At 48.2% G+C, this 128,680-nt stretch overlaps 8 protein-coding genes and 2 long non-coding RNA genes across 17 annotated transcripts; 5 read left to right on the top strand and 5 right to left on the bottom strand.

Annotated features, from left to right (window-relative positions):
- Positions 1–17,875: 17,875 nt before the first annotated feature.
- On the top strand, positions 17,876–21,202 carry SNRPD2 (small nuclear ribonucleoprotein D2 polypeptide). Of its 2 annotated transcripts, none has more exons than XM_083368954.1 (3): positions 17,876–17,959; positions 19,710–19,889; positions 20,772–21,202. In XM_083368954.1, coding segments are annotated over exons 1-3 (357 nt in total). In that variant the 5' UTR covers positions 17,876–17,957; the 3' UTR covers positions 20,947–21,202. The 2 variants fall into 2 exon arrangements, with proteins under 2 accessions (XP_083225080.1, XP_083225081.1); XM_083368955.1 differs by lacking the exon at positions 17,876–17,959 and adding an exon at positions 18,266–18,381.
- A 2,063-nt stretch (positions 21,203–23,265) lies between these two features.
- Positions 23,266–24,315, bottom strand: LOC310644839 (adenosine receptor A1-like; the record flags this gene model as incomplete). The annotated part of the gene is made up of 1 exon (XM_083370151.1): positions 23,266–24,315. The coding sequence occupies one exon, from the start codon at positions 24,313–24,315 to the stop codon at positions 23,266–23,268; it is 1,050 nt and encodes a 349-aa protein (XP_083226277.1).
- A 5,811-nt stretch (positions 24,316–30,126) lies between these two features.
- MEIOSIN (meiosis initiator) lies at positions 30,127–42,122 on the top strand (the record flags this gene model as incomplete). The annotated part of the gene is made up of 13 exons (XM_083370018.1): positions 30,127–30,206; positions 30,611–30,701; positions 30,894–30,993; positions 31,103–31,231; positions 31,749–32,000; positions 32,916–33,036; positions 33,580–33,683; positions 33,929–34,075; positions 34,562–34,638; positions 37,097–37,213; positions 39,548–39,825; positions 41,008–41,097; positions 41,951–42,122. The coding sequence occupies 13 exons, from the start codon at positions 30,127–30,129 to the stop codon at positions 42,120–42,122; spliced, it is 1,758 nt and encodes a 585-aa protein (XP_083226144.1).
- A 2,623-nt stretch (positions 42,123–44,745) lies between these two features.
- LOC310644717 (homeobox protein six1b-like) lies at positions 44,746–49,321 on the bottom strand (the record flags this gene model as incomplete). The annotated part of the gene is made up of 3 exons (XM_083370006.1): positions 44,746–45,753; positions 46,592–46,755; positions 48,938–49,321. 3 exons carry the CDS (start codon positions 49,319–49,321, stop codon positions 45,504–45,506), a joined length of 798 nt encoding a protein of 265 aa, XP_083226132.1. The 3' UTR covers positions 44,746–45,503.
- A 2,998-nt stretch (positions 49,322–52,319) lies between these two features.
- On the bottom strand, positions 52,320–62,821 carry SIX5 (SIX homeobox 5; the record flags this gene model as incomplete). The annotated part of the gene is made up of 3 exons (XM_083368997.1): positions 52,320–56,823; positions 57,298–58,577; positions 61,998–62,821. 3 exons carry the CDS (start codon positions 62,819–62,821, stop codon positions 56,216–56,218), a joined length of 2,712 nt encoding a protein of 903 aa, XP_083225123.1. The 3' UTR covers positions 52,320–56,215.
- A 4,700-nt stretch (positions 62,822–67,521) lies between these two features.
- Positions 67,522–85,843, top strand: DMPK (DM1 protein kinase). Of its 5 annotated transcripts, none has more exons than XM_083369239.1 (15): positions 67,522–68,406; positions 74,931–75,022; positions 75,977–76,060; positions 76,796–76,891; positions 77,813–77,961; positions 78,497–78,590; positions 78,915–79,115; positions 79,513–79,761; positions 80,816–80,901; positions 81,958–82,063; positions 82,548–82,690; positions 83,070–83,167; positions 83,729–83,805; positions 84,190–84,270; positions 85,518–85,843. In XM_083369239.1, exons 1-15 carry the CDS (start codon positions 68,247–68,249, stop codon positions 85,614–85,616), a joined length of 1,815 nt encoding a protein of 604 aa, XP_083225365.1. In that variant the 5' UTR covers positions 67,522–68,246; the 3' UTR covers positions 85,617–85,843. The 5 variants fall into 5 exon arrangements, with proteins under 5 accessions (XP_083225365.1, XP_083225366.1, XP_083225364.1 ...); XM_083369238.1 differs by having other exon boundaries at positions 67,526–68,406; positions 79,513–79,776; XM_083369240.1 differs by lacking the exon at positions 80,816–80,901 and having other exon boundaries at positions 79,513–79,776; positions 81,962–82,063.
- Positions 85,844–87,511: 1,668 nt separating this feature from the next.
- On the bottom strand, positions 87,512–94,782 carry DMWD (DM1 locus, WD repeat containing; the record flags this gene model as incomplete). Its single annotated transcript, XM_083369237.1, has 4 exons — positions 87,512–90,807; positions 91,144–92,403; positions 93,297–93,479; positions 94,333–94,782. 4 exons carry the CDS (start codon positions 94,780–94,782, stop codon positions 90,760–90,762), a joined length of 1,941 nt encoding a protein of 646 aa, XP_083225363.1. The 3' UTR covers positions 87,512–90,759.
- A 1,368-nt stretch (positions 94,783–96,150) lies between these two features.
- SYMPK (symplekin scaffold protein) lies at positions 96,151–116,714 on the bottom strand. Of its 3 annotated transcripts, XM_083369083.1 has the most exons (27): positions 116,589–116,714; positions 115,608–115,765; positions 115,067–115,132; positions 113,869–113,922; positions 113,402–113,475; positions 112,728–112,854; positions 112,022–112,271; positions 110,716–110,886; positions 110,180–110,419; positions 109,915–110,069; positions 108,666–108,816; positions 107,541–107,745; positions 106,819–106,969; positions 106,484–106,719; positions 105,381–105,462; positions 104,235–104,348; positions 103,944–104,091; positions 103,171–103,331; positions 102,974–103,082; positions 102,748–102,848; positions 101,774–101,864; positions 101,447–101,548; positions 100,007–100,194; positions 98,884–99,060; positions 97,826–97,966; positions 97,145–97,462; positions 96,151–96,438 (listed from the first exon to the last, which is right to left on the bottom strand). In XM_083369083.1, the coding sequence occupies exons 2-27, from the start codon at positions 115,719–115,721 to the stop codon at positions 96,217–96,219; spliced, it is 3,948 nt and encodes a 1,315-aa protein (XP_083225209.1). In that variant the 5' UTR covers positions 115,722–115,765; positions 116,589–116,714; the 3' UTR covers positions 96,151–96,216. The 3 variants fall into 3 exon arrangements, with proteins under 3 accessions (XP_083225209.1, XP_083225208.1, XP_083225210.1); XM_083369082.1 differs by having other exon boundaries at positions 106,484–106,969; XM_083369084.1 differs by lacking the exons at positions 106,484–106,719; positions 106,819–106,969 and having other exon boundaries at positions 116,589–116,713.
- Positions 105,498–110,780, top strand: LOC310644249. The gene is made up of 3 exons (XR_014493252.1): positions 105,498–105,574; positions 108,621–108,795; positions 110,663–110,780. It is a non-coding gene; the product is annotated as an uncharacterized lncRNA (long non-coding RNA).
- A 1,487-nt stretch (positions 116,715–118,201) lies between the features above and the next one.
- Positions 118,202–121,832, top strand: LOC310644225. Its single transcript, XR_014493239.1, has 3 exons — positions 118,202–118,309; positions 121,513–121,546; positions 121,623–121,832. It is a non-coding gene; the product is annotated as an uncharacterized lncRNA (long non-coding RNA).
- The last annotated feature ends 6,848 nt before the right edge of the window (positions 121,833–128,680 follow it).

The following is a 128,680-nucleotide window of genomic DNA, read 5'->3' as shown; positions in this document are numbered from 1 at the left end:
GCCCCCAGCCAAGCTCCCTCTGTGCCGGGTTTTGCTGAGCCTGAGCGCACGGCAAAGGCTCACCGACTCTGCGGCACCCGGGCCCTGAAGCCGTCCCCACCCACTCCCCTCCGAGTGTGCGTCTGTGTGTGTGTGTGTGTGTGCATGTGTCATCTCTCCTCTCCCGCCCACTGCGAAGCAGGAACCCTGCTGCACGTGCTCTTGGCAAAGCCTTTGGCTGTTCTGTCCACGTCAATGCAGGACACAGTGTACTGGAAACAGGGACGGGTGCCAACTGCTCGGTCGTGGGAGGAGAGACGGGGGGGGGATGGAAGGAAGGAGGCTGATGGATGGGGGGGAGGAGGAGGAGACTTTCATTCATTACAGAGAGAAAGAAAGTCTCTCTCTTTCTCTCGTACAATCCTTGGGCACCACTCCGAAAACGAACAGGGACCAGGGACGGGCTCTCCCGCTTGACCAGCGGGTTGGACTAGATCAGCGTTTCCCAACCTTAGGAACTTGAAGATGCGTGGACTTCAACTCCCAGAATTCCCCAGCCAGCATAGCTGGCTGGGGAATTCTGGGAGTTGAAGTCCACGCATCTTCAAGTTCCTAAGGTTGGAAAACGCTGGACTAGATGACCTACCTACAAGGCCCCTTCCAACTTGGGTTATTCTGTAAAATCTTTGGAACACCTTGGCGGGCGCTCTGGGAAGCCGCCAGGGCCCCCCTCCAGATGCACAGAGCGTTCCCCCCCCCGGCAAATGAATCCTATTCAACCACACAGAGATCAAACAGACGATCCCAAAGGCTTTTAAACATTATTTGCAACAAATTTTCCACCCTGCATAGTGGCACCGGCAAACTCCCTGCCCAGTCCCTCTTGCGGGGGGGGGGGGCTCTTAAGTGTCCTTCAAAGCCAAACCTCTCCCCCCCCCACACACACACACCTCGTTCCTGACTCCCACACAAAAGCCTCTTCCCTGTGGTTTGGGTGGGAACGCGATGTTCTTGGCAAGCCATCCAGCTCCACGCCCTCCGGCTTTACATCTGGAGAGCCCTGTTTATGTACAGAAGGGAGGGCCACGCCACCTTTTACCTGAACGCACACACTGGTGTATGTGTGTGTGTGTGTTTGTGTGTGTTTATGTGTGGGGCAGGCAACAGGGTAGGACTGCCAAGGAACAAGCAACCAAACAGCAGTGCCTGCTTAGAGTCTGTTTGCTGGGATGTTAAATCAGGACATCGAGGCACAGAGGGATCGGGACAACTGGCTGTACAGAGTTGGCGGCATCTTTGGGGGGCTCAGAGTCCCCCCCCACAATTCTGGAGACCGAAAAATGTTGGCAAAAAAGGAGAAGCAGCTTTAGGCCAAATTTCTGTAGCCAGTTCTGGCTCGGGTCTGCTTTTACGGAGCAGGCTCACAATTCTTTAGAAACTGGAGGAGATTTCAGATAGCTTTCCTCGAAGGAATGTCTGGCTGGGGAATTCTGGGAGTCCCCCCCCCAATCTTAAAGTTGCCAGGTTTGAGAAAGACTGCCGCAGATTAGGGGAATCGCTGCAGCCCCGTTTACAAATTCAACTCATTAATCCTGGCACAGAGCCCGAGGAGAGCCTCGTATTCTGCATGATTTGGGCGGAAATTCTAAATTTATCATCAGCCCAAACTCGTGGCAGGAGCCGTTCTGTCATGACCAAGCGTGGACCCTCTCCTGGGGGTGACCAACTCTTCCCCCTGATTTCCCCTCGTGATGAGAGGAAAGCAAACTGCCCCGTGGAAAGCACCTTACGAGGTAGTCCTCGACGCCTTCGTTTAGTGACCGAAGTTACAAGGCCGCAGGGGAAAAAAGCCACCCGTGACCGTTTTTCACACTTACGCCCGTTGCAGCAGCAACCCTGTGATCAAAATTCAGACGCTTGGCCCGAGGATCTGGACTCGTCCCATTAAAAAGATATTTTGGGAAGCCAGGCCACCATTTGGGACACTTGTTGCTGCACATCAGCGCTACGGGAAGTTGTAGTGCACACAACTTTGGAGTTTCAACAGGTGCTGCGCACAGATGTGGGGGCAACTGTCGCAAGCTATCAGAAACTCCTAACCAGCTTCTCTGCAGAGCAACAGACGCAACCAGCCTCGGGCGTGGGTGTGCAGTTCCCGGCTGCAGAATCAGCCTGAAATGCCCTCTCTTTCTCGGAGGCAGGCGCTGATCCAACTGGGTCAGAGGGCTGGCGGGTGGAAGACACCCCGGTTGAGTCACCCGGACTGGCTTCCCAGGGCAAAAGCGGTCTGTTTCGGCAACTCTGCAGAAAGGGGGAAAGCCTGGTGCCTCTCGGGTGGTCTTGAGGTGGGGGGCTGCAGCCCCCCCATGGATGCAGATGGCCGGCAAGGCAGAGCTTCCCTGGCGCTCTTCCACGGCCTGTTCCCAGGCTGAGCCAGGGAAGTAAGCCAAGAACATACGCAGCGTGTGAATCGGCAGAAGGATCCGGAACAGAATTCCCCTACAGCCACCGAGAAACAGTTGTCCTTGCGGACGGCGCCAGGATCAGGAGATGCCAGGCCTGGCTTGGCCACTTCACCCACTGCCCTGTCAAAATGAACCGAGCTGAGCTCTGATTCCCGCACTGGGGACCCAGCAATGATCAAGCTAGCCGTGGGGTGATGGGGGCTATAGGGCAGTGTTTCCCAAACGTGGCCACTTTTAGAGGAGTGGACTTCAACTCCCATAATTCCCCAGCCAGCATGCTAATAAAGTCGAAGACGGGTGGGCTTCAATCCCAGAATTCCCTAGTCGGCACTCTAGTGAATCTGAAGACGTGCGACCGACTCTCAGAATTCTGGGAACTGAAGTCCACACATTAAAGTGTCCAAGTTTGAGAAACAGTACTACAGATTGGGGAGGAAGTCTCAAGAAGAGCTCTGGCTGGGCAAAAACCCCCATCATCCCTGAGCCGTGCTGGAAGGGGCTGATGGAAACTTTAGTCTAGCTCCCTGGCCCCATAGGACAGAGAAACCATGCTACTCCTCTGGTCTACAAAGCCGAGGATTTTCTCCGCACACCCTGAAATCCAGTTGTAAAGATCTCTGGTTCCACCCCGTCCCTCTTTGCAAAAACTCCGGTTCGGAAGCGGCCCCAGCTGAAATCTCCCCAAAGGAGGCATTTCCGAATATTGATGCTAAACCTTGGTTGACCTTCCAACAGGCCGGAGAGGCAAAGGAAAAGCAGCCGGCAAGCCAGCTTATGCTTTCCCCACCCCTTCCCGAGCCCCCGCTGCTGCATTTCCTGACCAAGAGATGCATGCTCAGCAGGCTGAAGTCAGGGGAAGGCAGAAAGATTTGAGGAGGGGGTCTCCTGGGTAGAAAGGGAGTGCCTCCCCCAAAGGCCGGCTGGTAGTCCTGGCTAATGATGCCTCTGCAGAATGCCGGGCGGGGAAGTTCCTAGCCCACCGCCTGGAAGACCCTCGCGCGCTGTCTTTGCACCAGCCCGGCTGACTGGGGGAGGCTGCGGGCTCGAGCTGGCCACGCGGGCAGCCACGCTCCGGGGCCCTGCGGCGGCGCGGTCTGCCTGCTTGCCACACACCCTGGCAAGCCCGCTTGCCGTGCACCAGCCTAGGCCTGCTGCTTGCACTGCCATGCCTTCTGGATTCTGCAGAGACCTGAGCCGTTCCCCTGCCCTCCAGCTACCACCCCACCCCCGCCTGCTTGAACGGCAGCCCAGAGGCCCCTCGCTCGGGCCGGGCCTACGTGAGCCGAGCGACGGGCGGGGGGACAGGGCAGGCCACGGGCAGCCAACCAGCGGCCGGCCTCTTTCCTGTTTGCTTGCTAATTTCGGCTGGGAACACGGCTCTGCCATTGGACGCCCGGCTGCAACGCAGAGCCCTGGGCCCTCTGCCAACTGGGCAGGCATTGGGCTGCTGCCGAGGCTGGGCTGGGAGGCTGGAGGAGAGAGAGGCGGGGAGGGTGCAAACGCCCCCCCCAAGCCTGGGAAACTGAGGCAAGGCAGGCAAAAGCAGATGCAGATGCAGCCCACCCCTCTTGCTCTCACCCCAGTTTTGCTTCTCCCCCCCCCCCGCGCCCCACTGCTCAATGCACCGTGCAACTTTGGATTCCTCCCCCCACCGAAGAGGCTGCAAGCATCTCCGCTGCTGCTCCTTCATTTTAGCCTCCATGTCTCCCTCCTTGCAGCCGAAAAGACCCCCGCCCGCAAACAGAGGGATTAGTCACCGGTGGGTGACTGAGACGGAGGCAATGAGATCGCGCACACCAGGTGGGAGACGGTGCCAGGATAAAAACGGGTTTCATGCCAAAGAGAGCAGAGAGACGAGAGGAAGCTGGCGCTGCCCCAGCTCCTCCGTGGACATGTCGAGCCTCCCCCCCTTTCCGAAGCCATCGGGATCGTAACAATACAGGCAGTCCTCGACTTACGTCCACAACTGAGCCCCAGGTTTTTGTGGCTAAGTGAGACATTTTGCTAAGTGAGCTTTGCCCCGTTTGATGGCCTTTCTCGCCACGGTCGTTAAGTGAATCATTGCAGTTGTTCACTTAGTAACCCGGAAGTGGCTTCTCCCCGCCCCATCGACTTCACTTGTCAGCTGGTCGCAAAACATGATGTGGGACGCTGCGACCGTCATAAATGTGAGTCAGTTGCCAAGCGTCTGTATTTCGATCACGTGACTGCGGGGATGCTGCAACAGCCGTCGGGGTGAAAAACGGTCATAAGTCCCTTTTTCCAGTGATGGTATAGCTTCGAACTATTGTAAGGATTACTGGTATTAATGGGTTTTTTTCCCCCAGGGAGTGATCTGGCCTTGCCAGCGCCAGTGGGTTGTGTACACACAACCACGCTGGATTTCCAAGCGTGCAATTAAAGGGGGGAAGGCAGGGGTGGCCTTTCTCCTCTCCTTAATCAGCCAGCAATTAGCAGAGGAAGTGCGGTGGGTGAACCGCTAAACAAGCTTGAGTCGTGCACACCCGGTGCGGCAGTTGCGAGCTGTTTCACCTGGTCTGAAGTGAGATTTTGTGAAGGAGCTTTGGAGGCAGGTGAGGGTCTCTTGGGAAGTGGGGGGGAAATACGGGGGGTTAAGAAAACCTATGGGGTGTCCAGGACCCGATGACTGAGGGTGCCATTTTGACTTTTTGGACCTCACCCCACGGATACCCCAAGGACTAAGTTCAACTCCAAACGTGATCCCCAGATCTGCCTCCTTCGGTTAGTGCTCTCTTACACTGTGTCTCAACCTTGTCAACTTATGATGGCTTTGCATCCTGATGGGTATATGTGAACTTTAAGACGGGTGGACTTCAGCTCCCAGAATTCCCTGACTAGCATGCTAGAATTCTGGGAGTTGAAGTCCACCCGTCTTAAAGTTCACATACAACCATCAGGATGCTGCAATGGTCATAACTGGGAAAAGCCATCATAACTCATCTTTTTCACTGCTGTTCTACCTTTGAATAGTAACTAAAGAAACTGCATCTCCCAGTAAGTAGAACTCTGGACAAACATCGGGGTCGCTGGCATCAAAACTCAAGAGGTGCCCAATCCTGAGAGTTATACCAAAGATGGTTAATCCCAAACATAGTTTGCCCTGATGGCAAGCAAACAAGGTTGGCTGTTTTTATGACACCTTAAACCAGAACTCTCAAGAATTCTAGCAACAACTCTAACGGGAGACAAAGTGCCAAGTGTGTTTTATAGATTACTTAGCGGGATGCCTGAACCAGAAAAGAATTTTCTCAATTCAATAATAACACAATTGTTGTTATTTAGACCGAGAGGCTGTCCTTGGAACAACTCTGAGCGACTTACATTCAAAAAGGGGAAAAACTATTAAAAAGATGATGTTACGTTCCTGGGGTACATAACATTGGAATAAATTTGGAGGTAAATGCACCCCAAAATGAGTGACGAATGTTGAAAGAATTGCCAGAAGTTAAACAACAATAAGCATTAAACTTCAAAAGAGGCAGACAAAAAATGTGCAGTGTGCCCCACATCTGTTACCCAGGAAAAAAACCAACAACCTGGAGCACAATAGTCTCCAGATCGATGATCAGGACCCAGCCAACAGAAGGAGAAATGTGATAGAGTAATTGAAAACGCCCTTGGCCTCCTACTCAAAGCTTACTTATGCTCTGCAGGTTATTATTCTCACTTTAAAAACCAGGAAGAGAGTCTCTGACTGTATAATGGCAGAAGGGCGGGGAGAGGAACACAATCTATCTTACAACACAAAATATTGTGTATCGCATACAGTTAGGGGTCTTAGAAGCCAGCATTCTTACATGCCATTTGCCAATTCTGGGAGAAAAGCAGAGGCTAAACCCGAGGGGCGTGTGATGTCATAAGAAGGGGCGGGGCTTCAGGTGCCCGATTGCAGCTGCCATCTTGACTTTTTTGACCTCCCACCCCACAAACATCCCTACTAGTTCTAGTTCTAGAGGTCCTGGTGAGAGACACAGAAAACAAACAATTGCAAATACAAAGCAGTTCTCGACTTACAACAATTTCTTGGGTGACCGAAGTTACAAAGGGTCCGGAAAAAAAAAGTGCCTTTTGTTTTTTTAAATGACCGCTATTCACACGACCGTTGCAGCATTCCCCAGGGTCAGGTGACCAAAGGCCAGAAAAGGTGACCGCATGACTCAGGGACACGACGACCGGTTTTTGCCAAGTTTGAACATGTGACCGTGGGCTGCAACCATCGTGTCCCGGGGTCCCACAATCCCCTTTTGCCACCTTCTGACAAGCAAAGTCAATGTGTCCCTAACTTAACTGCAGTGATTCACTTCATAACCGTGGCAGGAAAGGTTGCAAAATGGGGCAAGATGCACTTTTTTTAAAATGTCATATTTTTTTTATTTTCTACTATTACAATTCATTAGTGCTTAATGAACAACGTGTTGTCTGGGTTGCTTAGTAATACAAGTTGAGTTATTACTCTCCGTCCCGTTTTTCCAGCCCCTGATGAAATAAGTCCCGTGTTTGAAAATATTCTGTATCTTCTTTTTCTCCGATTCTCAACGTAAGTCTGTCCATTCCAGCACAGTCCAGTATTGTCTTGATTCCCTCTTCATCCAATGGTGTCCCTTCATTTTTTTCCAAAATTTCACTTAACAACCGTGTCGCTTAGCAACCTAAACGTGGGCTCAACTGAGGTCATAACTGGAGGACCCACCGGTGCTTCCCAGCTGCTGCACCAGCTTATCCAGGACCTCTTCAACCCCCCCCCTTCCCCCCAACCTTCCGGCTGAAAAGATGGATGCCTCACCATCCCCGCCGGTCAACACGGAGGGGCCAGGCTGACCGGAAAGAGGGCAAGTCCCTCAACCGTCCAGGTTATTTGGGGCAGTCCTTGGCAAGCCTCCCTTCCAAGGGTGTGGTTTGGCACATCTTGTACGCGGCCTTTGGGGGCCCACCTTAATTATTTGCGCTCGGCTTCTCGTCTGGCGAAAGAAATCGGCCCGCGCATTAAAGCAGAGAAGCTCCCCGAATTCAGCAGGGAGGAGCCGTGCCAGAATTCTTTCCGTTTCCTACATTGTGCTCTGGGGCTCTCTAGGTCTTCCTTCACACCGGGCCCCTCCAGTTTCCCGGGTGGCTGGGGTTGGCTTAAACAGAACAGACAGAGCTGGAAAAAGGGACCCTGGAGGTCCTCTAGTCCAGCCCCCAGCTCAAGCAGGAGACCCTAGGGCATTTCTGACAAAATCTGTTTACTTGTTTTCTTTCTGCATTCTGTTATTTATATGCTCTGTATTTGCAGGCAGTCCTCTCTTATGGCCACCACGGAGCCCAAAATTTATGTCGCTAAACGAGACACTTGTCAAGTGAACTCTGTCCCGTTTTGCAACTTTTTTTTTTTTGGCCACAGCAGTTAAGCGATTCACTGTAGTTGTACTTGGGAAAATGTCCGAAGGTTGCAAAAGGGGATCGCCTGACCCCTGTCATAAACATGGACCGTTAGGCAGGCATCCGAATGTGGATCAGGTGACCGGGGGGGGTAACGGTCATAAGTGTGAAAAATAGTCTCAAGTCCCTTTTTTCACTGCTGTTGTAACTTTGAACAGTCACTAGAAGAACTGTTGTGTAAGTCAAGGACAATCTATACTTTCTTTCTTTCTTTCTTTCTTTCTTTCTTTCTTTCTTTCTTTCTTTCTTTCTTTCTTTCTTTCTTTCTTTTTCTTTCCTCTCTCTCACATCTATTTAACTCTATTATGTATTTCTCTCTTTCTCTCTCTCTCCCACCATAATCTGAAACTTTTAGCAACCTGCAGCTGGCAAAACAGTGCCTCTGGACATGTACAGAGAAGATTTCCGTCGCAAGAGCATAATCCGATCCTGTCATTGCATCTGTGGCACAAGAGCTTGCAACGTAGACCCTGCTGATTTTTACAGTGCATATAAACCCAGATTCTTATTTTAGAAAATTAATCACTGCTTGTCCGACAGTCACACGCTCCGAAAGGCCTTGGCGGCTGGCCCGCGTGCCTTTACAGCAGTCTGCCAGGTGTAGGGGGGACTCCTGTATTAGATACGACACATGCGAGACTCCTCTGCCGCTACGCTCTTCTTTTGATCCCGTTGGCCTAGTTAGAATCGCTGCCCAAGCGAAAAGGAAATAAATAACGGCACCCACAAAGCCACAATTCTCACGTTGTGAAGGCTGAAATATCTCTCTCCTTCGCAACACCTCCTGGTCCCCTTTTCTTGCTAAGCGTGAGATGGGAAGGCCGACGTCTGCTGCCCCCCTGGGTTCATACAAGGCCACAAACAAGCCAGTGTTAAAAGCGCCGTACTGGGTAGATCTATAACCCAATTCACAGAAGGGGAAGACTGAGACCTTCAAGGTGCAGATAGATCGGCAAAGAGTCCTCACAACGCTCCCACCTTTGGGACTGCCACGAGACCCATCTTCTCCGGAGACCCACGTCCTGCTCTGGCTCTGATTCTCCAAGGGGTCGTCATCCTCATCCCTCAAGTTTCAGCCCCCCCTACAAAGCGCCTCTGGCCTAGATCCACCCAGTCCCATTAGGAGCTCGACAGGAAATTAAAAAAGGAAGAGAATAACAGAAATCAAACCAACCTCCTTCAGGTTCTAGGTTCACGTGCCTGACATTATACTCTTTCACACATGGAGAGGCAAACCGTCGTTTTGCAAGCAACAATTGTGCATCACTGCTTGGAATAGGTGTACAAGCCGAGAGAGGCACCCCAACCAGGGCCTAAATGCCAGAAGCCTGAATATGGCTGGAAAGAGACAGCCGATTCGGTTTGGACAGAGTAGAATAGAGAGAGAAGGAAGGAAGGAAGGAAAAGAAAAAGAAGAAAGGAAAAAAGAGGAAAGAAAGAAAGAAAGAAAGAAAGAAAGAAAGAAAGAAAGAAAGAAAGAAAGAAAGAAAGAGAAAGAAAGAAAGAAAGAAAGAAAGAAAGAAAGAAAGAAAGAGAAAGAAAGAAAGAAAAAGAAAGAAAGAAGAAAGAAAGAAAGAAAGAAAGAAAGATTAAAATAACGGGAAAAAGAGACAGGAAGAAACTAACAAAAGATGAAGGAATGGATCGTGAAAAACAGAGAGAGGAGAAGAAAGAGAAGATCTACGAAATGGCGAGCAAGCAAAGAAACAGCCCAGAACGAAACACATCGCAGAAGAACAAAATGTGCCAGAGCAGCTCAGGGGACAGAGAAGAAACGGGAGAAGTAGAACTGATGGAAAAGCCAGAAGAGAAAGAGGGAAGGGGAAAGAGAAGGAAGAAAACAGAGAGGAAGAGGAGGAGATCTGCCAAAAAAGCTGAACATCAAAACGTAGGAGGAAAACGGAGCAAAGCCTGGAGGGTCCTGAAGCAAGCAGACGCGAGCCAGGGAGAGGGGACGGTGGAGGGCAAAGCCACAGCGGCCGAAGAGTGCCCGGACTTACCTGCCCCAGAGCCCCCCAGGGGGAAGGCGCCCTCGGGCCCAGCGTCCTGCCTAACTGCCCCATCCGTCGCTGCCATCCACTGACCGCCGACTCCTTGCCAACCCCCGAGCTGAGCGGGCTCCTCTCCGTATGTGGAACTGGATCCTACCTCCACCCACCGCGTCACGGCCTGGCACGGGGCCGGGAACACGTGATGTACACAAGACCTGTCATGTGTTCAGCCTCCGGCACACGAGAGCCACCGGCTTCCTTGCCCGGAGGAAAACAGCCCACAGCGAAGGCTGGGGAGAGGAAGGACACGTGGGAGGAGGAGGAGGAGGAGGCTGGCTTGGGACAGCAGCCAGTCGAGATGCCTGCAAAGGGGAAAAGGCCGAAGCAGAAGGCAAGAGTCAGCGAGCAGCGGCCGCCAGAGGGTGCCCACGGAGCTGTGGGGGAGAACCCGGAGCAGTGCCAGGATGTGAGGCAGAAGAGAAAAAGGCCAATCCGGGAGCAACGGATTACGCCGGTGCAAAGCGTTTACCAGGCAGCGGGTTAATCTTTTAAAAAGGTCCCTCCTCCTAGCCCAAACAACTTTCCAGAAGTTTCAACCACTGGCTGGGCAGAGCCGTGGGCACCCCAAACAACGGTCCCAGAGGCTGCGAGAGTTTGCAAGACTGATGCGGTGCTGGAAACACACCAAGGGCTCCTTGCAAAGTTGCCGACGGCTTCTCCTTAAGGTGAACGTCCGGGGACTCCCAGAACTGCCCTCCGGGAACGAGCAGGAGCCGTGCCCTTTCTGGGCAGGGATGGCTCAGGAGCTCTGAAAAGTAGCCAGGGTGGGCAGGAGATCAGCTCCGGATTCTGAACTGAGTAGGGCTGGATTTAATCCACCCCAGCCACCATCCTTTGGAGGGAAGGAGACCGATCCCGGGTCCTTAGCCGAATGGACAGGTGCCGATTTCCCCAGAGCCACTGCCTTCTTCCCAAGGACAGAGAGGGTGAGTGGCTGAAATGGCCTTATTCATTTCAGCTCACCAAAGCTTCTCCTTACCTTTGATGCTTTGACCAGGACATCCCTGTGTTATACAGTCATGGTCAGGGCCGACGCACGCCTCCGCCCCGCAGGAAGCTCTCCCCGCTCATCTCAGCCAGGCTCCGCCGGAGACTGGAACTCTTATGGGCTAGTAGCAAACACTTCAAAAGAAGGAGAGGAGGGGCCAAGCGAGGTCTGCCTTGGCCCCGTGCCTGCTACGGGTGGAAAGGTGCCAGGTTTGTCCTCCCCAGGCAGAGCAGCCAGTGCGGCAAATTCTGCAGCCCGGGAGCCATGCCGAGGAGCGGGGCAGCACACGACGCTCCCGCGGGCACACACACACTACCCCCTGCCAACCGGCCAGGCGAGGACCCAATTGCATGGTCCCCAAGCAACCTATTTATCGAGGTCCAAATTCCTCCCAGCAAGCTGAACAGCACACACCGGGTGGAAGGTGGCTCCAAGCCGGTCGTTTTCATTCCTTTCTGGCCCCCAAAGCCTCCTGCCACCCCATCGGTTCTCTCCATGACCCACTTTTGGGAAGATCCGGCTGGATTTGACCTACATCCTGATCACCTTATCTCCCACACACTACGGGAGCCGGTCTGCCGGTATGGCTTCAAGACCGTTTTTTTCCCCCCCAAAAAATTTAAACCCTCTCTCAAACTCAGGGTGCCTAGAGCACTCCTGGCAATGCCGGTCGATCCCAGAAGCCCCCCTCTCTTCCCCCTCCCCAACTCTCTTGGCGACTTAAACTTGAAGCCTCCAACCTTTATGAAAGCTTGTTGCCAGACCAACATTCCTAAACACGACCACAAAATGGGCTTCTTTCACAAAATTTCTGCTTGTTAATAATATGACTGCCACAAGAAGTGACATGTAGGGATTGGCTGGCTCCGTTTCTCCACAATCCTACTGTACCAAAATCCCTGCCAGTTGCAAGCTGTGCACTCTTGTTCCCTTGCTGCTCGTTTTTCCCTTTGAGAGTGCCTTTCGGTATGAACATACAAATATCTATCTCTATCTATCTATCTATCTATGTATCTCATAGACACTGATGCAGACAAACACAATTGTGTGTGTGTGTGTGTGTGTGTGTACACACACAGAGACACGCACACACATTCATATATAGACTATATCTCACTCACATATTCACACAAGTGGAGAATGCTGCAAAACTATCCAAGCAGAGATATTTTTGAAAAAGAGTTTTTCATGAGACCTCTGCTCCCCCTCCCTTTCTCTTGGGCGGATTCCCTGCACCCCCCCCTTCTAATCCACACGATTAAATAACCCATCTGGGGTCTGAAGGCAGCAGGCAGAGGCCATGATAGGAAGCCTGCCGCACTGTAAACAAGATGCATGGGGGGGGGGGCTGAATTGCATGCACACAACCAGGGTAGAGGGAAAAGTCCGCCTTGGGGATCTGGCTGGCTCCTCACACTTACAGCGGGCAGCCCAACAGGGGCTCACCTCCCCCCTTTTCTCTAATTGCTGTAATCTAGTAGGTCTCCTTGCAGCCAAGAAGACTTCCCCCCCTTCCTCTTCTTCCACAGAACTACAGGCAGAGGAAGGAGGGATATATATGTCTTCAATGACAAACCTGGCCAGTTTATTTATCACCCCCACTCCGATCCACATTCCAAAGGAGCTCAGCCACCGAGGATGCCACGACCCTTCCCCCAGGACACTTTTACCTGGAAGGGGCGGCTGTAGAACGGGGTGAGGGTCTTCTGTGCAAAAGGGAGAAAAAAGGGGGGGCTTCCCGACGCAAATTTCGACCAAACGAGGGGACGGGGACGCGGCGGGAGGGGGGCTAAGGGGTCGGATGTTATTCAAGAATTTGCCGAGTCTGCGAGTCGCCACTCTGCCCCCCCCCGCGAACTCCTCCATCACCTGGCCGCTCCGCGCGCGTGCCTGCGTCTCGGGGGTCCGGAGACCCCTGCAGAAACCCCCCCCCACCCCTACCCCTCGGCCTCCTCTGCCCCCTGAGCAGCCGGACTCCCCTGCCCGCCGCCGTTGGCGCATCCTGCCCGTCCTCGCAAAGGATGCAGCAGCCCCACGCGCGGAGCTGGCCGCGGGAGCTTTTCCGCCGGCTTTACCTGGGACCCTGCAGCCCATTCTCCATGGCTGGCCGGCTGGTTGGCTCCGCTTCCTTCCCGTCCTTCCCTTCCCGCCCGGGTCCGGCTGCTGGGCTCGGCGCGCTCTCCCTCCGCTCTCTGCGCCCGCGCTCCTCCGGCCCCCCGCCCCGAAGCCCACTCCCCTCCGGGCTACTCCCACCGCCCCTCCCCCGTCCGCGCCATTGGCTCCCCCCCACCCCCTCCGGCCGGGCAGGATCGCGACTCTCCGGCACGCCTCCCTCGGCGGAGCTGCGCGGCCATTGGGCGCAAGGCTGTCGCTCCGCCGCCCGGGGGGCTCGGCCCCCTCATTTGCGGGCCCTTGGCTGGGTCGAGGCTGCCCCCCCGCGGCTGCGGATGGGAGCTCGGAGGGGGGGCGCGACCGGGGGGAGGCCGGATTCAGCGCAGGCAGCTTTGCCGCGCAGAGCCTGCCCTGAGCCAGCGCCGGCTTCTTTGGACAGGTGGGAGCCTCTGTGGAGACACCTGGGGACGAAGGCCGCTGAGTGCGGGGGGGGGGGGGGAGGAGGCAGCCTACTTCGGAGTCTGCAGCATCTTGCAGGACTGCAAGTCCGGATTAAGCTACCCTGGGCGCGGCTTGGCATCGAGACTTGCACGAAGCGCAAGTACAGGAGAGGATCGGGTGGACAAGGGAAGGCGATGACAGAAGAGATCTCACACACACACCCCGTGCCTTGGTAGGGTTGGTTGGGCCCCTTTGCTTTCCCTACGCCCCCCAAACCCGGACGCCCGCCTCCAGGTTTATATGGTTACTGTACTTCAAATGGGATAATTCGAATTAAGCCCTAGGAGGTTAGCAGAGGCTTTTCCCCACACACACCCCTCGGGAGAGCAACCGGCTCAGACTATTCCAGTGTCCCGAGCCGGGTCCAAAACCCGCAGCCCTCATCGGCCGTAGGAGGAGGAGGAGGAGGAGGAGGGTGTTTGTAGTCCAGCGCCCCTGGGACGGAGTTCCCCCTTTCCCCGCCAAGGGCTTGGCGAGGCGAAGCGAGGGACCTGCTCCTGCCGCCGTCCCGCAGACACCTGTCCGGGCGCTCTCCCGGGCCGAGCCCGCCAGCATCTCGGACGGCGGAGCGGTTGTGTGAACGCGCCCCCTGGCGGGCCGAGGAGGAAACCTCTCCGTTCTCCGGCTGCGAAACCCCTTTCCGCGAGGGGAGACGGACGGGTGGTCCTTCTCGGTGGAGGCGCTTAAGGCAGGATGTATTTGGGGAGGGGGGGAGACACCCACTCGTTAACCATTCCTTCTCTTACGACGAAGCCCCCCAGTCGCTCAAAGGAAGCAAACGGGGAGAAGGCGCAGAGCCTCTGGGTGCCCCCAGGAACCGGCTTTCCGTCTCCCCTGGCCTGGCCAGCCCTTCCGATGGCTGCCTTTCCCAAGTGGGCGCCCTCTGCATTTCAGACTACAACTCCCATCCCTTCCAAACAACCAAAACATTCCAGGATCAACTGGGGCCGGGGATGAGGGGGCTTCGTTTTGGGGTTGCAGAATTCCAGGGAGGGGGGCAAAGGGGGAAATCCTGGGAGGGGCTCTCCATGGCCACTGTCCACAAGAGGGCGTCATGGGATCTGGGGCTGGGCCCCTTGAAAAAGTCAGCTTGTTCTCATCTTACAGAAGGGAATACAGGAAAGAGCGGAAGGTGTAGGAGAATTGTAAAATAACAAGAAGGCACCCAGGAGATCTTCTAGTCCAGCCCCCTGCTCAAGCAGGAGACCCGGCCTATAACAATTCAGACAAATGTTGATCACGTGACCATGGGGATGCCGCAACAATCATTAAGTAGGAAAAACAGTCATAAGTCATTTTTTTTTCAGAGCTGTTGTAACTTCGGTCGGTAAATGAACTGTTGTAACTCAAGGATTACCTGCAGCCAGTGCTTTTTTTGTAAAAGAAAAAGGTGCCGGAACTCCGTTCTGAGCGTTCTGACAAAAAAGCCCTGCCTGCAGCAGATACAGATTCTTTTCCATGCCCCATGAGCCCCAGCTGGCCAAAATCCTGGCTTAAGGTCAGATTCCTGACCCTCGTTCAGTCTTTTGGCTCTTTTCCAGAGTTCATTTGTTTGTGCTTGACTGTTTTGTTTCACCACATTCTAGTCCAATGAATAATCCCTGCTACCCATTTGTAGTTTCTGGGACTGGCAAGTGTTTTGGCAACTCTGTTTATTTTAAAATGAAAACATCTTGTGAGCTGACAGCTTAAGCAGTCTTTTGTCTATGAGTTCAACGTGAGTCTTGGTAACAACTTGGACATGTCCGTTCTGTGCAACACGGGGAAGTAAGATTTGCTATGGCCTTATTCTGGACTTTTTTCTCAATTTTTCAGCCCAGTTTTTGGCCCTTCTGGAACTTGGAACTTTTGTTCAGGTTCTAATCAGGCCCGGCCAGCTCAGGTTTTCAGCCCAGACAAGGTCATCTATCTTCTTCTGTGTCTTCCCCATTCTTAAAAGCGAATGAAAAAGTTGTATTATAAGGTGGGCTACAAAAGAAACAGGTGATTGAGTTCTTCTGAATCAAAAGTCTTAAGAAAAAGGCTGCAAAACTCAGCAGCAGAGGCCTTTTGCGTAAACAAGCTGGTGAGGATGCACTGCCTTACCGCAGCCTGCCTGAAAAAGTCTGGCAATGTTTGAATGTCAAATGTTGCTTTGGGAGTCAAGTTGAGGAGAACTGGTTTTTCATCTCTATTTTGGACAAGGTGCTTAGATTTTGAAAAGGCGCTAAACCAACTCAAATCAACGTGTCTAGACCTAGCACACTTCAGCTCCCCCAATTACATAAATGGAAATAAAGTCTTTTTCTGCCGTCAGTCTTCTATGTTTCCATAAATGGGACATGAAGTATTCAGGTACCAGAGCAAAAAAACTGATTTCCAAAAGAGAGAATTACAGATATGCGAGCAGTAGCAGAGGTTCAATAAGCACAGCTAATTTGGTCTAATGAGCAAAGTATCAGGCTAGATCAGGGGTAGGCAACCTCGGCTCTTTGATGACTCATGGACTTCAACTCCAAGAATTCCTGAGTCAGCTATGCTGACTCAGGAATTCTGGGAGTTGGAGTCCATGAGTCATCAAAGAGCCGAGGTTGCCTACCCCTGGGCTAGATAGAAAGCAGACGACCATAAATTCCAGTCCTGCCTTAGCTAGGAAAGCTGACTGGGTGACCTTGGGCTAATGATCAGGAAATGGTGAGTTCTAGTCCAACTTTGAGCAGGAAAGCCAACTAGTTGATTTTGGGCCAATGACCAGGAGATAGTGAGTTCTAGTTCCGCTTTGAGCAAGAAAGCCGGCTTGGTGACTTTGGGCCAATGACCAGGTGACGGGGAGTTCTAGTCCCACTTTAGGCACAAAAGCCAGCTAGGTGACTTTGGCTAGTCACTCTCCCTGAGCCCAACCCACTCAATAGGGTTGTTGTGGGGAAATAGGAAAAGGAGCACAGGTAGTCCTCAACCTACAACAGTTCATTTAGTCACCAAAGTTACAACCACATTGAAAAAGTGACTGGTGACCATTTTTCACACTTAACAACCGTTGCAGCATCCCTGTGGTCACATCAAGATTCGGGCACTTGGCCACTGGCTCGTGTTTATGACGGTTGCAGTGTCCTGGGGTCACGTGATCCCCTCCTGACCAGCAAAGTCAATGAGAGAGCCGGATTCACTTAACCACCGAGTTACTAACTTGTCAACTGCAGTGATTCCCTTAACAACTGTGGCAAGAAAGTTCGTACAATGGGGCAAAGTTCACTTAACAACCGTCTTGCTTGGCCACAGAAATTTTGGGGCTCAACTGTGGTCATAAGACAAGGCACACCTGGTACATTTGCCCCCTTGAGTTATTTGTAAAAATATTAAAGGCAGGATACAAATCAATCAATCATTAGGCTTAAAGGGATTCCCAGCAGAAACCTCAACTTGCTGTTCCATTGCGGTGTTGCAAACATCCCTCCGTGGTAGATCAGGTAACCAGGAAAGACGGCCCCGGCATCCTCTCCTCTCCTCAAAGTGTGGGGGGGGGCAGGTCCCTCTTTCCCAAGCCAGCGTCTGCCCCAACGTCCAAGAGTGGAAATGCAGAGGTGGACCTGAAGCGGAGAAGAAGCGAAGGGGAGAAGCGAAAAGGCTGGGCTCTCCAACGAGGACGGTTGGGGTGCTTCGAAGGCTGACCCAAAGGGCCATTTTTGACCACAAGCCAGGGATGCCAGCTGCCCCTTTAGCTAGTTTGGTGTCCTGGGGAAGTTGCTGGACCTGGAATTTCGAGGCCAAGTTCTAATCCTCCTTCAGGCATGAAAAGTGGCTGGCTGACTTTTGAGCTGCTGTTTTTCCCCTCAGCCCAGCCCACGTCGCAGGGTTGTGGTTATTGGGGAAAACTGCTACAGGGAGCATCCTATACCCCCCCACACACGCACACACATTTACGCAATAAATGTGCAATAAATAATTCACCGAGCCCGCCAGTAGCCACTGGGGTCTATTTGACCAAAGGGCTGGGTTGCAGACTCCGCTCGGCCACGGGTCTCTCATGAGAGCCTGGCCCACCGCGCAGGGTTGTTGTAGCAAGTCAGTTCAGTCAAGTCCAGTCAGTTTAGCCAGGATGGCACAAAATGGAGCGAAAGGCAAGCTCTTTTCTGTTCGGCCACTTTCAGGCACGACCGTCTTGCTTTCCCGCGTGGACGCTTCGCGTTCCCCACGCTTCGCCTCCCCTCAGCGGACAGAACCCCTGCGCATGCGCGGTGGAAAACGTGGTGTGTTGGGGTTTTTTGACCTGCTGGGCTCGCCGTCGCCGTTCCCACGCCTGCCGCTAGAGTGAGCCCAACCCCTCCTGGCCCTGTTGCCTTGACGCATGCGCGCCCTGGCTTTAGCCCGGAAGCGGAAAGTGTTCCTTTCTCAGAGCGCCGGAGTCGATTCTCGAACGAGCGGTGGATCCCTCGCAGCGGCATCATGTGAGGAAGGCGGGAGGGAGATTAAGGGGCTGGGGGGGGGGGCGACGGACTTCTCTCTCTCTTTCTTGTATGTGTGCGCGTGTTTTTGTGTGTTTGTGTCTGTGTAAAAAATGTATAGAGGCTTCTTATGTGCCTTACCGTAAATCTTGGAATAGACGCGCCTCTTGAAAGACTGCTCTCTCTCTTCTGGAATAGCTCCCTCCTCTCACTTTATGGTCTGCGTTCTCCCCCCCCCTCCAGTCTTCCTGCTTTTGGGGGGGGATATTTCCTTGTATGGCTGGGATGAACTCACCCAATTTGGGGGGGGGCTTTGTGGTGGGGGTGTAGATCTTTCCCTGGCACCCACTTATTGAGTGATCGTATTTCTATGCCCCCCCTTAAAACGTGACTCTGGAGGAGCATACAATAAACAGCATAAAAAGGTAAATTTCAGAGAAATTATACAATTAAGAGCTTATGATGAAAAGGGAGAGAGCGCTAGATGCTGGAAACAATGCACTTCATCAAGTCACCATTTCCTCGAGAGCCTTAGAGCTCCTTTATTTGGAAGGATGGAATTTTATTTGGATGGAAACTCATCAAGGAGAGAAGCAACCTAGAACTAAGGAGAAATTTCCTGACAGTTGGAACAATTAGTGGAACAACCTGCCTGCGGAAGTTGTGGGTGCTCCAACGCTGGGAGTTTTTAAAGAAGAGATTGGACAACCATTTGTCTGAAATGGCATAGGGCCTCCTGCCTGAGCAGGGGGTTGGACTAGATGACCTCCCAGGTCTCTTCTGACTGTTATTCTCTTCTCTTCTATTTATATTTTTCGGTTCTGTAGTATGCTGATTACCAGTTAGTGTAATGACTGATGGTTACATTTCAGGAATGTTCTTCTCTGCAGTTAACCTTGGTTCAACCTGTTTTTCTCAGATTCCAAGGCATACAAAGCCATAAATGAACCCATGGGCATGTACTGAGTTAAAACCAGACTGGCTGATTCGTAGGTCTCTAGAGTCAACGCAGTCTCTAGAGTCAATAGGATTGGGTGGCCATAATGACTTCAATGAAATAAGGAAATAAATTATGTCTTTTCAATTGCCCTCAGACACAGGGAGTGGGTTTCCCACTTCAGGGGACAGCTGTAGCTTTTAAACCTTGCTGTGCTTGACCAGGAGAGATTCAGCACTGACTCCTGGTTTCAATATCTGGTAGCTATACCGTCTTCCATCAAACAGCCCTTTCTTAATGTAACAGATCATTGCTCCCATTATTCTGGACCTATTTGGCTATTGCTTGGAGGAAAACATAGGTGGAGATTCCAGGCCTTGCAATCCATACATTTTTTTTCTCTTTAAGATATACAGTAAGTTTGTGTCTTTGTAGTTGGAAACTAGAGAGCAGGGACCCTAAGTAGGCAAATAGTAGTAATAACTTTCTACTGTATTCTGAAGAACAGCTGTAGTCTGGAGATTTATATGTGTAGCATCTTGTTGGTAATTGTTCTAAATTAGTGCAGGACAGAAGTTGGTGCTTTTCTGTTGCAGAATTACTGGGAGAGATTAATACGAGACTTTGCCTCTCGTTCCCCTTTGGTTATGCATGGTGGTTATCTGAACAGGGGGCATAATTTATCTACTGCATTTCCCCCCAATAATTTGTTAAAAGGAGTATAGCGCTATTAAGGGAACTTATTTCAATCCAGTTAAAGTCTTATGGCATAACCCCAAAATCTAACATTACGTATTTATTTCCTTTTTTTTTTAGGAGCCTCTTAAACAAGCCCAAAAGTGAGATGACCCCCGAGGAACTGCAAAAACGGGAAGAGGAAGAGTTCAACACAGGGCCTCTGTCAGTGCTGACACAATCCGTTAAAAATAATACCCAGGTGCTCATCAATTGTCGCAATAACAAGAAGCTTCTGGGGCGAGTCAAGGCCTTTGATAGGTAGGTTCTCATCTGGAAACATCTGCATTCCCTCAGATTATCTCCGGGCTTAGTTTATATTTTCAGTGAAACGATTCTGTCGTGTTCTCATTCATTTGAGGTTTCTTGTTCAGGACAAATACAGGTGGTCCTCATCTTAACAACCATTCGTTTAGTGACTGTTCAAAGTTACATTGGCAGTGGACAAAATGACTTATGACTGTTTTCCAGAGTTACGACAGTCGCAGCATCCTCATGGTCACCTAATCTGGACTGCTCTATTCTAATCCAAATTGGGCATGCGCTTATGAGGGTTGCACTGTCCTGGGATCGTGTGATCACCCTTTGTAACCTTCCCAGCTGACTTCCAACAAGCAAAGCCAATGGAGGAAGCCAGATTCGCTTAACAACAGCATGATTCACTTAACAACTGCAGTGATTTATTTATCTGTGGCAAAAAAGGTCATGAAATGGGGGCGCAACTAGGTTTGCAACTGTCTTTCTTAGCAATGGAAATTTTGGGCTCGGTTGTGGTCCTAAACCGAGGACTGCCTGTATGCAACTGTGGGGTTCCCGAGAAGCAAAGGTGCTTTGGATCCAGCATAGGTACACACACAGCTGTCAGAACTGGTGCTTTTCCTGGCCTCAGGTGGGGTTCGTATGGACTGCAATGATGTGGCTATCGTGAATTCCCAGGAAAGCTCATAACTCCTTAAAGTAGCTACCAGCGGGTAGCATAAACACATGACACAGTGGACTCAAAGTTCTCTTCCCGCTTCAGATCCGTCTATTTTTCCAGCCTTGAATTCTGGGGGGGATTCGAGGAACAGCAGGGTTGTTGGGAATTTACCAGAAGCCTTTCGTGGAATCTTGCCTCTGTATAACAGTCCTTTCTTCCACTAGGCACTGCAACATGGTGTTGGAGAACGTCAAGGAGATGTGGACCGAGGTGCCCAAGAGTGGGAAAGGCAAGAAGAAGTCCAAGCCGGTCAACAAAGACCGCTACATCTCAAAGATGTTTCTGCGGGGAGATTCCGTCATTGTAGTGCTAAGGAATCCCCTTATTGCTGGCAAGTAAACAGGCCGAGGTGGGTCACGAGCCTGGCAGCGCTAAGATGCCATATACAGGATCCTTGTCAAGAGACTGGAATCTGTTGCCTTTAGTTTGAAGGCAGGGATATCTTATACTCGGCTCTCCTTCAGATGTTTCTTTTGTCACAAACGCATTGTTCTGAGGTGTGCTGGCTCATGAAATTCCCGTCATTTGAGTTTGTTGGTGGAGTTTTGGTGTTTCCTTTCCCCCCTTTTTGTAATAAACATTTTGTTGAATTTGTTGAATTTGCTTTTTATTTACTGGCGCAGGCGCTTCTAGCCACTGTTTCATGCTGTTGGAGAGACTTACAAATAACTGGGTTTCCCTCATCTAGTGATGTTAGATGGTTAGAGGTTGGATAAAACTTGTTTGCACTTGGAGACAGTACAAATTTTATCCCATTTCTGACAGGGCAAGTCATTTTGGCCTTCTTTCCTCATGTCTTCACCACCTGGTTAGGCAGCATATCTTAAAGATTCTTGGATCAGACCGAATGAAGAGTATTTTGGCAGCCAGATGTCTTGCCGAGTGGAACAGAGTTTTTTATCCAGAGGTTTGAGACTGGTCATGCCTACATGTGTTTTAGTTCAAAGAAAATAAGTATTTTCAGTCCTGTAAATGCCCTTTTCTTGCCTCCTTAAGGTGCTTGATTTTTTTTTAATCTCTGGTAAGGAAGGGATATTTGGGGATATATTTACTAATTGCAGCATTTTCCATTAAATACTATCATACCCCTGATCGAACCCTAACACCAACAGAAAAAAAATTATCCTAATCCTGACCCCAAATCTCTAGCTTTAAGAGCTGAAAGTGGCGAGGCAAGAAATAGTCTAATACCAAGCGGATTTGTCTAATTCTCAAGGGGGGAAAATGGTAAAAATCAATTCACTCAAAAGGCCATGGATTTAAACGCTGAACTCGCACACAAATGCACATAGTTTGATTGCTACCCTCCTGCAATACAGAGTTTTAATATAGGACTTCTTGTTTGCAATAAAGCAACTGATCTCAGTTTTTGATTCTGTAAGCAAGTACCAGATTTTTGGGGTTGAATGTCTGGAGAACAGAGATTTATTATGTCTGCTATGAAGTCTCATATCACAGTATCATAAATTTAACACAAATAACTTGTTAATTTAACCCTCACACCTACAGTCTCAAAAATCAATTGGAGTTGGGTGTCGTAAAAAAATAAAATTAATGTAAATTTAACCATAAAAGATTAAGATTTGATGTGTTGTAATATTTGTAGCCAAATTGAAGGATGAAGTTTTTCTTCAGTATTAAGTTTGTGTGGAAGAGAAAAAAGTAATTCATAGTAAAATTCCTCAAATTACTGCAATTCTGGTGTTCTTTCTACTTTCTTTTCCATAGTGTGTTGTCCATATGTGCCTTTTCTACCCAGCTCGTTCCTTAGGCCCAGGGGTCACCCTCACTGCAATTTTCATTCTCCCCAGCCTCTGAAAGTGTCTTTACTGCTTTGATATTGGACCTTTTTACCACTTCATGCATCGTCTGATTATGTCTTTTGGAGCATCACCATTACATAAAAACACATTTATTTAAAATATCAATTATCTCCCAGGGAACACTCAGCTGAATACATCAAGCAAAATCTCAGGGTCACATGGAACAAACTCTGTACCGGGACAGATGTCTTTTTCAGAAGGGTCTTGGCAGGACTACTGCAGACTTTTCATCACACATGGGGGAACGAAGATAGAAATATGGAAAAGTACTTCCACCCTGCATTTCTGGGAAGTGACACAAACCGTTGCCTTTGAACATTGGTGAGATCAGTAGCAAGGCTTGTCATGTACTCAGACCGGAACAGGGGTGTCCAACCTTGGCAACTTTCTAAGACTTGTGGACTTCAGCTCCCAGAATTCCTCAGGCAGCCTTGAGGAATTCTGGGAGTTGAAGTCCACCAGTCTTAAAAGTGGCCAAGGTTGGACAACCCTGTCTTAGAACATGTCCTTACTCAGCACCTGCTCAGTAAATGCAACTCATCAACAGCTACGTGATCCAGAAAGCAAATCCTTAGTTTTCCAAGGTTTTACTTAGTTCTGGGGAAGTGGGTCCAGTGCAGTGTTCCTGGTACCATTGTGAAGAATAATTGTGCAGTGAGCTGGTCACTGGCTGATGCTCAGGGTTTTCCATCACAGCAAAGAAAGCAAACAGCAAAGAAAAAAATCCTTTCAAGTCTTCCTGCCCTCTTGTGGAGAGACCATTAATGGCTCTGATGTTTCCTTCCCAATCTAAAGAATGGTTTGCTAGTTCCACCCAAACGCCAGACTTTTAAATTCACTTGCCTGGCAGGAAAGTGTTACGAAGTGGCGGCACCTCTAACATGTTGGTGGGCATCCTCCCAGATGTGGAAAGCGGGCTGGAGCCGCAGATGCAGAGCAGGGTGCTTTCAAGGGCGTCTCGGAAGGATCGCACGCGGAAGACATAGACCACCGGGTTTATGGCAGAGTTGGCGTGGGAGAGGATTATGGTGGCCAGGGTCAGCTGACTGGGGATGCAACAGGTCGGGCACAGGAGCATGACGGTGTTGAGGATGTGAAGCGGCAGCCAACACAGAATGAAGAAGAAAAGGATGAGGAAGAGCGAAGTGGCCATCCGCACCTCCTTGCGCACGATGATCTGGCGTCTCTTTTGAGCACTGATATTAACCTCCCCTTCGGCCACTTTCCGGATCTGACACCTGACCTCCAAAAAGATGCGTCCGTACAGCATCAGCATGACCACCAGGGGGGCCAGCATGCACACCATGAAGTTGAAGTAGACCATGTAGGTGTTGGTGATGATGCTGTTGAAAAGGCATTCCCTGGTGGAGGGCAGGGGGCTGTGCCAGCCCATCAGAGGCACCAGGCTGGTCAAGATCGACAGAAGCCAACAAGCTGAAATCACCAGCAGGGAATTGCGAGGGCTCAGGAGAGACTGGTACTGGAACGGTTTCAGGATGGATATGTATCTCTCCACCGCAATAGCCAGTAGCCCAAAGATGGAGGCTTGGGTAAACATCAAGAGCAAACATAGCATCAAGAGACACAGCTGTGGCTTAGACTGGGGCAACCCCACATCAGTGAACTGGGCACAGGGGATGACCACCGCCCCGACCAGGAAGTCTGCCACAGCCAGCGAGAGCAGAAAATAATTGGTGACGGTGGAACGCAACTTCCTGTTCCGCAAGATGACCGTACAGATGAACAGATTGCCCACGATGGACAGCAGAGCGGTCAGGCTGTCACTTAGCAAATAGGGGATGTCCACCACAACCGGGGAGGTTGCGTTAGTGGCTAGCGAGCACTGATGCACCTTCACGAAGGATGAATTCTCCAAGCTACCCATTACAAGAGTGGAGCCATTTGGACTTTGTCAAGGAGAGTCTTCCCTTCCGTTTTTTGAAACTCTGCAGATCGTCGTCCCATCACCTTCCATGCTTGAGGAAAGGAAGCCTCGGTAAAATGCGGCTGGGTGAGGAGGAGAAAACTCCGCTGAAAATTCCGCCAGGTTTTGCCGTCATACTCACTGCTTTACCCACATCTGTGAATCAGAAACATTTAAACTGTCCACATGTATAGCAAGGAAGCATCAGATTTAGAAGGTGTCACGGTTCCAACACACAGAGACAAACAAAGAATTTGTGAGTTGACACAAGGTGCTGTATTTTGGGTCCTTGCTGCTCTCTGAGCTTGGTGGTTTCCTTGCAGACATTTCATAACGCAACTAGTTAACATCATCAATGCTTTAAGGGAGTGGGGTTTGTGGAGTGGAGGAGAAGGAGGAGGAATGTAGGAACCTTGGCGCTCTCTAAGCTTGGTTATTTTCTTGTAGACATTTCTTTACCAACTAAGTAACATCATCAATGCTTTAAGGGATTGAGGTTTGTGTAGAGGAGGAGGAGGAGGAGAACTATGGGGTCCTTGGTGCTCCCTAAGCTTGGTTATTTTCTTAGTTTTATTTAGTTTCATTTCCAAACTAACTTCATCAGTGCTAGCCCACAGTTCTACCCCGAGCTACAAATATTCTCTTCTATCGGAAGGTGATGTATGTTGCAAGATTTAGTCTTATAAAAGCAAGAGCTTAGAATCACACCCTCAAGTTTGGAAAATAAATACTCCTTACAAAGAAGCGACAAGGGAGAGGATTTCTTTGGAAGACTCCAATTAAAGCTGGTATCTGACTTACCTAACGATCTTAGCTGTCATCCCCCAATGCAAAGGGGTGCCATCAAAAGCGAGAATCGACACCTGCAACCCTCCAAAAATCACCTCCTGTGCAATCAGAAACGTCTGGTCCAACTCCGTCTCATTTCTTCCTCTGCTGCCTCTGCCTTCTGATGTTTATAAAAATTAGATCTGATAGGTCGCAGTCGGCATACAAAAGCTGCTGCAAAAATAATAAAGCAAACAAACTCTGCTTTACTGCAGAAAAGGGAGGAAGAAAAAAGATGTACAGGAACAACAAACACATTTTAGATTCTCTGGGATGAGATGTGTAGCAAAGTTGTGATCATATTGCAGAGTTGCAGCCCTGAAATAAAGTAGGGATTGATCTTCTGCTATCTCAAAGCCCCTTAATTTTTCAGCCTCTCAGCTGCTGTGAAAAAGCCACATCATTCAAACAAAAATTCCCTGCAAAGAAACTCAATTCAAGGTAAACATTACATCCTCTTGCTTTGTTTTGCTTGTGGTGTTAGTATTAAAGCTAAAGGAACAGAGGGGGGGGGGGGAATCACCACAAATTGGATACCAGAATTCTAAAGAATGTGTTTATTCTCTACTTAGGAAAATTCAGCAAGTAGGTATCTCCTAAAAGTTTTTTAAAAAATTTTTTTACATCAGGGAAGCCTATATAAAATATATATTTTATCTGCGTAGAAAGAAATCAAAGGCACTGTAAAAGCTTTTATCGAATGCATAGTTCATTAAACCTGTTAAGCTGCTCAGATGGTGAAAGGAACCAAGCACAGCTGTGAATACAGCCTGGATAAATATACAATCCCAAACAGCAAAATACAAGCATAATCTAGGAATATAAACTTGGTGAAAAGGTCACTCATTGCAGGCTAGTTTTCCTATCTGCAAAACAGATAGCTTTATGTGCGTGAAATTTCAGAGATTGATTTTTGTTTGTTACACAAAAGGGTATGAAGGATAGTTGTATGAAAACCACAATTGCCTTGGAGAACTAAATCAATATTGTTTGAATAAACATTCATTATTTGGGGGCAGAGAAGATTTCAAAGCAAATGAAAGGAGAAGCAACCTCTCTTTGGGTGGGCCCTTTTTCTCAAGTGTGTATTTATATTATTTAGTTCAAAGATTATCAAATTTATTTGCTGGCCATCTCATGGTTCAAGCTAAAATTAAAAATATCTATTTTTGGAAAACTCCCCCCCCGCATATGATTATGCTTTCTTTCATATTATTTCTTGGCTAAATCCTTTTATTGGCATTATGCCAATTACTTATGGCTTGTGTGGGTTTTATTTTCCCTCAAAGGTAAATAAAAACATAAATGGAATAGTGGAGCCTAATAGGCTAGAAACATCAGGACCTGCAAATATCTTTTACCAGACCAGTTTTGGCAAATGCATTAAATGTGACTTTTATTGAGCATATACATGATTTGCGTGTCAGGCTGGGATGCATTTGTGTAAATATATTCCACCATTTTGGTTCAAAATTGGGAAAGGAGTCCGGAAAGGCTGTATACTGTCGCCTTGCCTATTTAACTTATATGCAGAGCACATCATGAGAAAAGCAGGGCTAGATGAATCAAAAGTTGGAATTAAGATTGCCGGAAGAAATATCAACAACCTAAGATATGCAGATGATACCACTCTAATGGCAGAAAGTGAAGAGGAACCAAAGAGCCTCTTGTTGCGAGTGAAGGAGAGTGCAAAACCTGGGTTGAAACTTAACATTAAGAAAACCAAGATCATGGCATCCGGCCCTCTCAATTCCTGGCAAATAGATGGGGACGAAATGGAGGTAGTGACAGATTTTATTTTCCTGGGCTCCAAGATCACTGCAGATGGGGACTGCAGCCAAGAAATTTAAAAAAAGACGCTCATGGGGAGGAAAGCCATGGCAAATCTAGACAGCACACTAAAAAGCAGAGACATCAGCCTGTCAACAAAAGTGCGCATAGTCAAGGCTATGGTTTTCCCAGTTGCAATGTATGGCAGTGAAAGTTGCACCATAAAAAAGGCTGAGCGCCAAAGAATTGAGGCCTTTGAACTCTGGTGCTGGAGAAGACTCCTGCGAGTCCCTTGGACTGCAAGGCGATCAAACCGGTCGGTCCTAGAGGAGATCCACCCTTACTGCTCTTTAGAAGGCCAGATCTTGAAGCTGAAACTCAAATACTTTGGCCACCTAATGAGAAGGAAGGACTCACTGGAGAAGAGCCTCATGCTGGGAAAGGTTGAGGGCAAGAGAAGAAGGGGACGACAGAGAAGGAGGTGGCTGGATGGAGTCACTGAAGCAGTAGGCGTGAGCTTAAATGGACTCCAGAAGATTGTAGAGGACAGGAAGGCCTGGAGGAATGTTGTCCATAGGGTCGCGATGGGTCGGACACGACTTCACAGCTAACAACAACATTCCACCATTTATTCGTGGATAAGTCTAATAGTACCACAGTTATCCCTCTGAAATATAGTATATAAATTAGTGCTTCAAATGGCATGGCTGGAGTATTCTGGGAGTTTTAAGTCCACCCATCTTCAACTCGAGAAGCTTGAGAAGCGCTGCTCTATCGATCAACAGCAACGGATGATCGAGGCTGCTCTGCAGCCATCCCTCAAAAGGGACCGACCCTTACATCCCATCCCACAAAAAAAAGCAGCGCTGCCCCCAACCCCCGCCTTTATACTGGCGTCTGCTCCCGCCTTTTGGCGGGAACGAGAGCCACGCCCGCGGATTGGCCAGCCTCTCTTTCCCTTAAATTCCTCCCCCCCCCTCCGCCTAGGAACCAATCGGTTCCCTCCGCCTGCCCTGCGAGGGGAGGGGGGATTGCCTCTCCCGCCGCTCTGGCCTTTCATGGGCAAACTCCGCCCCTCCCGCGAGCGCTTCTCCCTCTCCGCCCACTCCGGCACGCGCCCCCCCCCCGCGCGCGCCACTGAATTGCGCGGGCCCCGGGCTGGCACGGGCACGCGCCTCTGTGATTGCTGCTTCCAATTCCCCCTTCCCCCCTCCCTTCGTGCTCGTGTCCGCCACAAAGGCAGCGAAGGTATCCTGAGGAGATCGTATCAGCTGCTCTCCTCCCTTCCATGAATGTCTCCCCCCCATTGCTAGTTTACTGAGATCTGAGGAAGGGGGGGGGTCCTCGTCCTTTATTCCTCTCCTTTCCTCCTGCCCCCCCTCCCCTCAAAAAATATACATCGACTGTTATCCTCTTCTTTGGCTAAAGCTCTTCTGGATTCTCTTTTCTAACTCAGGCCAAGCCTGGGTGGATGGTTTGTAGCCTTTGAGCAGCCAAACTAGGTTTTTGGGAATAAGCCATGATGGTCAGGATGCATGGTACTGCCCATCGTGGTTTATAAGTCTTGGGTGGGGGGTTCAGTTTTGAGCAAGCTGGTCAAAGACGAGGGTGAGCTTGAAATGGGGCGCAAAGGAGATCCCTTGGCTGAATCCCTTAGATGGATCTGTTCCTCAGACAGGCCGGGGAAGGGCTTTCGATGCCCTCATAGAGAGGAATTAGCTATATTCTGCCTCATGAGCATCATCATTATCATCATCCTCTTCTCCTTCTCCTCCCCCTCTCCCTTCCCCTTCCTCCTTTTCTCCTTCCCTTTTTTTCTTTCCTTCAATCCCCCTTTCTTTTTCCCCCCTTCCCTTCTTTTTCCTTCTTTTTCTTTCCCCTTTTCTGCGTCTGATCCTGACATCTATTTGCCATCCTTACCAACTTTGGACCGACCTCTCCTGAGGGGAAGCCTTCCAGCAAAATCTGATGAAAGTGGCTAATTTTCAAAATCTAGACTGTTGACATCTTCCTTTATTTTCTCCTCTTGGAAAGAAAGTTTTACTTCTATACTGCCCCCTTCCCAAATAATCTTTATCCACCAGGACTTCCAGGCGGGACCTGGGTTCACTCTCAAAAAAAGGATTTTTAAGGGTAGTCACAAGTGGCTGTTATTTCCATTCTGGCCTTCAGTTTGTAGTGCGCAGGAAAGTTAACCAAAGTTTAGCTTTTGGATGGGCTATTAACTGCTGTTTGATTATTATAGGGTCCCCCCCAAAACAAATCTGTTCCCCTAGGCTGTCTCATGCTGTCTCTCTCTTATATAGTTCGTATAACACAATGTTCTCCACTTTTCTGTTCTTCCTGGAGAATCTTTCTAGAAGCTTCACTGCCATTTTGAATCCCTAAATTCACTGTTGTTGTTTTTTTACTGTACTGGTGTTTCCCCCCATTGGATCAACTGAATTTCGTTATTTATTTAAAACATAGCCAATTTTCCTCTCTATAGTTCTCCCCCAGTCATCTCAGGGTTCCCTGTCTATCACAGTGGCACTTTATTCCTCCCATTAGCAATTACAACGTCTGTTTCCTCGGGATCCTCCAACAGAACAATTGCATAATAGCCATTACTTTCTTGAGTGTTGATCAATTTGGTGCTTTGACCAAATCCTGTTTCTGGAACAAAACTGTACCACTTGTGATCTTCTCTTTGGAGGGCAGCTCTTCTTGGTGTCTGGAATGAGTTTCATAGCTGATATATTGTAGTCTTGAGGCCCCTGCATATATATAGTAGATATTTGGTATATGAGCTCTGTAGGTCTGGTTTCCATTTAGCCCATGCAAAGAAAATATAGCATTCTTTTCCATTTAATTCCAAAATGGAGCATTCCATTCAGGGAACAGTTTCTTTGTTTTAGGGGTCTTCCTCTGAGGAACTCCTAATTCCTTTACTCTATTATATATGCAATTTGCCCTTTCTATTATAGCAATGTTTTTTTTTAATCTTAGCAAGTATGCTGGCTGGAGAATTCTGGGAATTGAAGTCCACACATCTTAACGTTGCCAAGGTTGAAAAACAGTTTCTTAATAGGTTTCCTCTCAAACTCTTTTCACTTTCCCCATCACAGGTTTTTTTCCTCTTGTGTTTTATGATCCAGGAATCAAGAAACTTTCTCTTCACTTCTCTCGTTACAGATGTGGAACCAAATAGGGTGGGTTTGCTCTGAGGAAATGCAAGCAAACAGTAACAATTTCAAACAAAATTGTGATGACAGGTAAGGAAAGAAAGCAACCTAAAATCCAACATTTTCAATGATGATGATAATATGGTGATGTTAATAACCACTACTATCAAGTTAAGCAAATTGTTTTAATACAGCCCTAAGTTATATATGATATAGTACATATATGCATCTATCTGAGACTGTCGCATTGAATAGCATGAAATGGAAGGCATTAAAAGTTCTTCCAGTGATATTAATGTATTAAATATTAATATTTGACAATTTAATAACATCCAAAGGATGGTACTAGGTTGTTTAGGATGCTAAATTCTGTATTTGGACAATGAGAGTATTGCATCTGGAAAATAAAAATAGCAAGTGCTAATGTATATAGAAAGGGAGTCTATGTATGTATTTATAAGAAATATCTAACATTCCTTCTCTCTTTTTAATAGAAGGAAACGCAATAACTACACCAACACGCTTAAAGAATTGGCTCAGATGTTACCCATACCACTTCAGACCAGTTGTAAGAGGTTGACAAAGGTATTATAATAATATAATTTATCATAAATGTTAAAGGAATGTTCTATAATTTTGGATCTGCACAGAAATTCAAATTGGGCCCAATTGCACAACAGTGTTAATGTCCTGATTCCAAACTGTACTGAATACAAATGGCAGATGTTTCTTTTCCTGTTTCTGTTCTTTAATTTTGCATTTTTAATATTTAAATAGAAAGAAATCCTGCTCCGAGTCCTTCGCTACATTGAACATCTGCAGACAAGCATTGATAGAGCCAGGTCACTGCTCCAAGGTCGTGGCAGGGAGCAAAAAGGTAGGAAATGCCAGAATAGAGGCAGAGAACACCCATGGTTAGAAAGTGCAGAGGATATACAGTACCTGAGCAAAACTTGTGGTCCGTATTTTTTCTTTCTTAAAAGCAGTTGGATCTCAGCAGGTGGTGACACCTGCCCTGAAGAGAGAGCACAGAGAAGTCACACCACGGGCAAAAAATCCCAAACCTCTGGGCGTCTACAAGAAACCCAGAAAGAAGAGACGGACCCGGAAATCAGGTCTGGGAAGTATTCCACAAGTTTGGGGTTTCCACACTTGCTGCTTCGATGTGTTGTGCTTTGTAGGTTTTGCTTCCTTCCTCTGCATGATCAGCCAATGCAGCACTGTCTGTTACAGCCCATGGCTCACATCCATTGATGACCTCAGTAGTTTTAGACATTTCTTGTCCTCTATTTGGATCTTGAGTTGATACCAGACAGAGGCAGGTAATGGGTGTGACATAATATGCTTGTTGCTTTTTGATGGACAGCAGGTATTGTGCAATAGTTGCATAGCTCATCCAAGAAAGAAATTACCGGTAGATATGTGGGGTTTTGCCCTTCTGGGGAGGTTAAAAAGGGAAATAAAAAATGTGGGAACTGATTGAGCTAAGGAAATTGGTACTGCAGCTGGATAAACTCAGTGCAGAATTTTCTTACGGGAGAAGTGTCTTATGGCTCCTGCTTTGATGAGGCAGATACCGTCAAACCTGAGATTCAGCTCCTTGAGCATGGTTGCATCATCATTGTTTTATAGACCGGCGTGGTGGTGTCAACAGAAAAGTGTGCAAGTACCTTGCTTTGGAGGCTGGAAAGGACTCTGCCCATGCTGTCCCACACCTGGAGGAAGAGAGTCTGCCTGATGTGGGAGATGTGTCTTCTATTCTTTCATCCTTCCAGAAGCAATCAACTTCCTTTCCCAATTTTAAGGGTCCATTACCAGAGCCTAACCAGCCTGCAAACACTAATCTGGATATTAGCAAAATTGGACTCCCATTTGATCCTGCAGGTGCAATTTCTTTGTTGCTTTGTAAAAAAAAATCAGTAGAGAATAAATTGCTCTTTTGTGTCAGACATCTTATCTTGTAATATGGGAGAGGTTAATGAGGGTTTGTTTCCATCAAAGGAAAAGAAATGATTTATTAGATTGTGTCGGTGTCTGGACATAAGAAATTCTGTTTTGTAAGACCAACCATTTTCTTAGTCTGGCGTTCTGTTTCCCACAATAACCAATCAGCAGCCGTTTGATGTTTGCAATCCTGATGTTCAGCCCAAGGTCTGGCAGTCAGTACTTTACCCTGCCATGTGTCTCTAAACAAGTTGCTTCACTCTAATTACTAACAGGCAAGGAATATATCCTTTCCATATGTTTATATAAGCCATTACTGTCTGTGTGGCATGGCAATGAATTCCAAATAATTATGAACTGGACAGGAAAAAAAATATTCTGCTAGTTTCCAATAAGTCACTTTAATAGGGAGGCTCCCTCACCCGCTGAAGTATTTTTAGACAGAACTTGACGTTAAGATGCAAATATTTTTGGTTGCTTGAAATAGATTTTCTCATTAAACCCATGGCATGCAGTAGTTTAGCAACATCCTTGTTAATCTCTGCTAAATCCACTAGTCTGTTAAAAACAATCCACCCTGGATACTTTACATTTTTTATTTTCCAGAGTTGTTTCATCTATATTAAATATTAACCCATGCATGCATACATGAGCATGTAATCCTTCCTTCCTTCCTTCGTGATTTAGCTCTGTCTTTTATCAATTTTCAGAAACATGTTCTTAACATAGAAAAAACATTATTCTATTTCAATTTTGTTTACAATAAAACTTATTTTTTATAATCCACAGAATATAAATAAAATTCTGACGAGTTTAACTTTTTCCCCTCTCTATCCTTGAAACTGTTATTGACAGGTTGGAATTTTGATGGTGACCAGGAATGTAAGGATGAGAATACATTTTCTGTGTATTCAACACAAATGGCTTACAATAAACCGCATCAATATAGTGGGGGCCCTGGACACACATTGGTGAGGTAGGAATTGAGTGCTGTATTTTCATATTTTGTAAAACTGAATTCCTAAATCGCTGTGGGTTTGTATTAGACCATTTGTAAAATGTTTGTGGCTTTTTAAAACAGGCAAGGACTTTTTGAAGTCAAGAAGCACGCCATCTCCATTCTAAAGCAGATGAAACACAGGTTTTTTTAGACCTCCTATTACTGACCTCAGTTGCTTACTTACATTTGACTGTGTCTTACTGTGTTAATTTTATCTAATAACAAGTGTTATCAGACATGATTAATACAAGTTAGACCTCTTTACCTGCCTTCATTCAAAACAGGAAGTTTACTTTGTAATAGGTGGTTTGAGGGGAATTTAAGATGGGGAGAATAAAATTGTAACTGAAAAAGCTTTGAGGATGGTGTTCAAATGGAACCTCTGTAAGCCAAAAGCAGCCATTAAAAGATTAATTACATCTTGTTCCCCCGAAATAGGAAAAATCCCCTGTAGTTCCTTCCTTTTCTTGTCTCATATTGTTTCTTCATTGTCTTGATAAGCATCTCAATTGTTTTCAGGCAGGAGCTGGTGCACTATTATTCCTCTTGTGAAGAAGAGGAGGAAGAAGGACCCAAAGCCAGTCCTTGGCTCTCCATTCAGTCCCCTATGAAGTTCTCCAGTAGTAAGTGTTTGACTGAAAATAGGCAGAAAAGTTCAAAAAAGCGCTGCCGAAGGGTTGGTGGGGATCAAGGCAAACAGGTTACTAACTTAAACAACTGCAGAGGTCCACTTAACAACTATGGCAAAGAGGTCATAAGATGGGGCAAAAGTCACTCAACAAATGTCTCACTTAGCAACAGAAATTTTGGGAGGTCATAAGTTGAGGACTACCTGTAAATAGTAGCCTGTAAATTTGATTCATTGCAGTGGGAAATATGCAGCTGTGTTCCCCTGGGATTGGAACCCGAAGCCACAGCTGCTCTGATTTGGGGTTGAGCCCTTCGCTTTTCTCTTCTCCTGCTCGGCTCCTCCCCCCACATATTCTCCAAGGTGTTCAAGAGGAACTTTCTCCAGGTAAATTGGCGGCAAGGAGGGAGGGAATCCTTAACCTGGGTGAGATCAGTTTGATAGGCAGCCTTTTTTCAAAAGCTTATCATGTTTCTTACCCAAAAGGATGTGTTTGTAACCATAGGCCCATTCCCTCCTGAGCTGATTTGTTCTCCTCTTTAAATATGAGCAGAACAAGTGGATTTAGAAAGATTTCCCGGGAAGTGGAATATTTTAAAACTGTCAACTTTATTGGCCTGTTATGGACAACAGTTTCTGTGGGAACTAAACATGGAGCGCCCCAAGACTTTATGAATCACCGGAGGCAGGTATCTGCAATGTTGCAGTGTGATTCTTAAGAAGAAATGTTACTCTCCAGTAAATGTGACATATGAACGAGATGAAAAGAGGGAAATGGGAGAGCAAATGACAAAACTTGCTTCTCTTGAAATGGGATGAGGGAAGCAGATGACTTTTAAAACATTTTTCAAAGAACATTTCGCTTCTTTGCAGTATTATTCGAAGATGTGCATTTGTCTCCTCAGTCCAGCAGTTTTTCTCATAATCCTGCTGGAACACACTTGAGAAAGGTAAGGACTTTGTTACTCAGCTTCCTATATTACATTCGTTCTTCATCTTCTATTCGTCTATTGCAGCTTTCAGAGTCTGAATTCCAGCTTTTCTCCATCTGTTGTTTTCCAGAAACGTGGAACTACAAATTCCATCATGCAACATGATGTGTAGTTTCTGGTATATTTGCTAGATTTATATCTTTATTTGCTAGATTCGTATCTTCCCTTTCACAGAAGAGGTCAAGGCAGTGTACAGGTAATCCTCAACTTACAAGCATTCATTCAGTGACTGTTCAAAGTTACAAAACGATTGAAAAAAGTGAGTTAGGATCTTTTTTCACACTTACTACCATTTCAGTATCCATATGGTCATGCGATCAAATTTTGGAGGCTTGCATTTGCTTGACAACCATGCAATTCACTTAACAACCCCAGTGATTCGCTTAACAACTGTGGCAGTTTGAAGAAGCAACTGTTGCTTTATCCCATGAATAATCCCAAGACTTCTGACTTATGAACAGTCAATTGTATAATACAGGTAGTCCTCAACTTACAACAATTCATTTGGTGATGATTCAAAGTTACAATGGCATTGGAAAAAATAACTGATGACAATTTTTCACACTTATGACCATTGCAGGATCCCTGTGGTCAGGTGATCAAAATTTGGACTCATGGCAGCTGACTCATATTTATGACAGTTGCAGTGTCCCACGTTCACGTGATCCCTTTTTGTGACCTGACCAGCAAAGTCAATGGGGAAGCCAGATTCACTTAACCGTGTTACAAAGTTAACATCTTCAGTGATTCACTCAACAACTGTGGCAAGAAGGTCGTAAACTGGAGCAAGACTCACTTAACAAATGACTCACTTAGCAACAGAAATTTTGGGCTCAGTTGTGGTCATATGTCGAGGAGTACCTGTACATAGTCTTCTCCTGATTTTCCCTGCCACAATAACCTGTGAAGCAGATTGAGTTGAGAGTGTGTGACTGGTCCAAAGTCACATAGTGAACTTCTGTAGGAATATGTCCATGAAGATTCTCAGTCATCCAGGCGGTTGTTAAGACCACCTCCCTGGTGGTCTTAATCTTCCTAAGGACTGATACAAGAGCAGCATAACATCTTCCTTCAGGACTGATGCAAGAGCAGTATCCACCTAGGAGAAAGGATTTAGAACTCTTAACAACTCTGCCTACTCACCTAACAAGCCTGTTCAGATTAGGTGAGAAATGAAACCACCCTGGAGGACATATTTGGGGTCCCCCTAACCAACTTGCTCAGACTCTGGTAACTACTTGGATAAGCAGCGAAACATTTCAAACCAGCAAGAAAAGTCCAGTCGCCATGATTCAATTTCCAGTGGATTTCTGCAGCTGAGACTGGACTTCTACTTCGGCTTCCCGGCTGCTAGTCTGACACCTTAAATCTCCCCGTCCTGTGTCGCTGTATTGTTGTTCCAGATATAAATAGCCAAGAATGAAAAAGGCAGCCTGGTCTGTTGTGTGTCCTTTTTACTTCTCTCCATCTGAGGGGGTTCTCACACACTTGTCCTTTGCAATTGATTGCAATATCAAAGGTTGACTTGGGAAAGTTAATGAATAACTTAATGCAACAATGTTTCCTATTGTTAACTCACACAGGATATTTTTCAGTAGAGATTGGTTAACATACTTGGCTTGAGGCTAATTGCATATATGGTATAATTGTCTATTGAAAAATTTTTATGTACTAGTATGTGCACTTGCCTGAAAAGCAGTCTGAGAAGCTAAGAATGGCTTAATGGTGGAGCAGAGGTTTTGCATTCAGAAGACCATCAATGTCCTTGTAACCTTCCGTTACAATGTAGGGTAGCTAATAATTCTCTGAAGACCTTGGCGAGTTTGGTCAGTTGCAGTTGATGGCATTGGATTATATCTGGAATATGCAGGTTTCTTTTAAGATAAAGGCCACCCTTGGCATCTGAGTTGTGTGCCAGAGACACGCTCTCAACAGGGTAAAGAAATGAGAAGACATAGGAGTAAATTATTCTAGAACAGGAAAGAAAAACTAAACACAGTTACTATGGCATTTCAGAAACATTTTTTAGAATGTCTTTGGGAGCCATGTGCTGTCTTAAGATCTACCATGTATAATATCTTGGTCCATATGCAGTTTCTTCAGCGGTCAAACTTTTTGGCTCTTACTGTGCCCAGCTGCATGCTTATTTATTTTTATTTTAATAGTGTTTCTAAGTTTAAGTAAGCAACTCTGCAAATCATGCATCGTTAAACTGATCCAAGACTAACTTCAGTTTAAATGATAAGGAAACAAGATTGAATGGTATTTTAGATAGGGTTTTGTGTTGGTGACTGTTATATACGTTCATGTAAAATCTTACATTTTAAGCCTAATATTCTTTTCTGTTCTTTCCTTCCCCTGCCTTCATTAATTCCATTTACAATGCCATCCCTCCGATTTCTTCCTTCTCTTGCAGTCAGCATTCACGCTGGATCACTGTTACCTTTCCTACAGTGAAGCAGGTAAAACCGAGTCCAGCCCCATGTCAAGAGTGAATGAAATAATATCCTCATGGAGAGAACAAATCCAAGAGGTGGGAAATGGTTTGTGAAGAATGGAACTGGTTATTTGTGAGCCAGAGAAATCAGGTCATGGAATCTTCTAATGTTCTTATTAAGGCCTACTCCTATATACTATATATATTTTCTGTCCAAAAGGTAGTCATTGTCACCCATATTGCTGTGGCTTTAAAACAGAACTGAAGAAATTAATTGAGACCCTATTGGTACTGCAGCTGTAAATCAGTTGTATATTGGTTAAAGGATCAGAGGCAGCCTCTTTATTTATTTATTTATTTATTTATTAGTTTTTATAAACCGCCCTTCTCCCGAGGGACTCGGGGCGGTGTACAGAGGAAGGAAGGTATACAGATTGAACAAAAAAGATAATAAGAAACACTAATGAACACAGTGGTTAGAAACAATAGATGTTGTGATTGTTCAATCTTTTGGTCACTTCTGACTCTTCATGACACAATGGACATAATGTTTATGTCATTTTGTAAATTTATGGCACCAGCCCTTTGGAACCAACTCCCCCTTGAGCTTCGGATGGCCCCGGACCTCCGGTCCTTTCGCCGCGACCTCAAAACTTTTTTCTTCCATCAGGCTGACCTGGATTGATGATGGGTTTTTAAATATGTTTTAATTTTTAACTGTGTAGTTAATTTATTTTGGGGCTGTTATTTAATTCTTTTTTAATTTTTGTATTGTTGTTTTTTTATTGTTGTTAGCTGCCCTGAGTCCTTCGGGAGATAGGGCGGCATATAAGTCCCAAAAATAAATAAATAAATAAATTTTTCTGTCTCACTAAAGACATGTAGAATTCAGACAAGGTCACCTTCCTCCCATTTATTTTAGTAAGAGTTTCACAAATCCTACCAACTTTTAATGAAACCTTAACCTAAATACCAACAGAAGAGACAGTTAAAATACCATAGAATAATGAAATCCTTAATTTGAATCAAATATGTGGTACCAAAAGTGTTGCAAATTTGAAATGTTTTATATACTTTTTAATGTTTATGGGCAATTAAGACCCACATACCCATCTGTACAGGAATTTTAAAAATGAGCCCTGCGGGATGATCAAACCACAGCCATATCAATTCTACGGGGGTTTGGATAATGTTTGTAATAATCTTATACTGCTTTCTTAATTTGCTGACTATTATGAGTATCATCCACTCATATTAGTGTAGTAATTAAGATATGTTGATCATTTTAGTACATGTGTGTATTTATTCATATTTCAAAGAGGTTTTATGAGAGGAAGATGTTGACGGGAAGGTTTGTGATACTCTATAGAAATTGACATCCAAGGACATTACAATCCCTGGTACTAGATCTAGTGTATGTTTTACTCCTGTACGGTATTTCTTCATTAATTAAATGTCATCAAGTACATCTTACAGGTAGCCCTCACAATCACAATTGAACCCAAAATTTATGTTGTTAAATGAGTTATGCCCCGTTTTATGACTTTTCTTGCCACAGTTAAGTGAATCACTGCAGTTGTTCAATTAGTAACAGTTGTTAAGTGAACCCGGCTTCCCCATTGCTTGTCAGAAGGTCACCAAAGGTGACCATATGACCCCAGGACATTGCGACCGTCATAAAATGAGTCAGTTGTCAAGCATCTGAATATAAATCTCGTGACCATGGGAAAGCTGCAATGGTCATAAGTGTGAAAAATGGTCCTAAGTCACTTTTTAAAGTGCCGTTATAACTGCGAATGGTCACTAAATAAACTGTTGTAAATCGAAGACTACCTGTATTACATCTTAATTTAATTAGGGATTAAGTGACTTGTCAGGGAATTCCACAGCAAGTGTCCAAAATAAAGTCAGGGAGACTGACACAAACTTGTAGTTATGTAGTTATATATTTCTCTATATATGTTTGTGTGTGTGTGAGAGAGAGAAAATATTATATATATTCTAGAATATTAAATTATAAAATTCAAATATTTCAATATTTTCACACACACACACACACACACAATATAACTACATATAGTTGTACATATATGTTAACATTTATAGCAGCCAAGATAGTCAGGCACATCCTGAGGTAAATCTAAACAGCAATACAGAACCCAGACAAAAGAAAAAAAGGCGGGAAAAAAGGGAAACTCCCCCTTTGCACCCCACAACCAATCACAGCATAGATGGCCACATGCAGGAGCCCACCCTCTCCAATCAATCAACTGGCCAATGGTTATGCTTTACTGTTCTGGCTAGTAAATTCCACATCCTAACATGGCTGAAGTTATGTTCATCCTAGATCAAGTTCTGTTTTATTATCCGGGCAATTATTGGATATCAGCTCCCATGTCCCTGGCTTCTTTTTGCCCCTCGCAGTTTCAGGAGGCCCCCCCAGTGAGACCCGAAGGCCCGGCATCCCCCAGTGAGGAGGACAGCGACAGCACCTGGACCCCCTGCCAGAGGGGGAAGGCGCCGCAGGGAACCCAGCCGAAGAGGCAGAAGAAGCAGAAGCAGAAGAAGAAGAAGGCGGGCAGGAGAGCCCGGCGCCCACCAGCCGGCAGTGAGAAACGCATCCACGACTCGTCTCCCCTGCCGCTGAAGAAGAAGTGCGTGAACGGTTTCATCATGTTTTGTCGCCTGAACCGCAAGCACTTCATCCGGTGAGGAGAAGTGGAAAAGCAAATTTCTTTCAGGGAGACTAAACTGCAGCCAACTAAGGCATTTCCTATAATTAGCAGCTGTGCAGTATTTTAGTTTCTCTCAGCATAGAGGTAGTCCTCGACTTACGATCCACAATGGAGCTCCACAGTTCTGTTGCTGAGCGAGACATGGGTTAAGAGAGTTTTGCCCCATGTTACGACTTTTCTTGCCAGAATTGTTAAGTGAATCACTGCAGTTGTTAAGCTAGGGACACGGCTGTTAAATGAATCTGGCTTCCCCATTGATGTGGCTTGTCAGAAGGTCACAAAAGGGGATTGCCTGACCTTGGGGACACTGCAACCGTCATAAATGTGAGTCAGTTGCCAAGCGTCTGAATTTTGATCACATGACCCTGGGGATGCTGCAACGGTTATAAGTGTGAAAAATGGTCATAAAGTCACTTTTTTCAGTGCTGTTGTGAGTTTGGTCACTAAACGAATGGTCGTAAGTCAACGGCTACCCATATATCTTCACCGCTAGAATAGACCTGCGATATCAATTATTGTCCCTTCTTCCTATTCTTATAGAGTGGAAGTTGGGGCTAACTTACTTACAGCCACAGTGAGCTCTTTGCTATGCCCAGATTTAACTAGGGACTTTTACCGTAAATTCAAGGCCAATATAGATTTGAAGTCTTGTTACTACTATATTGCCAACAGGAATCATTTAGGGAAAGTTTACAAAAAATGGACAAATAAATAAGGGAGCAGGTCCTCAAAGACCAGGCTTTTTAGCAATAAAGCAACAACATGTAATAAATATGTCAAAAAAAATCACACAATACACTTACCAAGGTTATTTAGGCACGAAGAAACTATTTGCAGAATATTTGGCCTGGATTAGCAATAACATTTAGACTTATATGCCACTTTACAGTGCTTTACAGCCCTATCTAAGCTGTTTACAGTCACCATATTGCCCCCAGCAGTTTGGGTCCTCATTTTACTGACCTCAGAAGGATGGAAGGCTGAGTCAACCTTGAGCCCTGTCAAGATTGAACTCCTGGCGGTCAAATTCCTGACTTGGATAATGCTCACTATGGAAACATTGTTTTCTTGAAACCTTTAAGGGATTTAGGGACATTGATACCTTGGCTGCCTGATTCTTGTGAGTTTGATCAAACAAATGTTTTCTCTTCATAGCACTTGCCCAGGCATGGCTTCCACTGCAGCTACAAGGGAACTGGCCCAGCTGTGGCGTATGATGACAAAGCAGGAGCGGAAGCCATATTGGTATGTTTGTTTTGAACAACAGTGAATAATGGGATCAGGTAATTCTTTGGAGAATCAGTTGGCCATGTGGTGGAACTGGGGTGTCCAATCTTGGCAGGACTTGTAGACTTCCTCTGTGTATCACAACATTTGTTAAGTGAATCACGTACAGGTAATCCTCAACTTACAACAGTTCATTTAGCAACTGTTCAAAGTTACAACGGCACTGAAAAAAGTAACTTATGACCGTTTTTCACATTTGTAGCATCCATTTAGTCACATGATCAAAATTTGGATGCTTGGCAACTGATTCATATTTATGACTGTTGCAGTGTCCAGAGGTCATGTGATCAGCTTTTGTGACCTTCAGACAAGCAAAGTCAATGGGGAAACCAGATTCACTTAACAACAATGTTATTTAACGACTGCAATGATTCACTTAACAACTGGCAAGAAAAGGTGTAAAATGAGGCAAAACTCACTTAACAAACATAAATTTTGGGCTCCATTGTGGTCGTAAGTCAAGGACTATCTGTAGTTGTTAATCAAGTCTGGCTTCCCCCATTGACTTTGCTGGTCAGAAGGTCGCAAAAGGTGATCACATGACTCCAGGACTACAACTGTCTTAAATACCTTCCAGTTGCCAAGCGCCCAAATTTTGTTTATATGACCATGGAAATGCTGCAGCAGTCACGTGAGGACTGGTGATGATTCAATTTTTTTCCCCAATGCTGTTGTAACTTTGAATGGTCATTAAATGTATGGTTCTAAGTTGAGGACTACTTGTATAGTGTGACTAGACAGATAATTCCAGCAGGAGACCTCTTGTTAGGTTCTAAACTTTCTTTTTATGCTCTTTCCCTCTTTCTCACAGCATGAAAGCTCGCCGATTCAGCCGCCTCAACAACCGAATTGTGAGAGACGACTTCTCCAGTGGTGATGAAGAACTAGAGCCGCCCAAACCCTTCCATCTGCTGCTTGCTGAGAAATCCATTCCCAGCATCCAGACAGTGGGCAACATCTCTTTGTTAGGCTGTATTCCATGATTCTTCCCCACTGGGATGGTAATGTATATCTGTTCAGTGGGGTCCAGAGTCCTCTCTCTGCTGATGAAGTTGGAACTTCCCTACCCATGGTTCTGCAATAGAGTGTGTGCCTACTCCATTTTTAGCAAAGTATCAAGCAATAGGAGCTTTACTGGTCTTGTTGACGGGGAATGTAGAGCAATAGAGAAGCAACAAGGAAGGAGATCATTTTACCCTGATGTCTCCCCAAGACATCAGCTTTCCCCATCTATTTTCCTTGTTTAGCTTTAAATTGTATTCTACCACCAATGTTTCATCTGTCGTTATGTGTTTGGGTTTCCTGAGCAGAATGAAAACAGGTAGATGGCCTTTCCCCCCCCCCCCCCAGATTTCCAGATGTTGCAGTTACTACTATGTAGGCTGTTCTACCTGTGTCCAAAGTTGATCTCTAGTGGTCTTGCAGGATCAACTGCAGGAAGAAAACAGCAAGAGTAAAAGGAATCTGTAGCTCTAGATGACGGGAAAACATGCCAAGTTTAAGATTTTATATTAAGTTTTATCCTTGATCTAAAAGCACAAAACCATTTGAAAGGATCTACTTTTAAAAATAATTCTAATGAACTGGAGACAAAAAAACCAAGATTTATATATATTGTCTAAGCTTTGATCTTCCTCTCTTCTATAGCTTTGTGCCATAGATGTTCTTAAAGGCACCCCTTAGTTACCAGCAATTTAGTTCTATATTTGGCAAGTACAAATGGAATTTTTGAGGTCCATATACACTTGCTTGTTTCACACCAACTTTGAAGCTTTATTATATAGTATTATTATATAGGTCTCTAGGTGTTTTAAACTTTTAACTGAGGCAAGTCCATTTGAGAGCTTGCTCTGGATGGCATTGAGTTTCCACTGACCCTTTTAGATGGGCCAGTACTTCAAAATCCCAAGGAAGGAATAATTCTTTAGGTTTGTTCAAGGAGAGTTAGGAAGTTTTAAAGAGACTAAACTGGTTCTGAGCTATGGAGTTCTGAGTTAATGCTTCATATTAAGAAGGGAGAATTTTGTCTTTAGGAAGAGCTTAAATCAGGCTCTTATATTTTTGGTTGGTCTGGAATTTGTTTCAGCGGAAAACTGAGTCATCCCTTTATTCTTTTGGATTGTGTCCTCTATGCACAGATCAGTTTCTGTTTGAAATACTGTTTTAAACGTCAATGGGTTTTCCCATTGTTTTTACCTATTTATATATTTATTGGTAGTTTCCCCCTCCCCAAAACTCTATTTATAATTAAAATAAAATACGGCAGTAAAATTAACTGATTGGGTGCCTCTGTGTCTCTTCTCTGATCTGAGCTGGGTGATTGTGAAAGTGAAAGGCAACAGGGAGCAATCAATACATATTTTGATAACTCCATGTCATGTAGACCGCAGAACTCCTAACCAGACCTTAACATGTAGTCCTTGACTTACAACCATTCGTTTACCAACTGCTCAAAGTTATAACGACACTGAAAAAAGTAACTTTCAGCTATCCCTCACATTTGTGACCATGGTGGTATCTCCATGGTCACATGATCACAATTCTGGTTCCTGGCAACTGGCATATATTTAAGATGAGTGCCTTGGGATCACATGATCGTCATTTGCAGTCTTACCAGCCGGCTCCCAATAAACAAAGACAGTGGGGGAAACCATATTCACTTAATAATTGTATGATTCCCTTAACAACTGCAGTAATTCACTTAACAACTATGGAGAAAAAGTCATAAATTTGGGCAGAACTAGCTTATCAACTGCCTTGCTTAGAAATAGAAATTCTGATTCCAATTGTCATTGCAGGTCAAGGACCACCTCTACTTTGGAATATATTATTGTATGTTCTTCATTAATATGATCTTTAAATCAGCTTTATAAAGTAAGGATAAAGATTTCCCTGTCAGCTGTGTCCAGCTCTAGGGCATGGTGCTTATCTCTGTTTCTTGTATGAAGAGCCAGCATTTCTGAAGACATTTTCCGTGGTCATGTGGCCAGCATGGCTATACACCAAAGGTGCACGGAATGCTGTTACCTTCCCAACAAAGTGGTGCCTATTAATCTACTTGCATTTGTATGCTTTCAAACTGCTAGGTGGGCAGGAGTTGGGGCAAGGCATGGTATCTCACCCTATCGTGTGGAGCTGAGGTCTCGAACACAGGCTGCCAGCTCTCCAACTCACAAGCTCAACGTCTTTAACCACTGAGCCATCCCGGTTTATAAAGTACAGCAACGTTATTAATACATTATCCCCATTCTGCAAATGTAGATCTGGGCCTGAGAGACTGATGATGTACTTCACGAGTTTGACATAGAAATAATATTTGCCCTAGAGATTTCTAGCCCACAGTTAGGACATATCCTCAAATAGAAAATTGCAGACTCTGTCACTAATTCCAGAAATTACCACAGAATATCCTTGTACCTAACATTTTCTTTGGAGCCATGTCACGTGGGTCAAGAGGCAAGACAGACTGACAACCACACAAAGATTTGTGCAAGAAGGAAACAAGTGGACAGTAGGTTTTTTACCTGGACACAAACCAAGAATTAGTGAATCTGGCTGAAGATAAACTTGTTTTTCAATTTTACATTTATTTAAAAAAATGGCAGAAAAAGGTGATTTGGCTTTGATGAACTACTTTCATACCAGTGGATTCCATTCAAGCAATCTGTCCCAAAAGGCCTAAATGCCCATCCACACCTTTCAAGAGGGATATTCCAGGGTTATCCCAATCCTACGAACTCTTGCTGAATCTCTGCAAAAAGAACCACCAGCAGAGGATCAGTCACAGGCTGTTTCTGTCTCCTTCCTTTCCAGGTTCCATTTGAAAACCCCTCAAATACGGTTCTCTGTCCAAATCATTAAGGTTCTTGGCACTGTGGCAAGGTACACAAATTGCATCTGTTCTCTCTAGGGGATAAGTGTTTGTATGTGCTCAGCTGTCCAGGCCTAAGTCCTAATTAACCTTAATTGGATGCTTTCTACTTTAAACAGATGTTCCTGCGGCAGACACCCATCCTCACCTTAAACTCCTGATTCTGTCATTATCTTAGGGTGCAGAGAGTGGAAAAATCAAGAATCTGGCCATTCAGAGAATGTGCAGATAGAGGAAATTTCAGATCAGATGGCTTCAAGCTTTTCTCACAATTAGAAAAAACACATGACATTTTCCATCCCGTGGAATTTGGTTCATTTTTCCTCAGCATCCAATGTGATGATTCAATATGGTTGTAGCAGTTTCCCCTCTTACAAAGAGACACAATGTGATGATCCTTTCAATTGGAAATGGGAATACTTACATGGGGGGGGGGATTGCTGGAACAAAGAAGCAATCCACTGAGAATGTGGCAGTGTCTTATTCTATTGTTTCAGGACCCCAGATTTACGAGAGTGGAAGTGAGGGACCCCAGGAGGCTATTGTGGAGAGGCTGGTTCTGCAGGTAATCCACCCGTTGGGCATTGTGAAGAGAGGATCCCTTGGGAACTGAAAGCTGCAAGGCAGGGTAGAGCAGTGAGGGGCTGTCAATGGGGGAGCTTTCATCCTCAGAGCTGGGGATCATGTGTCTGTCTCGGGGCAGGCCCTGTCCTTCCTTCAGAACGCCACCCTCGCCATTCTCCCTGCAGCCAAAAAGAAAAAAACAATGCCTAAGTCCACATGATTCCGAAATTCTATTGCCAAGATGACAACTAAATCAGTTGGTCTTAAAGTAATCTAATCAGTTGCACGTGCTAAATAAATATTTCAGCCTTCTTTGATCTGGGATATTTCAGGGGTGACTGCAGCATATTGTCAGAAAAATCAAGAGGGTGGCTATAATGGGGTGATTAAAGCCCCTCCTGTTTTTTATCCTGTGGTTTGATCAATTAGATTTTTATTCCATCTTTACTACTTTGGAATTAACTCAAGGCAGCAAATATAATACTCTTTCTTTCTCCTATTTTATCTCTGTGTTACATAAAAACTAGGCAAAGCTTCTGCTGATCAGTCATTGCCACCTTCTTGACTTTTGGGATTGTACTGTACTTTGCGGACATTTTTTTTTAGAAATTCATTGATTATCCATAACATATAGTTAAATCCACACATCTTAAAATGGGTTGAGAAACGCTGTCTTAGTGGCAGAAGCAGTGGCATGGAAGATGGAATAGCAAGGGAAATCTTTCCGTCTGCTTCCTGCTCATCTGAGATTCCCCCAATCCTTCTGTTCTACACCTGCTCATTTCCTGGCTCACCGTAGCCACCATCTGTATGTCTAGCCCCTCGGCCATTTTCTTGCCCTTGGCCCCAGGCTATTTTCTGTATGCTACTGCTGTATTTAAATTTTTTTAAAACTTAATATTGTAAGCTGCCCAGAGTTATTCTGTGGCAAGATGGGCAGCTACCAAATTTTACAAATAAATAAATTCAAAATAGCTGCCTTGAATTCCCTGCTGGCAGAGAAGCCCCCTCCCTCACCTCTCTTTGGTCTCTGCTGCACGGTCTCTCTGGCGCCGATTCTTGAACCAATTGCTGACCTGAGTTGTGGTCAGCCCAGTAGCTTCGGCCAGCTCTCTTTTCTCACAAGGGGATGGGTAGGGATTGTGGATATACCATTCCCGTAACACACTTCGGGATTTTTCCTGTAGGAGAGCAGAAAGTCATTGAACTTAACATTACAGGTAGTCCTCAACATACAGACCTTTGTTTAACAGTTCAAAGTTACAACGGCCTCAGAAAAAGTGACTTGCAATCCATCCTCAAAGATACCACCCCCTTTCACGTGATTGCAATTCAAGAGGTTGGCAACTGGGTTGCATTTATGATGGCTGCAATAACTTGCAGTGATGTAATTATGATTTGTGACTTTACATGTTGGCTTCCCGAAAGCAAAGTCAATGGGGGAAGCTAGATTTGCTTAACAACAGCAGTAAAATTGGTCATAAAATTGGGTCTGGTCACATAGTGATTTGCTTAATAATGACATCATATAGCCACTGAAATTCTTGTCCCAGTTGTGATCATAAATTAAGGACTCTCAATAATTAGACCAAAATTGTAAAAGCAAAAATTTCTTCTCTGCACTAATTGTAATACCCCAAGGCCCCATCAAATCCTCACTTAAATCTCCCCCCACCCTGTTAAAACAGAGATTCTAAACTCTTTAACCTTCCCAGACAGAAACAGTACTTCAGGGTTTTTTAGCATTTTTATTGTTAATTTCTAAACATTTTCCAGCTGGGGCAACCAAATCTTTATTTGCTATAAATGTATTTAGTGGCCTTTAGCTTCTTTTTGCAGGAATCCAGAATCAGTAACTTAACTGCAGTTTTCTTCTTATTCCAAAATACTTGAACTGCTGCAAGTAACTTTGTCCTCTTTTGTGGTTAGACCAACTTCAAAAGCACACAGTATTGTTTTAAGTGTATATATTTCAAGGTCAGGTTAAATGTTAGAATGTAACCCATAGGGGGCAATGTCATCATTCTTTGATATTGGTTGTCTCCCAAAAATAAGCAATCACCAACCCCTTTCATTTTTAATCAAGGGCGAAATTTTGCAAAGCCTGAAGGCTTGGGCCATTTCTGTAATTTAATGGCGAAGGAAAATCTTGCTTGACTGTAATAACGGAGCTAGGGCATATATTATCTCTCTTGCCTGCCAAAGGCTGCATAAAATATATGCGTTTTGAAACTTTTCCAGAATGTTCTTGGAGATGCACGGATTATGGCCTCCCTCAGAAGATTATTCCAGAATGTTTCTGGAAGAATTTAGAGGAAGTAAGAAATGGCATGAAACACCAAAGCAGGCAAGAGACCCCCCTCTCCAATAACCCCCCCCCCCCAAGCTAAATTTTGCGGTAAATAAGATGAATAGAGGCAAAGGTAACAGGGAATGAATGGCAGGAAATCTTGCATTGTGTATTTTCAGTAGACTTTTAAAGATGCAGGCAAGACATTAAAAAGTTTTGAGCGCTGATGTAGGGTGAGATTTCTGAACCTTACACAAGCCCTGAAAGTCTGGGGTCTACCATCCAGGGCACCTTTAAAACAGGCTACAACTTTTTCCTTTTTTTTCCATGACAAAAAGAAAAGGGAAAGTGTAAACCCAAGGGAGAGATCCTTATTCCTGTACAGATCTTTAATTATTTAACAAATTAAATTAATGAGAATTAAACCAGGCAAAATTTTAATCTTCACCCAAGAAACATTTCTGTCTTGTCCCCTTTCTAGTTTCTGAAATAGAAGCCCAGTTTCCAAAGACCGACGGCAGCGCTCAGCCTGAAAAAGTTTTATCTCTCAGTGGTTAAAAGGACATTTCAAAGGGCAGGTTTCTTGTATCAAACCAGCATTATGGCAAGACTAGTAGGAAAAAGAGTGGAATGGAAGGGTTGAAAAGAAACAAAGAGATGGTTGTCAGCGTAAGAGATTTTTTGGCAGGAGAAGAAAGCAGGAGTGTAGGTCCATAAAGAGGAAATAGAGGCAATGCAGAGGCTTAAAGATTAAAATAAAATATCCTAATGGCAATTAGGTAAAAGCTATTCCACTGGAAATAAATTGCCCCCTGGAGTTGAGTGTGATAGAAATACAGAAGGATAATTAGAAGAACATAGTAGATTTAGGCAAGAAATGACTAATTATAACCTTACTGGAATATCAGGTGGTTTATCCCAAATATAAACTTTTCAGAGAACAATTGAAGGTTTTTGTGCTTGAAAAATGGAAATGTCTGGGTGTTGGAAACAGAGTTTTCTTTGTTAGGAGCGGGATGTCCACAAGAGTTGAGAAATGCCACTGGACAAAACGCAATTCCAAGAAGACCTACCTTGAAACAGTAACTGGTTTCCTCCCCGTCCCAGATGGTCCGAGGCAAAGGGAATTTGCGACGCACCCGATATTTTCCAACAGCTCCCAGCGGCCTCCCACGCAACTTCTCCGCTTCGGTGTAGTGAGCCTTGAGCCAAAGTTGCTGAAGTTTGGGGTGGTTGTGCGGAGAGAACTGATAGCCCTCTAAGATCTTGTAGAGCTCCCGAAAATTGCCCCGGTGGAAGGCCACCACCGCTTTGGCCTTTAGGACGCTCTCGTTCTTGTGCAGGTGGTCACAAGCTGGCAGGGACCAGAGGAAGCGTCCTAAGCGCTCAATGTTGCCCCCTTGTTGCAAGACTTCACACACGCAAGCCACTTGCTCTTGCGTGAAGCCAAAATTCATGGTTAAGTGGGAAATGACGTGCTCTTTCCCCCAGGACCTCAAGTGGAGGCTCCAAAACTTTGTGGCTTTTCAGTTTATGGCGGTCCACCAAGGCCACTCAACATCTACTCTGTAGAAGAGGCTGCTGTCCTTGACACAAAGAAGGGAAGGTGGACCTCTGTGGTTGGATGACCAAGTCAGCTCTGCCTCCCTAAGACAAGAGAGTCCAAGGGAAGTGGAAGGCCACGCTGGTGCCTTCCACGTTCCTCCCTTTGGTGGCCATGTCTCTTCTCCTTTCTCCCGGTCTTGGTACTCTCAGGACTCCCGTCTCCGTCTTCTGGCTCTAGAGACAGTTGCCCAGGGTAGATGTCTTGGGGGGTATCGGTTACAGGCCCAGCCCACACAGCCTGCAGCTGTGGCCAGCCATTGGCCAACTCCGCAAGAAGAGCGAGAGAGACTTTTACCACGTCACCCTGGGATGGTAAACCTTTCAGTGGAGGAGGTTGTGGGGGTATGGAAATGTGAGATGCCCCCTACCGAGGGGGGAGCAGGAGACCCACAGAAGAAGGGAAGACCTGGCAGATCTGCTCAGAGATCAGCCCGTTTTTCCAAAATCAGCTTTTTTTGGTTTGCCCCTTATTGCCCCTTATCCGGCGTGGTTAGCGTTGATTATTGTTAAGTGACAAAGAGCTAAATAGGACACAGATGCTTCTATAGCCACTGCTCATCTACTGTCCCTAAACTCTGAAGATGTTATCAAATGTAACCCGTCTTCAAGGTCATCTTATCCCTTTCAAGGGCTTTGCACTTCTTCTGAAAAAAAGGGAGAAAGACAATAAGAGCGAGCGAAGTTCCTCTTTTCAGAACAAACAGGTGTGAGCAAGCTGGTTGCTGGTTCATCTTCCTCTTTCTGAGCAAAACAAGTGGGATTTTTCATGGGGTGGCGAGGATCCCTTCCACGACGGGCTTTTGTCTCCCTTTGTTCCTGGCCTCGCCAGGTGGTGACAGTTCAGGCAAAGAGCAAGGTTGCTGCCTCTGCCGTTTCCTGCTTTTCCCATGCAGAGATCATGTTTCGGACTCAGCGCAAGGCAAATAACCTGTTGCAACTTGCAAAAAAACAAGAGGCTTTTTGCAGCTGCAGGCGAAAGCGACATCCATTTCCAGCAAGGGATGGCTGGGAGGCAAGGCTGTATTTGATTTGTTGGTTCATGGTGTGAACTGTGCAAGATCTCAAATCTCTGCATGGAGGATTCTCCTCTCCCTTGCTGTGGCTTATGGGCTATCATTGCCCCATGCTCGGTTGGCATCCCCGAGCCTCCGTTGGTGGACTGCTTTCCCCTTCCTCATTCAACAAAGGGAAGCGACATTGCTTGAACAGTAATTGCAACCTTGTTTCTCCCTCATTTCCAGCACACAGAAGCTAGTCATTCTGAAAGATGGTTAAGATGGCTGGAGAGTCCGCAGCAGGTGGACCAAAATTTCAGAAGAGAGTAGCCATGGCAGTATGATGAAGCTTGATTTTTTTTTGGACCATGTCTTGCAGATACATTTTCTGTTTCTGGAATATCCCTCAAGCAGGAAGAATGAGTTTACTTAGAGTGAGGTACCCCTTGAAAAATGAGGATTCATGAAATTTTGCAACCTGTGCATTTTTTTGGGGTGGTGGTGGGTCTGGTTGGCACACATTCTGGTTTGTCATCTGTTTTTCTACGACTGCTGAGACTAATTGGCAGGAAACCCACCTTAAATGTGGCATTTGCAGTTTTAAGGACTAGAAAATTGGTGCCTTCTAAATTCTGTTTTTTTTAAAAGCAAAAGATTGCATTTTTATTAGGCTGCCTTAAGCAGCTGAAGGCAAGGTAGAGTATTCATCTAATCTAATGGAATGTTTCTCAACCTTGTCAACTTTCAAATGTGTGGACTTCAACTCCCAGAATTCCCCAGCCAGCATACTATTGAAATTCAGTATATATTACATTCAATATTCATCTAATATAGCTTTTCTCAACTTTCAGATGCATGGACTCCAACTCCCAGAATTCCTTGCTGGCTGGGGAATTCTGGGAGTTGAAGTCCACAAATCTAAAAGTTGAGAAAGACTACATTAGATGAATATCGAATACGATATATACTGAATATACTATTTATTCCATATATGCATTGGATATAGATGCGTGTGAAGTTGACAGGACTGAAAAACAGATTTAATGAATGAATCAATAACCTTACATACATAAACCTGACTCTGGTTTTCTTCTGCTGCTTCATGTTGCTATTCTTTTGATCTAATTTTCATCCCTATAAGCCATTCTCTTTCCTGCGTTTTTCATACAAGATTTAATCTCTGCAAAGGGTTAACCTCACCTGAGATTCCGTCTGGATCTCTCCAGCCCCCTCCCATGCTTTATCTTCCAATTCAAGGATCAGAAAGGCTGCCTCTGGCTGCCACCCAAATTGGTATTACTTACACAGCCATCTGCGTAACATGATCCAACCTGGATCGCCTTACTTCTTCCCAGCAACTCAACTCTCAGGGGGAAGGACCGGCTTTGTTCCCAGGTTGAAGTCGCCCCAGATTCACGAGCCCATTTTCCACAGGAAGCTCCCCATGCACTGGAATGGGCATCTGTCCAAATCTTTTATGATTTACAGGAGGCACAGGGGTCCATGGTGGTCGAAAAAGGCAAGATGGTGACCCTGAGCGTATGTACACACTAGTAACTGTAGAAGCTGGGTCAAAAGTGGCACTATCACAGATTTCAACATCCATTAGTCCCAGCCCGCCAGAATAATGTCAAGGGAATGTGGGCTTTGTAGTCTCAGCAGTCTAGAGGGCCAAGTGACAACCCGATGCAAACTTGAAAATGGGCAAATTTGAAAATGTGGTTTAAACATTGAGAACTTAACAGTCCTCAGCTATGGAAACAAACAGTCTCATAAACCATGGTACAATCTCAATTCCCCATAGAATGAACACAGGCACAGACATAGTTTTAGGATAAAATATATATTTATATATATTTATATATATAAAATATATATAAAAGACACAAAAAGACGTAAAAAACAAAGGATATAAAAATATCTTATAGAAATGATTGCTTCTCACAAACGGTGGGAACAGATGTGTTTCTTTAGTACCTGACAGGAAAGAAGGCATATTTAGAGAAATTCAGAGAAATTACAATGCTATATTTGCATACACCAAGGTGGTGTCCTTGTTGGAAAACAATTGCTTTGCCGTACTGATGGAATTTCTCTCAATAGAGTGAATTGTGAAGTTTCCCACCTTGCAACACAATAGGTCTCAAGTGGAAATTCCACCCAAAGATGGTTTCTGAACTGAGTGTACCTCCACTTGGTGAAAACCTTCATAGATTTACTTGAGTTATATGTTTTTGTCCTGGAGGACTGGATCTAATTGCAATGCAGACAGCATCTCAGCCACAAAGGGGCCCAACATTTCTGTTGCTAAGCAAAACATTTGTTAAGTGAATTTTGCCCCGTTTTATGACTTTTCTTGCCACAGTTGTTAAGTGAATCACTGCAGTTATTAAGTCAGTAACCTGGTTGTTAAGTGAATCTGGCTTCCCCGTTGACTTTGCTTGTCAGAAGGTTGCAAAAGGTGATCACTTGACCCCGAGACACTGCAGCTGTCATTGAGTCAGTTGCCAATTGTCCGAATTTGGGTCACATGACCTTGGGGAGGCTGCAACAGTCGTGCAAAAAATGGTCACATGTCCCTTTTTTCAGAGCTGTTGTAACTCTGAACGGTCACTAAATGAGCTGTTGTAAATTGAGGACTACCTGGGTTTCTTAGCTTGAGAGTTAATGGACAAATATGTTACATGTAGTCTTGACTTACGACTGGTCATTTAGTGACCATTCAAAGTTAGAAAAAAATTACTTTGGGGTTACTTGTGATCCAGATTCAAAGTTCTGGCAGTCATCAAATCAGACCTCAGGCACTCAGGAACACAGCAGTTTGCAGCATCCTGTGGTCACATGACTGCATTTTACTACGGTTTTGTCAAAAAGTGGCACTTACTTCTGGTTTTCAGCAAAACCACTCCCCTAAAGCAAAGTAATTTGCTCAGTGACCCCCAGAAAAAAGATTGTATATAATCGGGTCCATTATATGATGGATCTGTTTTGACTGTCACAACTGATGAGCATGATGGCAAAGCTCCATTACGGTCATAAGTTGAAGACTACCCATCTTTGAAAAAGTCAGGTTTGTCCTAGTCAGAACCTGGAACGGATAAGTGTGTAAAAAATACATTTCAAAGTACTGTAGAGCCGTTTTGCAAGTGGAATTGGCAATCCAGCCCCAAGTCAAGCGATTGGAAGTGATTTTATTACCTTTTTGCCAGAGGTCATTAAGCGAACATGATGGTCCTAAGTGTGAATCCATTCATTTGAATAGGATTTTTTTGCCAGAATACTGTTAAAAAATGTCACAAATTGTGGTCAACCAGTTGCCAAGTGCCCAACATGTGCTCTCACCACAGGGGAGGGCAGGGTGGTGTGACCATTTACAATGGCCAATGGTTGCTTTACAGGCCATAAAGTCACTGTTCCTTAGTCACTGTAAATGTGAATTGTCACGAAGCAACTGGTCATAACTCAAGGACTACTTGTAGAGATCTGGGCTATCTTATCTAGCTTAATTCTGTTCATATTGGCTAAAGACAACTGTCCAGGTACCCCTTAGTTCAGTTTCTGCTAGAAAAACCAAAATTTCCATCTGCAGTTTTTCTCTGCAAAAATCATCCTTAGAACAAAATATTTTTGCTTATATGGAACATATTTTAATGCTTAAAAAAGCATTTATGTTTCTGAAGGACATGTAAACAGGTAGCCTATTAGGAATGTTTAATGCAAGATTATTCTATTATGGCATTGTTTTTCAACCTTGGCTACTTTTAAGATGTATGGACTTAAATTCCCAGAATTCCCCAGCCAGAGTTCTAGGAGTTGAAGTCATACGTATTAAAAGAGCCAAGGTTGAAAAGCATTGCATTAACGCTTGACTTTCTCCACTCTATATGTGGCATCTTCAATTTATAGTAAATTCCAACTTCATTTTATAACTGGGATAGCTTTGGTTCTTAAAACCCATTCTCACATGTCACTCAACATCTTAAAATTTCCCAAAGGTTGTATGAATGTAGTGTGAATAAAATGGTACTTATTTTCCTTATATCCACATGATAGAATCAAACATACAGGCAGCAGAATTGCATCTAGTTTACACAAAGTATGGGGAATTTGTGTTTTTACAAGGCCTGTCTTCTAGAAACAGATTTTATGCATATTTTTTTTCAGCCCTGGTTTTAGGATTTCAGCATATTCAAAGAGAAGCAATCCATTTTGGGGTCCTCGGGGAGGAACTCTGTTTTGCAATAATGCAGAATTATTTCCATCTCTCAGGCCGTTCCATCCATACCATGTGAAAGTAACTATGGTGGACAGCTGCCTCTGGCTCTCCGTCCAAAAATGCAGAGATGTTCTAGAGTAACTCAAGATCATTGTGACTTTAAGAAGCTTGTTCTGTATATAAAATCTAGGTACCATTTAACTGTAGGGCCGACCTGTGCAGAATCCACACCATTTTTGCATTGTCCATGGATAGGATTGTCATGGTTAGCCCAATGCTTTTGTAGTCCTCTTATCTTTTAAGATTCAAAACATTCGTTCCACCAACAAGGCACATGTGCAGATAGATTGGAGAGACGCCCCAGCTGGCTTTTTCTGCTCTGGAGGACTAGGATCTATTTCGGAACAGGGTTATTCGAACTAAGATTGCACGCTCATCACCCAGAACGGCCTTCTCCAACTGATCCATCGGGACGCTCCAGGTGTGCTCGTTTCCCCCCCATCGTTCTCTCCATACTTCCAGAGGGGACATTTCTGAAGGATGATGACAGGCTGTCCTCAACGGCACCGGAAAAAAACCCAGGAATGAAAGCATGGAAACTGGATAATTTTCCTGGCTCTTCAAAGGGGGATTTGAGATCATTCTTAGCACCATGGACGAGAGAACAGGAAATATTACTTTACAAATTTTCCTTGGATCGAGTGGGGTATTTCCAGCTTCCAGCTGTAGCGTGACTTTGAGGAGTATTTTCTAGAAAGGGAAGTTCAAAGAGGACATGGAAGCGTCTGACCTTCACCATGAGGAAGGGAAGCAGCTCTTTCTTTTCTGTATGAAGCATAAGTAGTCCTCAACGTACGACCACAATTGCGATTGGAGTTTCAATTGTTAAGTTGTTGCGGTCATAAATCAAGGCGCCACGTGACTGGACTTGATTTTTAAGACCATTTTTGCAACAGTCGTAAAGTGAGTCACCACAGTGGTTAAGTGAAACACATGGTCGTTAAGCAAATCCATTCTTCTGAATGGACATTTGAAAACAATATGGAAACTGGCAAAAACGTAGCCAACTGCAGTCACAAGAGTGCAGGACACTGCAACCGGTTGTAAATGTGGGTCAGTTGTGAAGTGCCCGAAATGCGATCACATGACTCCAAGGGGGAACGCCTTGGTCATAACTTTAAGGAGAGATCATAACTAGCTTTTCAAAAGTCCATCGTAACTTTCCATGGTCATTAAGCGACCAGACATAAGTCGAGGACTCCCTGTACTGTAGTGTTTGCTATTCTGACAACCACAAAGAGATGCCCGGGTTGGCCGCACCAGCAGCATTTTGCCATGGCCAGCATGAAGGGCCGTGCAGTGAACCCCTGTAGTGTGACACCATTCCTGTGCAAAGATGGGACCGTAAGCGCCTTCTCCGATCGAGGCACTTTGAGTACTCGCAAACTCAGTTACTCTGGGAAGGATCAGGAGGTCCGCATTCTCAGTTTGAAGAAGGTTGTCCAGAAGGTGACGACTCACCAACTCTCCAAGTCTCACAGGTCCAAAGGCTCTTCCACTGGGACCGACTGAAGCTGAGTCAGCACTTTCTCGTCCGAGTCCAGAGCTTCAGGACCCAGGGCATCCCCCCCAGCAGCATCCAGCAGAAGACCCTCGCCCTCAGGCAACCGGAGCTCTTCCATTGACCCCTTCTCCATCTCAAACAGCCCCTCAGAGTTGTTCCCCTGCAGGTCCAGGCTCGCCGGGCTGGACCACACCCCCTGCGGCTGGGACATGGACAGGGTCTCTGGCTGGGAGAAGCCAGAAAGAAGGGAGCCTGCGCTGGCGTCTGGTCCAAAGGCCACACTGGCTGGCCCGGTGCTGTCGGAGGACGAAAGAGAGGAGACTTCGGAGGGCAGCACTGAGGGGACTCCAGAAAGCAACCCACTATTGCCTTCAGAGGCCCCCAGAGCAGCCGGTGTGGTTACCGCCACCTCCTGCTTGATGGGAAGAGTCAAGGTGGAGGCTGCCGGAGCGGAGAGGACAAGGGTCATCAGCATGCTAGCTGGGAAGGTGGCGGTGAGGTTAAGTTTGCCTTGCTGAACGGCCATGCCAGTGACGATGGTGCTATTGCCGGTGGCTGGGTTGGCCAGGAGGAGGTTACCTGGAGCAGAAAGACAACAGAGGATCCATTTTAAACAAGTTCCCTAAGCATTCTGGCTCCCCATCACTCAACCCCGACGTCTGCCTCCTCTCCAGATTTAGGAGATGGCCTTGGGAAGGAAGGAGAACTGGTTAAGGGAGGCAACTTGGTCCCCAGAAAGTAGAACACACAACAGAGGAATTCACAATAACCCCACCTAGGTTTTTGTCCGTGATGACCAGAGGGGAATTCTTGAGAGGTCCATAAACCCACAATTCCTGGAACGTGTGTGTATGTGCACACTAATCCTAAATTACAAATATTCTCCTCTATTGGTACAGGGACCACCATTTCTAGAACAGGAACCCTCTTCCAAATTCTGGACTGCACTTTTGGTTTTCTGGAAAGCACTTAGCCTTCCTGTGATGTTAGGAGAGGTCTTTAATTACGGTTGGACAATGCTCAGCCACCTCTGAAGCCGGGGTAGATAGATACCTTGTGCTGGGCTTGGAAGCTGCAGGGCTGTGACGCCGACGCCGGTGTTAAGAAGATGGACGTTGTTCTGGCCAAGGCCTCCAGTGGCCCCTGTGCCTTGTGGGGTCCCAGCCACGGGGCCCACCTTGATGGGGGTGGCACTTGTCAGGATCTGGATGGGGCTGCCCACGCCCTGTTGCAGAGTCACCACCTGAGAGGTGGGCACCACTTGGGGCAAGGAGATGAGCTGGGAGCCCTGTGCCACCTGAGGAATGGAGACCAGCTGAGCTGGCGGAGCCCCATGGGACATGGTGTAGATCTGGGTGGGAGACACTGGGACCATCTGAGGTGGAGACAACAGCTGGGCCCCAGGAACTGTCTGGGACAAAGGGACCACCTGGGAAGGGGGTGATATCTGGGTGAGCGGGAGAAGGGATGGGGCAGAAACGTGGAGGACGGTGGCCTGGGCCGTAGAGGACCCAGGGACAGAGAGGAGGGGGGCGGCGGTGACGGCAGGAGATGCCACCACTGTGGACCCCTGCCCGCCGCCTACTGGCCCTGTTCCCTGGGAAGTGGGCAGCGCCTGACCGACAGGGATCAGTTTAGCAAGAGGCACAATCTGTGGATTTGGGGGCGCTGCCGGTTGAGGGGCTACGGGCAGCAGGGGGAGCGTGGGACTTTCTTCATTCGAAGGGACCACTTGGGGCATGGACACCGCAGCCAACAGCGCCCCCTTGTGCTCGGAGAGGAGCGGGGAGGTCTCCGGGAGAGACAGGAGGGGAGGGAGGGCTGCCCCCCGCCCATCCTCTGACTTCATTTCCACCCCGAACGCCAGCGGGTCGACGTTCTCTGACTTCACCTCTCCCTGGAGAGCCAGCGGGTTGAGGATGACCGTGGCGGGGGAGAGGGTTTCTGGGGGCGCTTTGCCCATCTCCTCCGTCTTGGAGGGCTTGGGGCTCAGCAGGCTGGCAGAGCCGTTCAGGAGGACGGGTGGGCTGGGGGCTGCTACGGGGCTGAGGGTGATGGTTTGGTTGTCTCCTAGAGTCAACCCGTTCAGGATGACCCCTCCGGTGGGGGTCTGGATCACCGAGCCCCCATTCAGGAGCATGGCCGGGGGGGAGCTGGCGGTGATGAAGTTCCCGTTCAGAAGGATGGAAGAGGCGCTGGTGCAGGCCGCCGGCAGGAACAGGCCGCCAGGGGCCGCGATTCCCTCGTGGCTGGTGGACAGCCCCCCAGCGGCTTCCATGTCTTCAGGACCACGGCTGCACTCGTCCTCTGTGCTGGGGTTCCCATCAGATTCACTGCAGGAGAGGTCAGATGGTCAGTTCCCTAATACAGGCAGTCCTCAACTTATAACCCTTTGTTTAATGACTCTTTGAGATTACCATAGCACTGAAAAAGCGACCTATGTCCATTCATCGCACTTACAACTCGTAACACCCCCTAAGCTCACACGATCAGATGCTTGGCAAACGATTCCCATTTATTATGGTTGCATAGTGTCCCGGGGCCATGTGATCCCCTTTTGCGACCTTCCGACAAACAAAGTCAATGGGGAAGCCAGATTCACTTAACAACCAGGTTACTAACTTATCAACTGCAGCGATTCGCTTAAGCATCTGAGGCAAGAAAGTTCGTAAAATGGGGCAAAGCTCACTTAACAACTGTCTTGGTTAGCAACAGGAATTTGGGGCTCAACTGTGGTCGTAGGTCGAGGACGGCCTGCGATGCTGGGGTACAGGTTGCCCACCAAGACAATCCTTAAGGAGAAACAATCTTCCACCTCTCTACAGCTCCCCAAATTCAGGCCACTGCTTAGGAACTCAGGCGAGGGACCTCATTTAGGGATCCCCGTTTCTCCGGGCCAGAACAAGCTTCTCACTTTCTTCCTAAAATTTTTCTTTAGGAGGTGAAGAGGACCTGCACCAAGGAGCAGCAGCTCCATCTCATCCGGCAGTCAGCTTCCACCCTGCAGTCAATCACTTCTCTTTGCCAAGCTCAGAAGAAAGTTCTGGGGATTTCTAGAAACCGGGAGATGGTGAGTTCTAGTCCTACTTTAGACATGAAAGTCAGTTTTGTGACTTCCCTCTCGGCCCAACCCACCTCACAGGATTGTTGTTTTGGGGAATATAGGGAGGCGGAAGGAGTATTAAATATGTTTGCAGCCTTGAGTTGGTTAATGAAAATAATCAAGGCAGGACATCAACAAATAAACAAAAAATATGTCGATCCAATTTCCTTGGATACTGGCGGGCTGGTGCAAAGGAACAGTTGAGTTTTTTTGTCATCAACTAAAAAAAAACAAACCCCATATTTCAGCCAACCTGAAAAGTGTGCTGAGATAAACGGCATATAAATTTAATAAACAAACAAACAAACTTAAGCTGCAGGGATCCAAGTAGTAATGCAGATAATAATAATAATAATAATAATAATAATAATAATAATAATAATAATAATAATAATAATAATAATAATAATAATAATAATTTTATTTGTATACCGCCCTTCTCCCAAAGGACTCAGGGCGGTGAACAGGGCAATAAATACTAAAATACAAAGATGCAGTATGGAAATTTCAGCCTCCTCTTTCCCAGGTGTGAAGTCCTAACCCTGGTTGAATAAACCCCCTTTCTGTTTTCCTAGAGTAGGGATCTCCAAACACAGCAACTTTAAGGCCTGTGGACTTCAACTCCCAGAATTTCCCAGCCAGCCTGTTGCCAAGGTTGGACACCCCCGCTCTAGGAAAACCAAAAGGCGGTTTATGGACTGGCTGAGGAATTCTGGGAACTGAAGTCCACAAGTCTTAAGCTTTTCAAGTTTGGAGACCCCTGTCCTATAGCCTGGTGCCCCCAAAGCTATGACTGGATGGCTTCCTGTGGCTTCCGCCCTCAACCTGTCCACCTCATGGCTATGTTCCACCGCAGCCTAGCCAGCTTCTTTCAGGCTTACTCTAGAGGTTCTGCACGCCCAGCCCGTGTTTGTAAGCATTCCCAACCCTTGAGGAAGAGGTGGAGCTCCGCTATCTGGAGGAGGAGGAGGAGATGGCTCTGGGTCCCCACCCTTGCCCTGGGAAGGGAGGAGATCAGGAGAAAAAGGCCCAGCGAAATTCAACGCCCGGGATTCAGATTTCACAACAAAGGAGAACAGTCTTCCACGTTGTGTGGGCTGAAGACCACGGAGGCAGGACTTCAGCTGGGGAAAAAGAGGACCTACACAAGCAGGGAAGGAGCTGCAGCAGGGACAACTAAGCGGGATGGAGGCTCCATCACACCTCCCTCGAAGGGAGGCCATGGGTGGGAAAGTTCTCCCCGTTGAGGTTCTCCTAAACTGCCACAAGACCCAGAAGAACGATCAGCTGCCTAGAGCAATGCTTCTCAAGCTTGGCCACTTCCGGCCAATTGTGGGAGTTGAGGTCCCCATGTCTGAAAGCAGCGACCAAGGTTGAGAAACGATGGCCTAGCATTTCACGGCTTCATGGAGAAAGGAGGAGGAAAACTCTGGGGTCCTTGGTGCTCTGCAAGCCTGGCGTTTCCTTGCAGACGTCTCGTGGCCCAACTAGGCAACATCATCAGTGCTACTCCTGCTGATACTGAGCACTGATGATGTTCCCTAGTTGGGTCACGAGACGTCTGCAAGGAAACCGCCAAGCTCAGGGGGCACCAAGGACCCCCTCATTTCACTCCCGAGCTACAAATATTCTCTTCTATTGGTAGCGTAGGCTAATCCTGGAGTCCCCAAGGCGGCATCAGGGTCTTTACACACCACCACCCCCGGTAGGTTCCCCACCTCCTCTGCTTTTTTTCCTGCGCATTCAGAAAGTTCTCATAACTCCAAAGCGGAAGCCAGCTGACACACTCGTCTCTAGCACCCCAAGAATGGTTCCAGGAACCCAGGGGAATGAAATGACTGGTGGATAGACCGGGAAGTCGGGGGGGGGGGGGTGTTTCTCCTTTGCTGGCATGTGTGCCCACAGGCAAGGCGAGGGAGGGCTGGAAGGGAGCGATCCGTGCACCTCTGGCTGCCTTTGGGGTGGTTGGGAATTTGCACCTGGCCAAGTTGCAGCCCATTTGGGGGGATGGGGCGGGGTGGGCAAGCCCTCCCAACAACCATTTTGCGAAAACATCCCCCATTGCATTCCCCAGATTCCACGGGTGTCCCCTCCCCAACGCAGAAATGGCTGGGGGCAGCGGGTGAAATCGACTGCAGACCTCCTCGGGCTCTGGCTTCAGTTTCATCCTGGTTTGGAGCTTGCTTGCAGAGTTGGGGGGGCTGTTTATGATCCAGACGTGCAGGAGCTGGAGACCCAAACTGTTAGGGCTGCACGCCCCGTCCCATTTTGGGGTGCACCGGTCCAGGCTTTGAACCTCAGCCTCGCCGGGGATTATGGGGAGCGACCTCCCACTTCCTTCGCAACCCTCCGCCTCCCAGACCTTCGCAAGGGGCCCGGAGAGCCTGCGCAGGCACGTGGAGGCTCTACCTCTAGCACAGCGTTTTCCAACCTTAGGAACTTGAAGATGCGTGGACTTCAACTCCCAGAATTCCCCAGCCAGCATAGCTGGCTGGGGAATTCTGGGAGTTGAAGTCCACGCATCTTCAAGTTCCTAAGGTTGGAAAACGCTGCTCTAGCCCTGCCTAGCCGGACCCCAAGGCGCAGCCAAGCGGGCGCGCTCTGCCCATGCCCAGAGGGCCGCCTGCCCCGACCGGCAGCTCCCGCTCACCTCTTGCTGGGCGTGCCTCCTCCTCCTCCTCCTCCTCCCGCGGCTCCTCCAGCCGCGCCGCCGCCGCCGCCGCCCCGGTCGCGCTGCCGCCGGTTCTTGAACCAGTTGCTGACCTGGGTGAGCGAGAGGCCGGTGTCGCGGGCCAGGCGGCGCTTCTGCTCGGGACTCGGGTAGCGGCTGCGCCCGTAGGAGTCGCGCAGGGCGGCGCGGGAGCGGCGCTTGAAGCAGTAGACCGTCTCCTCGCCGTCCCAGATGGTGGCCGGCAGCGGGAACTTCTTGCGCAGCCGGTACTTGTCGACGGCGCCCAGCGCCCGGCCCCGCGCCGCCTCCGCCTCCCGGTAGCGCGCCCGCAGGTAGAGGTCCTGCAGGAAGGGGTGGTGGGGCGCCCCGAAGGGCCGGCTCTGCACCAGCCGGTACAGCTCGCCGAAGTCGGCCTGCTCGAAGGCCAGCAGCGCCCGCGCCTTGGCCAGGCTCTCGCCCGCCGAGCCCGACGCCTCCAGCCGCGCCGCCTCCTCGGCCGGCAGCGAGCCCAGGAAGCGGCCCAGCCGGCCCGGGTCGCCCGCCTGCAGCAGCGCCTCGCACACGCACGAGACCTGCTCGGCCGAGAAGCGCGGCAGGCCGGCGGCCGCCCCGGCAGGAGGAGGAGGAGGAGGAGAAGGCGCTGCAGCCACCGGAGGCGCGCCGGGCTCCGCGCGGGACGGGGCGGGCGGCGAAGTTGGCGAAAGTTGGCGCGGCTCCGCTCCGCCGCTGCCCGGGGCGGCCGGCGGGGCCGCGGGTGGGCCGCGGCCGGGAGGCTCGGCGGGCTCGGCGGGGAAGGAGGCCATGTTCGGGCGCGGGAGTCCGGCCCCCCTCGCCTGCCCGCCCGCTCCCCTCCCCGTCCGGCCCCCTCGCGCCCCTAGCCGCGCGCGCCTCCCCCCGCCCCGCCGCTGCCCCCCCCAGCCCCTCCCTCGCCCGCCCGGCCCTCCAACTTCACTCTCTCCTCCTCCCCCCTCCTTGGGGCGGGGCTCCTCCTCCTCCTCCTCCTCCTGCGGCCAGGCGCTCTCCCTTCCGGCGAGGCTGCGCCCAGCCCAGATCTCCCTGCCCCCTTCGGTTGGGATCCCCCCGTCCCGCGCCCCGCCAAGCTCCAAAGCAGCTCCGGACGCGCCGGACGGGTCCTTTCCAAGATAAGTTGCTTTGCCCCCCCCCCAGTCCCCTCCCTCAAGGAGGGGGAAACCTGCTTGGACTGCACTTGTCGGGCCCCTGGGAGCCCCTCCGAACTCCAAAACGGGGTGCTCCGTCGCTGGAGGTTTGCAAGAAAAGATTGCACTGCCTTTTGTCCTGGGTGGGATGAGGGTTTTCCCACCGTGAGCATGGGGTGGACTAGAAGACCTCCGGGGTCCCTTCCAGCACTGGGATTGGAAGAGAGCCGGGATGGACTTGAACGTGGGTTTGCCCTATCCTGGATTTCAAATTCCACAAAGCTCAGCCAGGGTTGGGTGGGGGGAGGCTTGAGGCTAAGGAGAAAGTGCCCTGCCCTGTTCAGCACCCGCCCACTGGTCAAGGGGCCTTGGTTTCCCAGGCCATGGGTCCATTGCCCCCTTGTGTGTCCCTGTCCTGGTTACTGTTGAGCTCTGGTTCAACTTCTCTTACACCAGCACTGTCCCAACTTCCGTCAACTTGTGGCTTTCGACTCCCAAAATTCCCCAGCCAGCTTTTGTCCTTCTGGCTTTATCCACAAGTCTTAATGAGGCCAAGGTTGAACACCCCTCCCCCCCCCTCTCTCTCTCTCTCTCTCTCTCTCTGTCTCTCTCTCTCTCTCTCTCTCTCTCTCTCTCTCTCTCTCACACACACACACACACACACACACACACACACACTAACACACTTAGTTGGGGAAGGTTGCTGTGAAAAGCAGGTATAAATTCCTTGCCTACTTCCAGGTGTAATTTGGGGAGGCAGCCATTGAAGGACAAAGCTGCAGGAGCACAATCCTTCCTCCACAGCCTGTGTGGCCAGGTCTGGCCAGGATCCCTGGGGCAGCAAGTGCTGAAGGGTCAGTGAGGGCATTCTGGGTGGTGGCATCTCCACTCAATAGGGCCCTAACTGCTGTCAACATGGCTGCCATCTGTATTCTGGGACAGCTGCCTGCCACGAATTCCCTTTATCACAATTTTACTGCCCTCGGCATTCCTTTTTTTTTTTTATGGCGGCTTGAAAGCTATTGAGATAACAAAGTTATAAATATTTCTGCAATACAGAATATAACACAGTAATATTGTAAAGGGAGGGGACTTTAGAGCTTTCAGAAAACCCCTAATCAGGGCATAAAAGCACTAACGTTGTGGAACTGTGAGCCTCTAATAGTGCATGAATTTGTATGAAACCCCCACTGCCCCTGTCTGTGGAGACCTCAATATTATGTATTTATTGGTCTCCCTCCCTCCCTCCCTCCCTCCCTCTCTCTCTCTCTCTGTCTGTCTGTTTCTGTCTCTCTAATCTATCACATCTCTGTCTCTGTTTCTGTATCTATGTATATCTATCTATTCACCTGCTCTTTCACTCTATTCAGTGTCTATTATCTATCTTATCTATCTATCTTATCTATCTATCTATCTATCTATCTATCCTTCTGTCTATCACATTTAGAAACGAAAATGTCACAAATGACACATTTTAAACTGTTAATTACAACAATGCTCAAATATTGTGGCCCTTCTGAGGGCCAGCTGGCTTGGGAATTCTGGGAGCTGAAGTCCACAAAGTTTCCAAGGTTGGAAAACTGCGCTCTAAAGAGATAAAAGCCCTGGTTCTGATCAAAATCTCTTCCCCTGTCCCTCATCCCCATGCTATCTCAATCCTCCCACAGACACACTTTTCATTGCCTAGTGTTCGATGAAGACTTACGGGAAACTTGAAAAATCTGCCATTGTTATATGAAGTTGGCCTAACTAACCACTTGAAGAGAGAATTCTAGAATCAACTGCCATTCCCAGGCTGAGCACTAGGGGTCGCTGTTGACCACGCACATTTGTTAATGATTAATGGAGAATTCTGGTTACTTAGAAACGGGAAAAACAGGGACAAAACTTCTTAATATCTATAGGTAATAAGTCCTGTTTGCAGATAAGAAATTGCAGTGGTATGTTGGACATCCAGGCATGGGATAAAAATGGGGCAGGAAGGCTGCATCTGTTTTAAAATCAGAAATCTGGAAGCGTCTTTTCCGACTAATCAATTTTAGTAGAAAGTTTTGTGAACTGCCTTTTAATAAAATCACATTTTATTAAATCTATTAATAAAATAAAATAAGAAAGTGCACTCCCAGAGTCGTGATTTTTTTTTGCTAAATGGAAGCTCCTCAAATATCTAATCTGTTTTGTTATTTGAAAAGATACATAGCATAACAAAGTATTACTAAGTATTCAGTGTTTCCTTTGTTTCAGCGTATAGGAAACCAAACAGCAGGAAATGCTTAGAAAAATAAAAATAATGTTTTGGAAGTATTTCTTAGGTGCAATATATAAGGAAGAGTTAGATGGCCAGATTTTTTTTTATGTCTCTATCAGAAACTAATAATTTATTGATGTTGGATGCAAAGTTCATGCTGGCTGGGGAATTCTGGGAGTTGAAGTCCACCCATCTTAAAGTACCACCACAACTGTGCAATCAAAGCCCGCAATCCATATAAAGTGGAATTAATCACACGGCAGCCATTTTGATGTTTTTGCACCCCCCAGCTCTTTACTTTGCTCCTGATGAAACCAAAAAGAGCTGTGAAAACTTTGCCATTTAGCTTTTGCTGCCTGTGAAGGCAGCCTGGAGGGTCTCTGCTGTCAAGGGGCAGTGTGAAGGTCTCTAACCTATGGCCCCAAATGTTCATTGGGGCAGGAGGATGAAAAGGGGAGGCTGAGAAGGCTTGCAAACCATTCCCAGCCAGCTCCCCCCACTCCCCAAAAACGCTGGCTGCTCCATGGTTCCATGTAGGCTGCAGGAATGTTGCTGCGCTAAACATAGCTTGGTGGAGCCTGGCCAGAAACAGCTTGCAAGAGGGGGTGGGGGTGGGGTGGGATGCCTTCCAGCCAGCTGACCCCATCACAGCAGGCAGTGTGGGGGGGTGTTAACCGGCACTCCCTGAAGCAGAAGTAACCCCCCTCAAATGTCCTCACGGCCTGGATGGGTGGGGGAGAATCCCACCCCTCCAATCCTCTTCCCTGTTTACATCCTTATCGTTCTTGTGCACATAAATGGGTATTTATGAGTTTGCACTGAAGGGTTCTGTCTGTCCTCTTTGCAAATGAAAATTCCGGTCTTTCCATGCTGTTCCAACAATCTCAACTCCATCCTACCCGACATCCTACAACTTATGCAGCCCTAAGGCAAGGTGTATTTTTCCCACAGGGTAGGAGGAAGCCATTGGTAGAAAATGGCTTGGTCGGATCAGGTCAGACCACTGATGTGTGAATGAGTTAACCCCTAGCAAGGAAGGGTTTGCACGTGATCTGTTGGAAGGCTGGTCCTTCAGGATCCTAGTAGGTGCGGGAGTAAGCCAGACTGGCTTTTTAATTAAGGTGGTGTCAATCAGAATAGACCTTGGAGGTCTTTTAGTCCAATCCCCTGCTCAAGCAGAAGTTGTTGTTGTTAGCTGCGAAGTCGTGTCCGACCCATCGCGACCCCATGGACAACGTTCCTCCAGGCCTTCCTGTCCTCTACCATCTTCTGGAGTCCCTTTAAGCTCAAGATAGATGATAGATACATATATAGATACATAAAATGGATGAATGAATGGATGGATGGATAGAAAAAGAGTTACTAAGTAGAGGGAGAGATGATGGATGGATGGATGAACAGATGTTGTTGTTAGCTGCGAAGTCGTGTCCGACCCATCGCGACCCCATGGACAACGTTCCTCCAGGCCTTCCTGTCCTCTACCATCTTCTGGAGTCCATTTAAGCTCACGCCTCCTGCTTCATCAAGCAGGAGACCCTATACCAATTCAGACAAACGGTTGTCCAGTCTTTTCTTAAAAACCTTCAGGGTTGGAGCACTTACAACCTCTGGAGAGAAGCAGTTCCATTGATTTAATTGTTCTAACTGCCAGGGAATTTCTCCTTAGTTCCAGGTTGCTTCTCTCCTTGATGAGTTTCCACCCGTTGCTTCTTGTCCTGCCTTCAGGTGTTTTGGAGAATAGCTTGACCCCCTCTTCTCAGGGGCAGCCCCTCAAATCCTGGAAGACGGTTATATCACCCCTAGTCCTTCTCCTCGTTAGAGAGCTGAACAGTGCATCAGGAGCAAACAATGTTCCAGACCCCCAAAGTCGACGGCATAACTGTGCTTTGCTGAGGGGCTTTTTAACCCCCCTGCCAGAAGCTGCAAGACTCATAAACCTGATGGACCCCAGGCAGGGAAGGGTTAAAAGGGGAAGATGAGCCTCTTGGCCTCTGACTCCATTCCTGAGACCTCTGAACGGGCACCCCAGCCTGATTGCTCTTGCACAGGCCTTGGCACAGGACGGCAAGCCAGGCTGGATTGGGCAGGAGGGCAAGGTGTGGCTTGTGGGGGGGGGGGGGCTGAGCCTGAGAGGGAACCCAGGAGGGGGGCAGAAAGAGGGCTGGTGCTTTTTTTCCCCCAGAGGGGGCCTGGGGGGAGAGGTTTTGGGTGCCTGGAACTCGGCAGACCAGCCAGGGAAGGCCAGCCGCAGGGTGTGCCAAGCACAGGCAGCCAGCCACGGACAGACGGACAGACGGGGTGGGAAGGGAGCGTACAAGACCCAGAGAAGGAGCCTATTTTGGCTCGAAAGGCAGCGCACTTGGGACACTGGGAAAGGCGTGGAAAAACTGGCGCCTTGCATGTTTGTGCGCTCCGGGAGGGAAAAGAGCCTCATCGCTTCCACTCTGGATGATCACAAGGCAGGCAGGAGAGCCAGCGTTGGGGGCTGTGTGCGGGAGAGACCCTGTGTGTGCACCAGGAAGGGAGGAACGGCTAAGGCTGGCTCGGGAGTGTGCGGGAAAGAGTGTGAGAGAGTTGTAAAGAAGTTGTCCAGCCCTGCTGTTGTGGGACAGTGAGCATCCCTCCCAAGAAGCCGGTGGATTAAAGAACGTGTGTGGACACCCAGGAAGGAGATGACCAGCCAAGAGGGTGCCCGCTTGATGTAGCCCCTCCCCACAGCTGCAGCCGGAGAGCCTAGGCTGCAGCCGGAGACCCTGTGGACAGTGCAGCCAGGCTGGAGGGAGCCCACCTGGAGCGTCCCCAGCATCCAGCTGAGCTGGCCCCATGGCAGCAGAGGTCCGACTGAAGAAACTGGAGGAGCTGGTCCTTGACCCCAGGGTGGTGGGCTTGGAGACCCTGGTGGACCTCCTGCTTTGCGTGCATCATGAGCTGAGCACTTCACCCCTGGCCCAGGAGAAATACATCATGGAGTTCCTGCAGTGGGGTGAGTCCTGTTGGTATCTGTCATGGGGGGCTGGGGAGATCTTGATTTAGGGTGGTTGATGTGCTACTCCAAAGGGGGCAATGAGAAGGGGGGAGCACTACAGATTCCCAGAGAGATTGTGGCTTTTGGCCACAGCTGCCCAGAGTTGCTTTGCAAACTGAGATGGGTGCTAGTTTGGTCTAGTAGTGAAAGCACCAAGCTAGGAACTGGGAGATGGTGAATTCTAGTCCCATCATAGACCTGAAGGCCAGCTAGGTGGCTTTGGGCCAATCGCTAGGAGACAATGAGTTTCAGTCCCTCCTTAGGTGTGAAAGCCAACTGGGTTACCGTGAGTGAATCACCAGGAGACGGTGAGTTCTAGTTCCACCTTATGCATGGGTGACTTTGGGCCAGTTCCTCCCTCTCAGCCCAACCCACCTCACAGGGTTGTTGTTGTGGGGAAACACAGGAGGAGGAAGCAGTACTCTGTGTATTGGATGCCTCGAGTTATTTATAAAAACAATAAAGTTGGGATATAAATAAATACAAAGTAACCCCCCACCTGCATTGAACAAACAAACAAATAAAATACCCTCAATTCTATTTTATCTTAGACTTTGGTTAATCTGAGCTCTGAAACTTGGGAAAAGATTCGTTTTGGGGTGCTGAAAGCGATATCTACCAGCCTTTCATAAATTAGGCCATGACTAATTGTGGGTTGTGGGTCATGCTTCTGGGAATTTGTTTTCAAGCTGAGAAAGTTGTCCCCAGCGTCGTTTTTGGTCCTATGGCCTTCCCTCTTTCAGGCAGGGTGACTCAGGCCTGGGGGCGGCCCTGCAAACCTTTTCTGGATTGTGAGCTTTGCTGAAAGGCCGTGCTGTCCAGAGACCGAGATTTTAGTTGTTAAGGACAAGTTTCCCTTCAAGAGCTGTCAAGGCGGTTCATCTACACCTGAACATTTGGGAAAGTAACCAGTTTGAAGCAGGAGGAGATTATCTAAATGTTTTATGTTTTACTCGGGCCCGCCCAAAAGGAAAGACTCGCACAGATGACAAAAACGGCTTAGCTGATTGCCTGGAAATAATGACCTAATGCCTGTCCCGAACCCGGAAACCCCGAAATCAAACGGACAGCAGCAGCAAAGTCTTTTGCTCAAAATCAACATGAAGGACATGCTTTGTGCTGCAGTTATTTTTAGCCATTCAAGATACTAAGAGATGCAATTTGCTTTTTAATTTTTTTTAATTTACCACGTTATTCTTTTTTTTAAAACTTAACCCTGAAACCTTTTTTGAGGATCATCTTGGTTTCCCCCCTCTTTTTCCCCTTTCTTTGAATTCCACTTTGCCCTTTTTTCTCTATGCATGTTTTTTCCCCATAATAAATGCTTTTTTAAAAAGAAAAGAAAAGAGAGAGGGTTTCTTCCCAACTTACCCAGGGAAGCTTGAAAAATCAAACAGGAAGAGTGAAGACTAAAGCGATAGAGAGGAATGGATGCAATTAAACCTGTTCTTTGAAAGTCACCATTCAATCATAATCACAGTAGTCAAGTTGGAAGGGACCTTGGAGGTCATCTAGTCCAGCCTCTGACGAGTTGGGTTTATCACTGAGATCCTGGAACCTGGAAGCCTGGATTTGTGGCTTTAGGGTTGAATTTACTTTTGAACTGGCACTTCCTTATTTCCCTACGACTGGAGGCTGGACCAAACTTTGAATCCCTTCACACATCCTTGTTTCTCTCTCATCTGTTAAGCATGGTCTCCTTAGAGGAAGGGGGGATTTAATCCACGCGACTGCCTGTTTTCTCGAATAAGGACTGACTCCTGCTGTGGGCAGGAGATTGGACTGGAAGATCTCCAAGGTCCTGTCCAGCCTTAGGCGTCCACGATTCTTTGTGGTCTACTCACGAGTTTTTCTTCTAAGAGCAACTAAGATGATTAAAGACCTGTTGACTGAAACATACGAAGAACGGTTGCAGGATTTGGGAATGGCCAGTCTAGAGAAAAGAAGGACTGGGGTTTGGGGTGGGGGGACATGATAGCCGTGTTCCAGTATTTGAGAGGCTGCTACAAAGCGGGTGTGTGTGTGTGTGTGTCAACCTGCCCCAGAAGGCAGGAGAAGAAACAACGGACGGAAAACTAACCAAGGAGAGAAGCAACCTGGAACTAAGCAGAAACTTCCTGACAGCGAGGACAACGAATCAGTGGAACGACCTGCCCCCAGAAGTTGTAGGGGCTTCATCATTGGAGGCTTCCAAGAAGAGACTGGACAGCCACTTGTCTGAAATGGTACTGGGTCTCCTTCCTGAGCAGAGGGTTGGAGCAGAAGACCTCCAAGGTCCCTTCCAGCTCTGTTCGGATTGATTGAAGATCTGAGTATTAACAGAACTTGCTTGTTTCGGCCTTGGTGTACACCGGGGGTGTCCAAACTTGGCAACTGGAGGACCTGTGGACTTCGACTCCCAGAATTGTGCTGGCTGTGGAATTCTGGGAGTCGAAGTCCACAGGTCTTCCAGTTGCCAAAGTTGGACACCTCTGATGTAGACCAAGATAGCTTTGATTTTTATAGTTCCCTAATGCCGGGCGAGGCGTGATCTGGAAGATTTGTCCGGTAGAGCAGAGCCTGGAGCTTCCTGGACTCCAGTGAGAAGTTTCTAGGCTGCTGTGACTTTGGAAAATGCCATAAAAGGCCTCCTGCGTAGGGCAGGCTGGGCCTTCTCTCCGGTCTTTGCCTTTTCTGTTGCTCCACGGCACTCTTTATTCCCCCTGGGAAGAAATTGCGCATTTTTCTTGCTTTTCCTTGCAAAAGTGGCCCGTGGGCTTGCCGGGAATGGGGCAAGGGCTGCTGGCGGATGGGCTGAAGTGTGGCAGGGGGAGGTTTCCCAAGCAAGGTTGTGAAGGGCAGGAGACTGGCCGGATTTGGCTGTTAACTCTCGGGATATTCAGATGAACAGAATCAGCTTCCGATGTCCTTAATCTTAAAGAGAAATAAGGATAGTCCTCGACTTACAACAATTCATTGAGCATTCAAAGTTACAACCGGATTGGGGGGAAAAATGACTCATGACCGTTGCAGCAACCCCAGAGTCACATGATCAGAATTCAGACATTTGGAAACTGACTCGCATCTATGACAGTCTTGGCATCCTGGGCAGTCACATGATCCCCTTTTGTGACCTTCTGAGAAGCAAAGTCGACGAGGAAGCCAGATTCACTTAACCCACTGTGTGACTCACTTAACAGCCGCAGTGATTCACTTAACAACGGTGGCAAGAAAGGTCGTAAAATAGGGTAAAATTCACTTTAACGACTGTCTCACTTAACAGAAATGTGGGACTCAATTGTGGTGGGAAGTCGAGGACTACCTGTATGTGTAGAATTTCACCCTCAGCTTCAGGCCTCATCTGGGGACTAGCTGCACCATGGTGAAAGGCACTCTGCACATGCTTCTTTGCTCTTGATGGGGGCTCTAGGAATCACGTTTTCCGAGACTGAACCCAGCCAAATCCGGATGAAAAGCTGCATCTTTGGACTTTGACAGTTTGTGTACAGCATAAAAGTTTCCATAGGCAGGAATGCTCCACGCCCCCCTCCCTCCCCCCCAGCCGTGAGCAGGCGGTCTCCCAGGGCCCAGCTGGAATCTGAGAATTGCTGCAAGCCCAGATTCCCAACCCAGCCGGTGCCCGAAATAGGCACCCAGCGGAGCAGCTTCTTTCCCTGTGTCTGGCAAGCCGTTTGGCTGGGCTGGGGAGGGAGGCTGGCCCCCCACACACACACTTGGCTGGAGGGTTGTGTATCGGTTGGAAGAGGCTAAAAATAATCCCAGGTCTGCAGGATCCCAAAATATCTTATGGCCTGTGTTTATTGCAGGAACTGAGCGCCTTTGCCAGTGACGGATAAGTGCAGTCAGGCAGACCTATAGATAGATTAGATAGATAGATAGATAGATAGATAGATAGATAGATAGATAGATAGATAGATAGATAGATAGATAGATAGATAGACAGACAGACAGACAGACAGACAGACAGACAGACAGACAGACAGACAGACAGATATAGATATGGGTGGAAGGATGGATGGATGAATAGATAGATGAGAGAGAGATGATGGATGGATGGATGGATGGAGATTTTTGTTGTTAGTTGCGAAGTCGTGTCCGATCCATCGCGACCCTATGGACAATGTTCCTCCAGGCCTTCCTGTCCTCTACCATCTTCTGGAGTCCATTTAAGCTCACGCCTCCTGCTTCAGTGACTCTGGATGGAGATAATAGTTGATAAATAGATATAGATAGATGAGAGACAGATGATGGGTGGATGGATGGATGAGATAATAGTTAATAAATGGATAGATAGATATGGATGGTGAGTGGATAGGTGAATAAATGAGCATGGGATGGATGGATGGTATGTAGATAAGATAGATGATATAGATTGATCGATAGATGATAGATGATGGAAGATAGATAGATAGATAGATAGATAGATAGATAGATAGATAGATAGATAGATAGATAGATAGATAGTTAGATAGATAGGATGGATGGACGATAGATAAGACAGACAGATAGATGGGAGTTGCAGAGCCAATCTGAGAAGCAGCAGGAAAGCTGGGTTACTCTGCATTTTCAAAATAACTCTTTTTAAGTGCTTGGTCTTTACTGCTACTTAGGTTGACCCCAAATGAATCTTGCTATGCAACAGGATTTGTTCCCAGTATTTAAGTGCCATTACAAAAGTTATTTATTTATTAGACGGCTCATTGCATAAATTCTTCCTGAAAACTGCATCCAATTGCTCAACATGACTATGTCAGAAATTTAAGAAATATGAGAGTGGGGAAAAAAACAACAGCCCTGCTTGTTTCCCTTCTGCCCTTGGAATTTGGCCCTATTTTTGTCCTTTCTTGGCCGGTGCCAAGCATCGTCTCCTGCCAGCCTTTTCTCTCTCTTGCCCTCGCAGAAGCAAGCAGGAGGGGGCTTCTGAGGAGCTCTGCCTGAGTTCTCAGCTGCCCCCACCAGATCCTTGGGGAAGGAGGGGAAAAAGGCTCCTTGCTGGGCCGTTGCAGACGTCCTCTCCAAATTTCTCCATTTTTAATGCCTCTCCTTTGAAAAAAAAAAAAAGAGTTGCCTGAAATGAGGTGGTTTTCTGTCTGGAAGAATTTATTCATTTATTAAGAACATGTTTCTTTATACACCTGTATCACCAAACGCTGAGTGGTATATAACAACACAGAAGAACCCCCCTCCCTCTCTTCTTCTTCCCCTCCCTCCCTCCCTCCAGTCTTTGAGGACCCTTCCCCAAGGTGCTGGCTGGGGACGATGAGTCTGGTCACCTCTTCCCCTCCAAGGTGCCTGCGTGGCCTCTGGGCGCTCCACTTCCCCTCCCCGAAGCGTCCCATTCCAGCTGCCTCCATCACATCCTGCAGCTATATTTACGCCTCTTCTTTGCCAGCAGGCTGAGCTGTTCTCCTGCCAACCCTCCCTGCCCCCCCCCACTAGATCTCTTCGCTTGATCTTTGGGTCGCCATGTGAGGAAGTTGTTTGAGATCCTTGAAGACTTTATCCTCCTCCGCTGCCAAATCTGGAGATCTGGGCAGGCTGGCAGCTGAGTCACCCGGGGAGGTTAAATTTGAGGGCCACCTGACCTCTTCCTGGTTGCAGGTCACGTGGATTCCCCACCCCCACCCCGGTCAAGTTGGCACCCACGCATTTATTTTTAAGGCCTGCGGGCAGAAGGCAGACCTTGGCGCCCCGGCTGAGTCACAGATCCAGGATGGTTGTGGTGGGATGCCGATCCTCTCCGCGGCTACTAGTATTTGTGGACACAAGAGTTTGGCCAGGGCCAGGAGGGGATTAAAGGGTCTGGCCGTCACAAGCAAGGGGAAAAAGGGCTTATCGAATGATTGATCAAATGTATATGACACTAAGTGTATTTCACCGTTGACTGATTCCCTTCCTGCCTTTTTGCTGAGCTCAAATGGTCATCTCACATAGAGTGCAGGTTGTCCTCAACTTACAATAGTTTGTTTAGTGATCATTCACAGTCACAACAACAGCACTGAAAAAAGTGACTTGGGATCTTTTCTACACACTTATAACCGTCACAGAGTTCCTGTGATCACTTGATCAAAATTCGGACACTTGGAAACTGACTTGTATTTATGACGGTTGCTGTGTCCCGGCGACATGTGATTCCCCTTTTGTGACTTTCTGACAAGCCAAGGGGGAAGCCAGATTCACTTAACAAGCATGTTACTCACTTAACAGCTGCAGTGATTCACTTAAGAATATTAAGTGATTAGACCACAATCAGCCAGTTGACATTCATGCCTAAGGCGGAACTAGAACTCCCCGTCTCCTGGCAATTGGCCCAAAGTCGCCCAGCTGGCTTTTCATGCCCTAAGGAAGGTCCAGAACATGCCGAGATGGTGTCTAACTTCTCCTCCTTTAATCTCTCCAGTTCAGGGCTGCCGGATAATTTAATTAACCCAAAGTGGCCATTATACAAGGAACCCCAATAATCTCCTTTTCCTTCTCTCCAGCGGAGCCAGTAACCTCCAGACTGAAACAGCTCCAGCTGCGGCGAGATGACTTTGAGATCCTAAAAGTGATCGGCCGAGGAGCTTTCAGTGAGGTGAGGAAGGAAGATGGGCCACCCTAGAGAGTAGCTGTAGGGACCCCCCGAGGGATGTCCTTGCTGGTAAAACCCAGCATTTGTGGGATCCTCTGTCCTAGCAGAAGTGGCCATCAATGACTAAGAAATCTCAGGTGGGCGGAAAAGGATGAAATGAAACGGTCCCTCTGTTTTAGGAAATTATTCCAAAGTTTTTAGACAACTCTGGGGTAATTGGGAGGAGGTGTGGAAGGATGCAGCTAGTACATCATAATGGCTGCGGGAATAACCTTGAGGAACAGGAGGAAGATCCGGCTAACAAGACAAGAGTCGGATAAAAGAAATCCGAGTCCCAGGGCAGAAAGGCAATCTGAGAAAGCGTCTCACAATCTTGACTAAAGGGAAGGAGGGGAGACGCACATTCAGACCTGCAAGATTGGTGTCAGCCTTCTGAGGCAGAGCAAATTTGGAAACCCACGATGCATAAGCTAATACAGGTTTCAGACCTGGAATAATCTAAACCTTTAAATAGAAATGATCTTTGGCTCCATTTGTTCAGAAAGGTATTGTTTTATTAGAGATCAAGTATATTGCAGTATTGCAAAGCCAGAACTGAGAATCACAGGCCAAAATCCCTAACTTCTATTCCCCCCACCCTTAACTATCTCTTATTGCCCACCCCAGTGTCACCAATCAGGTTCAGGCAAGAAGTTTTCTTAATGGACCGTCTCAGTGTAGTTTGGCTACCCTGCTTCTAGCTGGGTGACCTTGAGGCAGCTTCTCGAGGAGATGCAGCACTTACTTTCATTTTCCCAAACATTTCCCCCCTTTCATTCCGCCTCCCCACAGTTCGTGGCAGTCTGTAACAGCATAGCAGCGAAGCACAAGCGAGCGTAAGGTGGCAGCTACCGTAACAATAGGAGTTTTGTTAGTTTTATCTTGCACGTGTCTCTCTTGACTGTTTTACCTGTGCAGGTGGCAGTGGTGAAGCAGAAGAGGACCTCTCAGGTGTATGCCATGAAAATAATGAATAAATGGGACATGTTGAAACGGGGAGAGGTAAGAGTAGAGGCAGAACATCTGCCAAGCCATCATGGCTACTTCGTCAGGATTTCGATCAGTTCCCAGCCAGGTCCAATTCCAGCTGGATTCCTTTAACATTTTGCTGCTCGAGAATCCCAAAAAAATTGCCTTGAATTTTATTTTTCAGTGCAGATGTTCTTAAGATGTGCTCTTTGCTGTCCACCTTTTCCTGAAGTAAAGTCTGTAGGTTCCCACAACCACAATTCAGACCGGGATTGCCATGGCTAATCAAGATGCGCCTGATTTTTCCAACCTTTTTTGCCACGGTTGTTAAGCTAATCATTGCAGTCGTTAAGTAAATCAGGCAATCACTAAGTGAATCTGGCTTCCTCCCTTGGCTTTGCTGGTCAGAAGGTCGCAGAAGGGGATCACGTGACCCCAGGACACTGCAACTGTCGTAAATACATCTCAGTGGCCACGTGCCCAGATTTTGATCACATGACCATGGGGATGCTGCGACGGTCGTAAGTGTGAAAATCGGTCCCTTTTTTTTCCAGTGACATTGTAACTTCAGATGGTCACTAAATGAATGCTTGTAAGTCAAGGACAGCCTGTGTTTCCCATGCTGATGGCAGGGAAGTTTTGTTTGAGATTATGTGGCCTGAGACCAAAAAGTGTAGATAGAGCCTCATCCGCTTGTGCCCGTCACTGTACGAAACAGAAGGTTTGTCCAAGGACGTCCCTCTCTTTGAAATCTCAACTCTTCTCCAGGTTTCCTGCTACAGAGAGGAGAGGGATGTGCTGGTGAACGGAGACAAGCGCTGGATTACGCAGTTGCATTTTGCCTTCCAGGATGAGAATTACCTGGTGAGTCCCGTTCTTTGGTGCAGCTGAAATTTATTTATTTTTATTTTATTAAATTTATATACCGCCCTATTCCCGGAGGACTCAGGGCGGTGTACAGGGAAGATTAAAACAAACATACAAAAATTAAAATCAGATTAAAACAATTAATTAAAGTCCCCAAAATTTAAAACTAAAGCCTAATAAAAATTAAAACCCCTCAGCCTGGGCCAGACAGCTCAAAGAGCCAAGTTTTCAGGTCCCTGCGGAATGAGCGAAGGTCGGGGGCAGTCCTAAGTTCCATGGGAGCTGGTTCCATAGGGCCGGCGCGCCCACAGAGAACTCTCTTCCCCTGGGAATAACCCGCCGGCATTCTCTAACTGGCGGTATCCTGAGAAGGCCCTCCCTGTGGGAGCGCACGGGACGAAGGGAGCTTGATGCCGGCAGCAGGTGTTCCCTCAGATAACCCAGACCCAAGCCATTTATGTGGATGAGGCTGACTTTGATTTACTTAGAGAAGAGCCAAGGTTGCCTACCTCTGGAAGAGTTTAAAATATTATATTATATGAGCCATGGGTTAGAATGCAGGATTGCAGGCTACTTCTGCTGAGTGCAGTTTGATTTTCAGCCACTCAAGGTTGACTCAGCCTTCCCAGGTGGGTAAAATGAGGATCCAGATTGTTGGGGGCAAGAGGCTGATTCTGTAAACGGCTTAAGAGAGGTGTGTAAAGCACGGTGAAGCGGTGTAGAAGCCTAAGTGCTATTGCCATGTTATGTTATGTTATATTACATTATGCTGTTACGTTTTATGTTATAATATATATGATATGTATGATATATATGATATATGATATACTAGGGTTGAGTCTATAGTATGATGGAGGTGGCAGTAAGCCTGCCTAAGATCAGTCTCATCCCTCTACCTTATCTCCTACCTTTCTCTAGTACCTGGTGATGGACTATTATGTTGGGGGTGACCTCCTGACCTTGCTGAGCAAATTTGGTGACCGCATCCCACTGGAGATGGCCCAGTTCTACTTGGCCGAGATGGTGATGGCCATTGACTCCATCCACAGCATGGGCTATGTGCACAGGTACATGGGCTGGGGGAAGCGGGGTTCTGAAGAGGCAGAGGTCGACCCATGAGATGTTTACAATCTTCAGAACATCCTTCTTTGTGTATACAGGTCCTCAACTTACAACAGTTCATTTAGGGACCGTTCAAAGTTACAACGGGACTGAAAAAAGTGACTTATGACCAGTGGTCACATGACCATTGCAGCATCCCGATGCTCGCATGATCACAATTCAGACACTTGGCAACTACCTCATATTTCCAACAGTTGCAGCATCCTGGGGTCATTTGATCCCCTTTTGTGACCTCCTGGCAAGCAAAATCAATGGGGAAGCCAGATTCACTTAACAACCACATTACTAATTTAATAACTGCAGTGATTCACTTAATGGCTGTGGCAAGAAAGATCATAAAAGGAAGCAAAACTCCCACTCAACCACTATCTTGCTTGGCAGCGTAAATGTCGGGCTGCATTGTGCTTCCTGTATTTCCTGAGTTCCTCTGTGGTCCTTCCGCCCATCCTTTTGCCAATCCTCTCCTTCTCCGCCTGACAGAGACATCAAACCCGACAACATCCTGCTCGATCGATGTGGACACATCCGGCTGGGGGATTTCGGATCCTGTCTCAAGCTACGAGAAGATGGGACGGTGAGACATTCACCCGGGTGGGGTGGGCAACTCTCGGAGTGCGGAGTTTAGGGGGAAAATAACCATCATGGCTTAACAATTGTCAAGGAGTGTGCTTTTGATCCAAAGAGCTTTCTGATTTCCCATCAAACCTACGCACAAACCATGATTACCAGTGGAAGGCTTATACTTCATGCCAGCCTGGCAGCGATGGCTGAGGGGGATCCCACCTTGGTCCCCCACTTGTGGGCTTTCCAAAGACCCCCACCTGGGCCATATCAGAAATAGGATGGGGCAGATCGGACTCTGGTTCCGAGGTTCTCACCCCCATTCTCACGATGGCAGGTCTGTTCCACAGTGGCAGTGGGCACCCCGGATTACCTCTCCCCGGAGATCTTGCGAGCAGTGGAAGATGGGCTTCATTCCTATGGCACAGAATGCGATTGGTGGTCTCTGGGCATTTTTGCCTACGAGATGTTCTTTGGCCACACTCCCTTCTTTGCCGACTCCGTCGTGGAGACCTACGGCAAGATTCTGCACTTCAAGGTTGGTGGCCGGAAGGCAATCGGATGGGTTGGGAGGGTTAACGTGGCTCACTTCTGGACTGAGATGTGAAGTTGTTGGCGATAGCCTGTGCTACTGATAGAAGAGAATCTTTGTAGCTCAGGGTTGAGCTGTGCGGTCCTTGTTGCTCTCTGAGCTGGGTGGTTTTTTTGCGGACATTTCATGATCCAGCTAGGAAACATCATCAGTGCTAGAGGGATGTGTGGAGTGGCGGAGGAGGAAGAGGAGGACGACTGTGGGATTCTTGGTGCTGTCTGAGCTCGCTGGATTTCTTGCAGACATCACCAAACTAGGCGACATGGTCAGTGCATGCCCCAGACCCTAACCCTGCTTTCACTTACTTGTGGCTTCCTCCTTTGTCCCCATGCTCTTTCCCAAGGAGCATTTCCAGTTTCCCCTCTCGGCCCCAGAGATACCCCCAGAAGCCCAGGCCTTGATCGAAGGGCTGATCTGTTCCCGGGAGACGCGCCTGGGACGTAACGGTGTCCAGGACTTCAAGGAGCTCCCGTTCTTCATCGGCATCGATTGGCAGGGCCTGCGGGACTGCACCCCGTCCTTTGTGCCCGAGTTTGCCAACGCCACCGACACGTGCAACTTCGATGTGGTGGACGACTGCCTCACCGACATGGTGAGCGGGGGAGGGGTACGTGATCTCTTATTTTTCTCCCCTCTCCTCCCTGCTGCACCCAGGGCCAGCCCGTGCCGTGCTGCCCTGCTGGTTCCTGACTGGGCTGAGTTTGAGATGAACTTGCAACAGTTCATCTAGTGACCGTTCAAAATTACAACAGCCCTGAAAAAAGGGACTTATGACCATTTTTCACATGACCGTTGCACCATCCCCATGGTCACATGATCGAAATTCAGACAGTTGACAATTGACTCATATTTATGACGGTCGCAGTGCCCCAAGGTCACATGATCCCCTTTTGTGACCTTCTGACTAACAAGGTCAATGGGGAAGCCAGAGTCACCTAACAACCATGTTATTTACTTAACAACTGCAGTGTTTCACTTAACAACTGTGGCAAGGAAGGTCATGAAATTCACTTAACAATGGTCTCACTTAGCCACAGAAATTTGGCGCTGAATTGTGGTCCTGAGGACTACCTGTAACAGAAGTGGAAGGGACCCTAGGCCAGGGGTAGGCAACCTTGGCTCTTTTAGGACTGGTGGACTTCAACTCCCAGAATTCCTGAGCCAGCATGGCTCAGTATGGAAACCTCTCCCTTTCCCCTCTGCATGGCTGGCTCAGGAATTCTGGGAGTTGAAGCCCACGAGTACTAAAAGAGCCAAGGTTGCCTGCCCCTGCCCTAGACCAGGGGTGCCCAACTTTGGATCTTTAAGACTTGTGGACTTCAACTCCCAGCATGTTGGCTGGGGAATTCTGGGAGTTGAAGTCACAAGTCTTAAAGTTCCAAAGTTGGACACCCTTATCCTAGGACCTACACCATTTCAGACAAATGGCTGTCCAATTTCTTCTTTTATAAAAATTAAGAAAAAAGCTTAAGCAAGCGGGATGGTTTCAGCAGTTTGATATCCAGAAAAATCCTCTCCCCCCCCAAAAAAGACCCCCATCTCTTACATCAGGGGTGCTGCCTTTAGTCCTGGCTCTCTGCTAAAGGCTCAGCTCCGTCTGGAAACGTCCGTCCGTTTCTTTGCTTCTGCCTCCCTCTTTTTTCCAGGAGACCCTGTCGGACGTCCTCGAGACCTCCCCCCTCGGAGTGCAGCTTCCCTTTGTGGGCTACTCCTACACTTACATGGCTGTGAAGTAAGAAGCCCTTTTGGTGTACTTTTCTGCTTTGGGACAGTTGCATAGGTTTGCGCTAAGGCTAGGCTGGAGCTTGCGACCTTAGGGCTTCTTCCCGGTGCCAATTCCCGCGATAGTGTTGGATCCAAAGATTGTCCTAGGCAGGTACTTCACCTGCAGAACTGACCCTTCCAGGTGCTCCTAGGGCGGAGTTTCTCAACCTCAGCGACTCTAAGACGGATGGACTTCATTTCCCAGAATTCCCCAGCCGTCACTCTAGCGAGCTTTTAAGATGGGTGGACTTCATCTCCCAGAATTTCCCAGCTTTATGGCATGGGGTGGCGGGGAGAGTCGTCGCCTCCCTCTGCTTTCCAGTAAAGGTCACACAGAAGGTCATGAAGCCCTGGCTTTGGCCCCCGGAGCTGGGCCAGGAGCTTAAAAAAGGACCAATGCGGTTGGTGGGGGCGGGGCTCTGTCATACAGCCCCCCTGCGATTGCATTATGGATATTTTAACTCTGTTTTTTTGTTTTTCCTCTAAGAGGTTTTGTGACAATTGTTCTCTTAGGAGTTGTTACCCTCCCATAGTTATGTAGTGTGACGAGCGGCCATGGACCTGTTCTCCACAAATAAATATACCCAGGGGTGACGGGGTCAGAGAGGAGCAGCTGGAGATACAGATAGTCCTTGACTTACGACCAAAATTGAGCCCAAAATTTCTAGTGCCAAGTGAGACAGATGTTGCCCTGATTGTTCAGTGAACCCCTGCAGCTGTCAAGTTAGTCACACGGTCGTTAAGCAAATCTGGCTTTCCCCCATTAACTTTGCTGGTCAGAAGGTCACAAAAGGGGATCACGTGGCCTCCACCAGGACACGGCAATCTTCATAAATTTGAGCCAGTTGCCCAGCGTCCGAATGTTGGTCATGCAACCACAGGGAGGCTGCAACGATCGTGCGAATAATGGTTTTGTCCCCCATTTTGGTGCGGTTATAACTTTGAACGGTTGTAAGTCGAGGGCTACTTGTGCAGATGCTGTGGCTGGAGAGACAAGGTCTGTGAGACTCTCCCTTCCTCTCAGACAGAATCATCCCGAGGGACGAGACAGAGGTCCCATCGCCATGGAGGTGGAGGCTGCTGGGAAGACGCCCTCAGGCCATGCGCAGAAAGCGCCTCCAGAGGAGCTGGTGGGTAGAAAAAGGGGAATTCTCTATCCCGTCTCGGATCAGGCAGGAGGTGGCAATTGTGTATTGGTTATTTTTTTTTAATACCTCTGTGGATATGTATGCTTACATTTCATTTATTTGGCCAAGCGTGGTTACACACACAAGGAACTTGCCTCCAGTACATAAGCATTCGGTGTACTCAGAAAACAACAGGCTATAATACAGCTAGTCCTCAACAGTTTGTTTAATGGCCATTCAGAGTTACAACTGGAAAAAGTGAGTTAGGACCGCATTCATAGTTACAACCTTTCCAGCATCCCCACAATCACATGATTAAAAAAATTCAGATGCTGAGCCACTGGTTCATCCTTATGGCGAACATTGCCTAATGCTTAAACGCAGGGCTGAGTTTTATTAGCATAATCTGGAGATGCAGCGGAGGCCATAAAGACTATGCAACACTCAGTTCGGTGCTAACACAACCACCCTTTGTGTTTCCTGCTAGGCATGTAAACTGCCTGATGGGCAGAAGCTGGACCAGTCCATGTTTCTCGAACTGCAGGCAGCCTTCGAGGAGGAGCTGAAGAGCCGGGAGATGCTGTGTCAAGAGCTCAACGTGGTCAAGGTGGCCAACCAGACTGTTGCCAGGTGAGTTGTAGAGGTCTGTGTGTGTGCGGGGGGGGGGCCCTCTGTGGTCCAAAAAAGTCAAGCTTTGATCACGCCTGGCATTGTCTTGACTTTTGAGTCACCCCTGCTGGACAACCCCTTAGGTAGGCATCAGGGAGGGATCTAGGAGATCTCCCTGGTTAGATGTCCCTCTGGATCTTCACCATCTTCTCCAGGTGAGCAAGGAGGCTTAGAAGTCCACAAAAGACCAGACCGTTTGGTCCAGTCATGTCCAACCTTGGCAATTTGAAGACTTGTGGACTTCAACTCCCAGAATTCCCCAGCCAGTGTGACTGGCCCTCCAAAACACCCCGACTCTATGTTGACCCTCTATTTTTTCTCCCCCCTCCTCCCCACCCAGCCAGCTAAAGGACGCCGAGAGCCGAAATGTGGAACTGGAAGCTCAGATCAAACACTTGAAGGACCAGATGGCAGCCATGAAAGCAGCATCTGAGGAGGGCAAGTCCTGTCTTTTCCTGTAGACCCCTCCCCATCCTGACCAGCTCTGGCCTTACTTGCTCCCCGGGGTGACTTGGGGCACCCCCAGAAGTACAAGTCGACCTCAACTCACAACCATTAGTTTAGTGACTGTTTGAAGTGACCCACAGCACTGAAAAGAGAGACTTGGGTCCCACTTATGACCGTTGCAGCATCCCTATGGTCACGTGATCAAATTAAAATGATTGGCCACTGGCATGTATTTATGACGGTTGGTCATGTGATCGCTTGTGACCTCCCCAGCTGGCTTCCGATGAGCAAAATAAATAGGGGAAGCCAGATTCGCTTAACAACTGCAGTGATTGGCTTAACAACTGTGGTAGAAAGATTATAAAACGGGAGAAAATTCATTCAACAACGCGAAGAGGATCCCTAGCATGGAACACATGAGGCTTTGCACTTTGGAGCGCAGTGATTTTCGCCCGAGGCAGCTGCTTGCATGCCTAATGCCTCTGAGCATGGATGCGTGTCCCAGCCCCCTGCCGAGAAGCCCTCGGCCCCACATTTTTCTTTTCCTTCCAGCTGCTTTAGGCTGGAGCCCATCCTGGCCCCCCAACCTCACCCAGCCTTTCTTCCACTGCGTGGAACAGACAGCTCATGTAAGACTCTGTGGAGAGGACAAAAAGGGGATTTAGGGGGAAGGGACTTTGTTGTGGGGAAGGAGACCCATTTGGGCTTGCTTTGCTGGGATTTTAGGGGTGGGGGTGGGGGTTGCACCTCTTTTCCTGGGCTCTGGTATCTTCCTTCCCCCATTTGAACATTTTGTCTCTTTTAAAGAGCCACCAGCTAGGTTAAGAGCCGGAGAAAGTGGCAGTGAGGGGTTTTCTTTTCAAGAGGACTAGGAACCTGGTTTTGTGAATGTTCTGTAGGTGCTACAGGATTGTGCAAGGAATACAGGCCACCCCGCGGGTGTTTCCTGCCCTTTGCTGCCCGTCGGTGGACGCTGCGCCCTGCTGACGTTGACCTCTGCTTTCTCTTTTCAGCCAAGTGGCACCATGGCATCCCGGCTCTGTGAATACCCGCTTGTGGTACCTCTGTACCGGCACTTGCTGCTCTTTTCGAGGGTACGTGGGCTGCTCTCTTGGGGCGCACGCTGCTTCCTCTTCTCGCTCTGAGCACTCACTCCTCCAGTGCATGCCTTCAGCTAGTTGTGGGTCTGTGTCCGTCTTCTGCACACCCTTTCCTTCCTTTGTGGGTACCGAGCCTGGTGGCAGCATGAGAACTCTGAAGCCCATCGGCCTGTGCCCCGAGAGCCAGGACACTCTCGTTTTGCCCTTGCGGGTCAGGCCACAAGTCCGCCTGTCGCAAGACCTCCGAGGCACCTGCAAGCTTATGAACCTGGGGAGGTTGACAGTTCTGTCTCTGCGTGATTGACTGTTCTGCTTGGCTGCCTTCTCCCTTGAGAAGCTTTGTTCCAGCTTTAAGATTCTGGAGTCAAAAAAACCAAGGAATTGCACGATGGATAAACTCATAGTGCCCGACTCCCACTAGAGTTTCACGGTCTTGGAAATAAGCGAGCCGGAAGGGACCTTGGAGGTCTTCTAGTCCAACCTCCTTCTCAACCACGAGACCCTGTACTGTTTTCAGACAGGTGGCGGCTGTCCAGTCTTTTCTTAAAAACCTCCAGTCTTCCTCGATGGGTGTTAGGAAGCCCACCCAACCCATCATTCTTTCCCCCACCTTCGCACCAATATTTCACAACCCCTCGGCTCAGAACCTTATAACCTCTGACCCCAGAATATATTTGAAGAGGCTAATTTTGAAGCTGTTCCAGTTTGCAATCATCCCCTTGCCTTGCAGAACTTTTACAGACTAACCAAAATGGTTTCCTTAGTCCTGAATTTTCCACCAAAATTTCTCTCTCTCCCCACCCCCATAGTTTTATAAGCCTCTTTCTATCCCCCCACCCCCCAAGACACTTCCTTCCAAGCTAAAAAATCTCTCCCGACATTCCTAAGTCTTTCTTTTTCAGAGCGTGGCCCGAGCGGATTATTTGAGGTGACTCTTCCAGATATTTTGGCCAGGCTGAGTAGACTTTTATCTTGAAGCATCCAGACATCCGTTGCTCAAACTGGGCCGAGAATATTTGCAGCATTGAAACCTGGGTTCCAATCGTGTAATTCAGACGAAAGTGTGTTTCAGCTGCGGAGACTGGGGATTTAAGAGGTGGACCTCAGATCTTTCAGCCACACACGGCGTGGGCCGCTCCTGGCATGCCCTACCCAGGCCAGGAGGGGCGGGATGGGGTCTCTGCCATCCTGAGAGCTCTTTGGGGGCCTGGCATCTTGACCAGTCTGCATTTCCTTTCCAGGTACGTAGACCCTGCATCGTCCACGTGGGATACTTGCTCCTGTGCAACGGTCGGCTGGGACTGGATGCCTCCAACTGGGGCCGAGCGGAAACAGTTTGAACACTGGCCAGGGCAAGGAAGAGCCGGGCACACCAGCTGCTTGCTGCTGCCCCAGCAAACCCTAGAAAGGGGACAAACCCCTTGGACGGAGGATTCCCTTGGGCCAAAACGGCGAGGCCTGGTCCCGGAGGTCCAGCTGCCCCTCTGCTTCTCTCCTGGCTGCTTCCTTTGCTCCCAGAGGCCAAGACCACCGACCCACCGTCTCCACGGAGAGCACCAGGGGAAGCAGCAGGGACTGGAGTCCGTCCAGGGATCCTGCTTTTCAAACATCTTTGCACTCTCTGTACAGACCCTGCTATAGAAAACACGCCCGTCTTGGATGGCACTTTGCGGTGAAAACGTGCTTCGTTCCCCCCAAGGCTGTCAGGGGCTCCCAAGAGCCGAGACGGAGCAGCTGTGCCAAAAACGCTTCGTCTGGGACGCTGTGATTCTTCCCACCAGGCCGCTGCAATGAATTTTGAGCTGGCAAGAAAAAAAAAGTTTCTCCCTGTGACTTTTGCTGTTCTGGGCACACGGGGGTCATTCTGCACCTGATGCCCCTTTGGGAGATGAGGGTCGGAAGGGCCGGTGGCAGGAGAAGGGCATCCCGATCCTGCCTTCCTCGGTGACCCACCAGAAGTAGCAACATCCCAATGAGAAGGAAGGTGACGGCGCCCACCCAAAGCCCGACTCTTTCAGAATTAGCCGAATGAGGCACTTGGCCAGCTGTAACCTGGCCCTTCCAGTCGTGCTTCGAAGTTTGGCTTGAAGGCCAGAAGCAAAAAAAAAAAAAAAATCCCCCCCCCAAGGCCTTATGGTGCCTGTGAACTCCACAGGGGGATGCTAGTTTTAAACTGCCAGACACCGTTTGTATCTGCACTTCTCCACTTTGGAAACAGCCAGCTCTGTAGCACTCCAGGGTTCAATCCACCCACTCCTTAATAAGTTATTTCGAATGGTGAGGCAATGTGGCAGCCTTTTCTGCCTCAAAGCTGGAGACCCAAGTCTCTAGTCCCTATGTTTGGAAGATTGTATGCATGTTTATATAAAGCAAAAGTGCATGGAAGCAAAACCTAGCTTGTGTGTGTGGGGGGGGGGAGGGGCAAATTGTTAGTTTAGCATCTTTCACTTAAGCCCCTCTGGGTGTCCCTCACCTTCCACGCCCCCGTATTTATTATTCCTCCTCTGTGTAACGTGGCAGATTGGCTGGGTGCAAGAAGACACTGTACATTCTGCCACTCTTGAGTTGAGGATGTTCTCGTTTTTTTTAGTAGGAATAAACAAGATTATTTCCTGGTTTTTGTGGGATGCCTGTGATAGAAGTGCCCTGTATGTGTGGGTGTGAGTGTGGACAGATGCGTGTGCACACACACAAGTGCAAGGAATCAAACTCAAGCACACAATCCCTTCCCATCAGGATTTCCACTCTTTGCAGGTACTCCTTGACTTACAACAGTTTAGCAGCGGTTTGAATTTACAGCAGCAATGAAAGAAGCGAGCTAGGGCCTGTTTTCACACTTAACGACCGTCGCAGCATCTCTGTGGTCACATGATCAAAATCCAGGTGCTTGGCAACTGGCTCCTATTGCAGGGTCCCAGGGGTGTGTGTCACGTGATCCCCCTTTGCGACCTTCCGACCAGCAAAGTCAATGGGGGAGGCCAGAGTCACTTAACAACCGTGTTACTGACTTAACCAATGTGGCAATTCGCTTAACAACTGTGGCAAGGAAGGTTGCAAAATGGGACAAAATTCACTTTTAACAACTCTCTCTAGGCAAGAGAAATTTAGGGCTCAATTTGGAGCTGTAAGTCAAGGACTACCTGCAGTCTCGCTCCCAGATTTGATTCCCCCACCACCACAAGCGCCCTTCCCAGATCCCCTGCCAGCAATCAACAATCCTCGGGGGAGTCTGAGCTGTGAAAACGGTCTCTTTAGTATAAATAGGCATTCACCATTTCTATAATTTAAACGCTTTTTCAGACACAACAGTAACAAACGTTTAGAGCAGGTAGTAAAGTGACGAAAGGCACGGGGGGGGGGAGGGCATCGGCAGCTTCCAGATGTGTTCTTCTGCAAAGTTGGGGAGGGCAAAGGACGGGGGGGGGGAACTTGGCTGCCAGACACCAGCTGGCTTCTTGCAAAGAGGGCCAGACATGCATGGGGAGGGGGGTGTCAGGGAAAGCGGAAGGAAAAGCAAATTAATACTGTTTTTCTGAGGTCCATCTGTCTCGCCACAAAGAATCCAAGCAGATCGGGTGGGAAAAGGGGGGTTCTCCTTTCCCCCCCCTCCCTTCACTTCGGGATGGGGGTAGGGGGCCCATGGTTGTATGGCTTTTTAATCCTGGGGGAGAGGAGACAGGCCTGTGGTCATTAAGTCCTCCGTCTGCCCTGGGGTGGGGGGGGGGCGTCTTTTTGCCGGGCTGAATTTTTGCAACCTGCAGAGCCTGAGATGAACTGAACAAAGCCGATGGTGCAGCGAACGGTTCCTTGTCGGTATGGAAGTTTATCAAGTGACCTCACAGCCAACGGGATAAACCCCGGTCCACTTGAGAAACGAATGCAGGCTTTTGCGGCTTTGACCCAAGATGAGCCAAACCCTGCCTGGATCAGAAAGGAAATTGCAAGTGATGAATGTTCTCCTAAGCCGGTGTACGGAACAGCCATGATTAGAACTAGCTAAGCCACAAACATTTTAACCCGCTTCTAGGATCAACTGGCTTTTAAAAATCAGTCCTAGCGGGCGACTCTTCCTACGGCTAACTTCCTAACCCAAACACTGCCTCGGCTACCAGCACGATCAGATGGAGCATGTGTGAATACGCCAAGACGCAGCTCTGACTGCGCGCAGCCTACAAAGACGACGGAGGAGACCAATTTGTAGAGACCCAGAGTCCCTTCCCATGGAGTGCTTTTTCACGAGGCAATTGGACTTGGTTTTTCTTTGAAGACGTTTCACTTCTCATCCAGCAAGCGAAACGTCTTCAAAGGAAAACATGGAGGTCCAGTTGCCTCGTGAAAAAGCACCTTTGGGACAACCAGGACCTGGAGGACTGGGAATCTCTATCAACCTCTAATGCGCTGTTTCTCAACCTTAGTCACATGAGGATGAGTGCTCTTCAACTCCCAGAATTCTCCAGCCAGCCGAGGAACACTGCTCTAACAGGAAAAAAAAACCCAAAACAATTCAATGGGGCACGTGTAGAAATCCTACTTCATTTATACCTTACTTCTACCTTACATAGCCTCTAAAAGTGAGCCCAACTCTTTTTTTCCCCACTGATCAAGTTCACCGGGAAACTAAACTGGATAAAAAATCTGCACTGTTGCAACCAACCACTGATTCAAAACCAGCCATAAATAACCATAAATATAAAAAGACACAAAGACTATCCTTAATTGTCCACTGGCCCAAAGCATAGTTGGGATATTTTTGAGATTCCATGCTAAATTTAAAACGCTTCTAAAAATGTTTTGGTTGGCTCCGAATCTGGTTTTGGAGAAGCTGTTTTTTTCCCCTAAACATGGCACAACTTCTCAAAACTCACCTTCTGCAACCCGAACCCTAAATCAGACCGAAGTCGAGTGACCCAAGAGAAAACCGAGAATTCAAAATCTATTCCATTGTTTCCTTGGCAATGTCAAGATGTTTAGACTCCCAACTCCCAGAAAGACCGAGCCTCTTTGAATTAGTCTGGCACATCAAGATGGAGAACGGCAGCTCCAGAAGCCGGGATTTGCCATGAACCATCTTAAATATTGACTTTTGGTGAAACAAAAACCTTTGACAATTTCCACAGCAGGCCATCTCAGAGTCTAAGCTAAGCAACTGACCGGACAAGCATCAGATGCTGCTGCTATATAGCCTAGACTGGTGCTTCTTGGCCTCAGCGACTTAAGATTTGTGGACTCCCGTTCCCATGGCTGGCTGGGGAATCCTGGGAGTGGAAGTCCACACACCTGAAAAGTGGCTGAAGTTGAGAAGCACCGGTCTGGACGCAGACTGGTGTGTGTGTGTGTGTGTGTGTGTGTGTGTGTGTGTTTAAAGAGTGTAGCATGAGTCTATGCAAATCAACAGTGGATGTGCTGGGATCGCTGATGCATAAATACGTACATTTGTCAATTGGCAGGACAGGCAGCCATGACAAACTAGTGTCAAGAGAGAAAGGATCGGATATGGCCAGAGATTGCTGTCCCAGCCATGAGACCCCAATCGGAGGGAGGGGGTCGGGGACCGGAGCTGACCGGTGAAGCAAGCTGTCCTTGAGTAGCATCAGGTAGTAGCCAACAGCGTGAGGACCAACCGGTGGAAAGAAAATCTGTTTCGCTTTGAGAGGAATTCTGAGGATCCTTCTGGGCTGGAAGCGGGAAACCGAAGCCGAGGTCCACAACACAACAAAAGACGTCGGAAACAATAGATGGCAAGAATTCCCTGGCAGTATCGTGCTGGATCTTGAAAGACTGAAGGGGCGTCTTTAGTAGTCCGTTGGCTGAACTGGGAGGAGGAGGAGGAGGAGGACCGTCCACTTGGAAAGGAAGAACTGTCTTCTGGACAGAGGTATGACGGCTACCTCCGGTCAGCAGAAATACTGGGACTTCTTGGGCAAAAATGGAATTAGGGTTGTCCATTAAAGCAAAGGGGGCAGACAAGGACCGTTGCACACAGTAGGGAATCATTGTTACCTCCCCTGTACAAAACAGATTCCTTCTGGGTTTCCCCCACCCCAAGCCGCCAGGAAGATGGAGTTTAGGAAAGGTTGGGCCTGGTCAGAGCAAAGCGGGCCGAAAGCCGGCCAGAATTTGTGTCTGGATGAAGTGGGGGAGGGGGGGAAGAGGAGGGAGTGGGGGCAGCTCAGTTCACCCTTGTGCAAAATCTGCCCCTACAGCACCCTGTGCTCAAACCTTAGCATTAAATAATGAGTTTGTTAATTAATACTTTTAAACAGCGGAGAGGGGCCAGTCGTCCTGCGCTACGTTGTTGTTCTCGAGAGGTTAACGGTTAGGATTCCAATGGCCACACAGTCGGGTTTCACAGGCGAGGGAGGGAAGAGACAACCTGTACACACGTCGAAAACTTTCCCCTCTCGGTCAGGTTTGCTGTGCGGAGGAAACACTCCCCTCTCCGGGTTCAAACCGGAGAGCAGCCGAGCGTTGAGTTAGTGCCGATTACACGATTGTGCCACTGGGAGAGCCCCCGTTGTGGGAATTCAGGGTCTGAAAAATGAAAGTTGAAGACAGGTTTAAATATCCAGGTGGCTTTTTAGTCACGTGGGATGAATCAGCAGACATGAAATTAATCTGCGGTGGTCAGGTCTGCCTTCTGCCTACTAATTAGCACGCAACGTCTTCCTGCTAGTCCAAGGGTAGGCAACCGTGGCTCTTTTATGACTCGTGGACTTCAACTCCCAGAATTCCTGAGCCAGCTATGCTCAGGAATTCTGGGAGGTGAAGTCCACGAGTCATAAAAGAGCCACGGTTGCTAACTAGTCTGTCATTCTGGCCATTCGCAGTCATGCAAGCCATCGGGAGGGAAAAGGCAGGCCCACTTACCGCCTGGCCCGGCCTGGCCCAGGTGCAGATCAGCCCTTCTTGGCAGGCGGTGATGATGCAGTCCTCCAGGAAGAGCAAGACGGTCAGCCGCTCGTGGGCGATCTTCTTGCACACCAGCGGCTCCAGCAGGGGCACCTCGTGGATGCGGGGGCACAGGGCCGTGCCCAGGACCTTGGCCGTGTCCAGCTTGCTCTTCGGCACCACGTTCAGCTTGTCACTGCTCTTGCTGATGTTGCCCAGGCTGTGGTAGCGTTTGTGCTCTTTCTCCGCATTTTTGTCTCGCCGCTCCTGCAAGGTGAGGGTGGCAAATTTGCCGATGCTGAAGGGCACCGTCCCGTCGGCCGCGTGGCTCTTGGCAGCGCTGGTGACGGCCGGGTGCGGCAGGCTGTTGGAGCGCGACAGGGAGCGGGGAAGCGGCCCTCCGCCGCCGCCCGACTCAGCGGCCAGGTTGCTGCCCCCGCTGCCCGAGGGAGGAATGCCGGCGCCGAAGGCATTGGTGAGAGTTCGGGTGCGGGGCAGGAGATGGTGGGAATAGAGGACGTCTTCGGTCAGGTCCCAGAGGCAAAACTGGGTGTCCTGCCCAGCGGACCCAAATCGGTAGGTGACCGAGGGGGTGCTTTTGGCGCTGTGCTTGGATAAGTGGGAGAGGGTGCTGCTGGTCCTCACCCGCCGGAACTCGGACGTTTCCTGGAGATCCTCGTCGCTGCCGCTCAGCTCCTCACTCTCGTCGTCCTCCTTGCTGGTGGTGTAGGGGTCGAAAGCCACTGCGTTGACCCAGGACTTGTGGCCGTGGCCCCGGGCGATGACCCGGCCCTCTGCAAAGGACCAAACCGTGACCAGGTCGTCTTCGCCCCCCGTCACGATGTAGCGTCCGTCAGGGCTCCAGCAGACGCACAGCAGCCCCCCAAAGTAACTCTTCATCATGCCCTGCAGGAGCATGGAGTCGAAATGGAAGACGCGCAGGCAACCGTCTTGGCTGACGCACGCCAGGTAGCGGCCGTCGGGCGAGAAGGCGAACTCGTTCAGGGCCCCCTCGCCCACCGCCCACTTCAGGAGCGGGTTCCGGGCGTTCTTGCTCTTACAGGCGTAAACCGTGAAGCCCTCGCCTTGCTTGAGGAGGGTGTACTGGGGGGCGGCCGAGACGCAGGGCTGCTCCACGTTGTATAGGTACAGGTGACCGCTGGCGTGGGAGGCCAGGAAGAGGCTCTCCGATTCAGGGATCCACTTCACAAAGGTGACCTTTGACTTGTCGATGAGCCTCTGAGGAAAGACGGGGAAGGCAAAAAGAGCCGGAAACGAAGATGAAAAAGACCCTCGGGATTCGGTCCCCAGTGCCCCTCGAACAGGCAAATTCTGAGCAGGCCCAAGAAAACCCAGCCCGCTCCCCTTTTGTGAAAGTCACTCCCAATTGGCTAGATGATGGAGATCTTCTAGAATTATTATTATTATTATTATTTATTCAATTTCTGTAGCTGCCCATCTCAGTGAATGAGTCTGGCCAGCTTACAATTCCAAAAAATACATTATAATTAAAAATACTAAGTACATTTTAAAACAAGAAAACAGTAAAAACATGAAAACAGCCCGATTATTATGAATTCCTACTTCACGTGGGGAGCATGGAAAACACAAGCCAGAATTGAAGAGGTGGGATTGATCAACGCCTACTGGATGCTTCCATTAAGCGCAGAAGAATGGGAGACTGTCTTTCAGCAGATTGCAATCTACAAGCCAAATTTGACGGTTAATTGCTTCTTCTCCAGGGCACGGTTCTACGACAGTGGATTTGCTGAATCTTTGAGTCATCTTTCTGTCAAAGCTCCAAAGCCACAAGCCGTACAGTCTTCAGAACTGCTGCAATAAAGCTGCAGCTTGATTAATCTGCTGATTAGAATCGGTAATGAGGGAGGTCATTAAGAAGAGACTGAAAACAAGAGAGACTTAGGGAAGGACAGCGTTCTCCAGATGTTCTGTTCTAGAACTCTCATAAATCCCAGCATTCACCAGCCAGAGATGTGGGATACAACAATATCAGCTATCAAGAAGCTATTAGCCGCCAGTTCCCACTTAACGGAGGCAGGCTGAGCCGAAAAATCCCTGCAGCGATCCTCCCATTATACTCTATGGTATAAATAATGCTCCCCTGGACTTACCTCCTCATTAAAGAGCTTACTGGTATCTTTTTTGATCAGGTCCAAGTATTGCACTTGCCCGGCTGAGAAGCCAACCAGGAGCGAGATGCTCTCGGAAGCCGCCGTGAACTGGTTGAAGTCGTGGCAGGTGGGCTGCGTCCCCTTATAGATCCGCTTGTCGATGGGTTTCTTCAGATCGATGGACTGGGAAGACCATGAAAGGCAACAGAGATTAAAAAGCAAAAAAAGAGCAAGAGGCAAGAAATCTAAAGCTGGAAAGGAAAGCGCACCACAAAACTGGTCACTCGCTCTGGCTGGTCCTAAGCCTTTTTATAACAGCCATGAATAATTCATGTTTACCCGTTGTTGGTCCAAAATTTTTTTAGGTTTGCTACTTTGACTATGTTACTAATGAAGTAGTTCCTTATTAGCCAAAACACCCACACTGGATGTTCCAATTTTGGGGAAGCTACCTTGTCTGTGGAGAGCCTCACTCATCCACGTCACGGTTGGCCCAGAGGTGCTTTTTCCAAAAAAGGTAACTGGACTTTTTTGATTTCTTTCTTTGAAAATGTTTCGCTTCCCATCCAAGAAGCTTCTCCAGTTCCGACATTCAGTCGGAAGCTTCTTGGGTGAGAAGCAAAACGTTTTCAAAGAAGAAAACCAAGAAAGTTCAGTTGCCTTTTTTGAAAAAGCACCTCTGGGGCTTCCCTGCCAGCAAATTCTTGGAGGAGCCCCATCAAGACAGCCCTTCCCCTCCCCTGCAATTCTGCTTTGCCTCTTCCTTGCCCATCATCCACGCAGGCTCTCCCCTCCTGGGGCTCGCCAAGTCCTCCTTGCACCCCCACATCTGGGCGCCTCCATCCACCCCCACCCCAGGTGACCCCCCCCCGCCCTCCAGGGCAAATCTTGGCCCCTTCTTTGCCCAAACCTTCCAGCTTTGCCCATCACCCCCACGGGCTCCCCCTCCCCAAATCCTCCTTACACCCCCCCTTGAGCGTCTCCACCCGCCCCAGCGCTCCCCAAGGCCTCCCTAAGCCCCACACCCGGGGCTCACCCTGCGTCCCCGCCCGGCCGCGCCCGCCACGCCCGAGTAGAAGTAGAGCTCCCGGCCCAGGTTGAAGCAGACGCGGCTCCGCTCGGCGCCCGGGCCGCCCGCCTCGCCCTCCGCGCAGGGCTCCCCGCCGCCCGCCAGGCCCAGCCGCACCAGCGAGAGGCGCACGGGCGGCAGCGACGGGGCGGGCGGCGCGGGGGCTCCGGCGGGCGGCGGGGCGGCGCTGCCGGCGGGGAGCGCGAGGGCGGCGGCGGGGGCGGCGGGGGCGGCGGCGGGGGCGGCGGGGGCGGCGGCGGCGGGGCGGGCGTGGGGCTCGGGGCCGCCCAGCAGCCGGTAGGAGCCCTCGCGGGTGCGGAACTGGCTCTTGACCTCGTGCGGCGGGGCCGGCGGGGGCGGCGGCGGCGGGGCGCTTCCGTCCGAGGCCGGCGCCGGGGGAACCAGCGCCGCCGCCATCTTCCCGCCCGGCCGCCGCCTCCTCCCGGAAGTCGCGACCCCTCGCTCACCCCCAGGCGCCGGAAGTCGGGCATCGGAGGCCGGCCTTCGCGGGCGGCGGGGTTGCCGGGCAACGGCGCGCGGCACGGGCTGGGCTTGGCGAGGGGGGAGGCGGTCGCCTTAGCAACGAGCCGAGGAGTTGGAGGCTGCGCGGACAGATTCAGATTCGAGCTGGAAGGGACCCTGGAGGTCTTCTAGTCCAGCCCCCCCTCAAGCAGGAGAACCTATGCCGTCTCAGACAAGGGACTGTCTAGGCCACGGGTAGGCAACCTCGGCTCTTTTATGACTCGTGGACTTCAACTCCCAGAATTCCTGAGCCAGCCATGCTGAGGGGAAAGGGAGAGGTTTCTAAGCTGAGCCGTGCTGGCTGAGGAATTCTGGGAGTTGAAGTCCACGAGTCATAAAAGAGCCGAGGTTGCCGACCCCTGGGCTAGCCTCTCCTTAAAAACCCCCAGGGATGGAGCACCTGGAACTTCTGGTGGCAGGTTGTTCCACCGGTTAATTGTCCTGTCAGGAACTTTCTCCTTACTTCCAGGTTGCTTCTCTCCTTGATGAGTTTCCAACCGTCGTTTCTCGTCCTGCCCTCTGGTGCTTTGGTGAACAGCCTGGCACCCTCTGCCTTGTGGCAGCCCCTCAAATACCGGAACGCTGCTATCATGTTGCCCCTGTTTCTTCTTTTCTTTAGACTAGCCAAACCCAGGTCCCGCAGCCGTTCTTCCTGTTTTGGCCTCCAGGCCTTGGATCATCTTAGTTGCTCTTCTCTGAATTTTTTCCAAACTCTCAACAACTTTTTTGTGATATGGTGACCAAAGCTGGCTGCAGTATTCCAGGTGTGGTCTTACTAGGACTTTATAAAGCGGTACTAATACTTCCCGTGATCTTGATTCTATGCCTTTTTTTAATACAACCCAGGATTATACTAGCTTTTTTGGTTGCTGCTGCTGCACACGGCTGGCTCATGGTTAAGTGATCGTCCATTAGGACTCCAAGGTCCCTCACTGTTTTTGAGCCCGGTCTTGCCCAATCTGTACTTATATTTTTGATTTTTCCTGCCTAAATGTAAAACTTTGCTTTTGTCCACATTAAATTCCATGTTGTTGGATAGAGCCCATTGTTCCAGTCTGTCAAGACTTCAACTCCCAGCTGGCCGAGGAATTCTGGGAGTTGGAAGTCCAGAAGTCGTAAAGTTGCCAAGATTGGAGAGCCCTGGCCCACCTGAATCCCACCCCCTCAGTTTGCCTGTTGCACGTGGGAAAGTGGCTGAACTCCTTCGGGGCTTCCCTCTGCAGAAAGCACACCAGGACCAGGAAGGATAGCTGAGGTGCTTTATTGAGAAAGCAGGGACCCCAATTTCCCAGTCTCCCCCCAACCCTACCCCGGCCTTCCCTCCCCCCGTCAACTCTCCATCTTCTCTTCTTCCTCAGGGCTGGACTTGGACGGTGCTGGCAGTGCTGCCGGGGGCTCCTCAGAGGGGCTGGCTGAACCGGCCTCTGCGGCTTGGCTGTCCTTGGCTGTCTCTTCTGGGACAGGGGTGGACAGGGCCAGGGCTGGGGTCTTGCCGGATGACCCCTCATCTGAGCTGCTGCTGCTGCCGCCCCCTTCCTTGCTGAGCAGCTCCTGTGGAAATGCGACGCGATGGCCATCAGAGTCAAAATCAGAGACGGGGAAAAAACAGCGAAAGCCACGCGGGGAATTTCAGACAAATGTGTTTTCGACCAAATAGGAATCCGAGGGAATAGCCTGGTTTTTGGCTGGGAAATGCAACGATGGCAGCACCCAGAACTGGAGTCAAATGGGCAGTGGCTTTCACTGAGGACTGCAAGAACCCCCAACCCCAAGCGTTCAATTAAAAGAGCCAGTTTGATCTCAGGCACCAGGCTAAAAGCAGGAGGCAGTGAGTTCTAGTCCTGCCTCAGATATGAAAGCTGGCTGGGTGACTTTGGGCCAATCACCGGGAGACGGTTCTAGTTCCGCATTAGGCACAAAGGTTGGTTGGGTAATTTTGAGCCAATCACCAGGAGATGATGAGTTCCAGTCTGGCCCTAAGCATGAAAACTAGCTGGGTGACTTTGGGCCAATCACCAGGAGACGGTGAGTTCTAGTCCCGCCTTAGGCATGAAAGCTGGCTGGGTGACTTTGGGCCAGTCCGTGTCTCTCAGCCCAACAACCCACCTCACAAGGTGGTGGTTGTGGGGAAAATGAGCGGTGGAAGGTGTGTTGGAGATGTCTGCCACCTTGCTTTATTTGTAAAAATAATAAAGGCGGCATAGAAATAAAATAATAATAATAAAAATAATAATAATAAACTCAAAGAGAGGAATACCTTGCTGGGCCAGTGCCCTTCTAAGCTGGAATCCAGCAGGGAGCTCTCCGCTCCAAAACTCTCCTCTTCCTCCTGCATGCTGATGAAGATGGTGGGGGTCTCAGCTTCCGCTTCGGGCCCGTCTTCCGGCAGGTCCACCAATTCTTCAGCAGGAAGAGGGGTGGGTGGGCCAGCAGGACGAGCTTGCTGCTGCTGCTGCTGCTGCTTCAGTTTTTGCTCCTCTTCCAGCTGCCGCTTCAGAGCCTTTTCCTGGGCCAGGCGCAGGGCGATCATGTCCTGGGACACCCGAGGCAGGAGAGGCTGCGGCTCCGCTTCTTCCTGGGAATCGAGCAGATTTGGTTTTAGGTTCTATCAGAGAACTTCTTCACGCCTTTAAGAATCCGGCTAGCCTAGATCCGGGCCCAATCTATTCGGGGAGTTTAAGAGCCCTGGTGGCTGGTTGCAATGGGTAGTCCTCGAAAAGAACGACAGGACCATTTCCCACACTTACTGACCATTGCAACGCCCCCGTGGTCACGTGATCCAGACTCAGGGGCTTGGCAACCGGTTCTTCCCTCTTCCCTTCCAACACTCACAAAGCCAAACTCTTCCCCGGTGCTGTTGCAATTCCCTACAATCCAGGGGCGCCCGGTGCAATAATTCAACTCCCTTCCCCCCCCCCCCCGTCCTCCTGGTGCTGACCTCTCTCTCTCTTCGCAGGGTCTTCGTCCTGGACGGAGCAGGGCCCCTCCCTTCCTCCAGGGGCTGGAGTTCTTTGCCTTCCATTTCCTGTTTGTTGGTGGCCTCCAGAATGGCCATGGTGGAATTGGGGAGGTGGGCTTGCTGAGGGTAAGAAGGACGCTACGTCAACTGGCAGAACTTAAGGCAGCAAAAGGAAGGTGAGCTACTTCTCAGAAAGAGACTCCGAAACACAAATGCAAGGTTATTTCTGGCTTCAGCTTTTCAACTAGCATCTCGCTATAGATCCACTTCTGCTGAACACCTAATTCCCACAGCACTGTCTTATGCCTGAAGATATTGACCCATGTAAAAAAGGTAAAGGTAAAGGTTCCCCTGCACATGCGTGCTAGTCGTTTCCGACTCTAGCGGCTGGTGTTCATCTCCGTTTCAAAGCCGAAGAGCCAGCGCTTGTCCGAGGACGTCTCCGTGGTCCTGTGGCCGGCATGACTAGACGCCAAAGGCGCACGGAACGCTGTTACCTTCCCACCGTAGTGGTCCCTATTTTTCTACTTGCATTTTTACGTGCTTTCGAACTGCTAGGTTGGCAGAAGCTGGGACGAGTGACAGGCGCTCACTCTGTTATGCGGCACTCGGGATTCGACCCACCAAACTGCCGACCATCTGATCGACAAGCTCAGCATCCTAACCCACTGAGCCACCGCGTCCCTTACATTGACCCATGTAGTAGGGCTGTATTACTAAGATCCCTCTCATCTTTCCTATTTCCCATTGGTATCGATGATTATCACTTTGTTGTTTTGCATGTACACTGAGAGCTTCTGCACCGGAGACAAATTCCTTGCGTGTCCGATCACACTTGGCCAATAAAGAGTAATTCTATTTCTATTTCTAATTCTAATCATTCTAATTCTAATAATATTAACCATTCTAATTCTAACCATTCTAATTCTGATCCAGTTCTGCCCTGGTAACTGCATTTGAGAATGTATGTTTTGAAGCAAACAGGGCAAATGTCCTGCCAGGCACCCAGGGGTCTTATTTCTGTCTGATGCCCCTACCTGATGTGGGGTGAAGGAGCGGACGTGAGCAAGGAGAGGCTCCCGCAGCTCGGGACACTTTTCAAAGATGGCACTGAGCTGCTGCGGAGGCAACTGGAGGATGACCTGGAAGGACTGGGGCTTAGTGCGCTGGCAGCATTTGATGAAGCCCTCCCAGACTTTGGGGTACTTCCACACCTGGGGAAGAAGCAAGAGTTCAAAAATGCGGCTGAGCATCTTGAGTCGTTCCCTCACTTCCATTCATTAAATTTACTGGCCGCCCATCTTAGCAGAGGGCAGCTTACAGTATTAAAAAGAATAAAACTATATAAACAGTACAAAACTATAATACAAAATACAATCGCTAAAAAAGAAGGGGAGGGAGGGAGTAAGATGGGGGGGGGGAGGTGGGATCTGATATTAATCTACCAGCCACCTCCAGCATGAAGCCCCCACTTTGGAGCCCCAACTGGAGTGGACAAGGTGTTCCCGTGACGTTCCGTTCACCCATTCAATTTCTACAGCTGCCCGTCTCAATCCAACTGACTCCGGGGGGGGGGGGTGAACAAGGCCAACAATTAACACCACAACTGGTCTTCAGGAAAAGAATCCCCTTGCCGTACAGGTAAGTCCTTGGCTTGCAACCCTGGCTTGTTTACTGGCCATTCAAAGTTGCCAACAGCGGTAGTGGCCAAAATTGTGGACACCTTTTGGGGAAAGTGTATTTTTGAGGTTTGATGGCTAATAACACCACCTTTTTTTGTAGTAGTAGTAGTACCATAAAATTATATATCAATGGAAAGATAATTTAATCAAGAATGTAATGCAAGAAAGTTTGTTCAATTATCTGTACTGTATTCTATGAAAAGTTATAGCCAAATAACCATGAAAAGGAAGCACAACTTCCTGCCACATTCCTAGGGAGTTTCTGACAAGCAAAATCAAATCACTTCACGAGGGTGATTTGCTTAATGGTGGCAAGAAAAATGTTTGTTAAAATGGGGCACAATTCACATAAGGACCCCCTTCCTTAGTGGTGGAAATCTGGGGCTCCGTTGTGGTCGTAACCCGAGGACTGCCGGTAAGGTTGAAATCCAAGGGTTTAAGGAGCCCCCAAGCACTCTTCCCAGCCCCTCAAACTGACCTGCTTTGAGATGAGGCGTGAAAGGATATTCATGACGAAGCCGCCCAGGCGGGGGTACATGGTCAGTGACTGGATGACCGTCCGCATGAGGAGCATGGGCAGCGGGCTCTGCTCCATGAGCTGCTGCATCACTACAGCCAGCACCTCCGAGGTGTAAACGTTATGCTCCGCAAAGCACAGGTTGGTGGCTGCAGGCAGGAGAATCAAGGAGAGTTCAGAAAAGGAGCAAAAGGATGCAAAACGGGGCCACACACTGATGTGGCACAACAAGAAACAGGAGCCCAAACTAGGATGTTGAATAACCTTGATATTATTCTGGTACCTGTCAGGTGTGGGAAATCAGAAATCCAAATGAATAGGAAGGTTTACTTACTGCAAGCTTAAGCTCTCCACAAGACTCTGAACTACTAACGGCCCAAGCAAATTGGGGTAGATAAGAGTCAGCATAATTCAAGATGGGCTGGGCTTAGGCCTCTTCTGGGGACGAAGAGACTCAAGGCTGATGAGATGTTTGACCCTTCCCTCCCTCAGGCTCAGCCTGATCACCTACAGTACAGCCTCTTCAATTGTGGTAGCTTTCTCTGTGGTTTGTCCGAAACGAGATAGGGCTTCCTGCCTGAGCAGAGGGTTGGACTAGAAGACTTCCAGGGTCCCTTCCAACTCTGTGATTCTGCTTGGAGGCATGGCAAGGCAGAGGCTACACAAACGAAGGCGAATCTGCGTGTCCCAGGATAATGTTGCAGGATCCAATCTGGGCTGGGTCACCAAGAGCAGAGGCTTTCGTCTTCCGAGCTTTTGGACCCATGATGGAACCCATCTTCAGGGGACTTCTCTCTAGCAGTGTGTGTGCTGTTCTGGGTGTGGTATTTATAGGGTGCCTGTTGTAAGTGGCTTTTTAGGTGTTGATTCGGTTGTGTTTTAAGTTGTTAGCTGTCCTTTGCTTGTGCTGCCCAGCCCTCGCCTTCTAAGTACTTGATAGGCTGGGAGTAAATCATCACTCATGTTGACTGATGAAGAGCCTGTTCTGCAGGCTTCAATCACTTTCCCCAGCTCGAAGATTGTTGGACGAGAAGGCACAAAAACAGCCAGGGAAGCGATTGAACTCTGGGAAGCTCGGAAGCCGAAACCTATGGTCCCGGCGAAGGGCCCAGATTGGATCTTGCAGAGGCTACGCATTTATGTTTTTCCTGGAGAGGGCAGCAACCAAAAATACAAAGCAACCATACTGTGAGAATTCCAAGGGTCGCCCAACTACATTCCCTACCAGATATTATGGTGGCCTCAGAGCTTTCCTTCCAACCCAGCTTCAAGTAGTAAGTTGGGACACTTCAGTCAATACGGCCTTTGGAATTCTGGGAGATGTAGTGCCCACCCATCCAGAAAGATGGCCCCTCAAGAGAAGCATGATGAATTTAACTGATCAAGTAGAAGGCAGCCAACCTTTGATGATGGACTTCATGTCACATTTGGTGGAATCAATGTTGTGGAGGGCAATCAACAGCTCCCCGGGATTGAGGGGGGAAACCGCCGAATTTCCTTCGCCTGTTGAAATTGACAGCAAGAGAAATTAAGTCAACGCAGGATCTCCAGAAGCCGAGGAAGCAGCCCACAATCAAGCAGAGAACAAAAGCTGCTTGGTTCATTTCTTCGGTTTGACAACCTGAGTCCTTCTCCATCACTCCCTTTCCCGACCTTGGCATTCATTCCTCACTGCATGAGAAATACAAACTCAAGATCGGGAGTTTGCCACCGGGATGGGGTTCCTACCATGTTGCGTTCCCAGCAGCCGGTTAAAAACTTCCTTCACCACGATGGGATTCAGCTTGATGAGTTTGGGCAAAGCCTGGATCACCTCTTTCTAGAAAGAGTGAGCAAACTGACCATTGACCTCATGCCGGGAGAAAGAGACTCGTTTTAGATTTTCTGTGAAGGAAAATCAGCCCCCCCACCCCTCTTCTTTTGTCAGTCTTCTGATGACATTGGCTTTTCTGCCCCGCCTGGGACAGAGAAGTGCCAGTCCTGAAGGCCGTGGGGCGCCAGTCCCCTACTCCGTGAAATAATTTAAATTAAAGCTTCCTCCATCGTCTGCTCTCCCGCCTCTGACTTGAGCACAATGCCTGTTTCGTAAGGCAGCCTTCTGTTCGCACAGTGCTCGACAGAGGCCTCCGAGAAGCCTACAATTGTGGACAAAGCCCTCCTGCTCAATGCAGGCAGTCCTCGACTTACGGCCGCAGTTGACCCCAAAATTTCTGTCGCTAAGCAAGAGAGTTAAGTGGGTTTTGCCCCATTTTACGACCTGTTTTGCCCCAGCTCTTAAGTGAATCAGGGCAGTTTTTTAAGTTACTCACACGGTTCTTTAATGAACCTGACTGCCCCCCCCCCAATTTTGCTTTTAGCAGGTCGCAAAAGGGGATCAGGCGACACCCCCCCCGGGACACTGTGACCGTCATAAATATGAGTCGGTTGCCAAGCGGCCCAATTTTTATTACGTGACCCTGGGGATGCAGCAACGGCCCTTCAGTGTGGAAAAGGGTCCTAAGTCACTTTTTTCACTGCCGTAATTTTGAACAGCCGCTAAGCGAACCGTGGCAAGTTGAGGACTAGCTGTAGCTGCCTTTCCTGCGTGGCCAACCTGGCATGGGCCGTGGGAAATGGCCACGGGAGGAGCAGATCGTGGCTGCCAGGTAAAAGCAGAGAAAAAGGCACCTTAAAAACGCCTCACGACAGAACCCCAAAGGCACCTTTTCCAAGCCGTTGAGGACAGGGATAAGGAATCGGACATCTGGGAGCCTTTTGTTGTAGAGATCTCGAACTCGCTTCACCAGCTCTGGCGATGGAGGAACTGCGGAGGGAAAACCGTGTCGCCTTGAGTGGCTCCGGAGCCCAAACGACCTGGGTCGAGAGGCCAGGCGTGCCGGGAAGAGGAGAATAGCCCTCGACAGATTGCCCGGCAAAAGTTGCGGCTACCTTTGTCGGTTAGGCTGTGCAGGCAACGGGTCACTAGAGTCTCAGCCCCTTTGGGGCAGTTCTTCACCAGCTTCAGCAGCTCCTGAGAATTCATGCCCATCCCACGGATCTGGAAATCGGGAAGAGTAAGCATGGGGAAGGCAAGGCAAGGAAAAGCCACTTGCCCGGAAGAAGAGGCCGGATCTCGGCTGACTCACCGGCTGCTCAATAACCCTAAGGACGGTCCGCTTGATGTCGGCAATGGCCTCCGTGTAGACAGAGGCCAACTCGTGGATCAGCTTGTGATTCTGGGGGAGGAGGGCCAAGTAGAGGTAGAGGCAGTGCTTGATAGTCTCCTCGGTCCAGGGGGCAGCCACCTCTGCAAGGGAAAGGAAGGTGGAAAAGGCAAAGGCTAGGCAGCCGTGATCCAGCAGGGGAAAGGAAGGGAGGGGGACCGTTAGGAAATGCCTGTAAGGGGAAAGCAGGCAGAGCTGGAGAGAGGCGGAGCCAAAAGCACCATCGGCCTAGAATCGTTACGTTCCCACAAATGGTCTAAATCCAACCCTTCTTGAATGTGGCCGACCTGTTATCTAGTCCTGATTTAGGGTCAACGGAATTGAAGAGGGGTTGGACTTAAACTGTTTGTGGGAATGTAACGATTCTAGGCGGATGACATGTTTAACTCTCCCCCTGCCCCCAGCTCTGCCAGCTTTTCTCCTACAACACCCAGCCAAGCACAGGGGAAGCCACGAGCGTGGAATTAGCCCCAGAGTCCTTGCGCAGCTGCAAGAGGTCCGGAACTGACCCCCTGCCTCACGTTCCATTGAACCTTCTCTGTGCGAAGGTCGACGGTCTGGGGAGATTCCTGTATAATAGGCAGAATGCAATAAAGTAGCGAGCTTGAATTTTTTTACGTGTGTAGATCCGGTTGTTTGTGTGCTCTCTTGAAGATCTCCTTGCTCCCCTCCCAACCCCCTGTGGGACGAGTTACCTGTATCTTTGTCAGCGCCAAAGAGAACGGAAGGGGGGTTGGGGTGGACCAAGAGCTGCAAATAATTCAGGGCAAATTTCTCCACGTATTCCCGCAGATGGTCCTTCTCGTACATCCGCTTGATGAAGAGGAGGGCCTGCTGACGAACCTGGGAAGGAAGCACAGCCAGCCCCGAAAGGGTCATTTAATGAACTGTCCATATTGGGAAATGTAGGATTAGCATTCTTAAAGAGCTGCTGTACCTGAGACGATTTGGCCCAACCGCTGGCCGTCCCAGGCCAGAAGACTCACCTTGTCCTTCTCGTGGGAGCTGAGGTCCAACAGAACGTGCAGGTACTCAAACTGCCTGGATGGACGCTTGAAGATTAGATCACGGAGGGTCGACATGCCCAAGTATGTCCGGCTCTGGAATTGGAATGTGTTCCAATCAAAAGAGGGAAGGAAAAAATCCCATAGATATTGTTAGTATGTTTAAAAATTTCCTCATCTTATGCTTTTTCGTAGGGCCATAAATATTTAGATGTCTCATTCCAGACAATCGTACAGTGCAGGGGTGGGCAACTATGGCCCCTTTACGACCTGTGGACTTCAACTCCCAGAATTCTCAACCCTCTCAGGAATTCTGGGAGTTGAAGCCCACAGGTAGGGAAAAGACTTGAGAGAAGGATCTACTATTGGCTCAGTGTACTATTTCCTTATTCTACGTAAGGAATTTCCTTCCAATTTTTCTAATGGAAGATTTTTTGGGGGAGCATTACTGAAAATTCTATGAAAGGTTTACTCTTTTGGAATGCCTGAAGAAAGATATTAATTCCGCCACCCCCCAAAAAAAAGATTGATTTGATTTTTTTTAAATCCAAGATTAAAACTAATTTTTAATGAATTTCTCAAATTAAATTAGGTTTTCAAAAAGTGGTTGGACAGCCATTTGTCTGGAATGGTATAGGGCAGGGGTAGGCCACCTTGGCTCTTTGATGACTCGTGGACTTCCAGAATTCCTGAGCCGGCATGGCTCAGCTTGGAAACCTCTCCCTTTCCCCTCAGCATGGCTGGCTCAGGAATTCTGGGAGTTGAAGTCCAGGAGTCATCAAAGAGGCCAGATTGCCTACCCTTGGTATAGGGTCTCCTGCCATGGGCAGTGGGGGCTGGACTAGAAGACCTCAAGGTCCCTTCCAACCCTATGATTCTATCATTTGCAGCATTTCAAATCTGTGGGTATATCCCAGTCCACTTCTTCTCAGCCTGGTGCTCCACAGATGTCACCCTGAAATTCAACCCCCATAATCCCCAGCCAGCATTAACCCTGAAGCTCTGAAGCACAAGTTGTGATGAATAAGAACTTCCGCTTGTGACACTGGCTGGGCAGGCTGGAATTGGCAGTCCCATATTTGAAGGCTATTCAGTTGTGGTAGCTGGGCTATTGTCTTGGAGACGCACCTCATCTTCACAATACTTGCGTATCACTTCCAGGGCGCTCTCCGTGATCAGGGGGGCTTCCAGAACAACCTTGGTGAAGATCCTACAACAGACACGGTGGAAGCAAACACAGAGAATCAAGAACTCACGCTGAATGATCAGGAGGAGGCAAAAGTCAGTAAGGCTGGAGAGCTGCACCATTTCAGCCAGGAAATGTGAGTAAAAACCTCTCGGTCAAGAAGAGGAGCCCACGGGAAGCAGATTTTTAAATTATTTACACGGGTGTCATTCTAATTAGGAGCCCTTTCAAAAATCAGTTCCCAATCTAAGCAGGCATATACATAGAATGAAGGCTATTGCTAAGCACATTGATTTGTGCTTTAGATTGTAAGCCGCCCTGAGTCTTCGGAGAAGGGCGGGATATAAATGGGATTTAAAAAAATAAAAAAATAAATGGGATTATTGGAGGAGACGGGACCAAAAATTCTTGCCCCTTCAAAATAATTCTAAAACGAGGAGAGAAACTAGGAAAGCCACTTTAGTTTGGTGGTTAAGGCACCCAGCTAGAAACTGGAAGACGGTGAGTTCTAGTTCTGCCGCAGGCATAAAAGCCGGCTCAGTGACATTGGACCAATCACCAGGAGACGGTGAGTTCTAGTCTCGCCTTAGGCATGAAAGCCGACTGGGTGACTTTCAGCCAATCTCCAGGAGACGGTGAGTTCTAGTCCCCCCCTTAAGTTATGAAAGCCAAATGGATAACTTTGGGCCAGTCCGTCTCTCTCTCAGCCCAACTCACCTCACAGGGTTGTTGTTGTGGGGAAAACAGGAGGAAGTTGTGTTGGACATGTTCACCACTTTGAGTTATTTGTAAAAAAAATTAAATAAAGGCTGGATGCAAATCAATCAATCAATCCAGCTAATTCTCGTGCCAATTTCAAAATCAGTAACTTCCGCCTCAGAGATTTGCTCAAACTCGGCGGCAGCTCTAATTTGAGGATACTGCCGGTAACTGGGAAGTGAAAAAGGCATTAGGGTCCCAAACAACAAGGGAGGAATTCCCTAGCCTGGATTCCTGCCCCCGCCGCCGTGTCCAGCCAGCCTGCTCTGCAGGGCCAACGGCTCACCCGTCCTTCTGGTCGGGCTTCTCCTGCAGGCCGGAGAGCAGGCCGATGAGACACTCGTCGTAGTTGTTGAGGGAGCCGGTGGGGTATTGGCTCAGGTAAGCGTTGTACTCCTGGTAGAGCCAGGCGAAGGCCAGGTCCAGCCGGTTGCGGATGTCGTCCAGCACGAAGGTCAGGATCTCCCGCTTCAGGGGGACCTCAAACTGGGTCACCAGGGAGGAGAGGATCTTCACCCGGGCCTGGAGGAAGTGTGGGGAGGGGAGGCTGGGCTGAGGCGAGGCTGTCCCAGCCCTGAGTTGCCCGTTGTGGCCATCTCCCCCCACCCCTCCTCGGCTTACGTGGGCGGCCCCGCTGCAGGCCACCGCCTTCTCCGAGCGCAGGATCCGCTTCACCGCTGCCAGCTTCAGCTTGTCCTTCTGGGCGTCCGCCAGAGGCTTGATCACATCGTTCAGGCGGAAGATCTTCTTGCGGCCGCCGGCTCCCACCAGCCTGGAACACAACCGCAACGAGGCCAGTTGCCGAGAGGGGCCGTGGCCGTGCAGGAGACGGGGAGGCTTCCACTGGTAGGGGGCTGGCTTACAACAGTTCACTTAGTGACCGCTGGACAGTTACCACGGCACTGGAAAAAACGGACTTAGGACCGTTTTTCACACTTAGGACCGTTGCCGCAAACCCCCGTGGTCACGTGATCAAAATTCAGACTCTTGGCCACTGACTCGTACTTACGATGGTTGCAGTATCCCGGAGGTCACGTGATCCCCTTTTGTGACCTTCCAACAAGCAAAGTTAATGGGGAAGCCGGATTCACTTAACAACTGTGCCAGGAAAGGTCGTAAAATGGAGCAAAGTTCACCTGTCTCGCTTAGCAAAATAAAGGTTGGGTTCAACTGTGGTCATAAGTAGAGGACTACCTGTACTGGCAAAAAAAATCCATCTATCTATCCATCTATCTTCCACGCAGTCTGCCAGTCTCTCATCTCCTGTGAATACACCGACTTCCTGTTGTGCGTCGCACGTCTGCTAGGTTGGGGCACAACTGAGCCTTCCTGCTAAGACTCACCTGGGCTGGGTGGAAGGAATGATGGGCTCTGGGCGCCGCTTGGCCTGGGGCGCCTCCGGGGAGGAAGCTGAGCTTGCTGCGCCCACCACGGAGATGGCCTGGCCGGGGTGGATGGTGGAAAGTCGACGCTTGATCAGCGGGCCTTCCGCCTTGACGACCTTCTCTCCTTTCACCGCCTCCTTGGCCTGCTTGACCTGCTCCACTCCTGCCCAGGAAGACAAAAGAGCTTGTCGGAAATGGTAGAGGGCGTCCTGCCTGAGCAGGGGTTGGACTAGATGACCTCCAAGGTCCCTTCCAGCTTTATTATTATTAAGGGGTCAGAGCAGTGTTTCCCAACAGTGGATCCTCTTTAAGATGGCTGGGGAATTCTGGGAGTTGAAGTCCACCCATCTTAGAATTGTTCAGGTTGAAAAAATCTGCATTAGAGAGAGGAACAAACTCCAAATATTCCATGAATCCTCAATAAAAGGTGTCGGGATTAAACATCCGATGAGGATGGGGCAATTCTTGAAAACCTGCCCCCACAATGCAGGTCGTCCGTGACTTAACAACTATTTGTTTACTGACTGTTCAAAATATTTACCCCACTGGGAAAAGTGACCTGTGACCAGCTGGGAAGGTCGCCACTGGGTGATCACATGACCCCGGAGCAGGGCAACTGTTGTAAATACAGGCAGTCCTCAATTTACAACCCACAATTGAGGCCAAAACATACGTTGCTAAGAGAGAAATTTGCTAAGTGACTTTTGGCCCACTTTACGACTTTTCTTGCCAGAATTGTTAACTGAGTCACGGCAGTTACTCAATGAGTAGCACGGTGGCTAAGTGAATCTGGCTTCCCCCATTGACTTTGCTTGTCAGGAGGTCGCCAAAGGGGACGATCACGTGACCCGGGGTCACTGCGACCATCATAAATATGAGTCAGTTGCCGAGCCTCTGAATTTTGATCCCGTTTGGCCCTGGGGATGCTGCAACGGTCGTGTGAAATATGGTCATTAAGTCACTTTCTTCAGTCCCATTGTCACTCTGAAGGAGCACTAAACAAATTGTCATAAATTGAGGACTGCGTGTAATTCACAGGGCTCCTAAAATTCCGCCCCCACCTGATCTGTTCGGCAGACCTACCTGGCCCCAGCCCCCCCGCGGTCATCTGGGTGGCCATCAGCCGCGCCAAGTGCTTGATCTGGACTTCGGTCCCAGCGGATTCCACCGGTGTGTACGTCGCTTGGAAGGAAGCTGGCATGTTCTCTGGCAGGTACACCATGCTGATGAGCACCTGGCGGCGGGAAAGGCCAGAACGGGAAGCCCGGTCGGTCAAGCAAGGTTAGGAAGGGACAGGATGGGATAAGAAGAGAGAACCTTTCTCATCGCTTTTCTGTACAGGTAGTCCTCCACTTACGCCCAAAATTTGTGTTCTTAAGTGGCATCTGTTAAGTGAGTTTTGCCCCACGTTACGGCAGTTCTTGCCACTGTTGTTCAGCGAATCACCGCAGTTGTGCAAGTTAGGTTGTTAAGTGAATCTGGCTTCCTCACTGATTTTGCTTTTCAAAAGGTGGGGAAAGGGGATCACGTGACCGGGGGGGGGGGGGCAAAGCAATGGTCATCAGCATGAACCAGTTGCCAAGCCTCTGAATTTTGATCACGTGATGGTGGGGATGCTACAAAACGTGAAAAGCGGTTATTACTTGTAACTCAAGGACCACCTGTATACCCAATGGCCCACACGGAAATGGAATTTCGATGCACCGTTCTCAAAAACCCACCAAGGATTAATAATAAGCATCAGCATCCAAAAATGCCTAGATAGATAGATAGATAGATAGATAGATAGATAGATAGATAGATAGATAGATAGATAGATAGATAGATAGACAGACAGACAGACAGACAGACAGAACAGCACAATCCATTTTGAACATAGTGGGGAAAAAGAATCTTGAGAGTTTACAAGGTTGATACTAAATGGCACAAAGTTATTACAGAATCTAGTAGTATAATATAATCTGGAAGTAGTATAATTTGGTATATTTGATATTTTAAATTTGCCAAACTGCTTTCCCCCAAAACTCCACAACTAAAGCAGGAGGCACATCAATCCAACACCGGCAGAGGGACGAGTATTCTGGGTCCAGGAAGACTGCCCCTTCCACTCTTCCTAGCTCTAAAGCGGGGCTTTCCCACCTTGGCCCAACTTTAAGGCTTGTGGATTTCAACTCCCAGAATTCCCCAGCCAGACATCTATGTCCACAAGTCTTCAAGTTACCACGGTTGGAAGCAAAGAATTCTAGGCTTCTTCAACACCAAGGACACTTCTCTCCAGGGGCAGAAAATCCTCGTGAAAAATCAAAGAGCTGATTCAGCGGCGAATACCCACCAAGTTGGCCACATTATCCGGAGTCAAAAGGGGCTGCAGAAACTCGGCTGTGATGTCTATGTCTGATTGCGTGCTGATCTGCATGGAGGGTTTGGGGCTGGGCACGGGCCCCTGCTCCAGGTCTTTGTCCTCATCATCCTCCCCAAGGGGTGGTTCTGCAACCAGGAGGAGAAGGAGGAGAAGTTGCACCACAGCAAACAGTCTTTGGCAAAAGTGACTGCCCCGCCACCGGCGAGGCCTCCCTGCCCTTTAAAGGACCGCTCACCGATCTTCATTTTTTTCGAAGTGGGGTCGCTCTCGTCCCGAGGGCGTTTGCGTAACTCCTTCAGGTTGGGCATATTGCGGGTGATTTCAGCCTGCTGGGTGCCCAGGTCCATCAGCAGGGTGGTGATCTGGGACTGGAACTCGACGGAGGCCGGGTGCTTCAGGACACTGAGCAAGTGGAGCTTGAGGTTCTTGCGGACGCTGCTCACCTGGGATTTGGCCAGGGTGGGAGGGAGGTTGGCTGACGGGAAGAGAGAACAGAAAGCAGGTGAGCCATCCGGACATGTGGAGGACGTCCCCAGGTTCCCTCCAGGAGAAACAGGCTCGGGGAAAGAACTAGAGGCGGGACTGTTGATCACGGGAGGTTTTTAAGCAGAGACTGGACAGCCATTTGTCTGAAACGGGTTAGGGTCTCCTGCCTGAGCAGGGGGTTGGACTAGAGGACCTCCGATGTCCTTTCCAATGGTATTATTCTATGTTCTAGATCACCTGAACTGTACAGCCAGCCACTGATGCAGCGACTCTGCAGGGTCTTACCGTGCAGGGTCTCGTAGGCCTGGATCACCTCTGACATGAACATCGGCCGTTGTCGGGCGATGGAGGCCAGGGAGCCCAACGCTGCCGTCAGGTTGATGCTGGAGATGGCTGGGTGGACCATGAACTTCAGGAGCTGTTCGAGCGCGGCCTTCCCTTCCTCCCACAGGACATCTGGGGAGTGAGGGGGGGGGGGAGAGAAAGAGAGGGACTTAGTAGACCTAGGCTCCAAGAACCAAGAAGGACACCTAATGACTCCTTCAGCAGACTTCTTTGTTGCCTGTAGTCAGAATCTTGCCACACTAAAGCATTTTGCTGCCTACCTGAGCCTACACTCAGGGAACTGTTAGGGAGGAGCCGTCTTCACCCTCCTTCTCTCCCATTAACTCTCTGAACTGAGTTGTCTCTTTGCTCCTCTGGAATGCAGCTCCTCCCTCCTGGGAATCCGGCCCACTCGATTCCATCCTATTATTTCATTAAATCGCTGCCCTGCCTTTTCTAAAGCAGTTTATGTAAGACTCTCCACTGATGGGAGTTCCACAAGTGAGGGAGAGCAACAGGCCCAAAATCTTCCTGTGAACCTCCAAATCTTAGAAAGAATTTACGTCTGACTTCCCCTAGTCTAATGTTTCTCAACCTTGGCAACTTTTAATATGTGTGCAAAGCTGGCTGGGAAATTCTGGGAGTTGAAGTCCACACATCTTAACAGTTTTCAAGGTTAAGAAACACTGGACTAGGGCAGGGGTAGGCAACCTTGGCTCTTTTATGACTCGTGGACTTCAACTCCCAAAATTCCTGAGCCAGCATCAATCCAGATCCTCATTTTATCAACCTTGGAAGTTATGGAAGGCTGAGTCAACTTTGAGCCCTGTCGGGTCGGACTTTAGATTGTGGGCAAGGTTTTCCCGTGTCAACTGTCCAGTTAGCATTTCCAGAAAAAGACACTCCTGGTTTTACCAGGAGTATAATACTTTGCTAAAAAATTTACATTGGCACAGAAGCAAAACCAACTGTGGTTTTCCCGCTCGAAAACCTACTTAATTAAACAATAGATTCCCTCGTCCCCACCTAGCTGGTGTTCACACTATCCAGTGGTACTACTTCTTCTTGTTATGGGAAAAATCCACTTCTGGTTAGTAGCACCGAGTTCTCAAAGAGGCCTCACTTGCCTAGATAACATCCCCCCCGCTTTGCATTTCACAATCTTGCCAAGCTACGAGCAAGGAAGAAAATAACAGGCGAAAGGGCGAATCAATCTTGGCAGCCTGCAACGGTGCCCTTTAACCGCTCCACCAACAGGGCTCCTTACTGTATTTGATGTATGTGTGGTCCGTGGGAACCCGGTCGAGGCTGATGTCGTTCTCGTGTCGCTTGGGCACCTCCGATTCCGGCATGCGGGGCGAGAGGGTGATGATTAGCCCCTCCACGAACTTGATGGCATGAGTGCGGATCCCGTCATTGTCGGAGTCCAGCAGCTGGATGATTTCGTTGGTCATGGCCGAGACCATCTCCCAGCAGGCTTCCTGCATCTCATTGATCACCCTGGACTTCACCATCCACTGGGCAGCAAAAGAAAGGAAGAGAGCCCGTGAGCAGCTCTGCACCCTAGCGAGGCCAGTTTAAGGGGGCGCAGGCAGATAAGGGAGGGCTGCTACAATCCCTGTGCCTTTGTGACCACCCCCCGCTCCCCACTCTGGGTTTCTGAGTCCTGTTCACTTCTGCCCATCCCATTCCTCTAGGGTGGCGCAAGTCTCAGATTCCACTTTTCATCTCAAGGAGTGATGAAGAGGTCGGGAAACTGCCAGTCAGCTTGGAAGGGTCAAGGGAGGCTGTAGCTTGGAGTCCTTGCACAGCCGCAAGCCTGTGCAAGGGAAAAGCAAGCCGTCTGGGCAGATTCTTGCAAGGTGGGCAGGAGACAATAAAATTGTTGAGTTTTGTTATTCACAAGTGGCTCCGGCTGCCTGCCTCTGACAGGTGAGCAGGCAAGCCATTTTGGCTCCTGGGGATCAGCTCACCTGGAGGGCCACCTTATACAGCTGGGTCATGGCCAGGATGGCCTTCTTCACCACGTTAACATTCTCATCCCTCAGCAGCATGTTCAGGTTGGCAATGAGCTTGAGCAACAGCTCCGTGTCCCGTTTGCTGAAAACGACACATTCAAAAACGGGAATGAGTCCAAACAGGACGAGCTGCAAGTCTACAGATATGGCTGCGACAGAAATAACAGGAAGCACTTCAGGACCGGGTTGTGGCCTGTCTCTGCCTTGGAGGCACGAGGGGAAACTGAGGATCAGAATGGAAAATTCTCCGGGTCTTTCAAAAATGGCTAAAGCAGGGGTCTCCAAAGTTGGCCACTTTTAAGATTTGTTGACTTCAATTTCCAGAATTTCCCCAACCAGTATGGCTGGCTGGGGAATTCTGGGAGTTGAAGTTCGTAAGTCTTCAAGTAGCCAAGGTTGGAGACTCCTGGTCAAAAGACCTGGCTCTGCCACCTCGCTTGCAGCTGTGGGGCTGGTTAGCGCCCTGAAAGTCTTTTAATTAAATTTTTAATATTGCTTCTCCTTTAAATTTTTTCCTACTGTTTTTAGTGGTTTATTTGTACCCTGCCCAGAGTTTCTCTGGGAGAGAAATGGACAATTTCAAAATTTGATAAATACATAAATAAATGAAAAAGACACCATGGACTTACCAGGTTTCCTCTATGAACCCGATTACAAATTTCCGCACCTCCACGGACTTATCTGCTTGGAAAGCGATGATCTCCTACAGCAGGAAAAGGGACGGGATTTGTTTTCATTGCTTTGGGCCTTTTCAGTCCCCCCCAAATTAGAACAGAGCTCGAGGGATAGACAGGAGCAAGCACTGAACAAGACCAAGAGCTAAGTTCGGTTCTAGCAGCCACTCTCTCCCCAGCCCCTGATTATTCTGGAAGGGGTTATTCAAACCCAGCTGGCTGGCACAAATTTACAGAATAACAGAGTTTAGAAGGGGCCTTGGAGGTCTTCTAGCCCAACCCCCTGCTCAAGCAGGACCTGTACCAGTTCATACGAATGGCTGTCCAATCTCTTCTTAAAAACCTCCAGTGATGGAGCTTTGGGGCAGGAAGAACCACAAAGCAGACATCATGAAGAAAAAAAGGATTCCCAGTCAACTCACATCCAGAAAGTTATCCAGCAATGAAGGGTCCTTATTTATAATCAATTCCTGGACCTAGGAAAGGGAGTAAAGAAAAGAAAATGAAGAACAATACAGCCAAGCAAGAAGGAAAACCCAGAAAAATCCTTCTGGCACATCATTAAACTATTTGAGTATTGCTGCGGGCCAGCCACAAGTCACACAGATGTAAGCAAACAGCCCTTCTGTACAAAAATTGTGAGAAAGGTCCAGGGAGGGATAAAAGACCCCAGAAACTTTAATAATTCACTGAAGATTAATTCATTTGGCTCTCAGATGCAAAAACAGCTCTAACATATGGAATTGCCTATGATTTTAATCCTGTAATACAGAATTTCTCAACCTTGACGACTTTAAGATGTGTGGACTTCAACTCCCAGAAGGCTGAATTCAATTCCCAGAATGCTGGCTAGGGAATTCTGGGAATTGAAGTCCACACGTCTTAAAGTTGCCAAGATTGAGAAGCGCTGCTCTAATAGGTTAACGGTAGCCTATGATACAGGTACTTCTCAACCTACAACCACAATAATGTGCAAAATTTCCATTGCTAAGCGAGTTAAGTGAGCTTTGTACCGTTTTACGACCTTTCTCCCCACAGTAGTTAAGGGAATCACTGCAGTTAGCGATTCAAGTTAGTCACACGGTCGTTAAGTGAATCCAGCTTCCCCCATTGACTTTGCTTGTCAGCAAGTTGCAAAAGGGGATCACGTGACCCTGGGACACTGCGACTGTCATAAATATGAACCAAGCATCTGAATTTTGATCATGTGACTGCAGGGATGCTGCAACAGTTGTGTGAAAAACGGTCATCAAACACTTTTCTCAGTGCTGTTGTTAACTTTGAATGGTCACTAAATGAATGGTTGCAAGTTGGAGACTTCCTGTGTTGATCTATGCTGACCAGCTCTTTTAGATCATTTTCATATTGCCCAGCCTTTAAGTATGAAGTAAACTTTCTTTTGCCTCCCCCTATTTTTTTTAAACAACCTCTCACAATTCTATGTATTCTTGAAATTTATGCAGAAGGTAATCAAGCTGTTCAAATATATAGAAGCTAAAGTAGAGGAAATTAGACTATCAGCTCCTCTAACAGTGTTTCAACTGGCCAGAGAGGAGACCATTTAACTGACGAAAGCCTGGATTCAAATTCAAGAAGAGGAAAAACAGTCACTTCACTCACTTGTTTAAGGATTGTGATTTTAGACTCGTTGACTATTAAAGCAGCTTGATTCAGCAAATCCACAACCTGGTTATTTAAAAAAAAAGAAAGGAAAGAAAATCAGTATCAGGAATAAAAAGAAAACCCAGAGAAGTCTATAATATGTATGGGAAATCAATGAGTGTAATAATTCCTAATAATTGCTGTAACAGAAAAGAGACTGAATGGGAAAGAATTTGAATTTTTTTAAAAAATATATTTTCTTGCCAATGATTGGAAGAACAAATGGACTGAAGGATCAAAGTTATAGAGCAGGGGTGGGTAATTATGGCCCCTTCACAACCTTTGGACTTCAATTCCCAGAATTCTGGCTGACTCTGGAATTCTGGGAGTTGAAGTCCACGGGTCGTAAAAGGGGGCATAGTTGCCTAGCCCCGCTGTACAGGAAGGTGGGAAGAAACTGCAAAGATGAGAAGTCCATAAGTCCCACTGGCTTTGAGATGTTGGGCTCAAATCATGACAACATGGATCCCCTTCCAGCTTCATAACCCAGGAGCCTTACTTTCTCTGACGTAGTCATGGTGTCGATCTCCGCCGTTTCTTCTCCCGAAAAGAACTGGGAGGCAATGCTCATCCGCAAAAGGCCAGGGTCTCCCACCCCACTCGTGTTCGCCATGGCTTTCCACCCTCGGTCAAGTCAACAACAAACAAACTCCAGACCTAGAAAAAAGCACAGGGCATCAAGGTTAAAGCAAGCTACGGTAGGAAGAAACTAACCATGATTCCAGAGAGTAACTTGCAAAGGTCTGATCCTGGAGGGACTACTGAACAGAGTGTGTTTTTCAACCTCAGCAAGGTTAATAGGTATGGACTTCAATTCCCAGAATCCCACAAACTCCCAGGATTCCCTGGCCAGTTGGGGAATTTGCCAAGGTTGGGAAACACTGGTCTTAAAAACCAGATTTAATAAATGGGTCTTTATAATTTCTCCTGCAGGAGCTGCTCCATCCAATTGCTCTGGTCTTGGGGCAGTGAGTTCCACAGGGTCACTTCGTGCCGGATGAGCTCCTGAAAGGCAGGCTGCTTTGGAGGGTGGCTTCCACTTGTCACACTGGCGGGGATGATAGGGGCACATGCAGGGAATGGGAGAATGGGAGTGTATACTGGCTGGGGATGATGGGGACACAGGTTAACTGATGATTATGGGGAGCTGACAGAATGATGGGGTATAAGGCCGTTTGGGGATGATGGAGCACAGGTTAACTGAGATGATGGGGGGCTGGCAGGGGATAATGGGAGTATAGGGCTGGCTGGGGAAGATAGGGATGTACACGCGGGCTGGGGATGATGGGGATACGAATCCAGCGTTTCCAGGCTGACCCATCCGAGGGCCGCCATCTCGTCCTGAGTACCCCCAAAAGCCCAGACATCGCAAAACACCCCCCCCGGATACCTCCCCATTCCTGGGGGGTTCTGACACCCCCACGGCCCCCTCCGTTTCTATGACAACTGCTAGGCCTCTTTCAGCGCGGCCTCCTCTTACCAGCAGAGCCAGGCAGCGCCTTTCCTTCGCCTCAGGAAGCGAAAAGGAAATTCTTTGCTTTCTGTCTTCACCCCCCCCCTTATTTTTTTTTCCTAGTCAAGCTTCCGCAAGACCCTCCGGTTGGCAAACGCAAATCCCCCTTGCCTTGAATGAGGCACCGCTGCGCATGCGCGACAAGCAGTGACTCTTGGGTAGCGTAGTTTGCCTCGTCCGCCCCCAAAGGCTCGTTTCTCCCTTTCTATTAAAAGGGAGGAGGAGGGAGGGGAGGTTAGGCGCGGGCCGCAAGGCACCCTGGGTAGAACGGCTCTGACGATCGAGCGGCGTCACGCGCTGCAACCCGTCAAGGAGGCGCGGCGTGCAAAGGATTCTGGGAGGCGTAGTTATCCTGCGAGAGAACGTGCGTCGCCGCGGGGAATTCTGGGGAGTCTGGAAGCGCCTCCATTTTATAACGTTCGGGGGAAAATGTGAGGGAAGTTGCGCTGTTCTCCTGAGGAGAAGGAGGGTCTTTGGCGTGGGACCGGCTGGATTATTTTTCCTCAGGAAATATTTCTGACAGGGTTAGGGTTGTCCTTTTCCAAATATTTGGCCGTTTGGTATTTGGTTAGAATAAGCTAATTGAATAAGCTAATTTTTTCCTCGAAAAAAAAAGGAATATGTCTGACAGGGAACTCATTTAAACGACATGCTATATGCCCACAGCTATGGTGAGAAATTGAAATACAAAGAAAGAAAAGACATAAAAATGCAAATACAAATACAGGTAGTTCTTGACTTAATAGTTCCTTTAGTGACCGTTGAAAGTTACAACGGGCACTGAAAAATGTGACTTAGGACCGTTTTTCGCACTTAACCTTTGCAGCATCCCCATGATCAAAATTCACAGACGTTTGGCGTCTGACTCATCTTTATGACCACTGCTGTGTCCCACAATCACCCGATCCCCTTTTGCGACCTTCTGACCAGCAAAGTCAATGGGGGAAGCCAGAGTCGTTTTAACAATTGTGTTACTAACTTACAAACTGCAGTGATTTGCTTCCCAACTGTGGCAAGAAAAGTCTAAAATGGGGCAAAACTCACTTAACAAATGTCTCACTTAACCCCAGAAGTTTGGGGCTTGATGTGGTCATAAGTTGAGAAGTACCTCTAGCTGCCTTGGGTTATTAGTGAAAATATGGTAATGATGGCAGGATACAAAGAAACACAATTTAAATGAAAGCAAGATAATGCAAAAAGACTGCAACATCTGAATTTTTAAAAAGTGTAAGTAGAAAAACTATCCTGCCCTTCCAACTGTATCCCCAACCACAAGCCATGGTTTAGTTCTTTGAACTTGGCACCTAACATTAATTGTCATTAGTTTTTATCTGACTCCTAAAAAAAATATTCCAGATTCTAAATAGGTAAAAATAGTGCATGCAAGTGGCACCTTCCTAATCAGAGGACAAAGGACAAAGTCCAGAGCAGGCGCACACAACTCATAGAAAGGAAAGGGCTGCAATGATGATTAAAGCACCCAGCTAGAAACAGGAGATGCTGAGTTCTAGTCCCACTTTAGGCATGAAAGCCAGCTGAGTCACTTTGGGCCAATCATCAGAAGACTGGGAGTTCTAGTCCCACCTTTGACATGAAAGCCAGCTGGATGGCTAGGCCAGTCACCAGGAGATGGTGAGTTCTAATTTTGCCATAGCCATAAAAGTCGGATGGGTGACGGCCAGGAGATGGTGAGTTCTAGTCCTGCTGTAGGCACGAAAGCCAATTGGGTGATTCTCATCCAATTGCTCTCTCTCTCTCTCTCTCTCTCTCTCTCTCTCTCTCTCTCTCTCTCTCTCTCTCTCTCTCTCTCTCTCTCAGCTCCTCCCACCTCACAGGATTGTAGTGGGGAAAACAGGAGGAGGAAGGTGTGTTGCATGTGGTTGCAGTCTATTTGTAAAAAGAATAAAGGCGGGATACAAATAAATAATAATTGAGAAGTAGCTGGTATCACAATCTCTGTTTGGCATTTAGCAACGGGGTGCCAGGGTGGGTGCTGGCACTCTTTGTGAGGTGTTGCAAGTGCTTGGCAATATATCTTTCAGGGTGTCACTGGCAGATCAGTTTGGCAGTAGCGAATTTCCATTATTGAGTTTTTAGAGAACAAGGTGGGCTGCACCAGGTTGCTTGGTAGGCTGTATGTGGCCCTGGGACTCTCTATTATGTAGGCCTTGTCTAGAGGCTAAACTGTCTACAATTGTTGCAGGATTTATTGAAAACAGACACACACACAAAGGAAAACCAAAACAACAGTAAGGAAAAATCTACTCAAATCTACCCTAGTCCTGCCTTGGTCCATTTGGTCCATCCATTGAAAGTGATACCAGAAGTAAACTAAACAAGCGAAACATACTTAAAAACTGGAAGAAAACTTAGCATTTTGCAGGACCCGGAAAAATGGGGAAGCGGGTTTGGCTTCTTTTTATTTTTAAAAAATCCCCTCTGGGTCCTTTAGAGGGAGGCATTTCTCTGTTGCCAGATATTCATGTTTCTGCTGCTCAGGACCAGAGTTGAGAAACCACTTGTGGGTGCTGCCGGGCTGGGTCGTTAATCATTGGTGCAGAAGTTCAATGGATGCCACTGTGCCTCCAGAAGACAGTGTGGTTCTAATTGTTTTATTTGATGTTGGAATAATCTTTGCATTGGATAGCTTTTGAGGCAGTATTCTATAACTTCCTTTGAAGATGCTCTGGTGAAAAAGCAGAACCAATATAAAAATATACATATAATTATAGTCCTGGATGGTTGTAGAGGGAACTGAGCATTTGTTCCATTAAGGCCTAGTTAAGAAAAGTGTATTTGGTCAGTTTGATTGTTCTTATATTCTAATTAGTTATCATCACTGGAGGTTTTTAAGAAGAGACTGGAGAGCTGTTTGTTAGGAATGGTATAGGTTGGACTTCCAAGGTCTCTTCCAGCTCTGCTATTCTGTATTCTGCATTCATTTCTTGCCTTTTGTTTGACAAAACCATGAGCATAACCAAATCCTATGTGTAGTGTTGATCCCAGATGGAAAAAAAATACTGTTTCCCACAAACAATACCTAGCATTAGAAATCTCATTGCAATGTCACCCGTGTTGCATCTATCCAGCTCTATAGCTGATTCAGGAAACCATGATGAAAACAAATCTTCACTTAATGTTGTGTGTGAACCTGCATGGATCAACAATATTTCTGAACAGTCCAGGTTTGGTGATGTGTGGAGAAAAACTGGCCTTAATTCTTTGCAAAGAATGAGCACCAGGTCCTAACTGTACTTTTTCCTGGCCATCAAGGTTGTGTTTAAGGGCTATAATTCTGTTTTCATATGTCTTAGAGCAGGGGTCTCCAACCTTGGCCACTCTAAGACTTGTGGACTTCAACTCTCAGAATTCTGGGAGTTGAAGTCTACAAGTCTTAAAGTGGCCAAGATTGGACACCCCGGACTTAGAGCCTTATCAACTAATAAGTAAGGGCAGTGCCCATACAACCTGGTTTAAATATTTTTTAAATTACGTGAGCCACCACCCTGGCTCATGTAAGAGTCCTTGCAGCCTTCTCTCCTGGCCAGGGTGCAAGAATTCTGTCTCAATAAAAGTGGTTCAGAGACCCGAATCTCCTTTACATGCAGGCTGTGAGGAACTTAGCCACCATTTGGGGAATTATCTACACTTGGCTGGCTACCTACAACATGCTCAACCAGAAGCAAACAAAGGACTCTAGCACGCTGCATGTTGGAATTACATTATTCGTCCCAGACAATGGGAGAGAAACCAGGATTGAACAATAAGTCTCGTTGCAGGGTCCAAAGTATCATTCCCCATTTAGGAATGAGGAGGGGGCAGGGATAAACATACCCCAGCAAGAATCCAAAGCTGCTCCTGAGCTAATTGGAGAAACCTTTGGAGTGGAATTCAGTTTTCCTTGCACTCCCTCTAGCACCCAAATTTTTGATTACTTGTTCTTCTAATTCCTTTTTACCTACTGCAAACCGACCACGCTTTGTCTATGAAATTCTCAATCATCCAGGTCATGGTTATCCCAAAAGTATTTTTTCAAAAAGGCTGAAGAACTGAAGAAGCTTCTTGGATGAAAAGTGAAATGTTTTCAAAGAAAAATCCAGTTGTCTTTTGGTGAAGCACCTTTGGGATGACCACACTTGGATTGGGCTTTTCATGATTTTTAGACTGATACAAGACTTCCTTTGTGTGCATGTTACAGTTGTGGGTACTTTGGGTCTTCTGAAAGTCCAACAAAATGGTTGCTAGGGGAGTGGGGGAGATCTCTGTTACCCTGAAGACCCAAAATCCACTTCCAAGAAACCAGATAGGCTGAGATCTGCCATCTTCTCAACCTTACTTTTGTCTTCCTTCTAGTTAACTGGCAGATTTTTCAAGCCAAGCCTTGAACTGTAGCATTTTTATTTTATAAGGATGCCTCAAGAGCCAGGTCCAGAAGTATCTGTGGATGTCAAGATTGTGATGTTGTGCTTTGCTCAAGAAGAAGATAAGCTAGTCATACATCAGTCTGATAAACTGTTTTAATAAACAGTTTGTGGACTTCACATCAGCCCAGGTTGTTATTTACAAACCATAATGGTAGGTCCACATCAGGCATGTCCAAGCTTGGCCACTTTAAGATTTATGGACTTCAATTCCCAGAATTCCCTAGTCAGCTATGTCCCAAAGCTATGCTGGCTGGGGAATTCTGGGAGTTGAAGTCCACAAGTCTTAAAGTGACCAAGGTTGGATATCCCTACCCTGCAAACAGAGTGCATGAAGAGAATAAACTGTTGTGGCTTCCTGAAAGATTACAAACCCAGCCAGTGTCCCTCTTCCCAGCTGTAAAAACAAATATTTCTGTTTGATTTATTTTCTTTACTCTTATATTTACTTCTCATCTTTTCTCTGGCAGGTCAAGACACAACATCCCGTGCTCCTCTCGTGAGGTAAGTAGGCTGAGAGACTATGATTGGTCACCTGCCTTGAATGAGGGACTTGAACCCGATTCTCTCCTTTTCCTAGTCACATGCTGGTGATGACCTAGAGTTATCTTGCATTGATTGTCCATCTCACTGCTTTAGAACCTGCCTTTGCAAATCTGGGGCTCCAGCTGCAAAGTGGAAGGACGGTTTACTTGCAAGGATTATTCATCATAGTCACCCTATTTATCCATCATATTTATGTAGCTGCTTGTCTCTCGAAAGGTGATTCTGGGCAGTGTACAATAAAAAAACCCATAAGGCAGTGTGATATAAAAAAATCTATTTGTAACTTAACATTATACATGTAGTCCTCAACTTACAAGCATTTGTTTAGTGACTGTTCAAAGTTACAACAGCACTGAAAAAAGTGACTTATGACCATATTTTACAGTTACGATATTTGCAGCATCCCCATGGTCATATGATCAAAATTCAGACACTTGGCAATTGGCATCTATTTGTGAGGGTTGCCGTGTCCCGGGGTCAGGTGATCACCCTTTGCAACCTTCTGACAAGCCAGTGGAGAGGCCAGATTCATTTAACAACCGTGTGACTAACTTAACAACTGCAGTGATGCACTTAACAACTGTGGCAAGGAAGGTCATAAAAATGGGGTAAAACTTAACAAGTGTCTTGCTTAGCAACAGCAATTTGGGGCTCAGTTGAGGTTGTAAGTCAAGGATTACCTGTATATTACCTGATGAAAATATGTTAGATATCCAGTCTTTCAGTGCAACAAACACCTGCCTCATCTTTTTTCCCCAGGCCTGTGCAACCCCTGAGATAGACCCAGGTAACGTTCAGCGCTCAGGATGCTTAACAAGCTTGCAAGATCATACCCACCCCCCCTCTTTCTCCAGTGTCTCTTGATCATCTCCCCCTGCGCCAGCAAACCAGGCCATTCTGCCATTTTTCAGCAGCAAACAGGAAGTCCTGGTTAATCATCAACAGGGCAGCCCCACGGTGACAGGTGTGGGCCAAGGACGCCAAGAGATAAGGAAACAGACGGTGCTGGTGGTAGTAGCAGAGCTGGAAGGGACCCACCCTGTAGATAACATGTCGCCTAGCTGTCGCTTAACCTTTTCCAGCCCATCTTCCATATGTTTTGGAAAGGCAACCGGAGGGTTGTTGGAAGAGAACGCCAAAGGCGATGAATCGGGACGATTCTGATGCCCATTTGACTCGGGGATCAGTTCCAGAGAGTTTAATGGGCTTTGGTATCTAGGCGGTGTGTTTTGCATGGTGTGTCTCACCCACGGCACCCACCAGGGATGCATTTTTATTTCAGAGCACACGTCACACTTCCCGGGGAATAACCCTCTTTTTCGAAATGGATATGAAAAAAATAGATGCAAGCTAAATGTGGGGAAAAGGTTGAGCCAGTCCTTCTTTCGCAGCTAGGCTACCCTGCCAGGTGTTTGAGGGGAAAAAACAAAACAAACAAATTAAAAAAACAACTAGCTGTGAAATGTGGGCTGGAAGGCTGAGATGCAAATTTGCTATTTTTCCCCCCAAACATGAAGGTAGGGTATCGTCCCTTTGAACTGGAACTGACGTCCGTTTTGTCTCCTTCAACCAGTTGCACAAAGCGAGGGTTTCCCCCTTTCCAGAGTCCTCCGGAAGTTTGAAAGCAAATGGAAAACAGCCCTTGCAGTGTTTTCTACCAGGGGTGTCCAAGCTTGGCAGCTTTAAGACTTGTGGACTTCAACTCCCAGAATTCCCCAGCGAGCCACGGGCAAAGGGATCAAACACAATGTCTGATCTGTCCTCTCCTTGGCCGACATTGTAACTGTCCTGCAGAGGGCAAAGGACGGCTTTCATTGCAGAAACGATCCAAGTTTTGCCAACTGGTAGAATCAACAGCAAGGGCCACAAGAGTGTTTGTGCGTGTGCACCTTAACCTGTGCAAACCCAGCCCTTGTGTTTTGTAGATCACAGCTTGGGTTTTACCGGGCTGTGCGAATCTACTCAGCAGTGGCTGATGAAATCAACCATGATGATAATCTGATCCGTTCAGTCGCGTCGATTCTATGGGCCTGGTCTCTCCATCTCTTCTGATCTTGTTCTGTGCTCCGGCCAGTGTCAGCTTTGATAGTGTCCAGCCGCTGTGTTTTTTTTGACGGCCTGGTTTCCTTTTCCCACTAACTCTTCCAAACATAATTGCTTTCTCCAGTGAATTTCCCCGCAAGATATGCTCAAAGTAAGTGAGATGCAGTTTCGTGATTTTGCCTTCTAGTGACCTGTTTAGCGTGAACACGCTTCGGTACTTGCTTGTTAGCTATCTTCAGCCGTAGTCAACCATAGAAAGTAACCATGGTCAAGTCAATCATGTGTTCTCAAGATGTTTTTAAGCAGTCCTAGCAGAACAAAGCACATTTGATTCCAGACATGCGACTGTCTCTCTTATTTTATTAATTTTTCCAGAGTTTTCTTTCTGTCACACATTTGAATCATCGCTCACATTTTTTTTTGTAAGCTGCAGACCTGCAGTTTCTCCTATCCATCCCTTCTCCCCCCAGCCACCTTGACCAGTCTGGATTCCCCCCACGTATCCCATCCTGGCCAAAAGGATTACTCACTGGGGTTTGATTCAGAGCATTTTATCATGGTAAAGAAATTGTTAAAACTGAGAAACTATCTGATCCTTGTCCATACTTTAACTAGGAATGCTGGGGGTTATTTCCCAGTCCTGGTAGCGCGATATACAAACCCTGGTATTTTTCCTTCCCTTTTTACTAGGACTATCAAAATATGAGCTTTAGGGTTAGCATTCTCTGGGCTGTCAGATTAGATTCCTGGGAACCAGCTGTGACTTTCCCCAAGAACTCAATTATTTATATGTGTCTTGTTTATTTATTAGCACTTTTAAGTTGCCCTATCATCAGGTGGAGCATAAGAATATACAAACATCCTCTAAGGTAAATATAGTGACGTAGCCCTTCAATACAGAGTAAAAATTATTCCCTTGCTTCTAATATTTCAGTCATAAGGTGCCCTGAGCGACTGGAGATTGTGGTCAAAAGTCAACATGGCGTTGCACACGTAAGAAAGAGACAGAAGTTGGGGGGGGGGGGGAAATCACCATGGCTACCATCTTGACTTGTTTGACCCCTGGAGGGGCTAGCAAACCTTTGGACGTGGGAAGGTATTCCAAAACATCAGGCTACCATAGAAAAATCCTGCCTTCTAGATCATTTTAAGGCAGTGTTTCTCAACATTGACACCTTGAAGATGTCTAGACTTCAACTCCCAGAATTCCCCAGCCATGATTTTTTTTTAAAAAAAATATCCCTGAGTCCCTCCTGAGTGTTTTTGTCTTTTCAAACCAATCTCCCCAGTTTTGTTGGGTTGTTTTGATTTTTTTTTCAAAGGAACAAACGTGGGGTTTTTTTTTAAAAAAAAAAACCAAACCAGAATGGTAAAAGGGATGAGAAAAAAGAGATTTCTGATTCTGCAGCTCAGAAAAGAGAGCCCGGTTCAAGCTGTTTCCATTCTTAGCTATTGAAATGAGCCCCATTTTGCCCCCTCCCTGACTCGCCGCAATCTGGAAAAAATATGAAAAAGCTCCAGTTGCGCACTTTTGGGGAGAAAACAGATGCCGATGATGCAGGTCCTCGAATTTTTTTTGACAGTAAGAACAAGTACTGGAAGAACTTGCCTCTAGAAATTGTGGGTCCTCCATCAATGGAGGTTTTGAAGAAAAGATTGGACGGCTATTTGTCTGAAATGGTATGTGGTCTCCTGCTTAGGCAGGGGGTTGGTCTAGATGACCTCCAAGGTCCCTTCCAACTCTGTGATTCTGTTCTTTGAGGCCGCAGCTTTGCAGGAACCCCTAACTGGAGGCGAGAGACGCCTTCTCTGGAAAGCTCCTGGTTCACACCTGTCCCTTTAAGAGCCCTTCTGCACCCCTCCCTGCATAGACCTGGAAGGGGGAGAGTAAAATAGCCCTCAGGTAATCCCTCCTGGCAAACAGGGCTTGTGTGCTCAAGATAGAGGGCCGCCCAATCCCCCTCCAGAGTGAAACGGCCGGGCCTCTCCCCTCAGCCCCACAGCCACCCAAGGGCAAAGTAATCCATCAAACGGGGACGGGCCTGCTGGCAGCCCATTAACCATTAACCTCGGGGTAGCTTTGCGGCCTCCCTGGCCAGCGCCAAGAGGGCGTTCCTGGGTGCTCCGGGCTTGGGTGGCACCCGTTGGTTGATGCCAACCTCTTCATTTCGCCCTTAGGAAGGCAGCTTGGTGCCTTCTCGGTTCCGTCTCTCAGAATGCTGCTGTCCTGGTTTGGTGAGCCTCAGCTCTGGGCTCAAATTCTGATCAACCGCCTGGGCAGCAGGAGGGAAAGTAGCAGTGGCCTTGGCTGATCCTAAGAGCTGGTTGTTCTGGGTGGGACGTTGATGGGGGTCTCCGCGGTTGCTGTCACTGAGCAGTCATCCCAGATGCAGGCACTGGCGAACCCATTGTGGCCCCCAGGACTTCATGGGTGCGTCCAGGAGATCACCGAGAGACATCCTGGGTAACATCATCAGTGCACTACCTAGTTTGGTGATGCGACATCTGCAAGAGAGAGCATCAAGACCACCCCCTCCTCCTCCTCCTTTCCATGAACTCCGCTTCCTCCCAGCACTGATCATGTTACATAGTTGGGTCATGAGATGTATGCAAGGAAACTACCAAGCTGAGATAGCACCAAAGACCTCACAGTCGCTCTCCTCCTCCTCCTCCTCCCAAACCCCGCTCCCTTCGAGCACTGATGATGTTACCTAGCTGGGTGAGGAAACGTCTGCAAGGAAACCACCCAGCCCAGAGAGCGCCGAGGACCCTTCATTTCAACCCCGAGCTATAAACATTCTCCTTCTATTGATACAGCTACTACCTTTCAAGCCACTTTAATCTCTTCCTTAACATGGTTTCTCTGTGTGTTTTGGGCTAGGACTCCCATTCCCGGGAGCATGGGAGCTGTAGTCCAGCCCCTTTACAGAAGAGAGCCGCAGAAGGACCTCGAGGCTGCTGGGCTGGCGCTGCCCCTTCAGCTCGAGAAGAGCCCAGGAGGGAAAAAAGATCATCTCTGGCCTCTTTCTCCCTCCCTCCCCCCACCCCCCCACCCCGCCAAGTTCCCCAAGCCCATCTCTGTTTCCACCCGGCACACGCACGCACGCACGCACGCCTGATTTGTCCTCCAGTCCTGCACCTCGGGAAGGAAGCTGGCAGCCTGGACAGGCGCATCATTATGCTGGCTGGAAGGAAGCTGAGGTCTTTGCATCCAGCCTACCTAGCCAGATACAAAGGCCCGAGTGTTTGGTGTCGTCACCTACCCCCCCCCACGCACACACAGAACCTCCTCCCCCCCTCCCCGCTCGCCTGTTCTCCGAGGCTCAACAGGCTGGCTGTGTTGATTTAAGAATGTATGGATCTATATAAAACCATTCCCAGCAACCAGGGCCAGGAGACGGATGTTTTCAGGGAACTCTAGTGAGGATGTGAAGCAGGGTGGAGGCAACAGCCCAACAGCATGAAGGTCAGAGAGGAAAACCAGCTGCTTGTCCCAAAGGTGCATTTTCCAGACGCCAACAGGATTTTCTTGGGTTTTTTTTCCTTTGAAAACGTTTCGCTTCTCATCCCAGAAGCTTCTTCAGAACTTACCTCGTCCATGCTGTGACTTTTTGGTGCCAGAGAGGGACCATGGCTGAAGCTGAGGTCTGGGAGTCTAACTTGGGGGGTGGGTGGAAAACCAACCACCCTCTTATAATTAGAGGGCAGAGAAGGTTGGTCACTCGCTCTTCACCCACCAGTTCCTAATGGACACCTAGCTGTTTCTAAAACTGGCTAAAATTTTAATTTTTCTATTTTTTGTACTTTAACGTTTGATTGTACACCACCCAAAGTTCCTCTTTGAAAGAGATGAGCAGCTCAGAAATCTGAAAAATAAATGTATTCGTTGATTTAATTTGTATCCCGCCTTGATTATTTGTATAAACCACATAAGGTGGTGAACATATTTAATACTCCTTCTTCCTCCTATTTCCGCCACAACAACAATCCTGTGAGGTGGGTTGGGTTGAGAGGGAAGAACTGGCCAAAAGGCACGCAGTTGGCTCTTGTGCTTAAGACAGGACTAGAACTCACCATCTCCTGGTGATTAGCCCAATGTCAGCCAGTGGGCTTTCATGGCTAAGGCTGGACTTGAACTCCTGGTCACCTGGTTTCTAGCCTAGTGCCTTAACCACTAGATCAAACTGGCTCTCAAACAAAATAATAATAAAAAACCACAAATGAAATAAAATACATAAATAAAATAAAATAAACAAGTGTGCTTTCCCCTCTCCTGACCTACACCCAAGCTCTGGTTTCCCTGCTCCATAAAGGACCACAACAGGCTCCGCTATTGATCGTGTTAGAGGTATCGGCCCAGGGTGTAGGCTGCTTTTGAGCAAAGCTGCCTTTTGCAATGGACTGATGGAGAATTTGTCAATGCCCATGATGGTGTCCAAGTGGTGCTCCAGCTGTTTGGAGCCAAGGCACCTATGACTATGGGTACCACCCTTGCTTGCCTTGGCCACAGTCGTTCTATTTCTATTTGCAGATCTTTGTATTTCGTTATTTTCTCCAGCTCTTTCTCTTCTGTTCTGCTGTGTTCAGGTATTGCCATGCCCATTATCGTTGTTATTATTAGTAGTAGTAGTAGTATTAGTAGTAGTAATAGTATAGTATGTTGTGTGTGTATGTGTGTGTGTGTGACAGAAATTACACTCTTTGTGACACTTCTGTTTTTACTACTCTGTCCAGTAGTAAATTAAATAAAATGCTAATTTGTATATATATATGTTAATTTATTATAAGCAAGAAAGATTGGTTTTTTTTCCCTTATCAGTGATCAACTTTGCTGCCTTTTTCAAAGATACAGAAAATCAAGCACTTCCCTCTAATTGATTAGACTCTTTTTGAAAGTTTTGTGCTTTTCTTCATTTATGTAGCTGAATACCTCTTCCCTCTCTTTTAAGTTTTAAATAATTGCCTGGAGCTTTATTTCTTTCCCGCTCTTATTTCCCTTTTGGGTGTAAGTTGTTGTTTCAATCACATGATTAAATCATTCCCATTTTT

Source organism: Vipera ursinii, assembly GCF_947247035.1.
Source record: "Vipera ursinii genome assembly, chromosome: 9".
NCBI classification, from domain to species: domain Eukaryota; kingdom Metazoa; phylum Chordata; class Lepidosauria; order Squamata; family Viperidae; genus Vipera; species Vipera ursinii.
The sequence above is the reverse complement of the archived record's forward strand: the minus strand, read 5'-3'. Positions and strand labels throughout refer to the sequence as shown.

Excerpts from the sequence above, each read along its gene's own strand:
- SNRPD2 (XM_083368954.1), top strand. Across the intron at positions 19,890-20,771 it reads CGAGTCAAGGCCTTTGATAG|GCACTGCAACATGGTGTTGG; the intron begins GTAGGTTCTCAT and ends TTCTTCCACTAG.
- DMPK (XM_083369238.1), top strand. The coding sequence starts at position 68,247 with ATGGCAGCAGAGGTCCGACTGAAGAAACTGGAGGAGCTGGTCCTTGAC. Across the intron at positions 82,064-82,547 it reads AAGCGCCTCCAGAGGAGCTG|GCATGTAAACTGCCTGATGG; the intron begins GTGGGTAGAAAA and ends GTTTCCTGCTAG. Across the intron at positions 83,806-84,189 it reads GCGTGGAACAGACAGCTCAT|CCAAGTGGCACCATGGCATC; the intron begins GTAAGACTCTGT and ends TTCTCTTTTCAG.
- SYMPK (XM_083369082.1), bottom strand. The coding sequence starts at position 115,721 with ATGGCGAACACGAGTGGGGTGGGAGACCCTGGCCTTTTGCGGATGAGC. Across the intron at positions 113,923-115,066 it reads AAATCACAATCCTTAAACAA|GTCCAGGAATTGATTATAAA; the intron begins GTGAGTGAAGTG and ends TCCCTTTCCTAG. Across the intron at positions 97,967-98,883 it reads GCTCCTTCACCCCACATCAG|CAAGCCCACCTCCCCAATTC; the intron begins GTAGGGGCATCA and ends TCTTACCCTCAG.